Source organism: Haliotis cracherodii, unplaced genomic scaffold (assembly GCF_022045235.1).
Source record: "Haliotis cracherodii isolate W230 unplaced genomic scaffold, xgHalCrac1.p SCAF_12, whole genome shotgun sequence".
Taxonomy (NCBI): Eukaryota; Metazoa; Mollusca; class Gastropoda; order Lepetellida; family Haliotidae; genus Haliotis; species Haliotis cracherodii.
In genome coordinates this window covers 15,692,584-15,826,820 of record NW_027266267.1, presented here as the reverse complement: position 1 = coordinate 15,826,820, position 134,237 = coordinate 15,692,584, and the positions used below count along the sequence as shown (strand labels likewise).

General features: G+C 39.8%; 3 protein-coding genes across 3 annotated transcripts in view; all 3 read right to left on the bottom strand.

The window, feature by feature from the left end:
- Nucleotides 1-15,082: 15,082 nt before the first annotated feature.
- On the bottom strand, nt 15,083-16,009 carry LOC139457086 (uncharacterized). Its single transcript, XM_071238528.1, has one exon. It carries the CDS (start codon nt 16,007-16,009, stop codon nt 15,083-15,085), a length of 927 nt encoding a protein of 308 aa, XP_071094629.1.
- An 18,855-nt stretch (nt 16,010-34,864) lies between these two features.
- Nucleotides 34,865-112,115, bottom strand: LOC139457085 (protein turtle homolog B-like). The gene is made up of 11 exons (XM_071238527.1): nt 111,722-112,115; nt 103,973-104,254; nt 103,348-103,605; nt 101,193-101,471; nt 98,901-99,197; nt 39,079-39,375; nt 37,927-38,058; nt 37,193-37,214; nt 36,587-36,639; nt 35,601-35,696; nt 34,865-35,469 (listed from the first exon to the last, which is right to left on the bottom strand). The coding sequence occupies exons 1-11, from the start codon at nt 112,113-112,115 to the stop codon at nt 35,333-35,335; spliced, it is 2,247 nt and encodes a 748-aa protein (XP_071094628.1). The 3' UTR covers nt 34,865-35,332.
- Nucleotides 112,116-119,952: 7,837 nt separating this feature from the next.
- Nucleotides 119,953-134,237, bottom strand: part of LOC139457084 (contactin-5-like) — a 21,789-nt gene continuing 7,504 nt past the window's right edge. Inside the window, exons 3-8 of the mRNA XM_071238526.1 lie at nt 124,853-125,134; nt 124,242-124,499; nt 123,362-123,640; nt 122,010-122,306; nt 121,453-121,764; nt 119,953-119,969 (exon numbers count right to left, since the gene is read on the bottom strand). Coding sequence (XP_071094627.1) covers nt 119,953-119,969; nt 121,453-121,764; nt 122,010-122,306; nt 123,362-123,640; nt 124,242-124,499; nt 124,853-125,134 — 1,445 coding nt within the window. The remainder of the gene's footprint in view (nt 119,970-121,452; nt 121,765-122,009; nt 122,307-123,361; nt 123,641-124,241; nt 124,500-124,852; nt 125,135-134,237) is intronic.

The following is a 134,237-nucleotide window of genomic DNA, read 5'->3' as shown; positions in this document are numbered from 1 at the left end:
TGGGGGTGTAGGCCGTGATCCGGTGCCTCCGAACTCTCGTCCTTCCATCAGTGACGTGGAGCAGAAAGCGACTTTCGTCTGACCAATGGATTCATCTCCAAGTTCTCAGATTCCAGTTCTGTCACGCAATACACCATGCTAAACGAGCAGCTTTGTGGTGATCTCTCAACAAGGGACGCTTTATGACTGGTCTAGTCCTCAGTCCTGCTGCTTTCAGTCGGTTTCTGAAGGTTCTGGTGCTGGAACGACGATTGGGCAACCACAGCTGTTTCAGACGAGTACTTGTTAAAAAGGGTTCTCGGTGTGAGACGAAGAAGGTCCCTGTCTTCGCTATGTGTCGTCACAGGTCTTCCAGATCTGGGACGGTCCTGTACATCAGCGGTCTGAGCATGTTTCTCGACTAAACGGCTTAAGGTGATGATACCCCAAATTCCGACCAATGACATTACAAGACATTCCTGCGTTATGAATGCCGATCATTTGCCATCTTGTGGCGTTTGATAGTCGCCTTCGTGCAACGGTCACACAATGTCATGGAATAACTGTTTAAAACTGAGCTTCGGAAAGCAATTTTAACTTTTGGATATACTTCTTTTAGAATCTAGAGATACTCAAGTGTAGCATGCTGCACGGGCATACTATGCATGGCATGTGAGCTTTTGTCACGCCTGACTGATTGCATCATCTCGATTAATCATAATTCTTTCCGCAATTATATCTTTCATGATTGTTACAAATATTGGGACCAAACAATAATGAAATGTATTAGGGTGTGCTTAACTTGTTTCTTTGTGTATATCTACAAACCCTTTATTAAACCAAACAAGATTATCACACGCATCAAATTCGGTTTGCATTCTATATAAGTTATGCATAAAGCTTCTACAGACATTATATAATCAAGCTATATCCATTTACAATATACGACAGCCCATTTCTGGTGTCCCCCGCTGTGATATTGCTGGAACATTGCTAAAAGAGGCATAAAACCATCCTCAGTCAGTACAATATACGACTACCGATCAAGGGATCGAGGGTCCCCATGAGCGTGACGTACCAGACCACTTTCGCAACTTTCAATTTGATTTCACGCGAAAGGATAAGTGTGGTGAAATAAAGTCAGTTTAAACTATCTGGACAGACATCTAGACTTACTTGGGATGATCCGGTTGTGCCATCAGTTTCCCCTTCGAAGCGTATTTAGTGGCACTGTTTCGGGAGTTGTTTTTTTTCACGATTGCAGGATCAGATCATGTCTGTTGAAAATCTAAATATATTTTAAGTGTGGTGTTGACCAAACTACAAGAATATTGGACATGATGTAATAGAGGTATTGAAGGAATTATGGCCGATCATGTTCAGTGTGCGTTTAAGTCCTGCTATCAGATAATGGACGGCCTGTTTGTTATTAGGGATCCAAGCCACCCGTGAGGATTCCGGGGTAGAATGGGTCTTCAGCAACCCATGCTTGCCGTAAAAGGTGACTATGCTTGTCGTAAAAGGCGACTAACGGGATCGGGTTGTCAGGCTCGCTGACTTGGTTGATGCATATCATAGATCCCAATTGCGTTGATCGATGCTCATGATATCAATCGCTGGGTTGTCTGGTTCAGACTCCATTATTTATAGACCGCCATCTTATAGCTGGAATATTGCTGAATGCAGCGTTAAACAACAAACCAACCAACCTTTGAATATTAAATATTTCAAGCACCTGAATCTAATTTAATGACAAAAAAGGTATGTTTGTATGCAAAAATATTATTTATTTCAAAATAATATACATATTAAATGTAAGCAACATGTAAAAAGTTGTATCTCATTGCAGTGAAGGTGGTTCTCTTAATGTTCCAACAATAGTGTTGGTAAGTGAGACAGGATTGTTAACAATACTTCAGTAATATGTGGGCTTCTTAAGTGTTGCCATTAAATCATTGGAAGAAATACAACAAAATAACCGTCATACGCCAAAGGGGGAGTTAATAACGATAACACCTGCTGGTATAGGCACTCATTACTGTCACTATTTCACCTGCACTGGTTATCTTAGGAAGTCTTTAATAAAGGGAAAGTATTTCTGTGCAAGCAATCTCAATATTATTGCAACAGTGTTGTGGGTATATGTTATGGAAGGGTGACTACCCATGATGGACAGTCATCTATGATGTAAACAAACAGTGCCACCTCACTGAGCTCACCTGGATATGTAGTCAACACTTTGATAGGTCAAATACGGTTAAATACTGAGGACAAATCTATTAACAAATTAAAACAAGTACCTAAATTTGTTTCTAAATATGCAAGAATGAATGAGCTACTGTATAACATTGTTGCAATACAAGTTAAATTATATACCTTCCAAAGATAATACTTTTTCTAATGCAATACACTTTTTCCAATTGTTTCACACAAAATGCCAAAATTTCAGCTTATAGTGCCTACATCTCTAGTTGCTTAGGTTAAGAGAATGTACATTTTATTCGAATTTCATGGAAGGCACATTTGCTTCTATCAAAGGCCTGATAGTTTATGGTAGACATGCATTGGAATTGACTACATTCATGTCCCTTGTCAACATAATGGATCAGGTCATGCTTGGAGACTTGGTTGATAGAGTGGCGTAGTAGCATGGAGTAGTTGCCTGATGACTGAGTGTTGTTCAGATTAGGTTGCTTGCATGCCACTGTCGTTTGTTGGCCGGAAAAGTAATGTTGGGGGAACAAACGTTTACTTTTTATAAAATATAAAAATTGTGTGAGTGGTAGGTGCTACCGGTAGACCAGGTCATGCTTGCCCTTTTCCCAAACACCTGGTGTCATCACTGATTTTCAGTGATTCATTCATATTATTTTCATCACAATTTTGCCTGTTGTTTGAATCTGTTTCAGCTGATAGTTGAGACTGAAAATACTCTGGCATTGATGATTTGAATTCTGAGGAGAGGATGTTTATAGTGCGACGAAATGCATTCGAGACAATTTAGTACAAAGGTCAAATAAAGTTCATAATGAAATTACATTTTGAAAATAATAACTGAATATCCAGATTCCAACCTTTTGAACAATTTCATTTTTAAACAGGTGTCATCATTAGTGGGAACAAGCATGTGAACTTTCAGCTTCATTTGTCAACAAGTTGCTGAGGAGAGTTTATAGTGCAAAGAACTGCATTTTGAGAAAAATTAGAAGCATGGACAAATTGCAAAGGTCAAATAAAAGCCAAAACCCTAAAAAGGCAGCTATATGTTCAGCCCCACTACTAATTACAATTTAACAACATTTTTAACAAAACTGACTGAGTAATGGTCATAAATAGCTTTTTCAGTATGGCTGAAAATCAGATTCAGACCACATGAGCAATTCTTCATTGGTGGGATCAAGCATGTGAAGCATCACTGGCTCATTGGTTCCTGAGAAAATGCTTTCAATGCACTATTATATATAAGCATGATGCACAACACATTATAGAGGAAGCACAACAAACACAGACAAACAGGCCATGACATGAACTGACTTAACATTCAGTCATGTGAGCAAAAACATAGTGCTGTAGCTAACTTGGATATGAAGGTATGCCTTAAAATTTCAACAAAAGCAGTCACTTAAAAGTCTGCATAAATACTGAAAACAATAAATTCTATAAATGTGACCAAAATATGTCATAAAAAAATACATACATGTTTAATATCCTCTGTGGAGCAATTTCAGATTTTATCAGAAATAAAAAATGTACAAAAGATGTAACATTTTCAAAACACTTTACATTTACCAAATTCTCTATTCTACTTGGATACAATTCTAATGCTCTCTCATATCACAACATACTGGCATGCAAAAAAATATAAACAAGCATAAAGTATTAAGAAAAAGAAATTTTAACTAATATATACTAGCCACATAAAGAAACTGTGCACGGAGAAAATATAGATATAAGGGCACACCATCCATATATGAAATATAGGTTTGAACACAGCAATTATTGGAGACATTCAAACGCTCATGCACGTGCCATGCGATATGACGTCATTGATGGGGGCCAATGGATGTGCAATGTGTTACTGCACATGCATTCTGTGCAGCTGTACACAGCATGTGCAACTCAAAATTCGCTGTCACCTTGGAAAGCATGATCTGTGGTCATTCAAAAATTCAAAACTTCTCAGGCGCAGACACAAGCATATCACAAACAAATCATGCCAAGATTGACAGCTGCACAGCGTCATGAAGCCATTGGAATGGCTCGAGCGGGAATGAGGCAACAACAGGTGGCAACACATTTCCAATGCCATCGTAACATGATATCGGCATTGGTGAGGCGTTATCAGAAAGAACACAAATGACGTTGCCGACCACCCACGTTCATGAACAGGTTTCAAACGGCAGTAACGACCTCCCAGACAATTCCTGGACTGCGCCGTATCCATCCCAACACTGTCAGGAATTGTTTACTTCAGTACGGGATTCGACCACGACGCCCTGCCATACGTCCCATCCTGACACACCGTCATCGAGTCAACCGTCTAAGATGGTGTCGAAATCATGTTCGCCAACCTCAAATATGGTGGAGAAATGTTGTCTTTACAGATGAATCGAGGTTCAACATTTCCCACAGTGACGGGCGCCAACGTGTCTACCGGCGTTTGGGAGAACGTTATGCACGCAACTGTATTGTGGCGAGGAATTGTTTTGAAGGTGGCTCTGTGATGATTTGGGGTGGGATAACGGCACAGCACCGAACCCCTTTGGTGGTTGTTCAGGGTAATCTCACCAGTGTTGGCTACAGAGATCAGATTCTGAGGCCTGTGGTCATTCCTTTCCTGCAACGTCATGGCCCGGGATTGACATTTCAACAGGACAACGTTCGTCCTCACACGGCTAGGGTCGCAATGGATTTCCTTCACCATAACAATGTCATGTTACTGCCATGGCCTGCAAATTGTCCAGATCTCTCCCCAATAGAGCATGTGTGGGATGAAATGGAGCGCCGTCTGCGTCGTCTTCCACATCCTCCAGATAACGTCCGTGACTTTGCACAGGATTTGAGGAGGATATGGCAGGCCATTCCCCAGGCCTTCCATGCCCATTTGGTGGACTCCATGCGTCGCCGATGCACTGCTATGATTCACGCACAGGGTGGTCATACCCGTTATTGACTTTGTGACTTTGTCATTTGACCCCCTACTCCATTTTGATCTTCTGACGTCATCGTAACCGATGTTGTTCAGGTCCCGTTGACATTTTCTTATGGTCCGATCATTCAGCTGCTACAGCGTCTGCATCATTTTGTTCTTGCTGTGTTGTATTTCAATCCAGAATATATTTTCTCCGTGCACAGTTTCTTTATGTGGCTAGTATATTTTGGATAGAGAAATTAACTGCACAGAAAAACAATACAATAAGACAGTTTGATATAAAGTAAGAAAATTTGGCAAGTGAACTGTTAAATATATGTATTTCTATTTTGAACATGAACTGTGTGGTAAAGATATACCAGGGGTGGATTATCATTAATGAACGAAGACCCTAAAAAGCATGGCAAATATAGCCTGCTACTTTAACCACCTGTTGGGACTTGATAACAATAAGTACAGTGGTATCCTGACTTATCTTCCTAGAATTAGCTATCTGATAACATTGTCTACCTCATAGAATAAAAATATATGAAAGAGAATTCATGGATGTCAACTTCTTTATTATGAGGAACACATCGTTCAGGAGTACAGTTGTATAAGCTTACTCCTTCTTCGGGTAATGACCAAAACGTTGTGTTCCTCATTATAAAGAATTTGACTTCCATAAATTCTCTTCCTTATGTGTATCACTTCTGAATGCCTTTCAAAGACTAAATATTTACCATACACATACACAATTTCATTCCAATTTGAAATTACATGACAATGCTGTGGCCATAAATAGGTGTCGTCATTGGTGTGAACGAGCGATGTTTTGGTTTCATTTGTCCTGTGGTTTCTGAGGTGATGATGTTTTCAGAGTTTTCATTTTGAGAGAATAAGGAGCATGGTGCAAAGTTCATATCAAGGTTGTTAGAGACATTGATGGAATCAACTTCATAGAAATTTGTTTTTAAGCAAACAGAATATGTGTCCTATTACATACTTTTGCATGTAAATAATGCAATTATTATTTGATCTGTGGTTAAACAAGCCCTAGCCTGAACATACAAAGTGGTTTGAAGTGACGTGGTGATTGCTGTTATTCTGCAACAAGAAATAAGGGCAACAAAAGCCAAAAGTTAACGAAGACAACAGTCCATATTGTGTTTTCATTTCTGTTGTTTATCTTCCTCTGGTTGCAGATAAGGACCAACTTCCCCGATGGTAATGGCAGCATACGCAGTTGATTCTTCAGCCTGGTGTATTTCCTGGCTTGGCTGCTTGTTGTCAAAGTCAGTGCCAACATACAGCAATCCATCTTGGTCTCGACCACACTTAGGATCCTGTAGACAGTATAGAATTTATTGAACACATTGTTGATAGTTAACATCAACAAGGACATAGCTGAGGAACGTTACAATTACATAATGTCTTAGTGCAGTAGAACACATAAATAGTGAACATGGTTATGATGCAATAACAGTTAAAACAAACTATTTTAGAAAATCACAACTGGTAATACGTTTGCAGCAGTTCCAGATTATTCTCTCATGATGCACATAAACAATAAGTAGTGCGAACATTCCTAAATGTAAATTCTTGGAAACTATTATCATGATTATAGGATAAATATTGGAAATGTTCGCGAACTTATCATGGTTTAAATATCACATTTACAAATATCTTGAAACTTGAATAAAATGTTAACCTTTTACAAGCAATGTCTTTCAATCCCACTGACTAAGTTTTTGTAATGGCGTCACTTAGATGGGTGGAAGATGACATCAACAGTTTCCATGGTATATGTCATATAACTGCTCACTCACTTTCTACAGAATTCTAGTGCTGTGATGTATGTTTCTTTGATTACAAAAGTTATTTTGTAACTATTAAAAAAACAAACATAATATGTTGATATAAATTAAAATACCAAATATGTTCAACAATCTCTTGTTTGACTGGTTATATGCAGTTCTTTCCAAAAAGAAACAGTATTCAATCTGAATGGACCATCAAATGTAACTACATGTACAAACAGTTGTGTAATCCAGAATGGTTTCATGGGTAACAAACTATAGATCTTAATAACAATTTCAACGTTTCCTTGGAGTTTGTTAATGATAACCATGTTTACAGCAATCATAAAAATATTATCTAATAAAACCCTTCTTTGATGTATGCTGCACATCAGAAGAGTTATTAACAGAGTGATTAAATTAAATTAAAGGCACAAGTGTTTATACTCCAATCTCATGCTAACCATCGATGTCAATTTTAAGCTAAAAGTATAAAAGGTTTGCCAAAAACTGAGGATTTATCTCACAATATGATTCTCCTTAGATGTACTTTACCAAAATAACAAAACATGTGCCAGTTTTGTTTCCTAATGCTAGGTATACATTCAGTATCCTGACAGGAGTTTGTCCAACACACTGATTAAATGTCAAACCTTTTTCGTGACATCGCCTTCAAAACCAGTGTTGGTATGGGATTCTCAAGCACTGCCCTTCGGCATGACATTCTCATAGACATCTCCTGGAGATATTAATTCAAATTATCAAAATATATTTATTTCTGACCATTCTGCATGAACAACAACAAAACATGAGTCCACTATACTTTTGGGCACACATTTCTTTATGAAACAAGTGCAAAAGTGAGCGTTGCTCACTAATACCCCTGACCCGCCTAGTGTGTCAGTAGTTACAAATTAAATAGCTAGGATAGGGTTAGGGTTTAAAAAATTCATAAAAATATGGAAAATTAATAAAAACATTTTTTTCTTTTGACTGCACCCCTCCATATGACACAGATTATATGTACTAAGTTTGAGATGAATCCCCTGAATAGTTTAAGAGAAATCGCACGGACAAAGTTTTCGGACGGAGGGACAGACGGACGGACAGACTACACCTTGGTATAACTATAAATCACATGATCAAATAATATTTTAGAAGTTAGTCACAAAAGAATTTTCTAAAAAGCAACTTTTGTACTTTTGCATCAAGTAATAAACATTTGCACTTTATGATTATCATATAACTGTGTTGATTAACAGCTGTTGATTGAATGCAGGCCGATTTTGTTTATATCTGTGTAACCATGTATGGTCAGTTTCACGTGAAGGAACATATTGTTCCCCATGTTATATTCTTTTAACTTCATGAGATATAAGATATTTTATTGTTGAATGCCTATGATGGTTCCTCAAAGAAACATATATACTTTTATCTTGATAACTGTGATATTCCTACAAATTTGATTTTCTTTTATTTTGAAAAAAAGCTTAAAGCTAAATCTAAAAACCATATACAAATTCTGGTACTATAATTATGCTAGATATCCTCATAAAATATCAAGCTCATCCCTTCATCCCTGAACAGATAGACAAGGGACAGTAGTTTGATGGATCTGTGTATAATGAACCCAAGTAAGATTTTTCTTTTTGCAACATGGTCAAACGACAAAAGTTAAGGCAGATGCTTAATGCCTAAAACCAATAAATAATCACTATAAAACTTGTAAAAACAGAAATATTGAAAAGGCCTGTGTTTTGAGTGTTCCGTCCACTATTTTGCTGGGGATATGGATATATGTAAATTTGTCAACCTTTCTATCTCAATACTTAGGGTGCCACAGGCCCATAAATACATTTTTGATTACTTAACGAGATTTGGGTACAGCTCTAATGAATATAATTATTTTGGTAATAGTTTCAATATATTACTTCTCAATACAAGTGCATGATGCAAACAAACAAGTATATTATTAAATATCAGTATCTAAACTTTTCATTAACAATATATATTTGATTGTTTTTTGTTTAATACAGGATTTTCAATCGAACAAATGGTGACAATTCTTCCTGCTGCAAGCATTCCAATGGCTTGATGGTGTTCAGTGATGGACAGCCAGGGCATGACATCACCAGTCAGAACTGTCTATCAGCTTAATAAATCACCAGGTGACTGCCTGCGTGTGTTCTATGAACCTTGGTTTCAGAATGGTTTTGTTGGTTATGTGCATAAGTGAGAGTTGTAGGAATGTTTGCTTGTTAGGACGATAACATATGTTTAAATCCCAAAGGCCTATACAGATATGATGTACATATGGAGAGCAATCCTAATCAGTGTGGCCACACAGTTAAGGTTTGTAGCAATATGAAGTGCATTACTCCCACAAAGCTGATAATTTATTTGCATTAGAAATATTATCTGTTTGGTTAACAACACATGATCATATTACTGATGTCTTGTTTGACCTATATGACGATATGATTTGTGGATGAAAATAAATCTTTCAAGGTTTTCCTGATTTTGCCATGTGCAGCATCAGGAAGTGCGCTCAAATGACTAGATGACACAGAATTACAAGTAATCACATAGAATGGTTTCCTTATGCCCAATTCTGGACAGCGTTAAACTGAATGCTAAAGAATTTGAATCAAGAGTAAAACAGGAAAAGGCAAACTGTGTCATCAAGATACCAGGGTCATATGGGAGTACATGTATAATAACTATGCTTTAGATGTGAAGCCTTGCCCTATACATTGCATACTGATATCAAAGTTTGTAGGTTAAATCTTTTATTGCACTAGGTCTATCATACATATTTCATATTTCACATATTGTCTATTACGCTGTATACAAACGGCACATCAAAGTAATGCTTTTTAGAATATGTAGGATGGTAGGCTAGTCTATCAGTAATATCTTATCATGTTAACATTTGTTGTGATACGCCATGCGAGTACAATGTGAACACAAAATCTGGTGCATGCGTAAGTACCTCATTGATATATTTGTCAACGAGCATGTTGACAAGGAATAAAGGACAAAATGGACATCACTGTCCCAGAACGCTTTATACACAACATGTAAACAATAAACAACAAATACACAATGAGCGGATTACCTGCTCTGACAACACAAACACAGCGATGAGCGGACCTTCCAGCTCAGGCATACATGAGGTGAGCGGAGCTCCAGCTCACCTCAGGGCGTTTCCTATGAGCAGCACACCCTGCTTGAAGCTTCCCTACACCAGCACTCGGAATACCAAGCTTGCCGAACACCATGTAATGGTAACACATATATAGTAATGAACAACACTGGACAGACAATGTCGTTGCTCAATGAACCGACACAGCTCAGGGGATGATCAATTAAGGCAATATATGTCATACTATAAATAACAGTAATTAACGGGAAGTGATATAGTAGCCCAGGTTGGCTGACGGTCAATATACAATGAAATGGTGGTGAGGATTAACAACGGGGATTAGCGCCTAATACATAATGACAATTAAGTTATTGAGACATGCACATGTCATGGCTACAGGGTAATTAGCCTTTTAAATCAAATGTTCTTCAGACAATGGTTGTGGTAAATCAGTCGCTATGACATGTTGCTGGAATATTTCATAATGTTGCATACATCCATATCAACTCACTGACTCAGAAACAGCATGCTGAATAACAAACACTTTCAATTAAGAAGTATGTTTAGAATGGCAAAAACAGCACAATGCATAATGTGTAAAACCCTCAAGTGAAAATAGCTCTACAATTATTAAGTTAAAAATATCTGTAAATAGTTAAGATCTTATGTTTTTAGAAAAGCCATTGATATTATTTTTTGCTTTGATTTCCATCCATGAGGCGATAGCAAATTCTATAGTAGAATGAATGTATTATACTATGGCCTTAGTATCGCTTTTGGCTTGTCAAATACCAAAACCATTCCATCGTTTCATAAAATTGGTATGACACAGGAGCTCGTTTAGTATTCTATATATCTCTCATACAGTGAACAGTAGACAGGTGGAGTTGCAGCCCCCTTCCAAAACCCTGTTGCCGCAGTACATGAAGATGAAGCATGCTTACATTCTGGTGATGTTGACAAAAGAGAGTCTGCACTAAAAGACTTGGCCACAGCCGCAACTACAGCAGGAGATCCATCAAGAGAGCTAAAGGCTCTGGTGACCACCCAGTGTGGATTACCTTGGTGGCCCGAAACAAAGTGTCTGCAAGAGCAATGAAGTGACCGGAGATGTGCTGAACAGTCAACATGGTCAACTTGATGCAAAACTGATCTATCAGTCATATAATTCGATGCTTGCAATGCATGACAAGGTAATTAAACCATCATGGATAGTCATAATGACTGAATTCTGGGTTGACTTCCAATCAGGCAGCATTGAAGGAATGCTCAAAGTTCTCCAGGTGAGATAATGAGCCATGTCAGCCCAACGGCTATTAGCATTGTCAAGTGAAATACACATGTACCAGTTTCCTGTGGAAGAGACAGATTGATATGAGTTTGCTTTAACTCCTAGCATGATAAATGAGTATTTTAACTTTATGTTAAACTTGTGGAAATGACTAGAACACATACATTCTTTGAACTTTAAAAAGTTATCTGAACAGTCCTTCGAAAGTTTTTGAACACATTTGTAAACAGATATCAGTCATTTTCAAGCAGTCTTTCTGGCTTATTGATCACTCTGCTGGATCGGGTTGTTGTAATATCAGTGTTGTTAACTTGCTGTTGCTGTTGTTGCATCAGATCTGTTATAGACTGTTGTGGCTGCTCGTAGACTATCTGCTTGGGGAGTAGCAGATCTCTGCCATTTCTTCTGATGATTCCACCAGAATCTGTTTTCAGCAAGTATGACCTTGGTGCTACTTCCTGGATTACTTCTCCCTTGGTTTTCCAGTTGTTTGTGGTCTCATTGTGTACTCTGGCATTGTTACCTGGTTGGAGTTGAGGTAGAGGAGCTATTTCAGCATTCTTGTCAAAGTAGTGTTTCTGTTTTTCTCGGGCTTCATACTTATGTGCTGCTACTGCTTGTTGGTCTGGAGTGTTCATTTGTAATATTGATGATTTCAGAGGGAGGTTTGATCTTAGTCGACGATTCATCAGTAACTTTGATGGTGAGAATCCGCACTCCAGCGGTGTACTGCAATATGCTAGGAGTCCGAGATGAGGGTCTTCTCCGCTCTCTGTGCATTTCTCTATGATGTTTTTTTACAGTCTGTACTGTTTTCTCAGCCAACTCATTTGACTGAGGATACCTTGGGCTTGATGTGATGTGTTTGAATTGCCAAGTATTTGCAAACTTAGCAAATTCTGCACTGGCAAAACATGGTCCATTATGCCTGTAAAGCTCATCAGGTATACCATGCCTCGCAAATGTTGATTTTAGAGCTTTGGTGACGGCTTGACTTGTTTGACTTGACAACGCAATCACTTCAGGGTAGTTGGAATACGAGTCGATGATGACTATGTAGTCTTTTGATGATAACACGAATAAGTCTGTCGATACTTGTTCCCATGGCCTTGTTGCTACTGGACGGGAAATCATCGGTTCAGCTCTCTGCTGATGTCGATGTGTCAGGCATGTGTCACAGCTGCTTACCATAATGTCTATCTCATGGTTCATTCTTGGCCAGAATAGCACCTCTCTAGCATGTTGCTTGCACTTTTCTTGACCAAGGTGACCTGTATGTATCTTCTGAAGCATTGTTTGACAAAGATGAATTGGAACGACGAAGACACAAGTGGAATTAAAACAAGCGAACAAGGTTCACAACTGGACGGTTGTAAGTTACACACTTATCGTTCTTGTACACATGAATCGCGGCTTTGCGGACAAGGTTATCTTGTCCAAGAAACACTGTTTCCACAACACCAAGAGGCCACTCATTCCTTGCACAATTGTCTTTCACAAGAACAACATCCCCTTCTTGCAGGATAGCCTGGGAAATCTTCCATTTCGACCTGGTTTGAAGACTCTGCAAGTACCGGTAGTCAAGTCTCCATCTTCGCCAAACTCTTCTGCAAGTGTCTGGACATACATCCACTGAGACTTGCATATATTTTTTACATCTAGAGACAGATCAAAATTTGGGGTGTGTGCCGTTTTTTGAGTCAATAACATTGCAGTTGATAAGATCATCGGCTGATCAGGGTCAGTCGAGATGGATGTGATAGGTCGAGCATTGATGATTGCCGTCACTTCAGCCATTAGGGTCGAGAGTACTTCATGGGTTAACCGTTTTGTGTTCTGGAGCATAGCATCAAGTATTCTCCGAGAAGTCCCAATCATCAGCTCCCATACACCTCCCATGTGAGATGAGTGAGGGGTGTTGAACAACCAAACCACACCATTGTTGTAAAGAAAGTCTTGCACAGGCTTATCTTCTACATTAACAGCAGTGACATTAAGGGATTCAATAGCACCAATGAAATTTGTTCCCCTATCAGAACGGAATTGCTTGACTTCCCCTCTGAAGGCAATAAACCTTCTGAGACAGTTTATGAATGAGGAGCTTCAACAAGTTCAATGTGTACTGCACGTATCATTAGGCAGGTAAGCAATATCGCCCATCGTTTGCTGTTTGCACTACCACCTCTTGTACGACGAGTCACAATTTCCCATGGTCCGAAAGCGTCAACACCAACATAAGTGAATGGTGGGCATGGCACCAAGCGGTCTGGAGGCAAATCTGACATCATTTGAGTTTCTGGTTTTCGTCTGAGCCGATTGCACGTGACACACTTGCTGATAAGGGATGACACCAGTCTTTTTGCCCAATAATCCAGTAACCTGCCGATTTCAGAGCACCTTCCATCAGATGTCTTCCTTGATGTCTTACCCTGTCATGGTAGTGGTGTACAAGAAGTTTTGCAACATGGTTTCCCTTGGGAATGATAATGGGATTAATCTCACAAGCCGTCAGTTTGCTGTTCTTCAGTCTTCCTCCTACCCTAAGAACGCCTTGTTCATCTAAAGCAGGTGAGAGGGACAAGATTGAGCTTTTCCTGGGAAGTGGCTTCTGGTTTTGCAGCCACATGATCTCCTCAGAGTAAGCTTCCCTTTGGACTGCTTTGACAATGAAGACCTCTGCATTCTTAAATCCTTCTACATTTCTGAAGTCTTTACACTGGTGCCAACCTACACATGAACTGTTAGTTTTGGTGAAGGATCTTGCAATATGTTTCAGATGTGAGATTGTCTTTACAAGTCTTTTCCAACTAGAAAATCTTGTAAAGCGATCAGTGCCCAGTTGTTGCGGCGCAGCTGTAGAGACTGAGGTTTTAGTCGACTTGAGTTCAGCCTTAACCTCTTTATCATTGTCTGGGTCGACAAGCGAGAAAAGTTGTGAGTCACACATATCAGATGTATCACTTTGGCTCAGGACATCAGGTCCTCTTAACCTTAAAGGCTATCACTGTAGCACAATGATGTCACAGACCTCGTTGCTTGATCAGCTGAATTTATGTTCGATGGCACATAGTTCCACTGTTTTGGTTGTGAAGATTGGCGAATTCTGTCAATCCTGTTTGCGACATACACATGGAATCTTCGTTTCTCATTGCATATATAACCCAAAACGACGCGGCTGTCTGTGAAAAAATGCAGGCATTCTGTCTGAATGTCAAGCTGCTGGAGTAGGACGTCTGCCATCTCTGCAGATAGAACAGCAGCACACAACTCTAACCGAGGTATGATATGTCCATGACGTGGGGCTACTCGGGACTTGCCCAGCAAGAAACTCAGAGTACTGGTGCCATTGACGTTGTACATCTTGAGGTAAGCAACAGCACCTATTGCTTCCTTCGAAGCATCAGAGAATATATGAATCTCTTTGGTAAGGGAATCAGACATTGAGATTTTTGAATAAGGTCTTGGGATGACAACATTTTCAAGATTCTTAAGGGAGTCACACCAGTTCTGCCACTGAGATAAGTAAGAAGAGGGAAGGGGATCATCCCAACCAGAGGTTGTTGACATTAGTTCCCTAAGCAACAGTTTTCCTTTGATGACAACTGGTGCTGCAAAGCCCACAGGGTCGTAGAGACTGTTTATGGTAGACAATACCCCGCGCCTGGTGAAGGGCTTCCTCTCGGCACCGCCGTGATATTGCTGGAATATTGCTAAAAGCGGCGTAAAACCATATTCACTCACTTCCTCTCGGCACAGACTTGGAAGGTGAATGTGTCTTTGTTAATATCCCAGGATAGGCCAAGGCTTCTTTGAGGTGGAGGAGTGGTTGTGTTGAAGTCTAAGTCCTTGATGTCCTTGGCGAGGTCCTCCACATCAAACGCAGCTGGCACAGTTTGACTGTTGGAGGCTATCTTGTGTAGTCTTATGTTACCCCCATGTTGGAGCGCACTCTGGGTTCTCTGAATCAGATCGATGGCTTTTTCCTCTGTGGGGACGGACAGCAGTCCATCATCAACATAAAAGTCATTCTCCACGAACCGTTTCACATCAACGTCAGCATTTTCCACTGATCGTCTGAGACCATAGGTAGCGACTGCAGGAGAGGGTGAATTCCCAAACACATGAGCAGTCATTCTGTACTCAATCAAGTCTTGGCTTGGATCATTATTTCTGTACCAGAAGAATCTGAGGTAGTCACGATGAGATGGCTTCACCTTGAAGCAGTAAAACATTTGCTCCACATCTGCCGTCACTGCAAAGGATTCTGTTTGGAACCTGAGAAGGATTCCCAACAGATTGTTTGTGAGGTCAGGACCAGTCATTAGGACACTGTTCAGAGAGACGCCATTGTACTTCGCAGATGAATCAAATACCCTCATTGGTCCTGGTTTCTTGGCATTGTAAACACCAAACAAGGGCAAGTACCAACACTCTTGATCCTTTTCCAATGGAGGGGCTATTTCTGCATGTCCCTTGTCTATGACTTTCGCCATGAATGTTGTCATATGTTCTCGCTTTGTTGGATCTTTGCGCATGCTGGAGTCCAATAGTTTTGCTCGATGTATGGCATGGAATTTGTTGCATGGCAGCCTGGCACGATCTTGTCGAAATGGTAGTGGAGCAGTCCAACAGCCATCACTATCCTTTGAGAATTCGGCATCCATAATCCTCAGGAATTGCTTGTCTTCAATAGACAAAGTCTTGTTTTCTGAAAGACACTCTCCCCAAAGTCATTTCTCTCTTTGACTTCAAAATTATTAGGACAGGGCTCCATGATTGTTGTTCGACCATCCCTGAGCATGTGAGTCTTGTTAACTATTACCACATCCGGTTTGTGTACCTGCCCGAGACAGACTTCCCCAATTATTGCCCAGCCAAGGTGCAACTTCTGGGCATACGGTGCATCAGGCAGTCCAATGCACTGATCAAGTACATGATGAGCTGCTAGCAGGTCACGTCCTATGAGTAACAGAATGTCTGCACCTGAATCAATAGGTGGGATGTACTCAGCAATGTCCCTTAAGTGAGGATGATGAATAGCTGTTTCTGGAGTAGGGATCTCCTCTCGCACATTTGGAATCTCATTACACTCTATCAAGGTAGGTAAATGTAATGACGAGGACCCGTCTAAGGCTTGAATGACATATCCTGATGCTCGTCGGCCAGACGTTGTCACACAACCAGCACAAGATGAGAGTGTGTATTCAACTTCATCTCCATCTTCATGAAAATTATCAAAGAACTCACTTTTCGCAAGTGACCGGTTGCTCTGATCATCGATAACAGCATATGAGAATAAGTACTGTTCTGGACATCCTTTTGGAAATACCTTGACTAGCAGAGTCTTGGCACATGACTTGCGGCCAACCAAATTATCACATATCTGTGTGCAAGCTGACATCGTTATTGGCTTCTCTTCATGATGTTACGCCGACAGAGCGGTAATGTTTCTCTCCCCTTCATGCTTCCTCAGCGAAGTCCTGCTGTCTGCAACTTTGGCGGAGGTTTCTCCCTCATTGTTACTGTGCATGGCGGTAGCATGCTGAACACTCCCACAAAAGAAACACTGAATGCTACACTTGCATTCACGCGCAGTGTGAATGATGAATAGCTGTTTCTGGAGTAGGGATCTCCTCTCGCACATTTGGAATCTCATTACACTCTATCAAGGTAGGTAAATGTAATGACGAGGACCCGTCTAAGGCTTGAATGACATATCCTGATGCTCGTCGGCCAGACGTTGTCACACAACCAGCACAAGATGAGAGTGTGTATTCAACTTCATCTCCATCTTCATGAAAATTATCAAAGAACTCACTTTTCGCAAGTGACCGGTTGCTCTGATCATCGATAACAGCATATGAGAATAAGTACTGTTCTGGACATCCTTTTGGAAATACCTTGACTAGCAGAGTCTTGGCACATGACTTGCGGCCAACCAAATTATCACATATCTGTGTGCAAGCTGACATCGTTATTGGCTTCTCTTCATGATGTTACGCCGACAGAGCGGTAATGTTTCTCTCCCCTTCATGCTTCCTCAGCGAAGTCCTGCTGTCTGCAACTTTGGCGGAGGTTTCTCCCTCATTGTTACTGTGCATGGCGGTAGCATGCTGAACACTCCCACAAAAGAAACACTGAATGCTACACTTGCATTCACGCGCAGTGTGCTGAGTAGATTCACAACACTTGAAGCATATTCTATGCTTACCAAGAAAGTCCTTTCTCTCACTCAGAGACAGACGTCGGAACCCCTTACAATAATTAAGAGTATGTCCCTCCGATTTATCGTGGTAGGGACAGAGTCTAACTCGTTCCATAACATTGTCTTTCTCCCCGATGTCAGTTTTCTTTGACAACAGTTTGAAGTTTGGGTTGATATTCAAGGGATGAAATTTCTTTGTGGAATTTGGCGCTGACTGTGAGTCATAAAGAAAGCTTGGATCATTTCGTATTCTAGCCTGTCTGCTTATGAATTCTGAGAACACAGAAAAGGGAGGATAAGCAGCATGATACCATTCCTTGTAGTTGACTGCTTCATTCGTCCATTTCTCTTGAAGAGCTTAGGGAAGCCTGTTCACAATCGGAGTCACGCCCGCTGAAGAGTCATAGTATGCCAGAAGGGCTGAGTACCTCTGATTGTCCTTCACAGACTCAATTTTGGACACAATGTCTGCCAGGTCATAGAGTTTATCATTATCTTTGTTGGAAAGTTTAGGGAAATTAGACAATTTTTTCTTGAGTGCAGACTCCACAAGCTCGGGACTGGCATATCTGTCCCCCCAGTCGTTCCCAGATCTTCTGAAGGCCGCGAAGCGAATTATGAGCATTAGCAGCACGGATACTAGCTGCTTGTCTGGTGGACTCCGGGCCAAGCCACCTGACCAGCAAGTTTATTTTCTCCTGCGGAGACACATTTAGTTCGTACATAATTTGTGTAAAGCTATTCTGCCACACAGCAAAATACTCCGGCTTATCGTTGAATTTACTCAGCCAAGAGAGTAGGAGGTCTTTCCTCATCAAATATTTGGACAGTTCTGAACACAAACCCAGTTGGTTTGTCACATGTCCCAATGCAGGGGGAGCTGTCATGTCTGGGACATAAGGTTCAGCTGCAGGGTTGAGCATACTATTTGGTGGAACAGTACCACGTTGAATTGTCGAGGCCTCTGGTGCATGTACTTGCCTTGGTTGAGTATGGGAGTCGTCACCATGGTTATGGAAGGACTTGAGGTCATGAACTGTGTTGGGATTACTCTGCCCGGCTTTGTGAGGTGTACTCGTATTTACGGGTATGTCTTAGTTCTTGGACACAGTTTCAACCTGGTCAAGTATCCTAGTTTCAAACTCATAAAAGGTTTGTTGGTTTTCCACGAATTTCTGAATTTCTTCGAGCTTCGCCGATGTCTGGGAAGAACGGTCGCCTCGCCTTGATTTCTTGTCAACCTCCAAGACTCCCTGCATAGCTTGTAATTCTGCCTCGACTTCATGTACTTCACGCTGTGAAGTAAGAACTTTCAGATTTACTTCCAGTTCAGCTCGCTGTTTCTCCATCTTTGCTTCCTGTTCAGCGAATTTCAGTCGAATCTTGGCCGCTTCAGCCTTTGCTTTTTGTCTCATGAGAATAGAACTTCCACTCGAATGAAAGCTTTTGCTTCGCACAGAAGCTGATTCTATCCTGTCAGTGTTTGTCAAACTAGTAATTCTAGCATTAATGTCCTTCAGTGCCATCTGCACCTTATTCAAGAGTGAATCTGCAATGTTTTGATGTGTAGCCTGTACTTGTGAACTTTCTTCAGTGCCAGTTCGTTGTAAATATGCAAAGAATTCCAAATATGTTTCCTCATACTTCCCGTATTGACAGTCAATATTTGCACGCACACTGGTTAATTGTCACAAATCATCATGTGTCGAGTGTGAACAAGCACTCTCGGTTTGCCTTGCTAGTTTGGAAAGTTTGTTGACATAATTTTGCACGTTTTCTTGATATAGTTCGTAACCTAGCTCCATTAAACGTCTAGATCCTTTACGTGATTCCATAGTGTAATACTCACGCACAATTCTTAGAAGAATAATGTATCAATGGATCGTACGTCTCGTGGTCATCGGAGCGCTGTGCCTCATATATACGAGAGTTGCGATGAAGGTTTTTTACTATAACGACTTCGAAAAGATGCTTGTATTTGTTTCTTTAATTGTCATAAACCCGTAGTACAAAAAGGGTAAAAAACCTGTACATGTCAGCACTTGAGTAATGGTGATAAGACCTTTGAGTAGGCGTAGAAACCACTGATTTGAAACATATGCTTTTTCCGGAAGTTTGAAAAAAAAGGTAAGAAAAGATAACTCTTATTGACTTAGATAGAAAGAGAAGCGTCCGTAAAATATTGCCTCGTAGGGGGCAAGACACTGGTATCTATACCATTAAACACAGTTTCACCATCTTTATCATGGGGTTTAATACAAGTAACATACCATATTCGACGTAATAAGCGCCACGCTCAAACTCTAACTATAGGTCGCGCATATGTTACCAAACAATAAGGGCTCTATAAAAAAAACATCCCGGTATTTACGGGAGATAGATCTATATACTATCTGTATCTACAGTAGGCTCAGTACAGAATAATGAAACCGAGTGTGTTAGACACGATTTCTTTTAAATCGTATTATACTTTGTGTATCAACATGAACAATAGATAGGCCACAGACGTGAAATATGTTCTTGTATATATATATATATGGTAATAAATAAAGTATCATACAATTTAAAAGAAATATATATATATATGGTAATAAATAAAGTATCATACGATTTAAAAGAAATATATATATATAGGTCCAGTATCATTCGTATTGATAGATTATAGTTCATTTCCTAAATTATTTTCATAATATAATTTTACAAAACTATGGTTTGTTATTTGTCTGTGTACTTTGCAATAGAATTACCAGATCTATGTATCTTATTTTTTTCCAACAACTAGATCTATCTTTACTCAAAAACATTTGTCGGATGCAAAATAACTTTTCAGCGTCTTTGTGTCCAATTTCTTAAAGGCACAGAGCTCTTTGGCCACACAGAAATAAGACTAAGTAAGTTACAACAACAGAATTGACCTTTTAACAATAATCTGACATTGAGAATTCTAAAACTAGAATATGTGACTTCAATAGATTAACATAGGCTTGAAACTGTTGTTCATCCATTGTCAAACTGACATAACTCATTATGCGCCAAGGATTAATGATGTGAAATGGGACAGTGTATCGTTCTGTATTTTTTTTAACATGTTGCGGTGTGGCGATACAATACCACTTTCTAAATGGCAATGTGTGTTCATAGCTTTCGGCTATTGGAGACGTGCCAATTCAGTTCTCAGATTTTCATCTTGTTGAAAACTCGGTGGCTGAGTGGGTTAGATCGCTGACTTTGTGTGCTGGAGATTAGGTGCCTCACTCTGGCTCTGTGGGTCCCGGACGGGAATCAACCCCCCCACAAAAAGTGAGTGAGTGAGTTTGGTTTTACGCTGCTTTTAGCAATATTCCAGCAATATCACGGCGGGGGACATCAGAAATGGGCTTCACACATTGTACCCATGTCGGGATTCGAACCCGGGTCTTCGGCTTGACGAGCGAACGCTTGAACCACTAGGCTACCCGACCGTCCACCCCCCATCCCCTCTAAAAAGGAAAGAGAATCTGTACTTTACTAAGAAAGTGTTATCCCAAATATGACGTTTGTTACGTTTGACCACCTTCTAAATGGCATTGTCACCATTGTGTTTTCAAGAGTTTAATCAGATAATGTCAGTCTATGATTAATCCAGGATTCCATGTAAAGTTCCCTTGACAGGCAATTTTGGAAAATTTGTGTTTTGCTCAAACTGGTCAGCTCTAGACAGATGTGTCGTCTCTTTGTGACATGACCAGATACAAGAAACCAACTTGGCTAACAATGGTTAATGGTATAAGATGTAGAACCCCAGGTCACTAATCAGATTGCTTCCTACAAACCCACTTGTTCCCATCAGCTATGAAAAGCATGTGCCATAAGGAATTTCAGGGTTTCAGGTTCATTCAAATCAGATTTGACTTCATTTCTTTACCACCACAGTTGGGAAAGCTATATCTGAGCAAAATGTAACAGCCATTGAACACAAACGTTCCCTCAATTGGGTGTAGGTGCCACAGCGCTCAGAAACAATGGGATGCAGAAAATATCCACAATATAATAGCACTGCTATATATTTTGCATTTGGATTTCCGTTTACTTTTGTGTTCGAAATATCGAAAAATGGTATTGTCTGAAATCTTCTCACATATGTACAGAGAATTTAGAAGCCCCAATTTGCTGATCAGAAAGTTCACCCACATCACAACACATCCTAATTATGGAGTTTTCCTCATCTCTTCAAATTACATTAGTTTATATAACAGTGTATAAGCTGAGACCAAACAGGTACCAACAGAATCTGGCTTATTCCTAGTAGCAACAGTCACAGACAGTATGTTTGAAATGGTGTCAGGGTCAGAAGTTGTTAGCCTGCTTGAAGATTGTGGTAATTATGATGACATTTGTTGATTTATGTGTCAGTACATCCATAAAACAAGTCATTGAAATAGTGAAAAAATATCAAGGAAACAACCATCCATATCCACAGCAATCCTTCCAATTTCTTAGATTCTTAGATAAGTTTCCTGAAAAAAATAAAAGGTTTGGTTAAAATAGAACCCAACCTTATGCTAAATTGAAGTTGATGCCATGGAAAGGAAATGACAATTTGGGTTTATGAATTTTGCTCTTGAAACAAATACCCTCAGAGTGAGCAAGCGAGTTTGGTCTAACGCCAATCTGAAAAGTATTCCAGTTATATCATTATGTCAGTTTGATGTGGGAGGAAAGCCCAAAGTGATGAATGTCTCACATGTTTACCACTGTGGTGAAACCCATGAGCAACGGTATGGTGTTGACAAACCTAGAATCCTAGAACCTAGAATCATAATTTGGGCCAACGTTTCTGGCATGCCCAAGGGTTCCTCAGACGACTGGCCTACCCGGGCCCTCCTACCCTCAAGAGCCAATACAAAAGACAACTAAACAAGCGCCATACCTCAGAAAAATATTAATTCTCGATACATACGATATTCATCACACTATGATGTAGTCACAACGTCATCTGTGGTTTCCAGGGATACTTGTCTCCATTGGCATTACTGTGCACCAAATCAAAGAATCAAACAAGGGCCACAATTCTGTAAATCATTCATTCTTGATGCTGGTTTTCGAAGTCCCATATGTTTTCCTTTGACGTGTATGTTGGTTGGTTGGTTGGTTGGTTGTGTAACGTCGCACTCAGCTATATTCCAGCTATATGACGGCGGTCTGTAAATAATCGAGTCTGGACCAGACAATCCAGTGATTGATATCATGAGCATCGATCCACGTAATGATGTATGTAAAATATGTCATCCTTGTATCTATAACGGTTTCTGAGAAAATGTGTCCCACTTGAGGGTAGAGTGCACCATGCCTAAAATATAAGGCAAGGACCATAACTCCCTTAATGATGTGTGCAAAATGTCTTTCTTGTACCAATAGTGGTTCCTGAGACACTGTTTAGACTGAAGGATCTGTTTGTAGTTTTCCCAATTTATCATATATATGTTCATGTCTCTAAGCTGTGTCATAAAACCCCGTACTTATAAATATTGTTTTGGTTGGAAGATATAGTGTGCCTCTTGGTTGATTTAATCTTAAACTTATGACTCTAATCTTATACTTAGGATTCGGTTACTACATGTTTACAATTAACTCAGCTCAGTTATCCCAACCATAGTTCCGCCAGAACAACTAAATATTCATACGGCTAAATATTTATTTGTTAGTAAATGAAGATTCAAAGACTGACATTATTTTTTGGGTACCAAATAACATCATATTAATGCTTCAAATATCGTTTATCTTTTATCTTTTTCTCTGTGTATCAATTTCACCTATATGTTTCTTTTTTAGGAGAAAAGGTTGCAGAGCTGCAGTGGTGATTTGCGCCCAACTGTTTGACTAGATATGTCTTACGCCGTTTTAGATTAAATCTTGAAAAATCAACCCCAAACTATAATCCATCAGTGTTCAAAACAAATGTAAATGGACAGTGTCACATCTAAAGAGTGTATGTTTCGTCAAGGATAGTGAGTTTGTGTGTTCTGTAATGGATAGAGTTACTTAGCTTGGCTAAATGCATCATCTCCCGGTCCAGACAAATCCATCTCATGTTACGTTTCTACCGGAATCAATGTAAAATGTATGCATAACCTCCTTTCAATTACATTGTGAAGTAGCAGAAACGTAAGAGAGAACGAAGCATGCAACAGGGATGGTACTAAATAGAAGAATTTGTACCAAATGTGCCACTGTTCAAGGGTCAGTTTAGTTCGTGAAATGATGTCACCGTGGAAAATGTGGAGGAAGAGCAACAGCGGATTTGTTGTTTGACTACAATATGTTGCTAAGTGACCACCCTTATGTAACTTTTCGAAGGATTACCCATTTCTGTGGTCAGTGAGTGACTGAAGTTATTTTTATATATGCTATTTTCATAGCCCTTTGTTTTGGTATTTATTAAATGAAGCCAGAAAAGCATTTTTCTAAGCATTTCCACCAGTACTTTGTTTAACTTCTACATGTATGGGCAACTTTGGGGATTGTTAGACCGTGGGATCCCCACACGAAGTGTCTTAGGGTGTGGTATAGGAAACAGCATTAAAGAGTTCAAGATCTACCATGAAAACAAAGACTACGACTGAATTACAAGCTTTATTGTTACAGGAGGTACAATGATACGTATACATAATCATAATGCAATCAGTACACACAATGGCAGAAAATCAAAGCGGTAGATGAGATTACAATACATACAGGACACAGTATGAAATAGTGAGTGAGTGAGTGAGTGAGTGAGTGGGTGGGTGGGTTGGGTTTAACAACGCTTAGAACAGTTGTAACCTTAGGGGTCGGGTACTATACCCTTCTCCCTTGGTCACTTGTTCTGATCAACCACTCCTTGGTTCTGGGGATGATGTAGCTCTCTCTCAAAATCACAAGTCAGCTTGTTTGCTCAAGTCCTTTTTATTTAAGATGGAATTAATCATAAATATACACATGAGGTCCTCAGTTATTTTCTTGTAGCCTGTATAACTTAAATACAACACATACCTTGATGATGCGTTGAAGAGCCTGATAGCATTTCTGATCAACTCTTAACTCTACTTCTTTTCTGACCCGGAATTCCAATCTATAGAGAGAACCTCTCTGTTCAGCCTTGGGTCTCTGAATCCCCACACCACTCCCGGACAACTCATGAAATACTCTCGATGGTAATTTTATCTCACCCTTCCGAAATAATGTTCCAAGTCATACCGAAATGACCCATACACTCATGTCAACAGAAGCTAATTTCCAATCTCCCAATGACAGATTCAGTTTGTGCTATCAAACTCTTCTTGTCTAAAATAACTCAGTTAACTTTCTAAATTCATCTGTCAATCAAACATAGTTCATGAACCTAGGATGAAAGCCAGATACTATGTCAAAATGGTATTTACCAATTAACCAAGATATCCTTACTCAGATTCCAATCAAGCAATAATTCATACAATATTTGGTCCCTTCAAGACTGATTATCTATACCATCTTTTCATTTGCTCTCTTGTACTTATATAACAAGACCAGATCCTGCTAATTCCCTTTTTCTGATGAGAAGTTGTCACCAACAGCAATAGAATCATTAATCTTTTGACCTCTTGAGCCTAATAGAATTTCATTAACCACATTTTAAGTTAATATTAAAAACACTTTTTCCAAAATACCCTGGTTATACAGTATTTCAGTTGTATTACCGCATGTCAACTTGATGGGGGAGGAAAGTTCGAGGTGAGGCTGGCTTTACATGACAATTTACCGATTTATGCTTATGAATGGTAGTCAAATGTATGTTGGTCGCGTACATCCAATCAGATATGCAGGTCTTGAGGTGGCTTTACATGACAACTTCACAAGTTCACTGATTTAATGTCAATGAACGGGTGTCAAATGTATGTTGTTGCCTCAGATGCTGCTTAGATATTACATGGCTTCTATTAATGTCTGCTTCAAAAGAGCGTCAGCACTTGAGAGAACCCCCCCACACACAAGTTTCTCGCACGTCTAAGTGATAACTCGTCACAGGCCAATCGATAGGAGAATGTCCCTTATGGGACATTGTTGTCTAAAATAGGATATCATAGTATCATGTAAATTATGGACAAAACTTCAAACATTCGAAGTCAATGTTTCGGCATAAGTATACTTAAAATTGTCTCAGATTTTATAATCTTAAAATGAAAATAAGCGCTAACTTGATTCTCATTGACAATAGCTACTGAAAATAATGTAAATACTCTGTACATCTACAGGTGGCTTATAGGATGAAATGTTTTTATATTTACTCATATTTGTAAATTTGATTATGACAAATCATGGAAGACATAAATCACACTATCAAGGGTACCTGGGCACCGTTCCACAAAGAAATGATATTATATACTCATCAACACCTTCACAGATAACCATGGAAAACAAGCATCAGAGAGGTAGTAGTTTCAGCAAGTTCTCATTTTATCATATGTAATTATTTCCACAGCTAAGAGTATAAAAAATGTGAAGCTTGGAAAATAAATTTTGTATCTACCGTATTCAACGTAATAAGCGCCCCGCTCTAATAAGCGCCCACGGCGACATTTGTTGATATATTGGCCAGTGAACAATCCCAATTAGCACCCCTTCCGATTGATCAATGTACACAAGACTTATTTATTCGTGTATAATACGCACTCGTGTGTTATATGCACCCTTAATTATGGGCAATTAAATTCTGGAAAAATATATCTGTTGTATATAAACATTTCGTGTATGTTGGTTGGTTGGTTGGTTGGTTGTGTAACGTCGCACTCAGCTATATTCCAGCTATATGACGGCGGTCTGTAAATAATCGAGTCTGGACCAGACAAGCCAGTGATTGATATCATGAGCATCGATCCACGTAATGATGTATGTAAAATATGTCATCCTTGTATCTATAACGGTTTCTGAGAAAATGTGTCCCACTTGAGGGTAGAGTGCACCATGCCTAAAATATAAGGCAAGGACCATAACTCCCTTAATGATGTGTGCAAAATGTCTTTCTTGTACCAATAGTGGTTCCTGAGACACTGTTTAGACTGAAGGATCTGTTTGTAGTTTTCCCAATTTATCATATATATGTTCATGTCTCTAAGCTGTGTCATAAAACCCCGTACTTATAAATATTGTTTTGGTTGGAAGATATAGTGTGCCTCTTGGTTGATTTAATCTTAAACTTATGACTCTAATCTTATACTTAGGATTCGGTTACTACATGTTTACAATTAACTCAGCTCAGTTATCCCAACCATAGTTCCGCCAGAACAACTAAATATTCATACGGCTAAATATTTATTTGTTAGTAAATGAAGATTCAAAGACTGACATTATTTTTTGGGTACCAAATAACATCATATTAATGCTTCAAATATCGTTTATCTTTTATCTTTTTCTCTGTGTATCAATTTCACCTATATGTTTCTTTTTTAGGAGAAAAGGTTGCAGAGCTGCAGTGGTGATTTGCGCCCAACTGTTTGACTAGATATGTCTTACGCCGTTTTAGATTAAATCTTGAAAAATCAACCCCAAACTATAATCCATCAGTGTTCAAAACAAATGTAAATGGACAGTGTCACATCTAAAGAGTGTATGTTTCGTCAAGGATAGTGAGTTTGTGTGTTCTGTAATGGATAGAGTTACTTAGCTTGGCTAAATGCATCATCTCCCGGTCCAGACAAATCCATCTCATGTTACGTTTCTACCGGAATCAATGTAAAATGTATGCATAACCTCCTTTCAATTACATTGTGAAGTAGCAGAAACGTAAGAGAGAACGAAGCATGCAACAGGGATGGTACTAAATAGAAGAATTTGTACCAAATGTGCCACTGTTCAAGGGTCAGTTTAGTTCGTGAAATGATGTCACCGTGGAAAATGTGGAGGAAGAGCAACAGCGGATTTGTTGTTTGACTACAATATGTTGCTAAGTGACCACCCTTATGTAACTTTTCGAAGGATTACCCATTTCTGTGGTCAGTGAGTGACTGAAGTTATTTTTATATATGCTATTTTCATAGCCCTTTGTTTTGGTATTTATTAAATGAAGCCAGAAAAGCATTTTTCTAAGCATTTCCACCAGTACTTTGTTTAACTTCTACATGTATGGGCAACTTTGGGGATTGTTAGACCGTGGGATCCCCACACGAAGTGTCTTAGGGTGTGGTATAGGAAACAGCATTAAAGAGTTCAAGATCTACCATGAAAACAAAGACTACGACTGAATTACAAGCTTTATTGTTACAGGAGGTACAATGATACGTATACATAATCATAATGCAATCAGTACACACAATGGCAGAAAATCAAAGCGGTAGATGAGATTACAATACATACAGGACACAGTATGAAATAGTGAGTGGGTGAGTGAGTGAGTGAGTGGGTGGGTGGGTTGGGTTTAACAACGCTTAGAACAGTTGTAACCTTAGGGGTCGGGTACTATACCCTTCTCCCTTGGTCACTTGTTCTGATCAACCACTCCTTGGTTCTGGGGATGATGTAGCTCTCTCTCAAAATCACAAGTCAGCTTGTTTGCTCAAGTCCTTTTTATTTAAGATGGAATTAATCATAAATATACACATGAGGTCCTCAGTTATTTTCTTGTAGCCTGTATAACTTAAATACAACACATACCTTGATGATGCGTTGAAGAGCCTGATAGCATTTCTGATCAACTCTTAACTCTACTTCTTTTCTGACCCGGAATTCCAATCTATAGAGAGAACCTCTCTGTTCAGCCTTGGGTCTCTGAATCCCCACACCACTCCCGGACAACTCATGAAATACTCTCGATGGTAATTTTATCTCACCCTTCCGAAATAATGTTCCAAGTCATACCGAAATGACCCATACACTCATGTCAACAGAAGCTAATTTCCAATCTCCCAATGACAGATTCAGTTTGTGCTATCAAACTCTTCTTGTCTAAAATAACTCAGTTAACTTTCTAAATTCATCTGTCAATCAAACATAGTTCATGAACCTAGGATGAAAGCCAGATACTATGTCAAAATGGTATTTACCAATTAACCAAGATATCCTTACTCAGATTCCAATCAAGCAATAATTCATACAATATTTGGTCCCTTCAAGACTGATTATCTATACCATCTTTTCATTTGCTCTCTTGTACTTATATAACAAGACCAGATCCTGCTAATTCCCTTTTTCTGATGAGAAGTTGTCACCAACAGCAATAGAATCATTAATCTTTTGACCTCTTGAGCCTAATAGAATTTCATTAACCACATTTTAAGTTAATATTAAAAACACTTTTTCCAAAATACCCTGGTTATACAGTATTTCAGTTGTATTACCGCATGTCAACTTGATGGGGGAGGAAAGTTCGAGGTGAGGCTGGCTTTACATGACAATTTACCGATTTATGCTTATGAATGGTAGTCAAATGTATGTTGGTCGCGTACATCCAATCAGATATGCAGGTCTTGAGGTGGCTTTACATGACAACTTCACAAGTTCACTGATTTAGTGTCAATGAACGGGTGTCAAATGTATGTTGTTGCCTCAGATGCTGCTTAGATATTACATGGCTTCTATTAATGTCTGCTTCAAAAGAGCGTCAGCACTTGAGAGAACCCCCCCACACACAAGTTTCTCGCACGTCTAAGTGATAACTCGTCACAGGCCAATCGATAGGAGAATGTCCCTTATGGGACATTGTTGTCTAAAATAGGATATCATAGTATCATGTAAATTATGGACAAAACTTCAAACATTCGAAGTCAATGTTTCGGCATAAGTATACTTAAAATTGTCTCAGATTTTATAATCTTAAAATGAAAATAAGCGCTAACTTGATTCTCATTGACAATAGCTACTGAAAATAATGTAAATACTCTGTACATCTACAGGTGGCTTATAGGATGAAATGTTTTTATATTTACTCATATTTGTAAATTTGATTATGACAAATCATGGAAGACATAAATCACACTATCAAGGGTACCTGGGCACCGTTCCACAAAGAAATGATATTATATACTCATCAACACCTTCACAGATAACCATGGAAAACAAGCATCAGAGAGGTAGTAGTTTCAGCAAGTTCTCATTTTATCATATGTAATTATTTCCACAGCTAAGAGTATAAAAAATGTGAAGCTTGGAAAATAAATTTTGTATCTACCGTATTCAACGTAATAAGCGCCCCGCTCTAATAAGCGCCCACGGCGACATTTGTTGATATATTGGCCAGTGAACAATCCCAATTAGCACCCCTTCCGATTGATCAATGTACACAAGACTTATTTATTCGTGTATAATACGCACTCGTGTGTTATATGCACCCTTAATTATGGGCAATTAAATTCTGGAAAAATATATCTGTTGTATATAAACATTTCGTGTATGTTGGTTGGTTGGTTGGTTGGTTGTGTAACGTCGCACTCAGCTATATTCCAGCTATATGACGGCGGTCTGTAAATAATCGAGTCTGGACCAGACAATCCAGTGATTGATATCATGAGCATCGATCCACGTAATGATGTATGTAAAATATGTCATCCTTGTATCTATAACGGTTTCTGAGAAAATGTGTCCCACTTGAGGGTAGAGTGCACCATGACTAAAATATAAGGCAAGGACCATAACTCCCTTAATGATGTGTGCAAAATGTCTTTCTTGTACCAATAGTGGTTCCTGAGACACTGTTTAGACTGAAGGATCTGTTTGTAGTTTTCCCAATTTATCATATATATGTTCATGTCTCTAAGCTGTGTCATAAAACCCCGTACTTATAAATATTGTTTTGGTTGGAAGATATAGTGTGCCTCTTGGTTGATTTAATCTTAAACTTATGACTCTAATCTTATACTTAGGATTCGGTTACTACATGTTTACAATTAACTCAGCTCAGTTATCCCAACCATAGTTCCGCCAGAACAACTAAATATTCATACGGCTAAATATTTATTTGTTAGTAAATGAAGATTCAAAGACTGACATTATTTTTTGGGTACCAAATAACATCATATTAATGCTTCAAATATCGTTTATCTTTTATCTTTTTCTCTGTGTATCAATTTCACCTATATGTTTCTTTTTTAGGAGAAAAGGTTGCAGAGCTGCAGTGGTGATTTGCGCCCAACTGTTTGACTAGATATGTCTTACGCCGTTTTAGATTAAATCTTGAAAAATCAACCCCAAACTATAATCCATCAGTGTTCAAAACAAATGTAAATGGACAGTGTCACATCTAAAGAGTGTATGTTTCGTCAAGGATAGTGAGTTTGTGTGTTCTGTAATGGATAGAGTTACTTAGCTTGGCTAAATGCATCATCTCCCGGTCCAGACAAATCCATCTCATGTTACGTTTCTACCGGAATCAATGTAAAATGTATGCATAACCTCCTTTCAATTACATTGTGAAGTAGCAGAAACGTAAGAGAGAACGAAGCATGCAACAGGGATGGTACTAAATAGAAGAATTTGTACCAAATGTGCCACTGTTCAAGGGTCAGTTTAGTTCGTGAAATGATGTCACCGTGGAAAATGTGGAGGAAGAGCAACAGCGGATTTGTTGTTTGACTACAATATGTTGCTAAGTGACCACCCTTATGTAACTTTTCGAAGGATTACCCATTTCTGTGGTCAGTGAGTGACTGAAGTTATTTTTATATATGCTATTTTCATAGCCCTTTGTTTTGGTATTTATTAAATGAAGCCAGAAAAGCATTTTTCTAAGCATTTCCACCAGTACTTTGTTTAACTTCTACATGTATGGGCAACTTTGGGGATTGTTAGACCGTGGGATCCCCACACGAAGTGTCTTAGGGTGTGGTATAGGAAACAGCATTAAAGAGTTCAAGATCTACCATGAAAACAAAGACTACGACTGAATTACAAGCTTTATTGTTACAGGAGGTACAATGATACGTATACATAATCATAATGCAATCAGTACACACAATGGCAGAAAATCAAAGCGGTAGATGAGATTACAATACATACAGGACACAGTATGAAATAGTGAGTGAGTGAGTGAGTGAGTGAGTGGGTGGGTGGGTTGGGTTTAACAACGCTTAGAACAGTTGTAACCTTAGGGGTCGGGTACTATACCCTTCTCCCTTGGTCACTTGTTCTGATCAACCACTCCTTGGTTCTGGGGATGATGTAGCTCTCTCTCAAAATCACAAGTCAGCTTGTTTGCTCAAGTCCTTTTTATTTAAGATGGAATTAATCATAAATATACACATGAGGTCCTCAGTTATTTTCTTGTAGCCTGTATAACTTAAATACAACACATACCTTGATGATGCGTTGAAGAGCCTGATAGCATTTCTGATCAACTCTTAACTCTACTTCTTTTCTGACCCGGAATTCCAATCTATAGAGAGAACCTCTCTGTTCAGCCTTGGGTCTCTGAATCCCCACACCACTCCCGGACAACTCATGAAATACTCTCGATGGTAATTTTATCTCACCCTTCCGAAATAATGTTCCAAGTCATACCGAAATGACCCATACACTCATGTCAACAGAAGCTAATTTCCAATCTCCCAATGACAGATTCAGTTTGTGCTATCAAACTCTTCTTGTCTAAAATAACTCAGTTAACTTTCTAAATTCATCTGTCAATCAAACATAGTTCATGAACCTAGGATGAAAGCCAGATACTATGTCAAAATGGTATTTACCAATTAACCAAGATATCCTTACTCAGATTCCAATCAAGCAATAATTCATACAATATTTGGTCCCTTCAAGACTGATTATCTATACCATCTTTTCATTTGCTCTCTTGTACTTATATAACAAGACCAGATCCTGCTAATTCCCTTTTTCTGATGAGAAGTTGTCACCAACAGCAATAGAATCATTAATCTTTTGACCTCTTGAGCCTAATAGAATTTCATTAACCACATTTTAAGTTAATATTAAAAACACTTTTTCCAAAATACCCTGGTTATACAGTATTTCAGTTGTATTACCGCATGTCAACTTGATGGGGGAGGAAAGTTCGAGGTTAGGCTGGCTTTACATGACAATTTACCGATTTATGCTTATGAATGGTAGTCAAATGTATGTTGGTCGCGTACATCCAATCAGATATGCAGGTCTTGAGGTGGCTTTACATGACAACTTCACAAGTTCACTGATTTAATGTCAATGAACGGGTGTCAAATGTATGTTGTTGCCTCAGATGCTGCTTAGATATTACATGGCTTCTATTAATGTCTGCTTCAAAAGAGCGTCAGCACTTGAGAGAACCCCCCCACACACAAGTTTCTCGCACGTCTAAGTGATAACTCGTCACAGGCCAATCGATAGGAGAATGTCCCTTATGGGACATTGTTGTCTAAAATAGGATATCATAGTATCATGTAAATTATGGACAAAACTTCAAACATTCGAAGTCAATGTTTCGGCATAAGTATACTTAAAATTGTCTCAGATTTTATAATCTTAAAATGAAAATAAGCGCTAACTTGATTCTCATTGACAATAGCTACTGAAAATAATGTAAATACTCTGTACATCTACAGGTGGCTTATAGGATGAAATGTTTTTATATTTACTCATATTTGTAAATTTGATTATGACAAATCATGGAAGACATAAATCACACTATCAAGGGTACCTGGGCACCGTTCCAAAAAGAAATGATATTATATACTCATCAACACCTTCACAGATAACCATGGAAAACAAGCATCAGAGAGGTAGTAGTTTCAGCAAGTTCTCATTTTATCATATGTAATTATTTCCACAGCTAAGAGTATAAAAAATGTGAAGCTTGGAAAATAAATTTTGTATCTACCGTATTCAACGTAATAAGCGCCCACGGCGACATTTGTTGATATATTGGCCAGTGAACAATCCCAATTAGCACCCCTTCCGATTGATCAATGTACACAAGACTTATTTATTCGTGTATAATACGCACTCGTGTGTTATATGCACCCTTAATTATGGGCAATTAAATTCTGGAAAAATATATCTGTTGTATATAAACATTTCAGGCTAAAAACATTACTATTCTAATAAGAGCCCCCTATTTCTAATTTTGAGAGCGCCCTGGGTGCTTATTACGTCGAATACGGTATATCAAATCATACATGAATAATACAAATATATGAGTCGAGTAGTGAAAAAAATTATCACATGTATACTTTTGATGTGATTTATTTTCACGTTTACTTCACTTCACTTCAATCATCAAACTTCAAATCAAACACTGAAAAGAAATATCCAGAAGCCTGCCTTTGACATAAAACCGACAGACACATGCCTACTACTGTTATTACATAGGTAAATATTAACAATCATTATTCATATAATCAACAATCAAACAATCATATATATACTACTCAAAGTTTCTTTGGAACAATCAGATGTGTCGTTCTACTTCAATATACACTTAGCATGTTATGAGGATCTGTTTTGTGTCTATCCCTATCAAAGGTGGAGTAGTATATATATGCAATTATATTTTGTCTGATTATAGATATTCATCTACATAATATAACGGTAACCCCATTTTTCAGGGCATTATCATTTGCAGAAGCCTGAGGTCTTCCATTAACTGCCTGACAAAGGAGGGCAGTTGAAAAGACCGAGGTATTCTGCAAATAATAATGCCCTGAAAAATAGCGTTACTGTTATCATAGCTAAAATGGATGGAATTTGTTAATTTGTAAAATTTGTAAAAAGGAACAACAATATCGGTCTTGAAACATTTACTGCAATCAACACGAATGTCACTGACCCACTTTTACAAATATGGAAACATCACAGAACAAACCAGATGACGTCACTATTGAACGTTACGTCACCTATCCCTACCCTATGACGTCACCTAACAACAGGCTTGATAATGGCCCGTCGTCAAGTAATATGAGGGCATTATCAAGTTACAGTGGCCTGCTGATTTCCGATAACATGCGGGCGGTTTAATGATAATGCTATCCATTTTAGTTATAAGATTTAGTTATAAATCTTTCTGACACAATCTTTATTTCAGAAACAGTACAATGTATATCATGAGAGTCTGTGATTCAATTGTTTGTAATGTCGCAGTTAGCTCCTTTTGAGTGTTAGCTCATGTATATATCGGTTAATACAATAAATGTAAATCTTTAAGACTTCTACAGGACTGAAGCGGAGTCACAAGGAAGGGAAACAACTCTTCACTCCTTAGTCAGATATTACTGCTGCTATTGATGCTTTTATACATTGCTCTCCCTTTTTGTACACAGGTTATGCATATGACCTTTCACAACATCCTTGTCTGTAAACGATCACAAGTCTGTAATACACACTTGTTTACCCGGAACTGATTTACAGTGTCCCAAACAAGGAAAAAACTCCTTGTGATATCACGTTTTGAAATACTTCCTTATACACAAGCAGGTTAGTCATGTAGCTTAAATATCGGTTACAGCTCCAGATAAAGGTTTGCATATGAGAATTGTACACACCAGCTTGTCTTTTTACAACCATTACTCTTAAGGTATAAAATATGTGATAAACAAACAATTAAATAGACATGTTACTTCTGTCAACAAAAAGCAGATCGCATATCTTTTTCTGTTCTTGTATATATCAAAAATATACAATTACAGAACAAAACTAATGCCTCATTAACAATGATGTATCAAATTGGGCAGATTAAATTTACATCCAAACATTTTACATCTGGACTGAAAAATAAATGTATATATATAACATAAAAGGATGTCTATAATTATGACTACAGAACCGTTCATATTATACATGTATACTTAATAATGGATCGTGAAACGAATTGAGTTCATATTTGCCTTGGAGGATCGTCACCTTGAGACTGAGCATCGCTGTTCTGGTAGGTGGAAGTACTGATGGCCTCGTACGTTACTGGGGGTGTCTCTGTCAAGCCTTCGTAGGTTCTAGCATCTGCTTGGACATCAACTAAACATACAAGCATAATTGAGCGACAACCTACAACACTAACTAAAAAACATATCTGAACACTATATTCAACACATGTGCATAGAAAGTAATAAAAAAAAACCAGAGCAAATGCCTAATTCTCCACCTACCGTTGATATTATCATTTATATTCAGCTTCGAGTAGTGCTGTTTGTCTAATTCTTCCTTTCTCAAGCTTGAGTACTGGACTGGACTGTTCGTTTGATCTAAATACAAACAATAATACAAATAAATACAATAATAAAACACAATGATGAAAACATGCGCATGCTAAGACAATGTAACTTGTTTGTGTTGATGATAATAAACATATTTGCTAATTATAGCTGTGATACCAAGCTCGTGTTTGATAAATTTCAGAGGTTGGTGAAAGATTTTTTGTTAAATCGTGTTATTCTGAACGTTTTAAGCAGGAAATCACAATTTATATATTAAAAATATGGAACTTCGTGAATGTATCGTGCTAGGTTACGAGCTGTGACAAAGATTTTTCATGCATATATTTTTGCATTAAACGTTGTGTCCGAGCCGAGAATTCAAGGCGACGAAAGCCGAGATGTCATTTGACTTACATTACACGCGATCGCACGAAACGATGGAAATAATAACTTAGATGTAAGTTTGATTACTTTTAGATATATTTTTGTTGATTTTATTTATCACTTTGTATAATAAATTTAAATATTTGCTTAAACCGCCTTTATTTTGCTCTTTGACATGTTCGATGCGGACCCGTTGTCGAAATGTGTGTCTGAGAATTTTATTTTCAATAACATCGCGGGAAATAGTGAATAATTTTTTAATTTATAGATAAAAAATGATAAATTGAAATGGAATACGTATTTCAGACATTGTGAAATGTGACAGATTTAATAAATGAATGATATTACAGGTAAATCTAGGTCCATAAAAATATATACTATTTTGACGTGACGTGAGATAAACTCATATTGATGATTTGAGATTTGCCGAGCGCCCTCCCCCGCCTCGGCCTCGGTTAAACGGCTCATCGTCTATAACGCCCACCAATTATTTGGACCCCATTGGTAGCGTTGTAGCGAGGGACCACTGTACTAAACACTTGTCGTCCACATACCCAAAGATGAATAGTCTCGGTTGTCAGTGTCCTCAGTAGCCTGGTTTCTGGAGCTGGGGGTAAAAGTGTGTCAGTAAACTATGATTACACAACATGTTCTTCTTAAGTAGATGTTATTAATCTCTTAAGAAATTCTGACATTTGTTGTGGATACCTTTAGTTGTTGTTTGACTATGTACATGTTGTAACTATGGCGATACAAAGCAGAAAGTCTTCTTCTGACTACATCTATCCTTGTTCAGTTAATAATTTATTGACTTAAAAAAAATGTGTAGGTCTTTAATTCTGGTTTGGTTCACATGGAGATAGCATTACCTTTCTTGTTCAGCATTTCCTGAAAGAAAACACAAAAAACTTCATATATGTTTTGCTATGTATATATGTTGACGAGCACACAAATGGAGGGAGTTGTCAATGTGACAGTGTGATATTGATTATTTGTTGTTTAACGCCACACTCAGCAATACTCCAGCTATTGTGGTCTGTAAACAATCGAGTCTGGACCAGACAATCCAGTGGTTGATATCATGAGCATCGATCAATTCAATAGGGATACGATGATATGCATCAACCAAGTCAGCGATCCTGACCAATCCCGTTAGTCGCCTCTTACGACAAGCATGGGTTGCTGAAGACTAATTCTTACCCGGATCTTCACGGGTCCAGTGTGGTATTGGACAGTACTAAGACTACTATGTGTGATCTTCCGTCCTGCTTACAGTGAATGACTGAGTAGGTCTAGTGACAAGAACGGATGGATGATGAACTTCTTTTTTATCATTGGTAGCCACGTTTCGGTTTATAAGTTGGGGCGTAACAGAGCTTTGAACAGTGTTTCAGTTAAATCATCTTATGCCAGTCTGATGATGACTGAAAACCAACAGCGATCCAGATTGCATATGTTTACCAACGAGAACGTGAATGGTACTAACGAATCTGGGATTCGAACCGAGGACCAGTATATACTCGCTGCCATGGCCACAATTCAGCACAGAGAATTGCCAACTTTTCCCTGATAGACACAGAGGAAACTGTTGTTGCAGGCAACATAACTGATGAGATATTATGGGGGTAAGAGTCATAGAAAGTAGATCGCTGGCCCATCACTTGACTGTCTGGTTTGTTTACAAGCCGGCATCGCAAGGCAGGAATACTGCTGTGTGGTGTCAGGTAACAACCTCAAATTAAATCCTGGTGTGTGCGTGGTGGGTGCTACTGGTTGGGCAGGACATGCTAACCAAGTGTGCTGGTATTGAGATTTTATGAGTGAGCATCTCTCTCAACAATAGTATTAAGGCACTACCAGTATAATGATACACGATTATTCCAATGTTATATACCTTTCTGGGTGTTTACAAATCTAAACCCTTTTCTGTAGAAGAACAAAATAACGATCCCTGATATCAGCAAGGTAAAGCAAATGGATCCTATTGCAACTCCTGCAAAAACTGGAGCAGTGGTAATCTTGGGGTCTGCAGTGTCTGGGTGAGTTGCACTGTCTGAAATGGTATGAAATACAAGCAAGTCTGTTGTAGCAGGGAGTATACAATGCAAGCTGTAGTTTAAATTGAACTCTATTATTATCATGGCATTCTATTACTTCATAAAAAACAATCCCTGTACAGTGAAACCCTAATAAGTAGGGACCTGAAAATATGTCTACTTAACAGCTTTACCAGTTAACCAGCTACGACCTGCGTGCCATTGAATCATGCATCTCACATTCTGTATGCATTGTAACACAAGTACAATTTAGACACAAATACAAACTAATATAATAGTCATGAGGTTTACAATCTGTATTCATGTCTGAATTTAATCTTAAATAAACATAAATATCATCTCTTCTTCAGAACACACCTTTGATGTTTATTACCTTGTTACGCTAACAACGGGTCATTATGAACTCTGTGTCAACTCATTTTAGATTAGGGATTAACAGGAAAACTAGGACTTGCAAGTGTTTGGTAATAATTACTCAGCTGAGTGATGGCGTAGTCAGTATTGAGTTTCAAAGAACCACACTGACTGCTATTACTACTTATCACGTCATATTTACTATGTAACATGTGTCTGGGGACCAAGGAAATGTATAACCAGTTTTTTCTTAAAGGGTTCTATATTAAATAAGGATGATTAAATAGTGAGAATGCCTGAGGAAAGTATCTCATAAGAATTTTTTTCTACTTATAAGGAGAATTCACTGTATACTGCTACCGTCTTAGAACAAAAAAAACCTCATAATATTTTCACCATAAATTCAGGGGATAATTCATCAATAATTTCTCAGTCAAATCCACGTTTCAAATATTTGTATGCCAGAACATAAGTTTTCTAGTTCTGATTTCAAATTAATTGCAACTGAAGTTATGCCAATGAGTTATTGCTGAATATCTATCCTTAGGATCCACAGACCAGGAATGCCCTTTTCAAAAGGAAGTTCAAGTTGTAAAATGAAAATCTATATTATATACAAGAAACATAATGTTTACCTCCTGCAGTCCTAGTTTCCAAATAAACATAAGCTCTATTTGTAGAATCAGAGTTGTTATTTTCAGCATGTAGTTTGAACATGTAAGTTGCTCCAGGTGTCAGCCCAGTCACTTCCACCACCATCACAGCGCCAGTGTCGTCATAGGTATTGTAGACAGTCCACTTGGAACAACCAAACTGGAAAACTACAAACTTTTGGGGGCTTCCTCCATTGAATTCGGGCTGCCATGACAACCATATAGACGATGTTGTAAAGTTATCAATAGCTCTAAACTGTGTAGGTGTTTGAGGAGAACCTGACAAGATAAGTTATTTTGTAATGTAAGTTAAATGTTTATTTTAATTTGAGAGATTATTTTCAGTGTTAGCAGAAATCAACAGATTAATGAAAATACTTGAATCAATGAATGAATCACAAAAATGCATTATTAATAAATGATGCACAAATGAATGAATGAATGAATGAATGAATGAATGGGTGGATGGATGAATGGATGGATGGATGGATGGATGAAAAAATAAATGACTAAATTAAAACTGTAAAAGTAGAGATGTTCATTAATTTGCATAACGAATAATGGCTAATAGTACAACTCTACAAGTTAAAACAACATTATATTAGAGGATAAAAAAAAACTGCTGGCTCTTTTATATCTTATTAATGTTGAGCATTACCATGTTTACCATTGGTAACAACTATGAATGGTGAATAGTATCAAACAATAGTTATCATTGTCAATAATTCAAAGAATATTACGTCGATTATATCATAGTTGTGCAAAGTAGTAGTATCTTGCGAACCTGACCTCTTACACATGCTCAAGCGTGGGAAAACCTCACTCATGACCAACTAGTATATGAAAGAAGATTAGAGAGGCAGGTGAGATTAATCCTGATGTAATACAGGTAGTATTCTTTGAATTATTAACAATGAAAACTATTGTTTGATAACTCTTGCAAATACTTTTCTCTATAACTTGACAGCAAGAATACACAGAGGGTTCTGGAATCTAGCAATCCCTGGAATAGGGAGATAAACTAGTTTCTAGGGGAGTCTAATTGTTCTAAAACAAACTAGCAATTTTGGCCACAAAGACCAAAATCATCTCAATAGGCCTCAAATAGGATTCATGGCAAGGACCTTTGCAAATACTTCTGTTGTATTTGTGTCCTTATAGCCCTGCTATTGATGCCCTCTAGGTCTGGCTGAATATCTCTTTGATAGAATCTGGTAAAAGTATTTTTGTATTTCCACTGACAACTGTCTATGACCTGTTCCTCAGAAAAGGTCTTCCATGACTTTTCATGGCTCCAACGGTTGCCAACCGACCTTGTCCCATGCCAAAGGTGTGGTGATCCATCCCATCTCCTTTATGCCTCACTGCAGTGGTACGGTAGGGGAATCTCTCTCCTGACAAGGCGACACTGCCCCCTACTAAACCTTCCTTTCAGCTGACAGACTATCCAACATGGTGGAGGGAAGTTGGGGTGACAAATTGAGGGATGGAACGTCCGAGACGGTTGAGATGTCTGAGGAGGAGGAGGAGGAGGGAAGTGGTGGTGGTGGTGGTGGGGGGGGGCACTAGCACACAGGAAAGAAGTGTGCAAGAGGTCGGGTTGGCAAGATATTACTGTTATGGTATGGACAGTTGACAGTGAAAAGGACGTCTTGAAAATCTATGGTGTGAGGACTGCCTTAATAAAGGATTTATGGCATAGAGGTAAGGTAAGTGCAAGAATTATGATATATGAACCCCTTGTCACGTTTTGAATCATCTAGTTGATCTTCAATGTTGTGATCAGACCAAACATTTCACAGGAATTCTGTTGCCTCATCTGTCCATGAGTATCCCTTTCTATATTTTTTAAAGCCATCATGCACTCACAGTGCATAGCCACATGTGTATGAACCGTTATGGCATAGGTTTTAGTATAAAGGTATGAACTATACTCACTTTTAGATGTCAGTGTAAACACCATCATGTTTTGGCCAACACTGTTCTGGACAATGACAGTATAGCCTCCATAGTCGGCATCTGAGGTGATGTAGATCTGTAACACTGACTGTAGGGCTGTACTGGTGACTGTGATCCCTGTTGTGTTGCTGATGGGTGATACACAACCTCCATCATGTCTGTACCAGGTGCAGGTAGGCAGGGGGTTGGCGATGATGTCTGCTGTGAGGAAAGCAGTGGTGTTCTTTTTCTGGACGACCACTCTTTTCAGCTGTTTCCTGAAGTCATGACGTGGGGAGCCTGAATATAAGTTAATATTAACGTCACAAACTATCATGAGTTTGATCATTTATGACTGTGACTACCTGGTAGTATAGAATGCTTTGAGAATGGGCTATGGCTGTCAGGAGCTTAAAATTGGTTTGGCACTCTCCTGTACATACACAAGCTGTACTCCATGAATTTTATGCTCATAAATATAAACTCTTTGTTGCAAATGTAACCTATTGTGCAGTGCAGCATGATCTTTTAATGTATTTTCAATTTTCAACAAATGTGGTCAAGCATCCAGTCAAGAATCCAGTGGCCAGGCATCATCTGCTTCCATTCATGACAAAGATGTCCTCCCACTGGTCCTGGCTTCGGCACTATGTTAAAAGGTGGTAGACAGAAGTTGGGATATGTAGACCAAGCCTGGATTACAAATGATGAGAGGGGCATGTACGATGTCAGATTCAGCAATCATCCCTACTTCCGGGTTTGGATCCTCATCGGTACTAATAGCACCAAAACTTCATGCAAACTTTCTATGAAATAACATTTGTTAGAAAAATAGGATCCAAATCAATAGATATCCCAAAAAGGCTCACAGGGTTTGATATGTTATTATTATATTGAGCAAGCCTTCATACACAAGCAAATGGATCAGTGTGGACTTGATATTCATTCTCAGCTGCCTGGGGTGAATACAACCCAAGATTAACAGTCACATTACCATCTCATCCTGAGCAGAGGCATATTAGGAACAAATTCACTTGCCTACATGTATTCAATAATGAGTTTGTCATTAACAATCTGTTGCTGCAACAAATTAGGGCATAAACATCCTCGACTACTTGAGTTGCTAATAAGTCTTCTTGCATCCGTATTATGGTATCAAGATGACTTTGTATCAACCCGGCCTGGTCCGTTCTCATAGTGAGTTGCGAACTCCAGCAACAAGCCAGTTGATACAAGCACCAATATCCATTGCATGCGTATTTGCCGCGGAGATATCATTGACACACTCTCAGGTCAAGGTACCTTTGGTGTTAGGCGTACAAATTGAAGAAATCCTCATCAAGTACTTGAAATTCTGAAAGAGGATGAGTCTATATAATACTCTTTCCCATTATCTGACTCTGAATCCATAGCGTCAAATGTGAGAGAGAGTGGGAAGGCATGGTGACGAGTGGTGTAGGTAGGGTCCATTCGGTCCTCATGCTATTCATTGTCTAACAGAAACCAAGACTGGTAATAGGTTGCACATAGAGATTGTGCTGTGGTGTGGTTAACGTAACATGGATGGGTAGGTGACCGTCAATAAATCCACTTGGTTGGCCAACAGTAATCTCTGCATCCTTACTGGTTACAGTGGCAGAAACGGGGCGCTCTCATGAATTCCATGCAGTCCCAGTATCTATGATTTGCTTTTTTGATAATTACACACACAAATTGTCAAATCAGAGAGAGTGGCACGACTCTCAGTTGTGAGTAACAGTAACCTGACGTCACCGAGTCCATGTGATGCATGGGTGATCTCTAGTTTCTTCTGGTAGGCACCGTAAGTTGCTGTGCTACTACCAATGACCCAAACTGTTGGATACCAGCGACATCTTTGGTAGGGAAGTCTCTCAGGTTTTGGTATGAAAAAAATGAGTCCAAAAATAACCCTCCATATTGGTTGGAATAGAACAATTCCGATGCAAGTCTAGGGTATCACTCGGGCTTCACTTGGTTGGCCTACAGTAATCCCTGCATCCTTACTGGTTACCATGGCAGAAACGGGGCGCTCTCATGAAATCCATGCAGTCCCAGTATCTATGATACCCTTTTTTGATAATTACACACACAAGGTCCTCAGATGTTATTTTGTAGCCTGACTTGTTTATACACCCACATATCTGGGGATGCAGAGAAGAGTCTGATAAAACTTCTTATCAACCCTTAACTCTAACACTTTTCTGATCCGGACTTCCAATGTGAGTCTCCGAATTTCCGAACCACTCCCGGACAACTAACAAAATACTATATCGCCAAAATAATGTTTGACGTCATGCGAAATGAATCTTAACCCCTATATCTCAGTAGAATCTAAATTCAATTTCCTCAAGTGATAGATTCTGTTCGTACAATCAAATTCTTATTGTCTAAAATAACTTGGTTAGTTACTGTGCTTGACCATTTCTCTTTGGCACTTAGATGACAAGATCTTATCTGGCTAATTTCCTTCCACACATGAATAAATATTTCTACCCCCAGCCCATCAGTATCGTTTGGTCTCACAGGTCTACAGCTCTTCCCTGATGACCTGATACTTGTAGAATCCATGTGCAGTCCGTGTGGTGGCTGTGTTGTGCCATACAGACAGTGTTGGATCCACACGATGGTTGGGATGATCCCTTAATGGAAGATGATTTGCTACTGACAGAGTCCATGCTGGGGTCTGTGCAGTGGTCAGCATTGAGTGGGATGAGTGTCCATGTTCCGTAGAGCTAATGGATCTTTAGCATGCCAGTCTTGAGAACCTCTCAGGAACTGTGATGGTCGGGAATCCTGGCTGGCTAAGGCATTATAATTGCCATGCTGGCTGTTTGTAGTGGCCTTGCTGTGCATACTGTCTGTTGTTTATGCAGCCTTCTTAGTGGTGGTAGCTTCCGCCAGCAACAGAGAAGCAGATCTTCATGGTGACTGTCTCTCATGCTGCCTCTTGGTCAGGAGATACTTCTGAGCCTGTTCTTCTTGACGTTGTTTGAGCTGCTTAAGCTCCGTTGAAAATGCAGACAGACATTACTCGAAGAGGGATACCACTGCCGACTTAAGCTTGGAAAAAAACTGCTCTAGCATGTTGATGAAAAAATGGGGAATAACTTGGTAAGTGTCTTCGTAGTCGCAGGGGTAGTTGGCGGATTGAAGTGGGGTACTGTCTGGAGAGGGGAGAAAGACAGAAGCGCATCTACTGTCTTCTTAGAGAGGGAAGCAAATTCATCACATCTGGAATTCTCCATAGAAAGAAGTGTGTGTCCCTAAATATCATGGAATGGCGACATCTTCTTGCAACTGGCAAATGACTCGGTTCATTCTGTTTGTTCCGTCTGACTCCCGTAGGGTAAAGACTTCAATATCTTACAGCAAACTGGACTACCAGTATGCTCCCAACCAACTATCAGCCCCTCAGCGCAGATGATGATACTGGTGTACTTCAGTTCTGCAAGTCATATCTTGTACTTATAGCAATAAGCTATACCCTGATGGGCTATTGTCAATCATTTCCTCTTCTCATTCTTAGCATACTCAATTTCTGCAGTTGTGACTAATAGCTTTGACGTAAGTGTAAAAACAGATGCCAAGCTCGTCGGTTTATGTCCTTAGGAGCATAATGTGTGTGGTCTGTCTTCTAGAACTTACCATCCTTTAAAAGCAGGGTAAGTTAAAGTCATGGCTGAATAGGTTTTCACTAGTTCAAAGGTACAAGGTCTTTCAAAAGATCGGCGTCCTGTGTGAAACACCAGAACACGTTTTACCCAAGATCATGTTGCCTCTCCTAGTAGCGCAAAGGAGTCCGACAGGGCAACCCTTATGTACAAGTTATTCATTTTCGACATTCTCATCTCATAATATTCATTGGATTTAATCATGGTTTACAATCAGCTTCCTCATGTACGTCTCACAGTTAAAGTCCTTTTACAGGTATCTGTGCCCAACCAGCCAACCATGGGGTAAATGCATAGTGTAAAAACTTTATGTATTACAATAGACTTGTAGAATTTTCCTATTAGGAATGTTTTATAAGTAATACGTTACCACTGTTATACCGAGGCTGTTGCCCCCCACAACTGCTCTTATAGCGAAATCTTCCACAGAGATCTCATGCAGCACGTGCCTAGCCACCTAGCTGCCATTTGACACCCTTCACTATTGTCTCTTGCGAGAGCAAGTGCTCGGGGGACGGACAGGCGGGCAGCAGCCCAGTGGTAACGTATTACTTATAGAATATTCCGAATAGGAAAATTCTACAAATAACATTAAGTAATACATTACCACTGTTATACCGAGGCTGACTACCACAGTAGGCGGTGGGGAGCACCTACAACCCAAAACCTGACTGCTCGTGTTCCTTCCGGCCAGCGGAAGTAAACAACAAGGCGGAAGCACTCGATGCGCATGCTCCCAGCTCGGCGTTACCATATAGGGATACCAAAGCACTGTCAAGCCCATACCGTAAGGCTCAATCCTTATTGCCAGACGATTGGTGACTCCAAACGGCCCCACTGGATAGGTATTTCATCGCCGCAGCGGATGAGAACACAGTATCCGTGTGAGCTAAATCTTAGATCAGGTTAAACAGTCGAGGGAAATTAATTTCATTAGCCTACTTAAGCGTGTGTAATAGACGCGTGACCTAAATTCAATATTGGAAAGCATGCATTACAAGGTTGCAATACACGATAGACAATTAAATACATAATTGTCAAATCCAAATAATGAAACACACAGAAAGCCGCGCTCACCTGTGGATGAGCACGCTGGCTTGTGGGACCCCAACTCCCGTACCCACGGCTATGGGAATGTTGGATTGACCACCGTGCAAGGTCTGAAGCCTGAGGAGTTCAGGATTGCGCTGGGCACACCCTTAAGATGACCGCTTGTGCCGCGATCAGCGGCCCAAGACGGTGCACACCCTCCGCGTCTTCATCAGAGACCTCTCTGAGGTAATGATTGGCAAAAACAGGGTGACGGTGAGCGGCGGATCCGCTTTGAGATCTAGCCGATAGCCGTACCGGATCGTGTTGACCACCCACGGGTTCTCCCAGTAAGTCTGGAGTCTGGCTCCGACAGAGGAAGGAAAGGGAGGCCTGACAGGCTGCGGCAGACGCAACTGTCCAGGGCTGAATGACTCGGGTTCGCCTACACGAGGCACACGAACCCTGCAAGTGAGAGTCATTTGGAGGAGTCCTAACCGTCCCGAGACGGCTTAGACTTCCCCCAGAGTCCCTTCTTCACCCGAAAGGGCATCATGTTGCCCTTACAGGGGCCCTCAGGGCGGGACCTCTTCCCGTAAGAAGAAGACACCGACCCCTTGGACTTTCCCGGCCGCAGCATCCTGAGGGGCACTCCGTTTAGGGGCACCACCCAGGCGTCTGTGCAGAGACCCAACCAGATCCAACGTATGCCGCGACGCCGTGGCAGACGAAGCAGACTGCTGTTCGTTTAGAACACCAGGGATCCGAATATTAAACAGGATCTGCGCAGACCAAGCCTCCGAAGTAGGTGTCGCCATGTGACATAGCGAGCATGGAGTGCCGAGAGAGGGTGTCCACTGGCTGTAAAGTCGCCTGAGTGACAGTAGCAGCAGGTGGGGTATGGACACCCAACCTCCCCACATGGGCCTCCACGGTGGGACCTGCCTCCGGGAAGGCCAGGTCATGCACCGGGAATGAACCCTTTCAACTTGACGGTGGAGGCAACGGGAGTCCCCGACCGGAGGCCGCCGCAAAGGCTTTCTCCAGGGAAGGCGTAATACCGCGCAACAAGGTTGAAGCGGGGAAAGCCTTGTCGAACGACTCCTCGTAAACCTCGGCGGAACCCACGGAGCCGTGGATTCCCCGCGGTACTGGCAGGGGCTTGGGCATGTCCTCAAAGAGGTCATAAACCATGGCCACGCGGTCCTTAACCGATAGCGGAGCCAACAGTTTGGGGGAAGGACCGGTGACCACAGGAGCCCCCGTCGCACCGAAAGACCCCGCGACCGAACACCCGGCCACCGAAGAGGCCGGGGACTGAACAGCCAGCGGCCTATCCTAGGATAAGGCTACCAGCTTGGAGTCAACGAGGGCCGCCAAGGGATGCGCTGCAGCATGGAAGTGGTACCCGCAAGGGGACCCCGACCGGACGAGCCGGCCACCAAAGGGGTGGAGACAGACTGCACGTAGAGCCTGCAGCGCTCGAACGCCTCAGGCCCCAGGCCGTCGCACAGGGCACACCGGGTGTCCCCGCAAGGAACCCTGCACCGCGGGCAACGATTGTGGGGATACCGGGACGATAGACATTTGAGGCACACCACGCAACGCCTGGTTGCGGGAATGGAGGGGGGGGGGTGGTGGAGCACAGCGAAGTGTCCATGTCACACATTGTTTAAACTATAAACATAGAAAAAAACTTGGTTACAACAAAGTGCCAAAAATATTCACAACGAACATTTTCACAAGAAAATAAACGAATAAGGCGAATATAAAACACACACATATTGTAGCGTTAGAGAAATAGGTGGTGTTAAAACCCCAAAACATACTATAACAGGGGAACGTAAGACGCAACGTGCAGACAAAACACCCTGTAAGTATATAGAGAAAAGGGCAGGACATTTTTTTTCTGTTGGCGGGAAAAATATTTCCAAGCGTAGTTAAAGCAACGCCCTCAGTAGGTACAGTTTAAATGCAAGCAATAAACAGTAATAAATATCACCAAAGGATGGAGAAAACAGGAATGCTCAGAGCAGTCTTTGTACGTCTTGCTGAGGCAAACGAAGAGACAAGAGTGAAGGGTGTCACATGGCAGCTAGGTGGCTACGCACGTGCTGCATGAGGTAATTGAGATCTCTGTGGAAGATTTCGCTATAAGAGCAGTTGTGGGGGACAACAGCCTCGGTATAACAGTGGTAACGTATTACTTAATGTAATTGTATATTTATATTTATATTTATATATATATTATATATACTATCTCATACACAGGACACACACCTAACCATCCCTGTGTCACAGTTACACCAGACTGTATGCTCCAGAAAGAGAAAGAGGGTGCAGTGAGGTTATCAGGTCGCTTGGGATCAGGGTCACACAGAATTGAAGTGGTATGTGACCTATCTGACCATGGTGATGAGTGGGATGTGTTGGGGTGAGATGATTTTTGAAGAGGGAAAGTTTGTACTAGGATCATTTCCACACCAGGATCAAAGAAAAAGGAAGAAATGCATTTTGTGAGACAGGATATGTTTTTAATCAAACACACAAACAACTCCTCTCTTTTTGTTTAATAAAGTCCTTTGTCCTTAAATTTTTAATTCACTGGACATTAATTAAACTCTTAATTTAATTTCAATATTTCTGTAAAAAGAATTGAAATATGTGATGTGACCTAATCTGATAGGTTAATTGAACATGATTTATCCATAAAAATTCCCACAGGAATTTAAGTTCACATTAAAATAATGAAATTGTACACCCCTCTATCCACAGGGTTTATGTCTACAGGAATGTATCTCATAATATGGTGTATCTACTCACACAGCACATTCAGGGGCATGATTGAGTGGTGAACAGTCCCTGTCTCCCTGTTATCAGCTGAGCAGACATAGGAGCCGTTGTGTAGACACTGAGCTCTCTGTATGGTGTGACTGAGGGTGTTTGTGTTCCTCTGTACCAGCACAGTGTTGTTGTCAACGTTCCTGACAGTCATCTCCACAGTCGGGTTGCTGTCAACATCACAGTCCACGGTCACTATGGCATTCTCAATCACCTCTGACTTATTGAATGACAGATGAGGGGAGGCCAGGTCTGGAAATAAATCACATGTCCTATTAATTTCAAAAGAGTTCTTATACCGTTTCTTGAAAGAATTTATCAATACAACATTGTTTCCGAAATTTTTGTTGACCTGACACACAGTATAACATATTTTTCGAGAAATTTACATACAGTATACAGCCAGTGTGATAGACGTCTGCTGGGGTCCATCAATGCCGTTCTGAGCCTGACAGGTGTAGTCCCCCTGGTCTGTCCTGGACACATTGCTGAGACTGATCTGGCCTGAAGTCAGGTCACTGCTGTCTTTCCTCCATGTTAAAGTACAGCTGGGGTTACACACGGCAGTGCAGGTGGCAGTGAAAGGACCTGACCCCTCCACTCTCTCTAGTGACCCTGATGGTGTGATGGTCATACTGCTGCCTGGTCCATCTAGAAATTTAAGGAGTATATAGTAACCATGCTCACAGTAACCTGCCATAACTAAATGTAATAACAAATGCAGATTACAACAACATTGTCATGACTTACAACATCTGACTATTACCAAATAATAACAAAAATGTGTTTTTAATGATAAATATATCATTTATACTTATCCTGACTCATACTTGCTTGCTTACCTCTTCTTATTCCAAAAGCGTAAAGGAAACTCATTTGCAGTGTTCACAAGGAACAGAAAACATCTCACCCAAACGCACCCCTCTCACCCAAGCCCATCGGAAACACATGACAACCAGTCTAACTCATCACTCCTTAATTTTTCTTCCAATTCTTAAATCGAAACACATCAGAGAGAGTGGCACGACGCTCAGTTGTGAGAAACAGTGACCTGACGTCACCGAGTCCATGTGATGCATGGGTGATCTCTAGTTTCTTCTGGTAGGCACCGTGTGTTACTGTGGTACTACCAATGGTCCTAACTGATGGATACCGGTGACATTATTGGTGGCGAAGTCTCTCAGGTTGGGGTTTGAGTCCAAAAACATCCCGCCATGATTGATGGAATTCCCATGCAAGTCTTGGGTCAATGCTATCGCTCAGACTTCATGGAGGTTAACAGGATGAATAGTCTTAGCATTCTTCTACTCCTAAAACTTGTTTTTGAAGGTGGATGAATAGTGACCGAACTGGGCAAAGGGACAGATCTTCTATGTCTTTGGATTTTAGAATGGAAGAAAGTGTTGGGATATGAAATTGTCTTTCTGGCTGGACTCTCAAACCCAGATGGGCCAATGTGTGTTTACTGCTGTCAAATCTGGTGTGACTGAAGTCCAGGGCATGAATTTCTGACTTTCTGGCTGCTGTTGCTAGTGCCAGAAGGAACAAGGTCTCATTTGTCAGGTTTTCAAAGTCAGCTTCTTTCAGCAGCTCATAAGCATTACTTGTAAGATGTTGAAGTACTACGTTTAAATCCCAAGCCTGAGCTCTAAACTTCTTCTGTTTTTTATAGGACCTATGTCAGTTCTGGAACCTTAGTGAGTTTTTCTCTCTATTAGCCAGAATTAATATGGAACTAATTCCTGCCAAATAACTTCATAAGGCTGAACCCTTGAGATTTTGTGTGCTCCTAAAATGACACAAGAATTATGCCACTCGTGATGATGTAGCTTTTGCTGCTGTCAACAATTTTTCCCTCACGAGAGATCTGGTCGAGGATAAACGCTTTGAGTGTGGATGAAGAAGCAGGTTTGGCCAGTTTCAGGAGCTTTAGAGTTGGTTTTCCAGCTGTTGCAACAAGGTCCGGGAAGAATGTTCTTGCCAGCCGAGAAGGCGCAACCAAAGAAGTTCAAGGTTTTTTGTTTGGATGAACTTCTGTAAAACCATTGTTATCAGAGCTGGTGGGGGGAACAAGTATGAACACATTGTTGGACCAAGCCTGGGTGTCTGGTATTGGGGAGACAGGTTGTGATTCGCCTGTTTAACCTGCAAACAGGTCCAGAGAAGGACAACTTCCTTTTCTTGTCGCCAGTTGAAATGCTTCTGGATGGAGCATCCACTCTCATGGCAATGTTACTGATGGCATGGCATCTACTAGGACATTGGTCGCTCCTGGGATGTGCCTTGCTTTGGTTTTCAGATTCAGGATGTCTGTTAATTTGTACCGCTGGCATGTTAACCTCAGAAGATTTGTCGACCTTGTCATATCTTGGAGGTTAATGTAGAAGGCTACAGTTGAGTTGTGTGTTCTCATCATCAAGTTCTTGTTTCCCAGCTGTGTTGGCCAAGGAGATATTGCTTGGATTACTTACATGAGAAGGGTGCCAATCCCCTCCATCAGCATGGATTGCAGTTCTTCTGGATACTGAAAAATCGACGGGTTGAGAGTGAGTGGAGGCTGTTCTCGTCCATCTGGACTGTATCCATTTCTGATAATGTTCATCACAAACAGGTCGTCCAGATTTTTCCAGTTTCTCCAATATCTTGCCAGTCTTCCACCCACAGCAGACTGCTGTACTGGAATGACTGGGGGTGAAGGTCAAAGTCGGTCAACAGTTCTCCTTCAATGGTAGGCATGGGATCCCCTTGATCCCCACCCTTGGTTGGACTGATCACATTGTCTGTCCTGTGGTTTCCAAAAGGATCCCCTCTTGCCTCTTCTTTAGCCACTGGAGCGCTTGTCCTTGGCCTTCTGGATGCCTGAAGAGCCACTTTTGGATTGTGTCTTCTGAACCAACTGTTTACAGATCGAGTTCATAGCCTGGACCGATTTGATAAGCATCTGGTCCTTGGAATCCTGGACTACCTCCTTATTGATGATGCGGATGTGGCCATAATAAAAGAAAGAAGAATCCCAAGTCTGACGTAAAAGAGGCTTGGTATTGAGGTCAGACCGATGGAAGTCGTGAGGGAGAAGAGTAAGCATGGCTGAGACTGAGCTGACATGATCTGAAGCACTCTTGATGTTTTTCTCTGCACGATCATCACAGACAAGAACATCCTTTACTGGTCGGTCCGAGGGTTCTTGAATGCATTCAGCATTGCTTTATTAGTGGAACGGGACATGGAAAGGTCATGGAAAGGTCATCATATCCAGCGGTGCTAACTTCTTATCGCGGACACGGTACATCAATGTATAGTCCTCATAAATCTGGAACACGAAGTTAGGCGGCCATCCCCTGCAAAGAGAACTTCTTTGCATTGAAGTTTGACGTCGGCTAACCCTGGGTACGGGTAGCCTTAAGAAAAAAGGCATCAAGGCTCTTGGCTATCTGTTCATCAGCTTGATCAGTGGAACGGTTAAGGTGTAGATATCCTCTCTCTTGAAGAAGTAGAACTCGCTTTAAGTAGGGTCATCCCTGGAGGTTGACGAAATGGGTAGGCCACTGGCGACCCGTGCCAACATCTCGGATCCTCATAGATGGAAATTCTTCTGACTGGGGTAACTCCTCATCATACTTGGGTTCAAACACGTCCTTGTCTTGAAGGAGGTAAGAAGCTGTTGGGTTAGAGACCTGTGGAAAAAGAGAGACCTGATATCATCTTCTTCTTCTTCTTCTTAGAGGTGGTCTCCGCAGATGAAGTGGAGCGTGAAGAATTTCTCCTCCTCCTGTCTATCTTCTTCATCTCAATGGCTTAGATGTACTCAGCGAATTCTTCTTCAGCCAAGGGGGAGAAGAAGTCGCATCTAATGTCTCTAGTACAGTTGTGTTCCATAGAAGTTGAACAAATTGGGTGTGGATCATGACTAAAGATATGCAGTCGACAATTTGTACACGTTTGATTATGAAAACAAAAGGAAAATTAAAAGAGCCAAAAAGAGAACTAAAATCCTTGCCAGAATTCCAAAATATGACGAAGGAATGTTTAAGGAAGGTAAACCAAGAGCACAGACAAAATTCCAACCATCTATACTCAACAACAAACGTTCCTGTGACACCCATATTTTTGTGTATTTTTCAAACAAGTAAAGTTTGGTTTTCAATATATACTACTCAAAATTTGATAAGGATCGTAGATATTTTTCTTAATAAAAAAAAAAAATAACTGCATAACTGGCAATATTGTGTTCAAGAGAAATCAAAAACGTCTCCAACACACGTGCACGTGCATTTCATGCCATGGGAAATGCGTTTCACATCACAGTTCATGCTTTTGCTACCATTGCACGATTTCCAATCAGGCAACGGTGTCTGATTCATTGTGAAACTGTAAACTCAATTGAGTGTTTACACTACGTTTATCTACGCAATGCCCCCTCAACGTGTAAGGCGTCGCCTGACGACAGAACAACTGGGCAGATGTATTGGAATGCTTGATGCTGGCTATTCACAACGTGACGTTGCCAATGCACTAAACGTCAGCCAGAGCGTTGTAAGCAGGGCCTGGTCCCGACAGCAAAATTTTGGTACAGCAGCACACCGACATGGGGGTGGTCGTCAGAGGTCGACAACCCAACGCCAAGATCATTTTGTGGCTCTTCAGGCACGACGTCATCCCTTCTGGACAGCAACCAGCCTACGTAACGACCTCCTGAACGACTCGGGGGTGAATGTGTCCACTCAGACGATACGGAATCGTCTTCACAATGCAGGTCTCTACTCGAGAAGGGCATGTGTCCGAATCCCCCTGACTGTTCGACACCGGCGGGAGCGATTGGAATGGGCTGAAGATCATGTCACTTGGACACGGAACGATTGGGTTCCAGTTCTGTTCACCGATGAGTCCAGGTATTGTTTGGACTTTACAGACAGGAGGCAGCGGGTGTGGCGACGACAACGTGAACGTTGATGCCAACATCAGTGAACATGACCTTTATGGTGGTGGTTCCATCATGGTCTGGGGTGGAATCAACAGAGATGGAAAGACAGATCTTCATGTCCTGGAGAGAGGAACAATGACGGGGGTGAGGTACCGGGATGAGATCCTCGATGTGTACGTCAGACCCTACGCTGGTGCTGTTGGCCCTGAGTTCATCCTGATGGATGATAACGCCCGTCCTCATCGCGCCAGGGTGGTTGAGCAGTACCTTGAGCAGGAGACAATTGTCTGCATGGATTGGCCAGCGGGCTCGCCGGACTTGAACCCGATTGAGCATGTCTGGAACATGCTGCAGGTTGCCCTTTCACGCCATAGAGCACAACCCACGACTTTGGCAGAGCTCGGACATGCCCTCGTGGAAGAGTGGAACAACCTTCCCATTGGGAACATCCGGGTGCTTATTGACAGCATATCTCGACGTTGTCAGGCCGTCATTGATGCAAGGGGAGGTCATACTCGATATTGACACTTCATCGACTAAGTGTAATGATGGACTATCCCTCATAACTGTGTAATTCTTTCTCTTGTTTGCTGTTAACATTTTTTAATGAAATGCCTTTTGGTGTTTGCAGATTTCAAACATTCCATATTGATACAAGTTCATGCCGTTCATGAATTTTCATTCATACCATGATTAAACACGTTTCTGAGTCAGAGTCATGTCTTTTGTTATGTTTGTGGTAACTTACACACATATCACCTAGTGATCCTTATCAAATTTTGAGTAGTATAGTAGTACAAGAATGGAATCAAGTCACAAAAACGCAACTGCTACAGAAAAGCATGCATTCAATGCAAAAGTTGACTTTTATGCAAGCCCCATGCATTTCACTACCCAAGAATGGGTATAAAAACATGTGCGTTAATGGGATTCCATATGCATTGTTTAGCTTCGTGCTGACAACAACCACTCAGAAAAACAACAAAATGACGCAATTATTCAACCTTACGAAATGCCACGCCTGTCTGAAAATGAGGGTCTGCAAGCCAATGGTATGCCTGAAGCAGGATCAAGTCAATGTGATGTTGCAAGACAATTTAACGTCCACAGAAACACCATTTGGTGTTTATGGCAACTTTGGCAACAGACGAATGCAGTCAGAGACCATCCTCCTTGTGGCAGGCCACGCGTAACCAATAATCAACAAGACAGCAAGATTCGAACAACACACCTACGAAATCGATTCCAGCCAGCAACAGTGACTGCAAGAAGCATCCCTTGCCTTTGACAAATATCTTCACAAACCGTACGTAGCCGTCTCAGATGTGCAGGGATTGTCGCCAGAAGACCCGCTAGACGTCCCATTTTGACAGGAAACCACCGTCAAGCACGTCTACAGTGGTGCAGACAGCATCTACACTGGACGGCAATGCAGTGGAGACAAGTTCTATTCATTGACGAGTCTCGATGGACGGATTCGAGTGTACCGACGTCGAAGTGAACGTTACGTCAATCATTGTGTCATGGAAGAAGATCGGTTCGGGGGCGGCAGCGTTATGGTATGGGGTGAGATTACAGCAAGACAGAGGACCCGTTTGATAGTGGTAAAGGGAAATCTGAATGGACAGCGCTATCGCGACAAGATCATCGTCCCTGTTGTTCTACCGTTTTTACGTCGTCATGGCCCAGGCATTATCTTTCAACATGACAACTCCCGGCCTCATATTGCTGGACTTGTTCAGGCATCCCTTCAACAAAACAATGTGAATGTCATCCCCTGGCCGGCTCGCTCACCTGATCTCTCACCAATCAAGCACATGTGGGATGAGATGGATCGGCGCCTTCGACGTCAACCACATGTTCCACAGACACTCCAGGAACTTCGAACCATGCTCCAGCAGATATGGACAGATATCCCACAGGACTTTGTGCGACGCCTGGTCCATTCCATGAGACGAAGATGTGTTGCTTGCATCGCAACCAGAGGTAGACACACACACGCTATTGATTTGTAAATTGACATTTTGGCATGTTCTTGTTTTGTATGAAATCACGTATTTTCTGAAGTCAGTATGGAAAATTAAACCATTTGAACACTTACAGGATTCTTTTATCTGTTACACCCGAAATTGTTTCAGATTTGGTAAAAAACATAACTTTGCATTAAATCTTATTCAATGTCAAAGGAACTTTTGTTGTTCAGTATATATCGGAGGAAAAGGATAGTGTGATGAGTCAGTCTGGTTGGTCACGTGTTTCCAGTGTGCTTGCACATGAGAGGTTGTTTGGGTGAGATGTTTTCTGTTGATTGGGAAGACTGCACAAGAGTTGCCACTACACATCAGGCATAAGAAGAGATAAGCAAATCAGTATAGTAGGGATCAAGTCAAACGTGACACGATGTGTAATATATTTTGTTTGGTTAATGTCAACCCTGTTATAATTATATTACAGAGCAGAGATTACAAAGATAAAGGAGAACACATTCCTTTCTGTTTTATGTTGGCATATTTTATCATCAGCTTTTCATTTAATCATGTTACACAATATTTAAATATTCAAATGTTCAAATGTTTAATGTAAGTTAAATATCTTTATTCCTCCTGTTTTATGGTTGGTGGTAAACAGCACTGTAGGTATAAAATACTTGAAAGCTCTGCCATACAGAAATGTCCACAATTCCTAATAAAGATTTTGAGGTTATTAAATAATAAAATATCACCTATTTTAGCTACACTGATAAAACAAAACACATGTTTATCAAGTTATTTTATCGAAGCAGGAACAACACTCATACATGTGACTAATGAATTCTTCTATTCAATGTGCAACTGCCAATGGCAAGATACTTTAGCTACTGGATCAATGATGCTATCAATATCATGACACTAGTGTATTACCTATATATAAAATGTTTGTAATATAAATACAAACAAAATCTACAAAAATGTTAGATTCTTACACAACAAACACCTTTTAACCACAAAACGACTTTTCTCCAGTGTTATTGTAGATCTTGTGAGACTCTCTAGGCTGTGGTAGCCATTAACTTGACGGGGTGAACCAACTGTGATTACAGAACTCCTACAGAATGTTGGGGGTGTACTCAAAGTGGATGTAGTTATTATGAAAGGTGTTACTATACGGGTATATGTGTGCATAATGATTGTGTGCATACTCCCCCTGTGCGTTCACATTGAAACATGTTGTCATTGGAGCATTTATGTTTTCTACAGCCTTTTGACAGCTGACAGCGCTTTGCGATGGTGCTAGTCTATCCGTCTGAAGGACCACTTGCTCAGCTAATTACGTGAACGTCTGGCGTGACGTCACGACTCACCACATTTCTGCTTGTCAGCCATAATGGATTGTCTTCTGTGAGGCTTCAGAGATCTGTGATATTAACAACCCCCCAAAGTAGGGAGTGAGAGTGAGTTGTCCCCTGATTGCCCAGGCACCACACCACCGTGTTGTTGTCGGTGGAGATTGCGGGTGTACTGTAGCTGCTGATGTAGGTGTGCACCCCTTCCCTGAAAGGAGGCGTCTATAAAACGGTGTAGTTTGGGGGCTAGCCCGGACGCCTCCGAAGACGTTCGACTCTTCTCCATCAATTGAGACATGTCCTTAGGTGAGAGAGTAGAGTAATGGTTGCATACAGGTCTTGGCATCTGATGTAATTTACTCAGAAAGTGCTATTTAAAATATAACATTTGTTACATTTGACCACTTTCTAAATGGCATTGTGTATTCAAAGTATATTGTAACTCTCACTGTACATCCACATTGACCTTTGCAGTGTTGTCCTCTTTTACCCTTCATTACTGACAAAAATCAGGATAGTTTCATTAAAACTGGATATGTGTAAATTATTTCAACTCACACTGTCCATCCACATAGACTGAGGCCGAGTCTGACCTGAGTGTAACTGTGATCTTCAACTTAAGTCTTGTCTCATAATGTATAATTAATTGAGCTAATAACATTGAAGTTGATAAATATATTGGACATATCCACATCCACATGGACTGAGGCCATCCCCTCCAGAGTATTGCTGTGATCTTCACTTTATGTCTTGTTTCAATGGTCTATGACTAATTGAGCTAATAACATTGTAATAAATTGGACAATTGTACTCACACTGCACATCCACATTAACTGAGCCCGAGTCTGATCCCCTACTGTTGGTGGCTGTACAGGTGTAGCCTCCTCTCTGACTCCTGCTGATGTTGCTTCTTTCAAGCACAGCCCCAGTACTGACAGTAGAACCATAGGTCCAGGTGTAGCTTGTTGTTGGAGGGTTGCCGGGTGTGGTGTAGGCACTACAGTCTATCCTGAGGTTAGAGAACTCTGTGACTGTCTGTACTGATGGGAGTCCGGATATAGAAGGAGGGTCTGAAAAAGTTGCAAATTTGATACATACTACAGCCTATCCTGAGATTAGAGAACTAGAGACAATCTGAACTGGTGGTAGTCCGGATATAGAAGGAGGGTCTGAAAATCATGATACGTCATTGTATTATCATATATAATAATTATTGTTGAAAAACTGTTGAACAATTGTTTTAATAAATATATTTTTAATATTTGAAAACTGTTTGATAACAAATTCTGACAAAGTCAAATCTATAAAAACAACAGTTGTTTGACAACAATTCTCAAAACTGTTTGACAACTTATTGCAAACTGATTGGCATTTGTTCTCAGTTATCAACATATCCTTGTTGAGGTCAATGCCATTCAACAATTTTATTGCCATACTGCCTGGAAATGCATTGCGGTGTTTATTTTAATTCTTTTTAAATATTAAACTGGTTTGGTCTTCCTGTGATAGTGTTTTAACCTAACCTTTCTTAAATGTCACAGTCAAGGTGGTCTTTACATGTTCCTTCAAAGAATATCAAGACAGTGTTAATTATATCGATAACCTGTCCTTTGACTATATTTATACCCCCTGTTTACGAATGTTTGGTCCTTTTGATAATTCTTCTTATGTAACTCCTCAATCAAATTTTTATTCAAAGGTGTTCATGGTGATCTACTTCCTCGTAGTGAACACTGGTAACATGGGAGATTTGGAGGGGGGTCAATTGCATAATTATCTAATTTGCATACTTATGTCAGTGGGGTATGGCATGAATCTAACGACTAATTGTCTAACTTCATCTATTATCTTGTCCCAGTGAAGTTACTTCCACAAAGTGTGGATCCGTTTGTACTTGCCAGTGACATGACATCACAAAACTACAAAAAATGAAATGTGTCATTATGATTGTTACTGATACTGGTAACAGAATCTAAGTATAATCACCTTTTACAAAATGATTCTAGAAAAAGTTGATCTCATTCAAGATTCATATATATTCTTACTCAACACAGCAGCAGTGACATCCACTTGTCCAGTATCCGACAGTCCACTCACTTCACAACTGTATGTCCCGGCATAGCTGGATGTCACGTGACTGGCAGGCAGCTGGATGTCCAGGGAGGAGGTGTAGTCACCAACAAACACGCCCTTGTTCTGCCAGGAGTCCAGGAATCTGGCTGTCTGGGGAGTCACTGAACCTGAGATTATGTTCACTGCAGAGTTGCCCTCCACCCTCCTCCATGCGAATGAAGTAACAACATCCCCTGATGTCACAGTGTAGCTGCATCTCAGTGTCAGAGCCTGCTGGTTGGGTATCCCTGTACCTCCTGACCCTGATACTGTCACTGCTCCTTCAACACCTGGAATTAAACATGCAAACATGGATCAGTATATTGACCAGTAACAATATGTGTTCACGGTTATCTGTTATGTTCATATGATTTTAATCAGGTCCAAATCAATAACTGACAAACTTCCCACATTATTCATTATACCTATCACCCCATACAACTTGTATGTCAAAATGATATCTGTCAAAAGTTAGATATTTAAATATTGATCGACAAGGTACCAAAGACATCTATATATGATTTGATAGCTGACACATTGCTTATACCCTTGCATATCAACCTTAAGCTTAACATACCTTTCAGCAGGATAACTGTAAGATAAAGACTTACAGCAATAGGAAAGGGCATCATTGACACCTGTATTCTGAAAAGGTAATACAAAACTGATAAGATCCACTTTTGTGCTTGAAATCTGTTTGATATATTCCAATGATTTGATCTGAATTATTACCCAACTCGAACAACAGTCCATCATTTCAGCCTACATGCCACAATGAAATATTTATTGTAAAATGAATGTTCGGAATGACTTTTGATTTGTCAAACATTGATTTAAATCCAATGATGTCGAGAAAATATTAGAAGAAAGTTGATTGAATCTTAAGGAATCCAAACTCAACATGCATTTATTGAATCACACCTGCAATTTTTGATTATCATCATTATGATCATGGTCGATAAAGATAATAAAACCATCTATCCTAAACAAACAGCCTGCCTTTAGCAGCATTGATACAATGAGTTAACATGGTTAACCCCCTAGATGCCTAGTTATTTCTCTGACACACAAATTCTGAAAAGTGAATGTTGTGCAAGAATTGCAATCTCCTGGCACAGAGTCTACCTGTACAGAACTATATAATTTCCCACGGATATAGAAAAAAATTCTTATCCTCAGGTGAAAAGCAAATTGCAAATATAAGAGTGGTTTGAAACAAAGACAGTGCTAAATGTTTTACACAAAGCATAAGAAAGAAAATATGTTATCTGTGGATGACACCAATATTCAAGAATATGTGTAAGCATGTTTTTGTTCTGCCCAAATTTAGTTCCAACCTGGAAATATTATCAGGATTACATACATAAAGGACTCGTGAAGATCCGGGGTAGAATAGGTCTTCAGCAACCCATGCTTGTCGTAAAAGGTGACTGTGCTGTCATAGGAGGCAACTATCGGGATTGGTTGGTCTGGTTCGCTGACTTGGTTGATGCATGTTATCAATCCCAATTGTGTGGATTGATGCTCATGTTATCAATCACTGGATTGTCTGGTCCAGACTCGATTATTTACAGACCACCGCCGCCATATAGCTGGAATATTGCTGAGTGCCGCGTTAAACAACAAATAAAACATACATAAAGCAGCAATGAAAATATTCAGACCCTGTAGTGAAAAGTTCCAGTTGTCAGGATCAAATGTTTGGGTGTGTTAAGAGCTATATTCCTGTATACTGGTAATGTGCAACATGAAAAAGAGTGAAGCTAAGACATACAATCGCAATACAAATAAACATAATGTAAAAGAAAAAGAAAAGAATATGATGAAAAAGCAAAGCATGAAATAAATCCTGATAGTTAATTAATGATAAAGACAAATGTGAAAACATGTTTCTATGACAGAAACGGGTAGAACGCCCAAAATGCAACGGAAATCTGAAGTACTGCAGCACGAGAATACCAAGAAATGACTGAGTTTATGTCAAATAAATTAAATAAAATATACTACAGCTATCGGGATGAAGTATCCTGAAGACTTAACAGAAAAGGATATATATAAACACTTTTCTAATGAATTTGCTGTTTTTAAAAAAATGTTAACGAAAATGTCAGATAGAGCATTAGTCCTGACCAGAACAAATTCATTGCAAGTATTTGTTCAATGCTTTACATTCATGTATCCTATCTCTCCAACAACAACAACACAAAACAACCAAGCCCCTTTTTTTAATATAATCCCATCACAAAATCCCTCTTTTAGACACTTGACAGTTTCACCAAGTTCCTGTATGACCAGAACAAATGTCAGTGTGATAGGAACCAATTCTTGATGCGATATGCACCTCCAAAGGAACAAATGTTGGCAGTAAAAGTTCCACCGGAACTTATATATGTATGGAGCCAATTCTTGTTTACACATGTTGCAAGGTATCAACATGTGGTAAACTCTTTAGTCAAATTAAATCTACTATGTTTTGTTGTACCCAAAATGTTTAATCAACACAGTCATGTTTAAAACAATATGAATAGTATTTGTTTTAACTCATTCCCTGTTTTACATCTTGAACCATATTATTGACTACTATGCAATTTCCACCCTTACATACTGAATTTGATAAATAATGTTGTTCTACACTAAATAGTGCAGTAACCTATTTAGGCTGGAACTAGGCTCAGCCAAACTCAGCCAAACTTGCTTGTCTCATTTTTGGGTAGACTTTCCAAAAAATGTCATTCATTTCAGGGTTTCAATAAACATAAAACTGAACAACTTACAAAGATACAGGAATTTTAAGAGCTAATTGTTTTTGCTGCATTTTGTATATACATTTCCAGTTACTATACAATTTAGCAATACATGTTGTTTTTATCATCTATATCAAAGTGAATCAATAAAGCAATAAGTGAAAGGAAGACCAGATTTTGCAAAACATATCCAATTGCCGCACATCTTGTAAAATGATATTGATAAAAATCCCGCTGTAGAAACTAGAAAGTTGAAATTCTTGTTTGAATATTAGTTATTTGAAGAGTATCAGGATATGATCAAATATGACATGTTATGACCTGTTGTTTAAAAAAATAGCAATTAATGTACTTTCTGTTCAATTACCTGTAAGTCCCACAGGGTTATAGTCAAAGAGGCCACACATAAAATGGACACAAACACATTGGTAAACAAGAAAACAGCGTTATCACTATCCCCCGCCATGGGTCACATAAGAAGTTTGTTTATTCATATAGTGGTGAACATAAACTATAAAAAGAGCCTTAAGAAGAGATAGGCACTTAGGCTGCTTTATGTCATCAGAAAAAATAGTTTCTGAAAACTTGTCCCCATTGCACACACTATGCACGAAGTAAAAATAGCATGGATCAAGGGCTGTAACTCTGTAAAAAGATAATTGACGGGACCAAGTTTCAAACTCAGTTTTGACAAGTCTCTCTCAGTTAGGCATGCAAACTTTCATTCATGCAATTTCTGTAGTTTCTGAGAAAACTTGTTCCCATTTCACGCAGTATGCACCAAGCTGAAAAGCAGGGAGCAAGTGCCATAATTCGGTAAAAAAATATTTGAAGGGACCAATTTACGAACTCATTCTTGACAAGTCTCTTTATAGATAAGCATGCAATCTGTCATTCATGTAACTTCAGTAGCTTCTGATAAAACTTGTCCCCATTTCACACACTATGCACAAAGTTGAAAAGCTTGTTTCAAGGGCCATAACTCTGTAAAAAAAGAATCTACAACACCAATTTTCAAACTCATTTGAGATCATGACCAGTAAAAAATCAGTGTGTAAAATTTCATTTCTCTGATTTAAATAGTTTTTGAGAAAATTTGTCGCCTTTGAGAAGCGGACGGATAGATGAACTCCGTTCCCATATCCCCCGCCTCTCCTTGTGGCGGGGAATATCAAAGCCACAAAAAATTAAGGTTAAAATGGGGGCAAATCCTACGTCAAATTGGCCATATAAATGGCTGCTAATAACCGATTAGAATTGTGGAATCTATTTGAGAAAACACTCAATTAAGTAACAAACACACAAACCACTGGGTCAGGACCACACAATCATCGGTCACAAAAATGAGCTGTCTCTCAGACTCTCTGTGTCCAACAATGCCAACTTATCTTCAGGTAAAAATGGCAGTATGCAGCCATATAATTCTTCTGGGTGATTCTGTTGACCATTTCCACTAGTAGGCAGTGAACAATGAAGAGTGAAGGAAGTAGATCTAGGTCAAGTTCAGCCTTGTCGAAGTTCAGTTGGGTTTGGAGAGATAACGATTGTGAGTGAGGATGGTGCCGCTTTTAGCAATATTCCAGCAATATCACGGCGGGGGTCACCAGAAATGGGCTTCACACATTGTACCCTTGTCGGGAATCGGGTCTTCGGCGTGACGAGCGAACGCTTTAACCACAAGGCTACCCGACCGCCCTTATAGCGATTGATAATATGTATTAGCATAAGCGGGAGTTACTTTACACCAACTGCTCCATAATTACTTCAAAATATCAAGCACAGTGATTAAAAACATATTTGAGAAATCAACTGGTTCAACATTTATTGTCACTATTTTTTTACTTGTAACCCAGAGACCATATACCGATCACTGCCTCGCGAGACCCAGCGGCACTTTCACGCGAAAGTGTGCTGTAATGTTATAAACAGCCGATGGGCTATGTCACAACTTATTATAAACGATGTAAGACATAGTAGCGCTGACCATGCTTGTTTTCTTATTCCGCGAGCCATGACCTAAGGGGTATAACTCTCATGCCTCGTTACACAAAGCATACCGCTAAATATTTATGTGCTATTACACGTGAACGCTACACTACAAAAAAAAAAGAAGGAAATTGACTAATCAGCTGTCCAACCCTTTACATTTAAAAACCTTGAGTTATGGTTATATTTTTTTATTTGTTAAAGGTCATTTATAACATATAAGCAATTACCTGTATTCGTTGACATTCTTGCGTATGACATCGTTATAATAAACAAAATGTAATGATTTAAACATTGTTTATTTTTAAAATTTACAACAAAAAACATGAAATATTGAAAGTGACAGTCGTCTTGACCTCCTGAAATGTACGTTTTAAAGATGTAATGTTTGGACTGCTTTCGCTGCTAAACGACAGATAAATTTGATCCAATAGTGTATGATATACTTCAGTGTGAAAGACTGAGTTTTCTGAAGTTGAGAAAAGTGATATGTTCTTTGTACTGACACTTGCATAAAACTTGATATTTCACTGCAGTGAACATAACACTGACGGAACAATTATCACACAAGAGTTACCCCCGCCAATTGTCTCCTCCCTTTATCCCCTCGGGTCCCTTTGACCCAAACACAAACTGTTGACATTAACTGACAAAGCAATATAATGACTGAAGGTCATTTATGGAGTTAATATAGCTTCTTATGATAAAGAATTTTAGTGACCTCAAATATTATTGTTAGGTAAGGAGAATTTACGTTTCAAGGTTTTACATTTGTAATGAAAAAAAGATTCTGGAAGACAACTACACAAAAAGTATCTAATAAATATGATATTCCATGTGTCTCGTGAAATATCATGTTTCTCTTGTTTCGTGACGGGGGGAAAGGTGAAAATATCTCCAAACATGAAATATCCTCTGTTTACTCATTTTCAAAATGATAAAATAATACATTTTAATCAGAACTAATTAGGATATCATTGAAGAAAACTTTTGGTTTAAATACAAAAATAAAGTCTTATCAACTTTACTATAATATATCTGTTGTAAAATTATGTTGATTTCTTCCCCGTTTCTATGATTCTTTGTTGTCGTAAACGAGGCCATAATATATTAATTACCAGATTCTCATCCAACTTTTTACAAAAACGAGGCTGGAGTCATTTGACAAAATACGCATGTTGAACCTGTTATTACACTGTCTGGTTATAAAGAGTGTTCACTGTATATCTGAACTTATGTTTGTTAACTATGCTATTATTTTTATTTAAAAAATCATTCATTACTGTTGACATTAATTTCGGCGAAGTCGTGTATCAACTGATCGCCAGATCGCAACAAATCACTGGCATTTACAGCAAGACGATATTACAGCTATTGACGCTTTGAAACCCACGTTAGTAGACAGAGTATGACTACATGTATCATAAATGCCCTATTTTGACTCGTAAAAAGTCATATTTGTTGTAGTTTGACTATTATATGTCAACACATTTTCGCGATCGAATTAGCAAACACAATGGAAAAAGTCATGCCGATTCCCTAGAAATGACTTGGTTGAGTCCAAACAGTGCCAACATGTGACAGCCTCCGATGAAACTAAATATACGTATGTATCTATGGAGAGTTATTTCATCTATTCTTTTTGGAAATCTATGCATTGTGTAACCATTTATTTATCATGAGCATGTGTTAATGAATCACTATTAAATAGTGATGATACCAGGTGTTGGTGAAAAGGTGGAGCGTATCCTGCCCAACTGGTGGTACCCTCACAAACACATGCAAAGGCAAAAACATATGATACAGTCAAAATAGGGAAATGCATCGGACATCATTTTCGTCTCTGAGGTCCCAAATTTGGAAATGTCCACCACATGTCTACCATTATACGTTTTGTAAGGCCTTTAATGTTGTAACCTTGATCAAACAACTTCTGAGCAAGTGTCGTATGACTTTCTTTTGTAGCACAACAGACAAAAGGTCTATGGTTTCAGCAGCTTTAATAAGTACTTCTTTTCACTCTGGTACTACTAACTGTTAACAAGGGCGTGGCAGATACTGTGAGAGAGGCTATGGGCTTTTCCAGGCGTGACTAGTGCTCGTCCAAGTGTGCTGGCCTTCTGAGCGGTGAGTCGACTGTTAGCTGTTGGCTGTTGGCTCGTGTGGCTGTTGGTTCGTGTTCTTATGCCGTTTCTTCTGGACTGCTCTGTCGGTCTGGTCCTGTTCAGTGTTCAGCGCCCTTCTCCGCCTCTCTGCCTACTTCACTGACGGTGCTGTTTATATAGGGGTTTCTTAGCTGATTAACTGCGACCCTGTCCCAGCCTTTAACAAAAGTCCTCCATCAGCCGGTCAGTAATTGGACTTATTAATGATACTCAAGTTCTCAGAATGTCACGACAAACATCCAGCTTAATAAACTGCCAGTCAGTGATTGGGTTCTTAGTGATACCTAAGTTCTCAGAGTGTCACGACGAGCATCCAGCCAGTCAGTAATCTGGCTATTAGAAACCCCCAAATTATTAGGGGGTCAAAAGGACTTAGTAGTTTAATCAGCTGGAAATTCCTGGTCAGTAACTGTCCGACCTATGACCAACACCTGGCAACACCTGGTCATTAACACAAAAACCCTTTCTTGTGATGATCACACTACGCCCGCCTGTCTACACAGCCCCTGGCCACACTGGATAGTATTACTCTTCGAAATCTTGGTAGAAATAGCATGCTCGCTGGTACCTCGAAATTGGTGAAATGTAGACACCAAGGACTGGAGATGCAGGAACATTGCTCGACATAAAGGGGAAGCTGACCGTTTGAAAGTTCAAGTCATCTTTCTTGTCATATAGACTTGTGAGGAGTGTTTTGTCACTCTGAATCTTTATTTATAGATCTAAATATGAATCGGATGAGGTGGTCTCACTGGTCTCCTTTATTTCTACTTCAGGTGGGTAAATCAGTTGAAGGGAATTGACAATTACCTTGTTTTCACTTTGCCAGTCCGAGCAGATATTCCGATTCATATGCATAAAGAAACAGATCAGCAAGGAGGGGTGTAAAATTGGTGCCCATGGGGATGCCTCCTTCTTGTAAATTTTAGTCAATCATTTCACATATTGTTTTCTCAATAATAAAATAATTGACCTGAATAAATTGAGCAAGATACACCCCTGTATCAGTACCACCTACTACACCTGGAGAGAAATATCTATCAGCAAACCAATGGCCATTCCATGGGACCCCCACTATTACCCTTAATCACCGATATCTTCATGACCCTCCAAGAAGAAAAAGCCCTGGAAACATCCAATGCCCTCCTTTTATAGTTCCGCGAAGAAGATGATATCTTTGTTGTCTTTCATCCGGACAATGACCCCAGAACTCCACATCAACTCCCAAAACCCAAGCATGCAGTTCACCATAGAAGGAGAATCTAATCGTCAACTACCCTTCCTCGATGTACTGCCATATCGTGATCACACCTACAGGACGATATGGGTGTTCTAAGGCCAATAGGTCCAAGAACTCTCTTTGTTTCCCTGGATGGTAGTGAATACCGAATACCGATTATTATCATATGCGTAAATAACTATTCCAATGGAACAGTTAGAAAATATGTGATTTGATAGTAAATGATTCGGTTTGTATATTTCAATGTGATTATGTCACTTTATAACCATTGCAAAAGTGTTTCGACAAAACATATATGTAGGACACGATTAAAAAAAATGTCCTTTTATATGGAAATATACAAGTAGCGACACTAACTTTTTTTTTCAGGTGTATATATTCATAACATACTTTCGGACAGTTCTTTGTTCAGCAGCAACTATGCAGTTGAGGTCTAGAATGTAAATGCCTATGTTGCAACCCAATTTCCTCCCATGCTCTATTCATTTTCATATTTTCGGTACAAGCTTTTCTATACCTTGAAGGACCAAAGAGAACGTAGGGCAAGCACATATTGGTGAAAATGCATTATTTTAAAAATTCATGTACTGACTATAGTATCTACAAATATCAACAAGTTTGGCGAATATTATGTACCAGCTCTTGAAGGAACGCCATTATTTTGATGGAAATGACGTTAAATACGTTACGCACAAATTCCCTCCTCTGGCATTCAGCGGCCAACTTGGTAAACGAGGACTGGCTGCAGGTGCTTAGGTATATGCACGCCCTCACGTTGCACGTGTGGTCACAGACTTTAGTGGACAACAGAACATCCCTTACTCATTTATCCGCTGTTTTGCCAGATCTGTCGTCCGTACGCAACCGGTTGAGGGAGCACAACATCCGACCCTGACGTCCAGCGATACGCCCAATTTTGCTTCCACGTCACCGTCAGGCAACCATATATTGGTGTAGACAGCACCTGAGGTTCAGAAGACATTATACTGTCAAAAGATTTATCCAGGTTTCATGTGGACAGCTCTGATTGTCGTGTAAGGGTGTACTAGCGTCCGTGAGAACGTTTGCGTTACTTTGTGCCACCAGTTTGGGTAATTCAAATTCAAATTCAAATTAAGCATTTATATAGCGCTACCTATCCAGACATACTGCCTGCTCAAGAGCGCTCAGTCGTATGCTCTTTTGAAGAGGATGGTCTTGAGTTTTGATCTAAAGGTGTTGACATCTTCAGATCCCCTGACATCAATGGGCAGTGCATTCGATAGAGTTGCACCTGCTTTTCGGAAGGTTCTGTCGCCATATGTTGTTCTGCTGGTTGGTGGAACAGCAAGCTGTAGTTGGGGTGCAGATCTCAGTGTTCGTCCAGGTTGGTAAAGGGCAGTGAGCTCCTGGAGGTATACTGGGGATAACCCACGGATCGATTTGTAGACAAACATGATCAGCTTAAACACGATCCTGAGTCTCACAGGTAGCCAGTGCAGCTCTTTCAGGACGGGTGTGATGTGTTCACGCATGGACTTCCGTGTGATGAGTCTGGCAGCAGTATTTTGCACACGCTGTAGTCTATCCAGATGATGTAGCTGGATACCATACAGAAGGCTATTACAATAGTCAAGTCTTGATGTTACAAATAGGTAATGGTATGGGGTGGCATCACAACTCATGGAAGAACACATCTTTGTTAAATGGAACTTTGAATCGTCACCCGGCCCACATCACTCGAGATCATGTTCTACCCTTTGTGTAAATACAGGGACGTGACGTCACCTGCATCAGGGAAATCTCCGCCCACATGTGACACGTGTTGTTAAAGACATCATAGCTTTGCTGTACTGCCATGACCGGCTGTTTCTTCAGACCTCTCCCCCATAGAGCATGTCTGGGATGAAATGGAACTGATATTGACATTGTTAATTGAGTTGTCACACCATCGCTCTTTTAGGGCTCGTTGCTCTTTCTCCTTGTGGCTGGGTATGGGTTTTGTCAATGATTTTTATTATGGTAAAATATAGAACGACTAAATATGTTGTTATTTTTAAAGACTTAACACTATCCCCACTTTATATGTAGCAGTTACTTTTTTCCTCTAGTGTGTGTAAAATTTAATATTTAGGAAATCTCCACTTAATTCTCATTGCTATACACTATGGTTATTGTATTACACATAAACATGTGTTGACTATAAACTACGTCGGCCCATAAGGGACATGGAGTCTGTTTTTCCATATTTTGATATTTCACTTACATTTATCGTAACCTTTTGCAAATTAACACGATTTGTCTTACAAATATGTGATAAATCATGTGTAAAGAAGATACTGAATCGCTGAAAAACGAAACGAAAATGTCAAAAACTAAAATGAAAATACAGAAAACTATTTCTACCGCGGTGATAATATTTACACCACGGTGATAATATTTACACCGCGGTGGAAATAGTTTTCTGTGTATTCATTTTAGTTTTTGACATTTTCGTTTTGTGTTTTTGACATTTTCATTTTAGTTTTTGACCTTTTCGTTTTGGTTTTTGACATTTCGGTTTTAGTTTTTGACATTTTCACTTCACATTTCAGCGACTCAATAGCTACTTAAAAGTACATTTTCCATGTTTTCGGATGTTTTTATACATGATTTATCACATATTAGTATGGCAAATTGTGTTAATTTGCAAAAGGTTACGATAAAAGTAAGTTAAACATCAAAATATTGAAAAACAGACTCCATGTCCCTTATGGGCCACCGTAATAAACACATAAACTATCTTGAGAGACCAAAATGAGATACAATCAAAAAGATGATATCCTGCATATAAAACTGTGTACAGAACATCAGAGTGTTATTTCTGGTCAAGTGTATGGGGTGAGTGAGTGATTTGGATTTAACGCCGTTTTGAACAATATTCCTCTTATATCACGGTGAGTCAACCTAATTTGGGAATAAAGCCCGAAGTGATCAAGGTCTCTGACGTTTACCACTTTGATGAAACCCACGAGCACGGGGATTGTGCCATCTTCCTGAGGCAAGGGAGTTAACAGACTTTTATAGTTAGTTAACTCTCTTGCCTCGGGAAGATGGCATTGAGCTGACAAGCCTAGAAGCATAATACATTTCTGCATGAAACAACACAATAAATTCCATATACTTATATTTATTGTTTATACTTAAAAATAGTTATGCTCTTTCTAAATAGGGGGCACGGGTGGCCAAGTCGTCTACAATCTCATTAAAATCAGATCTTAGTTTTCGCTACCGCTAAACAAAGATCTGAGGACATCACACAACGGGTCACGTCAGAACCACCTTTCGCGGACCGATCAATGAAATGACTGTCAAGAAATCGACATTAGCCAATCAGAAGGCAGCTTTCTCGAGCTTTACGACACTAGTTTCAAACTGGCGACTACGCTTCGAAACATGTTTTGGCATATTCTCGATTAAAATTCTTAAAACTGATAAAAAGAACATTCCGGAATGGCTTATGGATGGCCTAGTTTGTATGGATATAATCATAAAACCCGTAACTGTCGTTCGGAATACTCGATGTTAAATATTTCGAGGTTGTATGATTAGAAAACACATTCCGTCTGTCACTTTCATGATCTAGTAAGCGACGCTCTGATTGGTTGGATGAAAGGTCGTTCTGACGTGACCCGTAATGGGATGTCCTCAGATTTTTGTTTAGCGATAGCGAGAGCTCAGATCTGAATTTAATGAGATTAAGTCGTCTAAGGCGCCGCCATTCGCTGTGCAGAGTTGCGTCCATTGGGCACGCCAGAAACCTGCCAATGAACGTAACGACGACGTCAATGTCAGACAGCAGCCCAGGGCCGACTTGCACGCAGTGATCTTAGCACTATGGCTATTGTCGTGTTGTCACTGTACTTGCAGCAGGATATTATCGCTACATTAAAAAGGCCATCACTGAGTTCCGATCTTTCTCCTGCTGAGCACGTACAGGACACCATCGGTAGACGTCTACTTCACGTCAACATCCTCTTACCACGTGAGATGAAAAAAGCGTTGCGCTTCAAGATGTGAGAGGCAAGATACCCTAATTGAACGGTTGATCAGGTGCACACATGTGACGTCGAATTAACAAATGCTCATTACTAATGGACACTTACGAACGTAACTTTTTCAGAACGCACCCGATCCGTGAAGATCCGGGGTAGAATAGGTCCTCAGCAACCCATGCTTGCCGTAAAAGGTGACTAGGTTTGTCGTAAGAGGCGACTAACGGGATCAGGCTCACTGACTTGGTTGATGCATGTCATCGTATCCCAATTGCGTGGATCGATGTTCGTGATGTCAATCACTGGATTGTCTGGCCCAGACTCGATTATTTACAGACCGCCGTCATACAGCTGGAATATTGGGGAGTGATAGCCCCCATATAATGATTATAAATTGAAGTTGCTCTCTTTGGTTAAGGAGTGGGCATTAGGCACGATGACAACATCCTCTAGAGTTTAAATATAACTAACTATCTTAAGAAAATCCCCTAAGTTGCAGTCAGATTTGTCACCCATTACTGAGAAGCGAATCATGGGTCTTGCGCATTCTCATTCGTAATCACTTGCATCTTTCCGTAACCGAAAAGAATGTTCTATAATCGGCTTGTTCCGGAATGGGACGATTTAGTCCCGAATGACCAACTCCGTGCCAGGTCGACTGTAATCCTCTACGAAAAGATGCAAGTAGTGACGAATGAGGTCCTGCGTTTTCACAGATATCATAGAAAAGAAAGGATCGTTTGATATTTTTCTAAATTATTCTAATGTTGTTGTTTTTGGTTTGGTTTTGTACTTTTCTGTCTAAACGTTGTGTGTGTGCGTGTGTGCGTGCGTGCACGCGTGCGTGCGTGTGTGTGTGTGTGTGTGTGTGTGTGTGTGTGTGTGTGTGTGTGTGTGTGTGTGTGTGCGCGCGCGCGCGCGCGTGCGTGCGTGTGTGTGTGTGTGTTCGTATTACTCACCTTTGTGCCAGGTCTAATCCTCGTTTCAATGTGTTTTCCTCTACATAAGGTGAAGTCGGGCCAGACCTCACAACGTGTATAGTTTACTTCCTGCATGGCGACGGGTAAATATCTGTTGTGCAAATATAGGGCACACTCGTGTAGTAGCCTCATTTTATACGTAACAAAAATTTGACAGTCTCTAGGTAAGGGTAATACAAAAATAATACACATATACTCTTCAAAAAAAGAAACGCAATAAGAATATTTTGGGCCATAAAAGCAAAAATTAGCGGACCAAGGGGTGCAAAATGAAGAGGTTTAATGCGTTATAGTGTCAGTTACAAATTTCCCGAATCAAAATGATCACAACAAGACATGTAAACCATTAGTCGGGAAACACGTACGACTCGGAAATAAAAACGCACTATGAACGGTATTAAAGTGCAGGGTTTTTGACTGCCTGGCATCTTCGTCAATCGAACAGTTACAGTTCAACAACATGCCAAGATTAACAGAAGTGCAAAGAAACAACGTCATAGGCCGCATGGGCAGGGGAATCCCGATCAGCTGTAGCCAGGGTTTCAATGTAGCGCGAAGCACCATCACAAGGCTATGGGATCGGTTTCAACAGCATGGGTCAACACGTGATCGGCAAAGGTCGGGACGACCAAGAATAGCCACCCCCGTCCAAGATCGCTACATCCGACTGCGCTACCTACGTGAAAGGACGACCACAGCCACCTCAACCGCATCCCAAATACTCACATCTCCGACCAGACCGTATGAAACCGTTTAAGAGCAGGTCTACGAGCAAGACGTCTTGTTCGACGCTTCATATTAAGTCGACAACATCGACAACAACGACTGCATTGGTGTCGTCAACACAGGATGTGGCCAACTGCGATGGAGAGATGTCTGGTTAAGCGACGATTGAAGATTTCTCGTCCGTCGGGGCGATGGAAGGCCGCGGGTCTACAGACGTCGGGAAGAACGTTACGCTGGAAACTGCGTACAGGAAGTGGTCTGGTTTTATGGGTACAGCGTTATGATGTGGGCGGATATATCTCATCATGGCAGGACAGATTTGGTCCATATCCAGGGCAATCTTCCGGCTCAACGATTTTCAAAACACACTTCCTTCCAATTGCAGCCAACGGCAACGGTGTATTCCAGCAGGACAATGCTCCACCGCATACAGCACGGATCACAAGAGTCTGTGTACTAAACACAAACGTTGATGTTCTTCCCTGGCCCTCCAGATCCCCGGATTTGAACCCGATAGATCACCTGTGGGATGAATTGGGTAGACGGCTACGCCGACGTCAACCAAAACCCCGGACGTTGCAGCAGTTGGCTTTTGCGTTGCAAGCCGAGTGGGCTACCGTTCACCAGGATGTGATTCGCATACTCGTCTCTTCCATGGGCAGGAGATGTCAGGCCGCTATCGATTCCAACGGGGGACATACGCGTTATCGATGGTAGCTGACCTTCACCTTGGACTTGTCCTGTGTACCGATACCTAAGATGACTACAGTCACCAAGCGTTCTCTCCACAACGTTTTGGCTCAATGCCTTGTACGGATGCTCGTATAAATGTATTTTTTACTACTTCACACAAATCTGGCTTTGCGTTTCTTTTTTTGAAGAAAATATCTGGAGAGGGTCATGAACAAATGTACAAGGACATGGGGAGAGTCCTCAAAAATATGAAAATTAGGGGAGGGCATTGAGTCTCTGCGCGAGCGATCCGTCCCTAAGTTCAACTATTTCCCGACTTGAGATTTATTGTTCTTTGTTTGCTTAATTGTCACAAACATGTATAGTACAAGCAGCAACACACACACACGCACGCTCGCCATCACGCACGCACGCACTCACACACATACACACACGTGCATGTACGTCGCTATATGAGTTCATTAATTTTGAACACGGCGTTGGACCCCATATCACCTCACCTCACCTTATACCATATTCTACCCTTTTGTATCATTTATGTATGGTGAGCTGTAGGGTAAAGAGCATGTGACTTTTCATACTCTTCTTATACCAAGGGAAGCAACTCTTGACACCTTAAACATCACTATGATCTGTGGCTCATGGTGGCCCTTTATCACCACAACGTCCTCTACTCAATTTGGTATTTGATACTGCTATGCAAATTCTGCTACTTTTATGCTCAAGGCAAACCATAACGTAAACTATATATTTGACCATGAACATTTGCCAAATAGTAACAACAGCGCTTTAAAAATGAATCAAATTTATTGTTGTACCAATATAACCTTTGTTAAACATATCCTATTAAAGTTAAGTATTGTTATAAAGTAAACATGCCTTAAAAGGAATGATCCGACGAATAGGGACTAATAATACCTTTTCAAATTTTGTTGAAGATGTCATACATAGGATACGTTTGCCTGAGATTATATAAGATGGACAGAGTAGGCCAGAAACACCCCATACTGATTGGAAATCTCCTTCATTATGGTATACAGTGTAATATGACTGAGGCAATGCACAAGGCCGACCGACACCCACGGAAACACGTACCAATACATGACAAAACTCAGGTAAGAAAGATGGTTTTCTGATCATAAAACCTATAAATAACAATCGGTGAATAGAAACATATCTAGGTAGGCCAGTGCCATCAATGAAACACAAATCAAGTTTACCATATTTACATGTAATATAAATGTCAGGAAACAAATAACATCAACAAACCCGCCATACAACTACAGTCTAAAGTATGGCATGTATTTTCTTGCCAATTGCTAGATTAAACAATGTCGTGTGATTATACTGTTACTCAAACGGAGAATACCACCCTCATTAAGACGAAGTATAGAAAATTATATCACCAATGACATCATAATTAAATTACAATTTATACACGGAAACTCTATGGGAACTACAACAACTGTTGTTAATATTACATTTGCGATGCATCATTGTTATTAAAACCTAAAAGTAAAACTTAAATATCGGTATTAGCTGGGACCAGTACAAGCACTCACACACACAAACACACAATCACAGAAACACGCGCAGACAAGTTCAGTAACCGTAAATGCCTCACCTCACCTCGAATCAGTGACATCACGTCACCAAAGTGGCTTTCGAAACAATCTCCAGTTAAACATTCAAATTGTGCGCCGTGCATAAACATGCACATGCAAATTGGGAATGTATATGTATGGAAAGATGATTTTTTTATTTCAGGATAAATTTAGTTTTTAGATTTTATTGAACTTTATGTGAAGTACATTTACCTTTTTTCCGTTAATATATATTGTCGGACAAGCCTCATCCATAGATGATTGCATGAGTTGTTGAAGCATGCCGATGGTGAAGGGAGGGTCAGGGTCGGAACTTGGGGAGAGGTCGCGCGACTACCCCAATCCCAACAGCAGAGTTTCCGTCATGCCTGGGTGGGAAACGGATCGGGGTTGATGTCCAACCCTATCACCGTGCGCCACCAAGTCCTTTGTTGACCGCTTCTTAGTGGAAGACTTGGTAGACGCATTCCCCGATGGTCATGTCGTGTGATGTACGATGCAGACGTAGGCGGTCGCTGAAGATCCCAAGAAGCTCGTAGATTGGAGAATTTGATGTCTGTCTCCGACCACCATGACGTGGCAACACCTAGGATAGGCGGAGGACGACGCGAGTCCATTGACAGTGAAGATACGTCTGTTGAAAATCTAAATATATTTTGAGTGTGGTGTTGACCAAACTACAAGAATATTGGATATGATGTAATAGAGGTAGGGTATTTGAAGGTATTATGTCCGGTCGTGTTCAGTGTGGGTTTTAGTCCTGCATTTCAGAACAAGGGACGGCCTGTTTGTTATTAGGGATCCAAGCCAGAGTTTCTGAGAGACATATTGTAATTGTTCGATATATCATTATTAAGGTCCCCAACCAAATGGCTAAGAACCCTCTGGCTATTATTATTATTTTTGTCTGTGTGGCGACTGTAACTCAAGAACCATCTTCCCGAGGCAAGAGAGTTAACTGACTATAAAAGTCCAGTTTCCATCCTTGCCGAACAAGATGCTCACGTGATTTGATGCACTTCGCGATGTCAGACCCGTTTTATCACATAGATCTTGATTAACGATCAGATCGTCTTGACTGGGCGCCGCCGTTTTGTTTGAAACAAATGCAAATGATACGAGAGGTGGAATCTGATTGGTCCACATGAGAGGCTTAGAAGGGACATGACTCATAATAACCACTGGTGGCGCTACGATCGGGCCCAGGAATTCCAGCCAAGTTCGGCAAGGGTGGAAACTGGACTTTTAAAGTCAGTTAACTCCCTTGCCTCAGGAAGATGCTCAAGAAACAGTGGCCAGAATCTTTCCGCAACAGACATGAACATGTGGACCAATGTGAAGCAGATCCCACAATACTCCCAAGGTCTTATGCTCATTGACCAAGGGCAGATAATTTAAAATTAATTTTGAGAAAAATATCTTAGAAGCAAATATATCTTAAACCAATGGCTTCAAAATTTGGCATGCAGCACCATTATCAGATCCCCATATGTTTTTCCTCAAACTGCAATGACCCTAAATGGCATGATGGTTTGGCTATGCACGAGGCATTTTTGTAGTTGTCTGCCCATATCTTCTCATCTGAACTGTCCATTAAAACATGTCAAAAGTTAACATACTTAGCTACAGACTGATAAAGAGAGAAATCATTCTTCTGCCGGACTATTTAAAAGGTACCTGACCCTGTGATCTGTTTTCGATCTCAAATAGGCTGGTTTTTACCTGTCAAAGTATTTTATGTGTACATAGACTGCGATTGTTGAGTGTATTTATTAATTGCAGACTCATAGACAAAGGGGGCACAACTGAAACATAATTATTTGAAAAAAACATTTTTTAAGATTTTCCTCCTAAAGCTCTGATCCAATTACTGTCAAACTTGGCAGTTTTTAGTCACATTTTTGTTTGACTTCGGTCATTTGTCATGTAGATCAAAGCCATTTTCGATTCAAGATGATCAGTTCTCCTGCAATGTTCTCTTTTGAACGCACCTGTTCAAATGCTTCCAAATTTTCGATATAAATTCCGAAAATTTGATGTTACTTTTGATCGATGTTCTCACAAATTAAGCTTCAGATAACCATATCTTCCTAGGATCTGCATATGAAGCGTCTTGTTAATTGTCTGTCCCATCCCCGACCCTCTCGTGTCAAAAGAAATGTAAATACAAAAACAAACACCGATCACTGCCTCCAAGTGTGAAAAAAGAAGCGTCAATAAAACATGTTAAATATCCCCACTAGGTGCATTTACGTCGACCGAGGATCAGTGAGAGACGTCATATTTTCACTAGTTTCAATACCCAACCTTTGAATATAAAATATTTCAAGCACCTGAATCTAATATAATGAGAAAAAGGATATGTTTGTAAGCAAAAATATTATTTATTTCAAACGATATACATTTTATATGGAAGCAACATGTAGTTTTTATCCCATTGCAGTGAAGGTGCTTCTCTTAGTGTTCCAACAAAAGGGTTGGTAAGTGAGGCAGGGTTTCAACAATACATCAGTAATACATGGGCATATCAAGTGTTGCCATTAAATCATTGGAAGAAATACAATAAAATAACTGTCATACGCCAAAGTGGGAGTTAATAAGGATAAGGCATAGGCACTTATTACTGTCACTACTTCACCTGCACTGGTTATCTTTGGAAGTCTATAATTAAGGGTAAGTATTTCTGTTCAAGCAATCTCAATATTATTGAAACAGTGACGTGGGTATATCCCATGGGGACCATATGTTATTGAAGGGTGACTACCTATGATGGACAGTCATCTATGATGTAAACAAACAGTACCACCACACTGAGCTTACCTGGATATGTAGTCAACACTTTGATAGGTCAAATATGGTAAAATACTGAGGACAAAACTAGTAACAAATGAAAACGAGTAACTAAATTTGCACAATGTTTCAAAATATGCAAGAATGAATGGGTTACTGCAATACAAGTAAAATTTACTTTACAAAACCTTATATACCTTTCAAATATAGTACTTTGTCTAATGCAATACAATTTTTCCAATTGTTTCACACAAAACACTAAAATTCGATTGATTTGAACAAAAAGGTAAACACAGTTCAGCTTCCTCAGTCTGACAATTTCAGAGATGTTTACAGAGCCAAAAATGTATTTTGAGAGAATTTTAGAGCATAACATTTTGAAGAGAAATGGCTGTGCAGTTGCCATTCTTTTTCTAAAAGCATGTCGCCGCCCTGGTGGCCATAATCAACCTCTTGAACAAATTCAAATGTCATCACTGGTTTCTGACAATTATTCTGACAACAATCAAAGCAAGACCAATTTAAATACTGTATGAAACATGCAGATTTAATCACATATTATATTTAATTCAAAAGATTTACTTGAAGAGAAATTACATTCTATAATCAATAGAGCTTCTCCCTCCAAGAAAGGAGTTTGTAAATGTTTAATTGATGTGGTTAATTTGTTAAAACTAGAACAAACTAGATTTTCTGATTGATATTCTATTTGACATTCAAATTTGGAGATAGTAGTAGCCCCATAAGTATCCTCCCAGCTGATCTGTTTCCCTTTGCATATGTATCAGATCATGTGTCTTCTTCACTTACATCAGAGAACAATGCCAAGAATCATGAGAATCTTGGAAATCAAAGAAAACTTGACAAACCATATTTAGTGTCCTATCTGGATCTACTCATAGAAATTAAAATTGATGGCAACCTCTGTATAAAGCTGTATGACAAGAGGGATTTTGATTTTCCCAATGATGAATTTCCCCTTTATGTCAACCGATATATCACCAGCTCCAGCTTATAGTGTCTACATCTTTCAGTTGCTTAGGTTCACAAGAGCAAGAACATTTTATTCGAATTTCACGGAAGGCACATTTTGCTTCTATTGAAGGCCTGATTAAGTCGTTCCAGGTAAGTGTATGGTAGACATGCACTGGAATTGACTACATTGAACAGAATGGATCAGGTCACGCTTGGAGACTTGGTTGATGGCGTGCTACCGGTACCCAAACACCTGGTGTCTCTACTGATTTTTCAGTGATCCATTCATATTATTTTCATCACAAAAACAAACAATAGTTGTCATTGTTGATAATTTTAAGAATACCTCTATTACATGATAGCCATATTTTGGCTGCAGACACACTACAACTAAATCTTCAGATTTTCAACAGAAGTCCTCTTCACTGTCAACTACACACTAGTTGTTCCCCTAATAGCACATGTAGCTCTTCAGCCCTCTGATGATGCTGGTGTAGGATCCTCGCACACGCACCACCCCGCCCCCCCACCTTCTTTTTTATTAGCTGGAATGGAGAAACTATATATGGATGATAGTTTGCGGCGCAACAATGGGTCCAAGGAAATATATGACCTCTAGGTCCGGTCTAATCTCATGAGCCGAAGAGGATCCAAGACATGGGGTGGAATTCTGTGTCTGCATATAACTCGCTGCAAAGATAGCCTGCTATCGTAGCCTTGGTGATGTCCTTGTTGGAATGAGTCTTGCAGGATATAAACAGTCTTCTTCGATGTGCGTCTATGTGGGTCTGTAGCCGAGTGTCTATGGCCCAACGGTCTCATGGTGCTAGATTGATTTTTGTTTTTACAAAATCTGGGAGTGAGTGATTGAGGTCCAATTATGATCATGGGTGAGACTAGAATAGTCCACAGCATGGAGTTCTGAAACTCTTAAGCTTGCTGCTGTCGCCATGGCTAGGAGGAAGGATGCTTCCTGGATTTGGGAGTAAGGTGGCCTTAGCCATTTGATCGTAAGGTTCTGTTAAAAGTGCCGTTAACACAACAGATAGATTCCACTTGGGGAAGATACGAGGTGTGCGAACATCTTCTAGTAGGAAGGATCTCATTAGTCTGTTAAGAATGGCATGGTTTCCAATTGAGGGTCCAATTGTTGAATTCCAGAGTGAAGAGCCGATCTGTAACCTTCTATCGTCCCATGTCGGAACTTATTGTCCTGACGAAGATGTAGTAGAAAACCGCTACCTTAGGGATGGATATTGTATTAGTTTTAATCCCTTGTCGTCTTCTCCACTAGATGAACTTATCCCATATGTTGTCATATATAAGGGAGGATGAAGGTCTCCATGATCTTGCCACAACTTCCGAGGCAAGCTCAGAGCACCAGGATGTCTGCATCTTTTACGTGATAACTTCCAGGTGTTTAGATATAGGCTGGGCAGGTTGTCGTTGAAAATGTTGGACTTGGGCTGTCGTAACAGGGGGCACGGGTGGCTCAGTCGTCTAAGGCGCCGCGATTCGCTGTGCAGAGTTGCGTCCATTAGGCACGCCAGAAACCTCTGATTGTAGGGTTCGAATCCCGGTTCTCCCCGATTATGTTTCTAGGTTTGTCAGCACCATACCCGTGCTTGTGGGTTTCACCGAAGTGGTAAACGTCTGAGACCTGCATCACTTCGGGCTTTCCTCCCACATTAAGCTGACACGCCGTGATATAACTGGAATACTGTTAAAAGCGGCGTTAAACCCAACTCACTCACTCACTCACTGGGCTGTCGTAACAGATCTCGACGGGGAGGAAACTGGCTATTCCATTAATTGACTTAATAATCTGGGGAACCCTGCTCTGCTGGGCCAGATTGGTGCTATCAGGATTATCATGCAATCCGTCTGATCCATGCACCTTGTGGGATCACCTTGTCTAGGAGAGACCATGGTGGGAATGCGTATGCAAATAGATCCGTCCAATCCATCGATAGCGCATCGCTCTTGAGAGACCTTGGGACGGGAACTGGGCTGACATAAACCAGAGTTGATAGTTCTTGTAGGTGACAAATAGATCTAGGTGCGGTGTGTCCCATAACATGGTTATCAAAGCAAAGATCTGGGGATGTACGATCCATTCTGTTGCCACTATTCTCCCTTGGCGGGAAAGGCTGTCGGTAAGGATGTTCAGTTTCCCGGGAACTGATGGTGTCAGCTCGTCCACTTCAGTCGAGTCTCCGCTCCTGTTGGGACATGACGAAACGTTGAAAACTGTGTTGCCAGCGAACCAATGCCAAATCCCTGGTAGACGTATAGGCGCACCCGTTCTGTTTCGAGGAGGGGTCGTGGGAAGAATTCAACAATGTATCGCGAAGGAGAGGCTGAATATAGAAAAGGTTCCTTGGTCTAAAAGATCGTAACGTACGAATCGTTTCCAAATCCTTTGCACGTGTGTAATTTCGGATTTTAACTCATTTTTTGAAAATGAACAGTTTAGTAACTGTCATGATTTCAACCGACCTTAGCAACTGTATAAAATACACACTATACCGTTTGAACAACGTTTGACGCCTTCTCCAGATTGGTCAGGGTATCATAGCTCATCAGGACCCAGGTTCTACGGAATCGAAGACAAACTGGCAATCAAATTACCAACCACCTGCATAGAGCAACTAGTGTCCTGGCAGACCACATTCTCATACGTTCTGTCAGTTCATCTGCGTGCTCGACGGTGACGTGTAGTTGCTAGTTGCAGCCCGACGCTAAAGGAGCCAATACAAGCACGGGGGGTATGGACGATGATCATGTGTAATCTTCTCAGACGAACCAGATTCAGAATCCGAGGCTTCTTTGTCGTATTTAGAGACCCGCCAATGAACGTAACGACGACAAGCCTATGTTAAAGTATGGAAGTTACGCTCATCTTAGCGCTAGGATTGCTTTGTGAAAGTGGGCCCTGGTTTCGTGGTGGTTTAGTGATGGTATTCGGTTAGATCACCATGGCTGACAGAATGACATTAGACACCGGACGTAGGATGAACACAGAACAGTTCTACACACATGTGCATCGCCAACTCGTTGTCAACAAATATTTTCCAAATCTTTTCAAGTTTTTAATCAAGGTGCTCACGTGATTTGATGCACTTCGCGATGTAAGACCCGTTTTCTCACAATATAGATCTTGATTGTCGATCAGATGGTCTTGACTGGGCGCCCCCATTTTGTTTAAAGCAAATGCAAGTGATACGAAAGGATGAATCTGATTGGTCAATAGGAGGGGCATAGAAGGGACATAACTCGTAACAGCCACTGGTGGCGCTACGATCGTGCCAAGGAATTCCAGCCTAGTTCGGCAAGGGTGGAAACTTGACTTTTAAAGTCAGTTAACTCTCTTGCCTCGGGAAGATGATTGAACGGTTGATAAGGTGCATGTAACGTCGAATTAACAAATGCTCATTACCATTGCCATTAGTAATGGACACTTACGAACGTGCATTTTTCAGAACCCGACCTGTGAAGATTCGGGTTACAATAGGTCTTCAGCAACCCATGCTTGCCGTAAAAGGCGAGTATGTTTGTCTTAAGAGGCGACTAACGGGATCGGGTGGTCAGGCTCGCTGCCTTGGTTGATGCATGTCACCGTATCCAAATTGCGTGGATCGATGCTAATGATGTCAATCACTGGAATGTCTGGTCCAGACTCGATTATTTACAGACTGCCGTCATATAGCTGGAATATTGCTGAGTGCGGCGTTAAACAACAAATCAACCAACCAACCAGAACGCACCCTTGGTGACATTGATGAATTGTTTGAGCCTCCGTTTCCCTCATTACTAACATTCAAGTCAGAGCTTGAACACAGCTGCATATTACTCAGTCATTGGATACATGTGCACATCAGTCAGACACTGGATGCAGCTGCACATAAGTCAGACCTTAGATAGTATAGATACAGCTGCATATTAGTCAGACACTGGATACATGTGCACATAAGTCAGACATTGGATACATGTGCACATAAGTCAGACAATGGATACATGTGCACATAAGTCAGACACTGGATACATGTGCACATAAGTCAGACACTGGATACATGTGCACATAAGTCAGACACTGGATACATGTGCACATAAGTCAGACAATGGATACATGTGCACATAAGTCAGACAATGGAAACATGCATTATTAAGTTATTCCATGACTTCTTAACACTGTATAATATATTAACCAGTATTGCTTGAGTTACATTGGTATTTAGTAATCTGAATTAATGTTGCCTATGACTTTACGGGAAGCATGTAAATTCGCGAAGAAAACTAAAGTGTGTAAAACTACATCAGGTCACCAAAGTCCGCTTTAAACTCACTGCGCTTTTGTACGGTTGTGATTTGAAGAAATCTATCTCTGTAGAAAAAGAAAAAAAATGACTGGTCAAACGTATAAGAAATACAGAGATATAACCTTTCTGGCTTGAAATAATAGGAAATCAACATAAAATTAATCACACATAAAGATTGAATATAAGGATTCTCAAAAACTGATATGTAAAACATACAGCATAAAAGCAGGTAAAAAATGTTGAAAAACGCGAGCACCCTCGTCCTTCAACTAAACTATAAAGGAACTAAGCTTACATAATAATACAACACATAGAAATAAAAACTTTCCTGATTTCATATGCTGTGCTTCTTTTTCTTTCTTCTTAGAAATAAATAGACGATGCTTGACAAGCCAAGTTCACATAGCAAGGTAGATAACTCTTCATACCTTCAACGGGTGCCACATTTTAGCTTTGATTGCAATAGTGAAATCATGTGGTTTGGCTATCGACAATAAAGGGAATTAACTTGTGAGAGACACGGCGACCAGTACGATGTCGCCATAAAGCAATACGAATAATTAACAGATAAATGTAAAAACAGGAAGTAACCACTATTAGAAGATTCTAATCGTGTCCTTCCGTTATAGCCACTTCTTAACCCCCTACCGATCTGCACGGTTTGCCTTTGTTATTTATAGGACGTTTAATAAATCTTAGCTTAACCGTCGTTTCTATGTAGACATAAATGACAATACAGGCTACGTCGCGTTAAAGATTATTGCACTTTTATAGCGCTGTGCGTGCGTGTGTGGCTGCTTGTACTAGTCATGGACTGATGCCATTTTATTGTGCTTGTCCACTGAGATACCATGCCGCAGGTTAATATGAGTGAGTAAGTATGGTTTAACGCCGCTTTTAGCAATATTCTAGCAATATCACGGCGGGGGACACCAGAAATGGGCTTCACACATTGTACCCATGTCGGGAATCGAACCCGGGTCTTCGGCGTGACGAGCGAACGCTTTAACCACTAGGCTACCCGACCGCCCCTAGGTTAATATGAATACCCCACTCAGACACAATATACTGACTCCGAACCGACCAGTCCTTGTTTTGGCCTCTTAATGCCGAGCGCCAGACTCTTTAACAATAAGTACCTTCTTTTAACGTCTTTTAGTATAACGAGGACGAGGATCGAACCCCGAGTAAGAGCCAAACTGTTCAGATTGTAAACAGTAATTGAATAAGGAAGGATGTTGTGTAATGTGGCAGTCAAGCGTACAGCTCTTCTATAGTTTGCATTATGATGTACGTATGGTAGCCATACCGATAGCCATTCTGCCGCATCCTGTATGTTATGATATGGGTAATAACTCATTTGTCAAACCTCCATTTGTTATGTTGGTATGCGTCTAGTAGCCACGATGATAGATGTACGTCTCATGAACATATTGTTCAGGTATTGTACCATAAATGTTATGATATACGTGGTCGCACGTGGCCCTGTGTACAACGCAAGGATCGCAAATCAGAAAATAAGCAACATAGGTCGCGGAGAGCAGTAGATGGGGGTCCGTGTGCGGTCCTCGGACTTCGAAATATGCCTCTGTTCACGTTGCAGTGACCTGGTACATGGTAAGATGACATCGAAAAGCGACTCTTAACCTTCTCGCGCCAAACAGTCAGCTTGGGTTGTATACTTTCTTTGTTTGCTGTTTAACGCCGTAACCAAGCTATATGACGACCGTCTGTAAATAAACGAGTCTAGACCAGACAATCCAGTGAATGATATCATGAACATCGATCTACGCAACTGAGATACGATGACATCCATCAACCAAGTCAGCGAGGCTGAACACCCGATCCCGTTAGTCGCCTCTTGCGACAACCATTCGGTTGAAAAGTAGAATGAAAGTAGACGAACAGATATCTACCATCCTATTGTTAGTATGCTTATAAAAAATCACAATAATTAAACCTTATACGTTATACAGCCATAGTGGTATCTAATCTAACTTCAATGTTTTGGTATCATGTTATATAATACGGTAAACGTCTGTGATACAAGAATGCAAGAGATAGCCATTCTCCGTAGATGTCGTGACAACTTGTCTAGTGCTTTGAAATTCAGAAATGCTTATTTCTTAACATTTATGCTATATGACATTTTTTTAACAGTTGTATGTTGCGCCCCTCATGGTTTATTCTGCCTGCAGTTTTTATTTCTTCAGTATATGGATAAAACCTTTTATGTTTTACCTCTGGCAGACATACCGATAGCTATTCTGCGGTAACTGTAATGATAAACGCCTATCAGCCATGATTGCTGCTAAATTCGTATATCCGTACATATCATTATATAGGCCGGCAAGCCAGCCAGCCAGACACATATATTTTATTAAAGTCTCACCTCAATATTTGATATATAAAATTATGCACATACATTCTTAAAAATTAGTTGTGCCATTCCATGTGGCATTATGAGAGACTATTATGCATACAACAAAACACACTATGAACTAAGGGTATTAGATAAACCCGTAAACAACTACAATAAAAGATATATATTTAGTAGGAAAATACAAATTGGCGGTACATATTATGGCAGGTTTGGGCAGTTGAAAAGGACAGTTTAGAGTATCACAGTATAAAACTCACCTTATCTTTATCGTTAAAGGAGTAAGTGAGTGAGTGAGTTGGGTTTAACGCCGCTTTTACCAGTTATAGCGTTTAAGGACATGAGGCCTTCAAATTTGGGTACACTTGTCAATAAGTGATATAATAATAACGTTCAACATGATATAAAGGACACTGAAGTTAAACGTGACCGTCATCTTCGATAAAATCTTTACAACAGAAACCAATTCTATCTGATAAAAGACATCCATCATATTTTCCAGCTTCAACTCTTAGGGGAGCTACACCACATCTAAAAAGAGCCAGATCCTTCTATTGGCCAAGACATGTTACAGTTCACATACAATTTACAACCAAATTCATATTTAAAAGTAGAATAGGTTCTTAGTATATTACCACCTCTTCCAGTTTTACTGCCTGCTTGCGACACTTCATGTTTCCATTTATGTACATAATCATTAAAACTAACATCAGTAATTTGCAACAATCTAAGAGTTCTGATAAAAGTAAAAATAATTACAACAAGGTGATTTGATACTTCCTTGTTGGTTGTGTAATGGATATTGTAGATACACGTATTGTAGCTTTGAAAACACCCTTGCCTGTAAGGGGTTAACGTAACAGCTTGGCTTCCTTCTTTCCACACGACCTGTTTACAACATTCACAGCGGATTGTAAAAGGTACGAGCTGTGAGCTTGTGTTGAATAGTTCTAAAGTTTTTGTCCTGAAAGAGGCTCTTGAATAGGAATACCTCGGAGGGACAATGCTGAACAAACTGCCGTACACAAATGGGTGACGAAATATGCCTCTCTGTATTGAAAAGTTTTTATTGTCAGTAATTATCAAATGGGCACGTACACAGAATCTTCTTGTGCAGGAATCCGATGGCCGTGGGTTGGAACCCCAAGTCAACCCTGATTGTGCTTATTTGTAGCATGAAACTCAGACACCTATTAATATGTCTCTTTTTATTTAACAAGAAAGAGCAACATTATTATCTCAATCACTGACACATGCGTAAAATATTAAATTCAACATTAATTTTTAAATCACAAACATCGCATATCATATGATCAGATAAAGGTTTCGTGTATACATGTATAAATAGCCACATTATTTTTCATATAGACTAAGGAATGTTCTTAAAGAGCTCTTAAAGTAATCATTGATATATTTACTAAAATCACAAGGTACCTGACTGGTTACTAAATATACGTGAGCAATGTTTTCATTGTCTGAACATTGCTGCTATCAACAAAGTTCATCTTTAACAATTGTATATTTTTGTGTGTAGGAATTTGAATTGAAATTCTAATAATTTTGTATTTATTGTAGATTTTCTACATTGTAAAAATACATATTCAAATTAATTTGTTAATTCTTGTTCAGACTTCTCACACATTTCTGGAAAATTAGATGATGAAATTAAGTTATCATAAAATATCCTAGATGTCTGAGATACAAAACTGAGAAGTATATAGCCTTTACAAATGGTAATGTAGCAACATTTTATAAATCATGGATCTTTTATCATATATTGTTTGAAGAAGCAGAACAGCAATAACATATGTATCTCTTTCTCATATTTGTTTCTTGCCAGGATCAGTGTTTGAATAATATTTTGAATGCTTGACTGTGTGTATGTTTTGTTATATTTCTTAAAAATCACCTTGGCACCATTTCCAATACTTGTATTTAATTTTTCCCAAATGTATACATACATCGTCTTCATAATGTGAGGGTGACCATAAAATGTAAAAAACAAACAAACAAAAATATCCTAGAACCTTTGCTTATCTTAAAGTAAAAAATGCCATGGGGGAGAAATATTCAGTTGCATTGTGTTTACATTTTTAGCATCGTGCACAAGATATTTCCATTTCTTAGGGAAATTTAAGAACAAACGGTTATATTCTTATAAAAAGTACATTTTATGACATAAATTACTTTTTGCTCAGGAAATGGAATAAAGCCGTTGGAGTCAGATACATTCTTTACATGGCAAATACCCCTTGTATACCAATTTCTAATAATAAAATCCGGATATTTCCATTTCTTAGGGAAATTTAAGAACAAACGGTTATATTCTTATAAAGTACATTTTATGACATAAATTACTTTTTGCTCAGGAAATGGAATAAAGCCGTTGGAGTCAGATACATTCTTTACATGGCAAATACCCCTTGTATACCAATTTCTAATAATAAAATCCGGAAATTTACATTTATGATTGAACAACAATAGTTGCATTTAAATTTCATTAACATCGTTTACTTTTATAATATTTATTCCAAGCGTCTAATGTGTCTTTCCAAAATGGGTTAGTGATATGGAAGTGATTTTGAATATTAGCGCTCATATGGAAAATATCTTTTGAGGGAAAGCCTTAGAAATATATCGTTTGGTACACGATACCTTAAGAGAATAAATACACATTGTAATATCAATCATTCAAATTTCAAAGACCATCATCTTCATATTTTCAAACTAGGTTTATTTTTTATATTTTAGCATTCATTCCATTCCATATGAAATTGAAAGAAAATGCTGTTTAATATTTTTATAAATTCTTTTGGGGGATTTCGTAAAGCAGTTTATATTTGAACTATAGTTGAGAAAGTCAAGGTTTTTATTACGGTTATTTTCCCTATTAATGTCAAGTTGCGTTTCCGCCAGTTCAAAAGAATTCTTTTAATTGTTTCCACTCTTTTTCTAGTGTTGATAACCCAAAGGTTTTTCAGATCAGCATTTATTTTAATTCCAAGTACACCGAAATATGCGTTAATCCAGTCCAATGTTAAATCGGAACATAATGTGAGTGAGCCCCTGCCATTGAATCTAGGCATAAGATTCGTCAGTATTCATTTGTAAGCCAAATATTATGTAGAACTTGCTATCTGTTAACGATCATTCAAAGTCTTGGAATTCATATTCTGGATGTGTATAATATCTCTACTGAAGACTTTGAATCCATTAAAGAATGTTTTGGATCAAAAGATGCAAGCAAACTGAGATCAGACCTACGGAACGACCCAGGACAGGTAAATGGAAACAAACTTCGTACCCATAGATCATTCAAGTGTACTCCGAACGTCGAAATTGGAAACGTCGTCATCCGACAGCAACGTAGTAAGTTGGCCAAGTTGAGATGCCGTTCAATAACACTGGAGATACAAGTGGGTCGATTCCAACGCCCACCGACTCCACCATTGGAACGTTAGTGCCGGTATCACCAAATCAAGTACATATAATTAACCCTACATTCTACAAGTTGACCTTGGCTTATATTTCTAATGCAGTGTGACCACTAATGTAAAGCTCAGGCCGCTACGTGTTTCAAAGTAGACAAGAATTTTATTATAACCACATAGCGATAACGTCAAAATTAATACGTATTGCGATATAATGGGTCTGCAATTTAGTCCCTAGCCAATGCAGCTGAAATTATGTATTTAATGTTATAGGAATAAGACTCCCCTGGCCGTATTTGTATTATGTATTCTATAAATGTATTTTATTATTATATTTTATAAATGTATTTCATACATGTATTTTATAAATATATTTGTTACCCTTTTCTTAATAATGTGAATGTATGATCACTAGTGTCTCGTAGGCCTTAAGGGCTGGATATTGCTACACACTGTTTTATTGTCTTCTATTATTGTATGCAAAAAGTGACACTTAAATAACATACTCGTTATCAGCACATTTCTCTAGTGGCGCAAAGTGAACAGCGATTTGACATGGCCGTTTAGGCTCGTAGCCTGGTTTCTGATTACCGGTTATCTATCCTGGACCTGTGTTGTTGACGTTTACATTTTGTGTCTGCACAAATCTGCAAGTCACAGACTGAGTTCTCTTGGGCTTTCATCACGTTGTAGACGACACATTCCCATTCTGCTTAAAATACTGCATTAATACAAGTATAGAGATCTTACGTATAACTGTGGATAATGAAAATCTAAACACTAAAAGTCTCAAGACTCTTGCAAACATAATTACTTTGCAGATTGTTATGACGTGTCCATAAACGGTCTGGCGATGCATTCTAAATGTGGGACACTAACTGTAATAATCCACAGCAGTAGCATCCATTATACGGCATTCCAGATTTTACTTTACTTTCATTGCAATAGGAACTTCCACAGTGGTGAGTACTTGATACTATTTGGACCATCGCACTACAAATGTTTATACTCCAATGAACGAACACACAGTCGAAGTAATTTTTTTATACTTATTCATATCACACTTTTGTATCTTAATTGATTAATAATCGGTTTATGCAGAACATGTCACTTAAACATGTACCTGTACATTGACATACAATTAATCATTGTATAGCAGATAACAACAGTTAAAAAAAGCAAGTTTCTAAGTAACAGGTTTTTATTCTTTATATGATATTACAGTGCGGGATTCAAGTACACCACATCAAAGTGGTCGACACGGTCTCATGGTTGGCTAGATTGAGTGTTGTAATGGTTTCTAGTGAATATTGGTTAAGAATATCACTGCAGAATGTCTGTGTCAACATAGCATTACATATGGATGTGCCTGAGCGTGTTAACCAGATACCATAACACACCTTAACCTCTCATGTCACTGCACCTATGGCGAAGGAGTAGAGTCATGTCACTGCACATATGGCGAAGGAGTAGAGTCATATATCACTGCACATATGGCGAAGGAGTAGAGTCATGTCACTGCACATATGGCGAAGGAGTAGAGTCATGTCACTGCACATATGGCGAAGGAGTAGAGTCATATATCACTGCACATATGGCGAAGGAGTAGAGTCATGTCACTGCACATATGGCGAAGGAGTAGAGTCATATATCACTACACATATGGCGAAGGAGTAGAGTCATGTCACTGCACATGTGGCGAAGGAGTAGAGTCATATATCACTACACATATGGCGAAGGAGTAGAGTCATGTCACTGCACATGTGGCGAAGGAGTAGAGTCATGTCACTGCACATATGGCGAAGGAGTAGAGTCATGTCACTGCACATATGGCGAAGGAGTAGAGTCATGTCGCTGCACATATGGCGAAGGAGTATAGTCATATCACTGCACATATGGCGAAGGAGTAGAGTCATGTCACTGCACATATGGCGAAGGAGTAGAGTCATGTCACTGCACATATGGCGAAGGAGTAGAATCATATCACTGTACATATGGCGAAGGAGTAGAGTCATGTCACTGCACATATGGCGAAGGAGTAGAGTCATGTCACTGCACATATGGCGAAGGAGTAGAGTCATGACACTGCACATATGCCGAAGGAGTAGAGTCATGTCACTGCACATATGGCGAAGGAGTAGAGTCATATATCACTACACATATGGCGAAGGAGTAGAGTCATGTCACTGCACATGTGGCGAAGGAGTAGAGTCATGTCACTGCACATATGGCGAAGGAGTAGAGTCATGTCACTGCACATATGGCGAAGGAGTAGAGTCATGTCGCTGCACATATGGCGAAGGAGTATAGTCATATCACTGCACATATGGCGAAGGAGTAGAGTCATGTCACTGCACATATGGCGAAGGAGTAGAGTCATGTCACTGCACATATGGCGAAGGAGTAGAGTCATATCACTGTACATATGGCGAAGGAGTAGAGTCATGTCACTGCACATATGGCGAAGGAGTAGAGTCATGTCACTGCACATGTGGCGAAGGAGTAGAGTCATATCACTGCACATATGGCGAAGGAGTAGAGTCATGTCACTGCACATATGGCGAAGGAGTAGAGTCATGTCGCTGCACATATGGCGAAGGAGTATAGTCATGTCACTGCACATATGGCGAAGGAGTAGAGTCATGTCACTGCACATATGGCGAAGGAGTAGAACTATAAGGAGAAACTGAAAAAAAGAAACAACACAATGGTTAGTAAACCATAAAAAATGTCTGCTGTAGTTCTAGACTAGTCTACGCTGTTTACAATGAAAGGTAAGCATTATATCTTTTGGTGATCTTGAAACAGTGAACTACCGGTACATGTTTATTGGGACTGTTAGATAAAAACACCAGGTTCATGTTTAATCATTTCTTAAAATAATGCGTAAGTTTGTATGAAGTCAGAAGTAAAACATTCCTCTTCTCTTACAAGAAAAATATAATTCAATATAAGACTGTTTAATGGGTACGACACATATATTCCCGATATATTCCATTTATAAACCACTAAAGACTCCATCAGACATAACAGTATTGTTTGCTTACCCAAATCGAGAAACATTATTCAAAGCCCCCTGAGGGACGGATGCCCTAACTAAACAAGAGTCATCCGAAGATGACATATCCCCCCGACGTGGCATGTCGGTAAACTGTGTGTACCTTTAAATGTATTTAGATTGGCAAGGAAATCTTTTTCCTTGATGCCAAAACCAGAAATATAATGAAGGTTATTAAATATTGGTTCATGTAGCTAACCTTTGAGAAGCTAAGTTGTATGGTTCGGGAGATATGGTCCGGACAAGAGCACTACCCTCAAATTTCCTAAGTTCATCATATTTCCATGGAAACGACAAAAATATAAAATTCTAAAAATCTCTAAATAGAAAAAGGCACTTCTACTGAGTCTGATTGTTAAGTGTACCAAGTTTTGCGAAGCTAGGTTGTACGGTTTAGAAAATATGTTCTGGACAAGAGCAGTACCCTCAAATATCCTAAGTTCATCATATTTCCATGGAAACGACAAAAATATAAAATTCTAAAAATCTCTAAATAGCAAAAGGCAATACTACTGAGCCTGATTCTTAAGTGTACCAAGTGTTGTGAAGCTAGGTTGTACGGTTTAGGAAATATGCTCCGGACAAGAGCACTACTCTATAATTTCTAAGTTCATCATATTTCCATGGAAACAACAAAAACATAAAATTCTAAAAAATCTCTAAAAAGCAAAAGGCACTTCTACTGAGCCTGATTGTTAAGTGTATAAGTTCTGGGAAGCTAGGTTGTACGTGTTTAGGAAATATGCTTCGGACAAACAATGATTACAAACTGACGGACGGACATACTGATGGCTATATCCCCCCGTCATTATATGTCGGGGGGATAAAAATGTAGAAAACTATAATTGAATGTGCAGTTAGAATGAAGCGGTCTACATCTGGGAAAGAAGTGTGACATTTGTAGCAACTGGGATATTTGATATGCTTAAAGACCTGTATACTACAAATGCTAATTCCATAGCTATCGACATTCGTAAATTCCATTCTTACCTGTGCCTATAACACTAGCACTATCATAAAATGTATATTTGAACATTAATTGGTTAAATACTGTAATGAGAATTTCCCGTGGAAATTTCAGGGTAGAATACTAGAACTGGTCACCACCTATGCTGGTCAAGGGGGACACAGGTGGCCCAGTCGTCTAAGGCGCCGCGATTCGCTGTGCAGAGTTGCGTCTATTGGGCACGCCAAAAACCCTATGATTGTGGGTTCGAATCCCAGTTCGTCCCGATTATGTTTCTAGGTTTGTCAGTACCATACCCATGTTCGTGGGTTTCACTGAAGTGATAAACCTCTGAGACCTGCATCACTTCAGGCTTTCCTAACCAAATTAAGCCGCCATATAACTGGAATAGTGTTAAAAGCAGCGTTAAACCCAACTCACTCACTCACTATGCTGATCGTAAGAGTCGAAGAAAAGTGATCGTTGTAAACAGTATTAATAACTTTGACAGTTTGGTCTAGACTCGATTATTCACCGGTCTCGGCCATTAGCTAGAACATTGCCAAGTGCTGTGCTAAACAATAAACAAGCTAGCTTTGTGGAAAGTGGTAGACAGTTACTTATATGTTGTACCTTTGCTGGTACCAGTGTTACCAGCATTCTCATACATTGCTGCCTGGACATGTTCATAGGGTTGTTCTGATTTCTCACTTAAACCTTCGTAGTGATTGGCAGATTCTGTAATATTAAAATGAATGAATGAATGAATGAGTGAACTGCATTAATTATTGGCATGAATAATATAATATGCTAGGTGAATAATCGAACAACAGTTACTTAAAACGCGAAAGGTTGTTTAAGGTCTAATACCTTTTTTGTACAATCCTTGGTTATTTTCTAAGACAATATCTCATGTATGAATGGTGAATTAATAACGTTTACTATCACGATTCAAATATGTCATAACCTTTCATTTTTTCTGAATACAGTATTCTGAACAGTATCATTGACGGAATATTTTCTCAGTTCGTTTACAACATAAAAGTTAGTTGCAAATGAACAGTTGTATCTGAATACCTTCTGGGAGAAATGTTCCCGTGTTTGCATAAGTCCTGAGCTCCGTGTAGTTCTGAGCGTCAGCTTCTCTGTTTGTAAGACCACTGTAGGCACTCATTTCTGTGTCAATATAACATGAATATATCATATTCAAAATTAAATTATATATTATAAATAAGCCGCCCACCCGCACAATATTTTCAAAAGCTATTGCCTGAGAACCATTTTTATTCAGTCTAAGCGACAAAAATAGTGATGACACCTGCAGTATGCGAAAAGGTGAGCGTATCCTGCCCCACAGGTGGCACCCGTCACAAAACACATGCAAAGGCAAGTCAACTGTTCACCTGAACAAACACGGAAACATGGTACACGTCAAAATAGGGAATTGCATCGAGCATGATTTTGATCACTTGTGAATCATATTTTGAAATGCCCTCCACATGCATACCAAAAATGCTGTAATCCTGATCAAACAACTTTTGAGCGAAAGGATGCATGCTTGATTGTACGTCAAAAGATGTGAAATGTAGACACCAAATGATGGAGCTGCTTGAATATTGCTCGATATAAAGGGGAAGTTGACTCTTGACTATTGCAACAACGATGAACAGAACTATAGTGCGTATGAGTAGGTTTGAAACTACTTTAAACAGTACTTCAGTCACATCACAGCCTGCTAACATAATGTGGGAGGAATGTCCAAGTCGATCTTGACGTTAACCACTTTGGTGAAATGCATGGGTATAGATATGATGCTGACGCAGAGATCAAATACAGGACCAAACATTCGTTCACTAACATACCTGCAGCATGTATCTGGTCTCTCTGATTTACTTGATGATTGGCCCTGTGTGAAATATTACAGAAAATAAAATGTTAATTAATACATCCTAAAAAGCAGATTAAAAAGGACATTATATGAAAATGTTAAAGAATCAACCTAAAATGACCAGGCGGCACGGGTGGCCCAGTCGTCTAAGGCGCTGCGATTCGCTGTGCAGAGTTGCGTCCCTTGGGCACGCCAGAAACCTATGATTGTGGGTTCGAATCCCGGTTCGCCCCGATTATGTTTCTAGGTTTGTCAGCACCATACCCGTGCTCGTGGGTTTTACCGAAGTGGTAAACGTCTGAGACCTGCATCCCTTCGGGCTTTCCTCCCACATTAAACTGACACGCCGCGATATAACTGGAATACTGTTAAAAGCGGCGTTAAACCAAACTCACTCACTCACTCACTTAAAATGAACAACAACGTAAAATGGAAACTTACACATTCTGAGTGACTGGTGATTCTGTAGAAAGAAACAAAACATGAGGATGTGTTGTTTTCATTAGTATAAAATTGAATTGATAAGCATCAAAGTATGCAAAGTTTTATTTTTTTCTCAAAATATATTTGACGTGATGAGAATTGACCTCTGGATTCGCTGATAGAACTCTAGATTTACCTCTATGATATAGATACTGACTAGAATATGCTTAGCTAAAAAACTATAATACTGAAATCTTATTCATTGACTTAAAGCAAAAGATAAATCTTTAAGGTGCACTTGCAGCTACAGAAGCACCAACTAAAGGAATGAACAAAATAGCATGATTGAAACTATCTTATAATCTTATTAACTACTTCAAATTCAACATCTTCATTGGAACTTAGCTACTGGTCCTTATAAAACATACAATTGAAGTTTTACCAGTCAACTAAGTGCTCCATATATTGCCATATTTCTCACCAAGCAAGAGTTCTTACAAAGCTTACGTAAGTTTCACTTTTAGAAATTTGATTTTGAGAAAAAAAAAGGTTTCAGGAAATGAAAGATGGCTAGAAGTCTTCAATTTTGCATTTATATTTCTGCTGTATTGGAAAAAGCTCTGCACATTCTATGTATCACTTTATAATTCATCAAATTGTTCTGGATATGGATCTGCAAATGGCGATGACAATGGCAACAATAGATGGTGGAAAATGCAAGGCATTGTCTAGAAAAAGGAAACAACCATTTGGGAAATAAACATCTGCATACAAATATGTTCATTAAAAAAGACAAACGTTACTTTACGCTATATTGATATTTGTCTTGTGAATCATTGTTTATTTCGTGGCAATCAACATTAAGTATTTCCATCAACATTGTCAACATAATCGTAGTATAAATCAAGAACTTGTGACTCATAAAAATCAAGTTGTTACTGATGAACATTCCCCCGGTAATTGTGCACTTGCCTGGTTTTAGTAATACACACTTATATCCTCTTCTAGCCAAGACGACAACAACCACGACAAGGCCTACCAGCAATAACACACCGACTGTCATTCCCGCTATTAGTCCAGCTGGAAAAGGGTCTCCTGGAGAAAGCAAATAAATAGTTCACGTCTAGATAGTAACATTTGTAATCAGAAAATCCCTTGTATAGTGATGTACATTTCATATTCTTGAAGTAGAAGTGGCTTATCATATAGATAGGCTTTATAAAAATCTTACTGGTTGGGATATGCCTACAAAAGAAACAAATTCCCCTGAACAATCCATTTTGACACTGTTACCAAAAAAAACCGTATTGCACACGCACGCACGGATGCATGCACATGCTTGCACTAATATTGTGTGAATGAGTGTCTGAGAATGGTTTTACGCCGCTGTCAGCAATATGACAGCTATATCACGGCAGAGGACACCAGAAATGGGTTTCACACATTGTACCCATGTAGGGATTCGAACCTGGGCTTTCAGCATGACAACATGAAAATGTACTCATTTCATTTGAAACGTATGGTAAAACACACCGAGCCAATGGAATGACACTTGGGATCAACTAACATAAATCAGTCAAATACATCTGAGGTCATAACTGTCAAAAAAAACAGACGAAGAAAGTCAGGCTTCTGAACGCTTCCATACCACCTCGGTCTTGTGTTAACTGCTCGGGTGCCACAAGCCTGGACATGACGCATTATTGATGACATATTCCCCCTATGATGTTATTAGCTATGTGTCCAACTCCACCAACACTGGCTTTCCAGCTGCTATCCATTGTCTGTCTGGTTTGGACGTTGTCTTATCCCAAGGATGTTCTGTCGGTGAGAGGTCCAGTGAGCGTGACGGATAGGGCAACACAGGTTCGTTATTGATGTTGAGAAAGTCGTTGATAATACGTGCAGTGTGGAGCAGATGCTGTTCCAAAAGGACAACGGCATGTCTCTATCTGCATGAATAATCAAGGAGTTTCTCAACATCAATAACGTACCCGTGTTGCCCTATCTGACATGCCCATCGATAGAACATGTCAGAGCAGAGCAGTTGGAATGTGCATTATTGGAGGAGTGGGATTGTCAGTGGTCTCCAACTGTGCGACGTTGGAAGCGACGTGATTGGTGAAGGGTACTGTCCAGCAGGCTCAACGGTTGTTAGGTTGTTGTTCAGATGGTGATCCTCCTTTGGGGTAGTCACACATGGTCTACCGGTTCCTGGCCTGTCCCTTGTCAGCACAGGCCGGTGGTATCGCTCAAGTCGTCTGGTACTGGTCAGTCGGCTGCCCCCATCAGCTCCATTCTAAGACCCCTCTCTCTGTGTTCTGCTTGTAACCTTGGCATTTTGTCTCGCCTTCTTTTGAGTTGTGATATTATGGGATGCAACCGCTTGCAATTTCATCTCATGCTATCAATCAAAAACCTGTTATATACAAAATTCCCCAAGTATCAGTTTTCTCAAAATGCACAGACTTTCAACAGTGTGTTGAGTGTGTTTTGGCAATGGTGTATTAGATCTAACAACATATACTTTCTTTTGATCGGCAGTTTATAAACTTTCTCAATGTAAAACAAACTATCAAATGTATTTCGGAGCACAGCCAAGTAGGGAAGGTGTTTTTAAACACGTACAAAAAAAACTAAAGAGCTATGAAGTATCAGTATTTATGTTCAGTGGCCCCTCTGAAACATTTTACACTTTACATTTTTCACCCGTATGAGAATTGGTCACCCATGAGATCTCCTGACGAAACATTCATGTACAGAATATGTTTGAACAGGGAATATAACTGATCTCAGTGCGAAATTGTAATTCCTCAGAACTTCAACAGAAATACCACAGAAGGTTACAAACCGCCTTTCACCAACACTTGATGTCATCATTGTGTTACATAAAAGTAGGTTTCTATAATTACCTTTCTTTCAATGGCAGATATAGCCTACTAGTATGGTGCTTTGATGTCAAAGTACTCATACCTTACTTGAGATGTCATGTTCTCCATTAATTCTAATCTAATCGGTTTTCTTTAAAAGAATGAAAGGATTTATTCAACCTTAAATAATCATCACTCACTCAGTACACTCACCACCATCAACTTTGTTCCCTGTCAGTCCAGTCACATGTTCAGTGTAGGAGCTGTTTCCAAACTTGTTCCTTGCCACAACCCTCACATGGTACACAGTGCCAGAGTTGAGATCCCTGATGACTGACGTTAAGTAATTCCCCCTTCCTGTCTCTTCATAGGTTCCTGCTGTCTTCCAGTCTTCCTCGTCTGTGCTGTACTCTAGAGTGAATGTCTGAGTGGCCCCGCTATTGAACTCCTCCTTCCAGGAAACACGTAGAGAGGAGGGGCCTTCTGTGTAGACACTGACGGTTGTTGGGGTACTCGGTGGCCCTACAAGCAATAGAGATTATGATTAAATGAAACCATTCTGAAAAATTAACAAAAACTCACCTCCAGACACAATGGTGATCGCTTGTGTATGCCACTGACTCAACTACACCATTCTCCTCCAAGTTTGTTGTTGGAGGTTTGAATGAAGTAGTCATGAAGCAGGACTAGAGAGAATTAATTCATATCAAAATCTCACCTTCAGACACTATGCTGAGTGTGTATGTCACTGAACTGCCTACACCATTGCTCACTGTAAGTCTGTAGTCCCCGAAGTCCTGCTGTTTGAGGTTAGTAAGGTGGAGTCTGGCAGTTACTGAGATGTCGGAAACAGGGCTGGAGGAACCAGTGAGGTCCTGGCTGATGCTGGAGGTTCTACCCCAGGTGAATGTAGGAATGGGGTAGGCCAGGACTGACACAGACACGTTCACGTTACCACCCTGTCTAGAGGCGTACTTGAGTTGCTGGGACATTGTCTCATCTGGACGAGGAGAACCTGATGGATACATTACATATATTGATGCCCAAGACTGAGACAGCATGCACGTCTTTCATCGGACATGTTTACTCAATTTCTCAAAACAACACATTGTCATGCGATTCATATCACTGTTCGGAATGGTTACTAGTATTCAAACGTATGACCAACCTTGTATGTCATTATAGGGTCCAATTTCAAAGTGTTCAAAGGCAATGCATGTCGTTTCCAGGTGTAATTCTCGAATACTCAACCACACGTGAAAATTGGAAAATATGTACGTTTGTCAAACTTGGCACTGAGGAAAAGAAATATAACAAAAGTAAATATACTCGGTGAACATTACTTAATATGTCCATGCATCGAATCCCGTTTTACAACATTTGATCATACCATTGCACAAACGTAGCGCCAATAAGCTTTTACACTGTAGATTGTCACACATATAACTTAATATGCATGATTTGCAAACTAACAAGCAGCCTTTTAAAGTGTTTATAAATCCCAATATAATGCATATGTATGTCATATATCTGATAAAAACAATTCAAACTGTAGTTAGTCCTAAAGCTCGCCCATACAGGTGACTTTATGATGGGCCCTGGCAGAATCATCCGTCCATGACAACACCAAACATATGCTTCTTTTTGTTCTTAAGTGGGTGAGTGAGTGAGTTGGGTTTAATGCCACTTTGAACAGTATTCCAGTTATATCGCGGCGTGTCAGCTGAATGTGGGAGGAAAGCCTGAAGTGATGCAGGTCTCAGACATTTGTCACTTTGGTGAAACCCAAGGGCGTGTATGGTGCTGACAAACCTAGAAACATAATCGGGGCGAACCGGGATTCGAACCCACAATCATAGGTTTCTGGCGTGCCAAGGGACGCAACTCTGCACAGCGAATCGCGGCGCCTTAGACCACTGGGCCACCTGTGCCCCCCCCCCCTTTTTGTTCTTTAAATGCTTTCTATATCTTCGGATCAAGTGAATTATTAACAGTTTTTCTCAATATACATGAATAATATTCATTTAGCAGTGATTGATAGGAATGTTATAATATTCGTGAAGTTGACAGTAGTACTGTTATAAAACTTTAAAACGCTAAGCTACTACAAATAATAACACCAATCCTGAATAGCAAAATGAATAGCATATACCTATCAGCATGCAATTTGAACGAAGAAATATTGAGAGACACACAGCAATAATTCAGATTTTGCTTCAAACTTTATGACATATTTACACAAAATATAACATGTCACTGTCAGGAACTTTGTTATTTGCGTGTCATCATAACCCGTGGGTCGTTGATCATAATATCAACCACTGGTTTGTATAGGCAAACTCAATTATTTACAGGACGCTAAGATATTACCGGAGCATTGCTAATTGTGGCGCGAAACAACAAACAGTTATTTCCATTATATCTAGATATACAAGAAAGTGGAAATGTTCGCACAAAACCACATGACCACGTTTCCATTTACCAAGTGTGGTAGTGAGGGTGAAATGGGGTTTAGCGTCAGGACCAAGATTATTCATTTACATAGCGACGTGCGTGCGTACGTGTATGTGTGTGACTGTATTAGTCTAAAGTTATGACTTTTTTCAGTACTAGCCAACTGAGATACAATGCCACAGTTTAAACATGGATATCACTCAGACACATTAAACTGACTCTGCGTTATCAATTTATTGTTTTGACCCTTTAATGCTTTAATGTTATCTGAAATGGTTACATATGAATTGATATTGATAGAATGTTTCACTACATATGCATGTTTCATCACATCTTAGCTACAACTCTCAATCATATGGTTGGCGTTAAACAACAAACAAAACAAACAATCATATGGCATTTCATCTGATTGCACCCCTGATGTTGGCATGAGCGGTGACATATATGTTTAAGTTTGAGTTTCAAGGAATAAGTTAAATATGATCATGACATAAAGTAGTCAGGGCAAGTAGTGTACTTCTAGCTATCCAGGGTTAAAGAGGTGGACTGTACTCACATTTGACCAGCAACTCCACCCCCTGGCTGACAGGTGCCCCGATGTTGTTAGTGGCAGTACAGGAGTAGTTCCCTCTTTGTCTACAGTCTGCTGACTCCAGTCTATATTCTGCTGTCAGGGAGTTATCTGCCCTTGTCAACTCCTCAGTTCCATTCAGTAACCTGATGACTGACCTTGGATTACTATCAACCTGGCATCTCAAGGTCACTGGATCCGACTCGTTAACTGTCACTGAACCACCGTGAGAGTTGGCAGTAAACATACTCACAGTGGCGGGATCTGAAAATATAACAGCGTGAAAATCTATGGTTCGTTTTACAATTGTGAAGATAATGCAAAACCAAGTCTCAACACTGACATTTTGTTATTGAATAACCAGAATTATGTTAATGTAACTATAGCAATGTTGTACTTACACTGTCACCAGTGTAGACTATTTACTAACACTGAACATCAACACTGACTGTAACACTGTCACTAGTGTAGACTATATACTTACACAGAACATCAACACTGACTGTAACACTGTCACCAGAGTAGACTATATACTTGCACTGAACATCAACACTGACTGTAACACTGTCACCAGTGTAGACTATATACTTATACTGAACATCAACACAGACTGTAACACTGTCACCAGTGTAAACTATATACTTACACTGAACATCAACACTGACTGTAACACTGTCACCAGTGTAGACTATATACTTACACTGAACATCAACACTGACTGTTACACTGTCAGCAGTGTAGACTATATACTTACACTGAACATCAACACTGACTGTAACACTGTCACCAGTGTAGACTATATACTTACACTGAACATCAACACTGACTGTAACACTGTCAGCAGTGTAGACTATATACTTACACTGAACATCAACACTGACTGTAACACTGTCACCAGTGTAGACTATATACTTACACTGAACATCAACACTGACTGTAACACTGTCACTAGTGTAGACTTTACTTACACAGAACATCAACACTGACTGTAACACTGTCACTAGTGTAGACTTTACTTACACAGAACATCAACACTGACTGTAACACTGTCAGCAGTGTAGACTATATACTTACACTGAACATCAACACTGACTGTAGCACTGTCCCTAGTGTAGACTTTACTTACACAGAACATCAACACTGACTGTAACACTGTCACCAGTGTAGACTTTACTTACACAGAACATCAACACTGACTGTAGCACTGTCCCTAGTGTAGACTATATATTTACACAGAACATCAACACTGACTGTAACACTGTCACCAGTGTATACTATATACTTACACAGAACATCAACACTGACTGTAACACGGTCACCAGTGTAGACTATATACTTACACAGAACATCAACACTGACTGTAACACTGTCACCAGTGTAGACTATATATTTACACAGAACATCAACACTGACTGTAACACTGTCACCAGTGTAGACTATATACTTACACTGAACATCAACACTGACTGTAGCACTGTCACCAGTGTAAACTATATACTTACACTGAACATCAACACTGACTGTAACACTGTCACCAGTATAGACTATATACTTACATTGAACATCAACAATGACTGTAACACTGTCACCAGTGTAGACTATATACTTACACAGAACATCAACAATGACTGTAACACTGTCACCAGTGTAGACTATATACTTACACAGAACATCAACACTGACTGTAACACTGTCACTAGTGTAGACTTTACTTACACAGAACATCAACACTGACTGTAACACTGTCACTAGTGTAGACTATATACTTACACTGAACATCAACACTGACTGTAACACTGTCACTAGTGTAGACTTTACTTACACAGAACATCAACATTGACTGTAACACTGTCACTAGTGAAGACTTTACTTACACAGAACATCAACACTGACTGTAACACTGTCACTAGTGTAGACTATATACTTACACTGAACATCAACACTGACTGTAACACTGTAACCAGTGTAGACTATATACTTACACTGAACATCAACACTGACTGTAACACTGTCACTAGTGTAGACTTTACTTACACAGAACATCAACACTGACTGTAACACTGTCACTAGTGTAGACTATACTTACACTGAACATCAACACTGACTGTAACACTGTCACCAGTGTAGACTATATACTTACACTGAACATCAACACTGACTGTAACACTGTCACTTCTCCCGTGTGTATTATTAGACTGACATCTGTAGGAGCCTGTCTTAGATCTGTCAGCTTGTCCCTGGAGTATGGCTCCACTGCTGAAAGCTGTTCCATCGTGTAACCACCTGTAGGTACATCCGGGTCTACAGAGGGCGGAGCACGTGATTGATGGAAGAGCCTGGTGTTCTGTCACGGTGTAGGAGGAGGTGGAGGGGGTCAGGGAGATCTGGTAGGACCCGTCTGGAGTAAAGATGGTGTGACATTGTACATATGTGGAGGCAACAGATCGGAGCCACTGGTTCTGTATCTCACCACAGGGAGACCTTGGCAATAAGTGAAGCACTACCATTGTCTTTTTGGAAAATAAAATATGTTTTAAAAATGGTGGAGTTATACAAACAAATCAATACTGTGGCAAGATATTGTAAGGTCATACATGGAAACAAACCAATGAGACATGAAAAGGAAGACATGCCAAATGTTCAGTGAGTGATGCCATGAAGGAGACAGACTGACTAATAGAGTAAGTCAATTAGTGAAAATGAGAGCTAAAACATCCAACATACATCACATATATAAAACAAATATTACAAGCCAGAGTACTCACACTGAGGCTCCATGTTGTACCCCTGGCTCCACTCTGACTCCAGACCCTGACTTTCTCTGGCTCTACATCTGAAGCTGTGACTGTCCCGGGAACTAACTTTGAAGATGTAGGAGGAACCAGGGGAGGTAACTGTGATGTTAGTGTTGTCACGCTGCCAGATGTAGGTCAAGGTCAGGCCATGGTCAGCTGGGACAGTGGTAGAGGTGGAGCTGCAGGTCAAGGTCACTGTCTGGTTGTAGACAGGAGTTGTGGACACTGGACGGCCAGGTGTTGTTGGCTTGCCTGTCAAACAACAAACTTCAAATCATCTTGGATAGAGTTGACAAACATGTTTAACACTAAGAGGGAACAGTTATCAGACATCAGATATCATAATCAGCAGCCACCTTATAAGTATATTCCGAACGTAATGTATACCTCACATACACACAGAATAAATGGGAAAACTCTTTTTCTTGTTTTCGGGGTTTCAGAAATTGCAACATGGTTGAAATGATACCATTGACAATTGCATAATGTTTAATAATAAAATGTTATTAAATTGGCAACATCGGACTGTCTCATAAAAGATGATTTGTTATGTTCACAGGCACAGTTAGCAAAATCGTTCTATGTCACGTGTCTTGTATGCCCACATGAGGACACATTAAAGACGGAAAAGAAAAAGTAATCAATGACAGCTACATAAATAGAGAGAAACCTGAAAGTGCAATGTTCTATGTTACATAATAGATTTATTGAAGAATATATTGTCAATAATACCGACATGAATTTACTTTTTGATGCATATTTTCTTCATCGTGTTTTTTTAGATAATACATTGGTATGCAGGTCACAATGGAAAAAAAAGATTATGTCATCTGATTAAAGTCATCAAATATAAACAAAGAGCAGAAACAATGAGACATCTTCAAATTGGTGTTTTCTTAAATAAGTGATAAGGTAATATTTTCACTTTGGTAATTCGATAATTGTACATTGATTCTTACAGCTGCGTGGCAGCGCAGACCGATGTACAAACATATCTAATAATGACTAAGCATCGTGGTATTTCGCATACTATGCTCAAATACACTCAGAACAGTTGCATGCAAAAACAGTAAATTAGAGAATAGGGTCAATTTTCAAATATAAGCATTGGAAAACAATATTCCGAAAATCTGGTAATAGATCACCGGTCTATAGTTTATTCGTTGATAAATGAAAATAAATTCCGAAATGAACGGAACATTGAGTCAAAGGGAAGCACCTTATCCCTGTGCTTCAAAACACCAAAATATCAGTGTAAGCAGCTTTCATGACCAACTCGTGCCATTCAGGGACAAACCGAATTTTTACAGAAATTCGCAGTGGTGACGAATGCAAGAATTCACTCCCTGGTTTGTTTGTCATCAGTTTCAAAGCAAAAGGAAGGCGAAGATGTTTGATTGGCCACATCTTAAAACTGAAGTGATGTGAAAGTATAAAATGAACAACATTCTTAATTACACAAATTTCAATTTCATTTCACATGAAAGCATTCACCAAAACGCAACTTGCAATAATTTCAGGCACTTCTCTGGAACATGAATACAACTTGGAACACATCTTTGTTTACAAAAAAGGTTTGAGAACGTTGCAACTGATTCATTAGACACCTTGTCATCTGCCCTCAAAAACAGCTGTTGGTTTTGTAGTTATCTTAATTTTGACACAAAACAACCCATATCCCCCCTTCTCGGGAAAACCGGATCAGGGCAATCCATCTTATTGATTTAGTTGGTTTGTTGTTTAACGCCGCATTCAGCAATATTCCAGCTATATGACCGCGGTCTGTAAATAATCGAGTCTGGACCAGACAATCCAGTGATTGACATCATGAGCATCGATCCACGTAATTGGGATCGATGACATTCATCAACCAAGTCAGCGAGCCTGACCACCCACCCTCTTACGACAAGCATAGTCGCCTTTTACGGCAAGCATGGGTTGCTCAAGGCCTATTCTACGCCGGATCTTCACGGGATTGATGGAGCATGTCACGAGTTTGCAGACACCTGTGTCCATCATTCCACAATTTACGGGCTTCAGGAACATCATCAGTTGACCAACAGTGCAGATGATTGTCAAGGATTGACAGATGATTCGCGTTTCGTTTGGAGTCTATGTTATTTGTGCCTACACTCTCATAATAAAATATTTTGTCGATATTAAGTCGATATTCACAAATGTGTTTATAACATAACAATGTAGCTAATGCATAACAACATGTCATTTTCATGCTTTAGATTTCGACAAATCTTGTACTGAATTTTAAAGTGGAATTTGTTTAGGTCATTCTTCATTTTGCACGGTATTCGTAGATCATAATGGGGGCAGGTGTACTAAATGATCTCAACAAAACTGACCTCGTATATTGTTTGATAGGCATTACTTAGAAGTTGAGTGATGACAAAGTGGAGATAATTTTTGGATAACAACTTCTTTAATTACAGTAAAGGTGACGTTTCGGTATAGATCCTTATACCGTTGTCAAGTAAAGCTGAATAATGATGTTGTTTTTGTTGCATTAAGTGTTTAAGAGGTTGCCTTCTGCCAAAGCAATTTCGGCTGACCCGTCCCTCTTTGGGACTACTGTGTGTGAGTAGGGTACACATATCTATTGTGAGTTCGGTGTTCACATAATTTCTGTTTTTGTATTGATACGGTTTCTATTTTCTTATATTGACATGATTTCCTTTTTATCCCTGGCTGCTCTGTTTCTATACGTTCGAGTAGCTGTCCATCTCTCAGAAATAGAGTTAGTTTGGCCTTCGCTATTGCATCTCTTGGCTTTAGGAGATCTATGACAGATAGCGGATCTAACTGCAAATCTTGTTTTAACCTAGCCCGGGCTGGGGCATGGACATTCTAGTAACATGTGAGCAATGGTTTCAGCCTGATTGCAAGATGAACAAACCTTGTCATAGTGCTTTTTGTGACCGAGTCTGAGGCGTGAGATAGCAATTTCAATTTTTGTATGTTAAGAGCATGAGTTTGGCTTTTGTTGGACCTTGGGTTGAATTTTGTATAGCCATCTGCCGATCTCACTTGCGTCCTATTGGGCTTGCCGTCTTTCTGCTATAGAGGCTTTGATTTTGATTTTTATCTCTTATTTACTAAAGGGAATAGGCTGTATATCCGCTTTGTCTAGAGCTAGCTTCGTCAGTGAGTCTGCTTTTCATTTCCATGAATATCTATGTGAGAGGGGATCCAACACAGCTCCACCTGTTGCCCTTGGTCCGATAGTTTTGTATATTCGTATAGAATAGTGTTGATTGTATTTGGCCTGGAGTTTGAATTTCTGCCACTGATGGCCTGAAGTGCAATTAGTGAGTCTGATAGGAATACTGCCTTTGCTTCCGGAAGTTCTGGTATGAGTTTGAGTGCATGATGAATTGCCTCCAGAATATATACAGTTTGGAGGATTAACAGTAACAACAATTACGTACATCAGAGAGATTAACATGAGTAGGTTAAACAATGACAACAGAAGGATAAAACTGTAACATCATGTCTATATATTGATATGACTTTACCATAGCCAGTCACAACAGCACTGACACACAGAGACAATTCACGTTTTCACAACCAGTACTGTATTGTCTAAGATGAGTCTGTATTGTCTGATCAGTGTTACAAACCTCTTTTACATTGATACGTTATGACTATTTGTTACGGGATGATTGGTATTATACTACAAATCATGAAGGCAAAGACATATCAAAATCAAACGAACTACTTCGAAGTATGTAAACAATACCTCTTACTCTTACAAGGAAGGAAGTTTTCCTTAAAAGGAGGCCATCGTATAAAGATAAGACTTAAATCCTTACATGGTTAATGACAACTTAATGTGATAAATAAAAGGGGTTTTTTGACTGACGAAAATGAGTGACACATCTTTAAACTTGCAATGACTAATATGTTAACTTGTTCAGGCTCATTAAACTTTATTATCACACAACTTAATACAAACTGTTGTATTTTATGTCTGGAACTTTATTCCTTTGTTTTCTAAACAATTTAAATGTCAACGAGCTTTGAAAATGAAATGCGGCTTCAAGTGAGAAGCTTTTAGCAATATTCCACAGTGGGGAACACCAGAAATGAGCTTCACAGATTGTACCCATGTGGGGTATCGAACCCGGGCCTTTGGCGTGAACGCTTTAACCACTCGGCTACCCCACCACCCCGGCTTCAATTAAGGCAAAGACAAGATCAAACTTGCGATTATTAACTGAATATTTCTTAGAATTCATTGTGGTAATTATATTAAACCGAAAACATGATATAACATAATAATTTGCAGGCACAATTTTAGTGAGTGAGTATGGCTTTACACCGCTTTTAGCAATATTCCAGCAATATCACGGCGGGGGACACCAGAAATGGGCTTCACACATTGTACCCATGTCGGGAATCGAACCCAGGTCTTTGGCGTGACGAGCGAACGCTTTAACCACTAGGCTACCCGACCGCCGAAAGCACAATATTAGACTATATGAGTTAAATATACATTTCAACAAAAGAATACTTTTATATATCAATCTCATTAAAATCCGATCTTAGATCTGGCTACTGGTGAATAAGATCTGAGTCGGACATTCCATTGAGGGTCACGTTTATTACGTCAGGGGTTCTAACTCAAACATGATTCTTAGACAGTGGCATAACTACAGAGAAGCAAAATAACAATTACCCACTCATACTTTTTCTAGACAACCTGTATGTATTTATCCAATTCACGAGGCTGAAAACCATGTATCCATGACATGTATATGACTAGAATCCTCAAATTGCCTCAACCTGCATCAATAAGCTAGTCCACTTGTGAGCGTGATATTTGGGAATCTTTTATTGTACATTTGCTTTACGGCATCCTAGACGAACTGTGCAACTATGTTCCTTACTATAGTTATTGTTTTATTTAGTCTTGGGCCTTGTGATGTTCTCCTGAATACATACAGCCCATGGCCCAGAGACCAGAGAGAGCAGGTGATGCTTATGGTAGCTAGTGAGTGAGTGAGTAATTTTCAGCGAATATTATCATTGCTAGAGTCAGCTATGTGCTCCAGGACACGAAAAACACTATCACATTGAGTAAATGCCTTTTATCAAAGGGAAGGTACTCTAACTCCAGTATATGAGACGTCACGTTTGTTTAGAGTCTGCCTGGCGCCTGTCCTGTTGCAACGTTACGAACCGAAGTACAGAGTCAGCTGTACATACAGCGACAAATTGAAACAAGGTACCAATTCGGACAACTCTTTTAAATTGGAGGAATGGACCCAAGCCGCAGAGGTCTACAGGCACAGATATGGAAACTGATCCCGCTAGGCTAATGTCCTCGGAATCGCTAAATTGTTTCACAATTTATATCTCCAAATTTGAAAAAAACTTCTAAAATGCCTCAGATACGCCCCAGTCTGACACTGATTTTCTGTGTCTTTGACTATTGTTTTGATAATGATAATAATTATCCCTTTAGTTTCTCAAGATTCCCGATGGTTAATCCTGACCCGATCGCTAATGGGCAAGGGAGTTAACTGACTCTAAAAGTCCAGTTTCCACCCTTGCCGAACTAGGCTGCAATTATGGCGTCACATTTTGGCTGAACTAACGAGTCTATGCATAGTCCAATCAAAATCGCGTAACGAAATCGACATCTGGTTTGTAAACAACATTGATTTCAACGTGCAGATTTCGGTCGACGGCAGGATTTGCATAATATATGTACTGTCAGCTGGGCGTCGACAAATATATTCCCAATCTTTTCAAGGTGACTGAGCACCGCCATGTTTGTTTGTTTAAGTGGGTGAGTGAGTATGGTTTTACGCCGCTTTTAGCAATATTCCAGCAATATCACGGCGGGGGACACCGGAAATGGGCTTCACACATTGTACCCATGTCGGGATTCGAACCCGGGTTTTTGGCGTGACGAGCGAACGCTTTAACCACTAGGCTTCCCGACCGCCCCATGTTTGTTTGAAGCAAATGCAAGAGCAATGAGAGGTGGAATCTGAATTGTCAATAGGAGGGGCATAGAGGGAATATAACTCGTTTTAGTCACTGGTGGCGATACGATCGACCCCAGAATTTCCAGCCTATTTCGGCAAGGGTGGAAACGGACCTTTTACAGTCAGTTAACTCCCTTGCCTCGGGAAGCTGATGGACAGGGGCGACGCCATGTTTGTTTGTCAAAACTGAAGGACGTACAAACTTGACCTTTCATACTTGCATCTTTATCCGTAAATGACCCTCACGGATACCGCTTTATTCTGCGATGAAGTTCACGTTTTGAATTTCGCAACTGTTAATGTTTTAAGAGTTGTTAAGATAATACAAGCTAAATTATAGACAATAAGAAAACGAAGCCTGATGTTTCACAGGTGATTCATATTTTATTCATGGGAGACTTTTCATATTCAAATTTCATAAGAGGTATGTCAGCTAGGTTATGTGTAGACAACTGTGCACAGCATCTGTTATATGCCTCCATGAGTTCTTCAGTTTAAAATATCTTCAAACGTAATTCTATGAAAGTCTTATCACAATACGACCTAGCTAGACTTGTCTGTTTTATGCATCTTCTATGATACAAGAATCCGTATTTCAGATATTCCAAAGTCGTGCATTGATTAGGACTGATGTGTAGCCACGGTTGCTTTGATTTATCAAACTATCTAGATGTGGATATATAATTGTCAGATATTAACTCTTGAGTTAAATCTGGTAATGATTAACGAAAGATAGGAATTTTGAAATAGATGTTTAATTAATGTGTTAACATTGAAGAATTAAAGATTCCTTGAGAGAAACATAGAATACTAAACGAGCACCCGCATAAAATTGCTATTACACGGAACCAAACTCACTCACTCACTCTTTTTGAACAATTCGTTTTTATCATAAAGCGTATTTCTACTAGTGTATTTATGTATGCCGCGTTTATGTCATAAAACGGTATGCATTCACGGTTCACAGCATTCACGGCTAGTCCATCGATTTGGCGCTCGCGGTACCAACAGCAGAATCGGTATTCGGCTTTCCCGGGACTGTCTGATATTCTAATTTGGCGTTCCCGTCCAATATAACCGCGGAGTAGAGATGGCTTTTAAAATTGAGTGGCACGAGTCTCCATTTTGCTTGTCCCGGAATGCCACGAGTTGGTAACGAATGCCACAAGGTGTTCAAACAGCACTTTCTCAACTTTCCGTTATCAAACAGTTTTAATGAGCATGAAGCTTGGCTAAAAACGCATTCCAGGTGGCAAGGTTTGACAAAGGTTTTCAATCATATAAATTTGAAATTCCGGTGGAATATCCGTTTAATCTAATGACGGATGACAAGGGGCCAGCCTCTGTGGTGTAGTGTATAGAGCGTCTACACGGCGAGCGGTCGGTGGTTCGATCCCCTTGCAAGAGTCAGTATAATGTCTGAGATACCATGTTAAACTGCGGCATGGTATCTTTATGGGTTTGCATATTAAACCCGACTTTAGTATAGACAAGTACTATTCCCAACACAAGAATGTGGGTATATAACGATCATATCACCTTAACAAACCCGCCGTAACAAATATGTATAAAAATGTAAATGGCAACTTCTACTCAATGACAACCACTACTACTCCTACCACTACCACCACTACTACTACTACTACTACTACTACTACTACTACTACTACTACCTGTAACAGATATAATAACGTCTACCGCTATTTCTCACCCAGGACAACAAGTTTCTGTCCACAGTTCCTTATCACAGTAGCAGGTACTCCATCCCCACACGTGTATGTCCCTGCATCAGATGTCTGGATGTTGCGCAGGGAGAAGGTGACATTCCTGGCTGCTATGTTCCCCTGGTACACCACTCTACCTGTGTAGTTGCCAAACACAAGAGATGCCCCAGCAGCTGTCACTGCAAACACAGTGACTCCAGCAGGACTGACAGTGTGGAAGCTGACATCTGACCCCAGACCTCCCTGTGGAATCTCCCAGCTGAACCTGGCTGTGTCAGACACTGCAGACAACACTGGACTGGCACTGGGGGCACCTGATATAACACATGTAATAAGAATAACTATCTCAGGGAGATCATTCACAGGACCCAAATTAAACATACATGGGTGCAATTTTGGTAACATAAAGAGTGAGTAAATGAGTATGGTTTTACGCCGCTTTTAACAATATTCCAGCAATTTCACGGTGGGGGACACCAGAAATGGGCTTCAAAAGTCATAAAGACGGTCACTACATCACTGATATAAACGTTTTTTGTATTACATGTATAAACTCACCTCTACCCACAACTAACATGGAAAGGACAGTAGTGATTTTCAGCATGCTTCAATTCATGTACCGCCGGGTGAATCAATGTCTAATCCGCCATCTGTGATAACATATTACTATTGCAGTGATAAAGGACATACATAAATAATATTTGTAGTCACAGGTAATCCTACGTTGACTGCAACATCTAGTGATCAATGTATTTCGGCAAAAATATAAATCAGATATGTGATTCGTTTTAAACGTGCCGGACCGGATGAGAGTTATTTATATACAGGCCTTATATCTTGTTTCGCCGATGTACCTTTCCTCTTGACCATACATAAATAGGGTGTATAACTCAACGTGCACCAAGCTTGGCTAAGTCCTATGACCTCGCAGGGTCGTGATTGACAGGACAATGATAAAACTTCCTTGTTGAATTTTATGGGGCGGCCTCCAAAATAACCCTTCTGACCCTTGACATGTCACTTACAGATATGTTTCAATCGATTATATACAATATATGTTGTTATTGGTATCAATATTCCGTCGATACATAACAACTGAATACCAAATTAAGTAATGATACACTTCTAAATGAAAAGTTGCTTAAATGACAGTTTCATTACAGTTTTAAATACTGTACACAGTGTATGTCGCTCGTGTGTGCATACTGGGATCCACGTTTGGTCGCCTAGTCAGTTTGACCTAAGAGACTGTTACAAGCTGATTACGTCGGATTGTCGGATGACTCCACGCCCTACTACACGTGTATTTCGTCTTAGTAGTTAAACCATTGTTCTACATATTTGGAAATGCAAACAAAGGTGCCCTCGGTGTTTTAAAATTATTTTACATGGCTTTGAATAGTCGTGCAGAAAATATGTTCACATTTTGAAAATTCAACGTGAGAGCGCTGAAAGAACAAAGGTCAATGATAAGTAATACAGAAACATGCCTATGTTTCTATCGTTTGAGGAGTCAATGATGACTGCCCGGGTCCCGAGGCGCTCAGTGCGGAAGTTTTATGTTGACTGCATATAGGTCATGGAGTACTAGTTCAGTGGTGTTTAATAATGTCTCAGTCTTCCTCCTCACAAATAAACGAAGAGTTTTAGTGATGCTTGGTGAAAGCAGTGAGTTCATTGAAAAAACTGTTGCAAATAGAAACTGAAAAATGCTCATACGTTACGAGTCGGTAAGTGGATGTTATTTTCGCCAAAGTCAGCAATATTTTAGCTATATATACATATTCGAGTCCGTCCAGACATTGCATGCATGAGGAATGATCCACGCTAAGGCTGAGATCACTCCCACTTGGTTCAGAGAACCCCACCCTTATAGACCCAAATATTACTCCCCGTGCTGAAATCACCACCTCCCTACTGTTTCATAGTCCATGTTTGTTGGTATGTTTGTGTATAGATTAATAACTTTTGCTGTGTATGTGGTTGGTGACGTGAGGTGTACGTGTTGCTTGAAAGAACATATCCAGGCCAACAAACTTGATCTTGTCCTATTTTGATAAATCCAATAAAACCATTTATATTATTGAATTTTCTGTCCCTTTCGACACTAATGTGATTGACAAGATTCAGGAAAACATGGCAAATATGCGGAACTCGCTTTTCGAAATGTCACGCTTGCATCCAAAGTACCAAGTTGTCCGACTCCCAATTGTACTCGGTGCCTTAGGTTTAGTACCTCCCAATCTGTTGACTGACATTGGGAGAGTACCCGGGTTTGCTACAAGGAATACAGCCCTTGGAAATCTTGGAAATGCAGAAGGCTGCAGTGTTGGGGAGTCTCCGAAAAGTTCTGGGTGGGTTTGACTACGCAGCGCTTCCTGGGAGAAGTCCTTTCGCTGTCTCGGCTGCGTGTAGAGGGGGCAAGGGCCCTGAGCTGATGATGAGTCTAACCAGCCTACTTGTGCCAGGATCACTCAAACCCTGTTTGCTGCATTTTTTATTTTAATCATAATGGATATTTGTGTTGCGCTATAACACATACGTTGAAGCATGTTCAAAGCGCTACAATGTACCAATGTATGAAAATAATATACAAAGGCAGAAAGGATTGATGATAGATGGATAGACGTTGAAACTACGAATACATAAGTTTTGAGCATGGATCTAAAATAATCTAGGATTGGAGAGTAGGTAGTCTGTTCCACAATGTGAGCGCCGCTCTAAACGAATGATTTTTAACCAAACAGTTTCAGTTTGGAATGAGGGACAGACAAAATGTTTTGGTTTTCAGATCTGAGGCTGTGGACAGGTTTGAAGTCAGCGGTGTTCATATAAATGAGTGAGTGAAAGAGTGTTAACGCCGCTTTTGGCAATATTCTAGCAATATCACTACGAGGAGAACCAGAAATGGGTGTCACACATTGTATCCGCGTGGGGGAATCGCACCCGAGTCAATTGTACGATTCCGACAAAATCACAGGTATCACTATAAAATAGTGATGAAGTAATACGCAGGTTTTCCGCATGATCCATGAAGCTGAAGGTTTATTCCTTGATACACCAAGGAATGTATGGATATGTATAATTAATACCCCACAAATGGACCCACTTTTCTGTTTAATTTTATGTGTCTTATCAAAGAGGGAATGCAGCTGTGGACAATGAGTTAACACTGTGGAATCATTCAGCACACGCCTGTGTAACCCCTCTGAATACCCTTTACTTCAGCGAAGCGAACTCTTTAGTGTGTACCGGTATCCTCAAGCAGTTTTTAGATAATTCACCATAATAATTATCTCGCTAAAAAACATTAGACCGTTACGAACAGATTGTAATATTACACTGCAAACAATATATATGAAAGGAAATGACAAAATTTAACTCGCACAAGTTACTCTATTACTCAAAATATTATTTTTGGTATTTCAGAGCTTGGAAATGCACATTTCAGTAATGATACCATTATTGTAAGTCCAATGTCAAACACACTGGCCGTTATCAACTACGAGGCTGCTTTAACTTGTTGAGAAAGCACAGTTTCCCATACAAAGGGGGACAACCAGTGTGTGTCAAACTTGACCAGGTTACACGCTGTGTGTGCGCGAGATGACAAAGTGAACATTGTGATTCCTTTATGTTGGTGATAAATATTGTATTACAACGTCCCAGGAACAGTATGAAAAGTATATTTTATAGTAAACTAATAAATAATACAAGAGTTTTGTTTATGCATATGTGAGGCATGCTGTCGTACACACAATATATTCCCAAACAGGGTGGCCAATGGAATTTTACTGAATTGAATATCATAGTGTTTTACACTACTGAATGTCTTACTGACGTTGGAAATGGCTTTGAAACTATCTGACTGGACAGACATAATTATGTATGGAATGCTTGGCATCTCCTAAACTGAAGCGTCCATTAAGTGAGCCAGGATCCGCGGTTCGAATCCCAAATACGCGCTGATTATGATTCTTGGCTTGTCACCTCTGGCGTTCGTCTCACAGTCAGCTTACATAACTTAATATAACTGAAAAACAGTTCAAAGGCGACCTTATACCAAACTCATTCACTCATACTCTGTACACAACAAACCACCGTCAGTCCCAATGCGTATCCGGTAAAACTAACTTTCACATCAAATATTTCATTCCCTTTCGAATTGCTGAACATATCTCATGGGGAATGACTATATTCAGACACTTCAGCATAACTTCAGTCATGAAGAAAACAAAGCACTTTGCCGAATCTGAGTTTGTTTATTAAACACTAATACACTTATTCTACAAATAAATACAGTGTGTATTCAGTTCTTTGCTTCCAAAATATGATCATCACATGTGATAAGTAATAACAACGCCTCTTTGTGAATGGGTTACACAAGCGTTTAAAGCTAAGTATGATTATAGGGCAAGATCCTATTTGGAAGTTGTGGTGTGCGGTACTCGATAGTAAGTGACAACATCGAGTCGATAGCTTTGTGTATATACAAGATATATACAAGGAGCACTATGTGCCAAGTCAGCACATATAGAAAACACATGATATGATGACGCTGTATGAAACTGTGCCTTGAAGTTCGGATCGCACAGACGATCGTTCAGATATACGGAAAACATAAGATATTATACTTCCTTGTTGATTGCGATAACGAATTTATTTTACCCCCAATCAAAAATTCGTTATCGCAATCAACAGTATTCACAGTGGATTATGTACGAAAGATGATATTATGTCGTATAGATTTCAAAATTTGTTGTGGAATGACCAATACAAGTGACTCTCATCATTCAGACGTTGATTGAAATACAAAGATATGTTTTGTTGCCTATAGTCAGACATCCAAACACAAGTAACAAAACGAACTAGAAAACCATACAAGTAGGGCAACGATACCACCAAAGCACGGGGATGACCTGAACACTCTGTACGGAAGTAGGTGTGCGAAAATAGATCGACAAAGCAACTGAGCTTTCGACATAAGGCCAGCGAGCTGTAGGGGCAGTCATAAAATTGTGCTTGTTAAAAAGTTTTCCGTTACAACCTTTTATATCCGTGAATGTATTGAAAATCAAAACATGGTTCCGGTTATTGAATAACATAGTCTAAGCAGAGGCATTAACAACCCTGTTGCTAAGCTGACATCACAGGACATAATATTGCTTGATATGCTCAATAATATATTTATACCTGAATAACAAATTACAAACTTGCCATGACCCATGAAATGATGTTGGTAATGTGTTAAATCTCTAATGTCACTGTCACTGGACATATGACAACGGCGTCCATGTTTGAATGAATCTGTCAATCAACTTCATGTGTTCGCATAATGAGAATCTGAAAAAGAAAGGCCACAATGCTACTAGTTATAGAGTAACTGACAATGTCCACGGTTCAACTACAACAAAAATCTAATGTAAAGCTACACATGGCAACTTAAACGTAACTATGTGGTAATTAAACCCCAGAAAAAAAGTTCTTTCAGAAGACTGTACAAAAAACAACAACTGTCCGAATAAATGACTGGATGATGTTTGTAGAAATCTATATCTTTCCATTTGCCCATAACCCGTATGATGGTCGTTCAAATAAACTTAACAGTACTTGGTTTCACTTTGATGCAGAGATTATGACTGCCAGTACGTCCACTACGTTCACATTTACTACTACTCAGCATATACTGTGCAGATAGCCCTGGAATCAAGTGTGAATCATTCTGTGTTCAGTATGTATTGATGAATTACTGTAAATAAGTCAATGTTTGCCTTAATGAAGTGTTTGTCTCATTTGTATATGGAAACATCGTCCAATTTCGTTATCTAAAACTTGTGAATACAGGGTCAGTTATAGCTCCATCCTATTATGACCAATGCTTTGAAAGCCATTCGTTCCAAAGTCTTTGTTTGGGGAGTAGCGCCATTATTTCTGTCTCCCTTTTCAGTATTTTCTGTCGCACATGAATGTAATTTGATTGGAAGGCATTCATAGCGTCGTGCCATTAGAGTCGAGTGGGACCTGAATCCAAGAATCCATGTGTCCATGATATTTATCATAATAGAATGGAGATAACGAAACATTGAATAACTTAGTTAATCATTGTGGACATATCTCCGAAAGATAGTTAGTCATATTACCTTTGCTTGTACTCGTGTTACCAGCGTCCGTATACGTTGCTGCTTGGACATGTTCATAGGGTTGTTCTGATTTCCCGATAAAACCTTCGTACTGATTGGCAGAATCTGTCACATGAAAATATAACTATGCACGTGCATACTAACGCGTAAGCAACTTAATGAATGAATTAATGAATACTTCGCTGAACACTACTCTACTTGTATCTGATAAAGACATTGTCATGTCACGTTTATCATAATACCTACAAATGCTTATAAAATGCCATAAAATATTATGATCGATTATGTTTAGGTAATTACAAGCCTGTTGGTTCGTTTCATTATTCGCAAAAAATAAAATTGTAACAATTGGGGTTATTATAGACAGGAAGTATCTCCGTATAGGGTCACTGCAGTCACAAGAAGTCTTTTAATGAGTGTATTACCTAGCCAGTTGACATGACTTTGACTGAATTTAACTTAACTTTATTACGCTCAGGGCGCAAACAACGACATAAGAGGTACGTACACATGTACACTTGTTCGTATATTCATGCACTTAAAGAAAGGGCAACAATGCGACAGAAAAGGTATATTCAAATATTTATATTCAACATTTACGAAAAGGAAAAAAACATAATCCATAAATTTATCTTTAACTAGACATGATATGCTGGTACAGTTTTGACTTTTATTACCAAAGTGTGACTTTATTGTTATAAAATAGTGAGTACAAATTGTACATTTTTCTTGTAGTATTGAGGACCCAATGTAAACTACGAATGTTTACACCTAACAGGTATTGATAAAAGAGTCATTGCTTCATAATCACTGTCTGAAAATATTTTCACATTCTGAAGTTTGCTCCATGTTCAAAATTGTTTCCAATGGTGATACGGGGGCTGCTTTATTGATGGAACATTTTCTCATTTCATCAGTTTAGAACATAAGATTTATGGTTGTGATGTAAGTAGATTAAAGTAGAATACCTTCTGTTGGTAACGTTCCCGTGATTGCATACGTCTCCAGTTCGGTGTATATCTGTTTGTGACCTTCCCTATCCTGCAGGCCACTGTATGGTCTCGATTCTGTGCCTATATCCGTGTCAAACGACATCGAATTTTTTTTTTAGATTGATTAGGTGTATAACACCTTTATAACAGCATTTCGGTCATATGGAAAGTTTGCTGACGTGTGCCCAGAAGGTTACTATCACACATTATAGAAACAAACATTAAAAATATGTGTGCCTGAATGTCTTGACTTTTAAGATATATCACTAATTTGGGTGGACGGGTACTAACCTGCGGTGTGTATCTCTTCTCCCTGATTGACCTGTTGCTCGCTCCTGCATGGGAAATCAAAGAAAATCAATACTTTATCTGCATATCCATAGCATGCATTTGATACGATGATGTTGATCAATGTATATTAAACACTTACACATTCTTTGTGACTGTAGAACCTGTAGTGAGAAAAAGGATATCTTCTATTATCTTTTGACGACTCATAAATACAATTTGATATTACTGTATAGGGTTTTCGACAAACCAGTAGAGTTTCCAGCAGAAACTTTAGTTTTAAGGAACAAACATAATATCATTGACCATAGAACTCTTGAAGCTTGGCATGGTGAAAAAATATGAATGTAAATCAATTGAATGTAACAGATGATTCAAACGTTCGTTTATTTCACATTGTATTAATAAGCATCATTGCATGCCAAATAGTTATTTCTTCTGAGAAACTATTCAACCTGATTGAGATTTACTCATTTGTTTGCTCATAACTGCTGATAACTTGCTCAATGTTGGTTAACGTGTGTTCGGTTCTATATTGACGTAAAAACATCAAATATAATGTATTCATATTACGACGGACATGGTCTTCAACCCAGACAGAGAAGATTAGTTCCAAATACATGTATGGCATCAAGGACAGTGTGTCTTTTCAAGTAAGAGTTCTAAATTATGTTACATATTTTAGACAAAGTGTTTCAGATATGTGGTCTTTAAGAAATAATTCACCCAAACAAAACATAATGAGGATGCATAATGAGTATTTTCCCTTGAAAAAGCACAAAGTATCATAATATCTCTTTAGTCCTGAAGCCGTTCTGGAGAAGAACATGAAAATGCTCAAAGCCAACGGATAATTGCATCAACTGATGGCAAGCAATGCGGTTAATGTGTTTTTCTATAAAGAGGATCTCAGTATTTATAGCCTAAACATGTGTATCAATATGACATACCCGTATTCCCCACAGACCGTGAATAATACAAATTGATTGTTTTGTTACTGATGAACATTCCTCCGTAATTGTGCACTTGCCTGGTTTTAGTAATACACACTTATATCCTCTTCTAGCCATGACGACAACAACCACGACAAGGCCTACCAGCAATAACACACCGACTGTCACTCCCGCTATTAGTCCAGCTGGTGAAGGAGTTGCTGGAAGCCAAATAAAATGAAGAATTCGTGTCTAAATAATAAAGTCATTTTCGGCTAATAGTTAAAACACTGCTCTCTATAATTCAATCAGTGAAATTGTGCAGTAGATCCCAATAGACAATGACCATGGATACATAACAGTAGCTTCAGTACAAGAAAAAGCATTTCAGTATGATAAGCCATATCAGTCAGGTAATCATCAAAATTGGACGACAACGTACTTATCGAATCAGAAGAGGTGATAAAACATACTAAACCTATGAACATTTTTCTAAATGGGAACACCAAATGTTTTATGGAGACTGTGCAGACCATAGACATTTCTTAGACACAATAATTTCAGGTGTGTGATGTTATCTGGGATGATTGTGTTGGAATCTTGTATCAGTCGTCTGACGAGTGACAGTAAAGTAACATGCTACAGTTACTGTTGTAACGTCGGAGCAATATGCTGCGATGACCAGAACTGTTTTCGTCTTTTCTGACAAGAGTTGTTTCAATTTCGTCTTTATCGGGGAATTATTACCAGAAAAGTGAAGCCTTTCAGTTTCATGGTTGCCCTGGCGCATGTCATGGGATTTTAACGAGAAGGTTTCTCACCAAAGGGAATCTTAACACAGGTGTGGGATATTTAGACCGGAGGTGACCCTGTTTCTGCTACAGCAAGACGTTTTCTTTCAACAAGACAATGCCCAGTCACACACTGCGAGAGTTATCAAGGATTGTTGCCGTTCTTCCTTTAGTTTACTTAAATGTCCTGTTGCTTACAAGCATTGGTTATGTCTTCCATAAACTATCGGGTCAAAGATATATTTAGGTAGTGTTTGAGTATGATATATAACCAAAATTAAAAGTTCACGAGACAAAAAAAACACCAATCTTTTAAACACATTTTTATTTCAACTGTTTTGTGCACACCTTGTGTAAGCACACGTTGATTCATTAACGTATTAACTTGTCGCCTCCAAATGGTTTACAATCTGTTTCATGTGATATGTCCGATGCCCCCTCAGACCCTGATATTTTGATTTCATGGAAGGAAGCGTTGTAAATCATATGGTGACGTGATTGGTTTAGCGCATGAATATTCTTTCAAACAATTTTCTGTATTCGACGTTAACAATAATCACTCTCATTACACTTACCATAGTAATCAACTTTGTTCCCGGTCAGTCCAGTCACATGTTCAGTGTAGGTGCTGCTTCCAAACTTGTTGCTAGCCGCAACCCTCACATAGTACACAGTGCCAGGGTTGAGATCCCTGACGACTGACGTTACGTAATTCCCCCTTCCTGTCTCTTCATAGGTTCCTGCTGTTTTCCAGTCTTCCTCGTCTGTGCTGTACTCCACAGTGAATGTCTGAGTGGCCCCGCCATTGAACTCCTCCTTCCAGAAAACACGTAGAGAGGAGGGGCCTTCTGGGTAGACACTGACGGTGGTTGGTGTACTCGGTGGCCCTACAAGCAATAGAGTTTATGATTAAATGAAATCGATGTGAAAAAGTCAGACACAAATCTGATTGTAATAATGAGGTAGTACCAGATAGAATACATGTATAACAAAAACTCACCTTCAGACACTATTGTGAGTACATTTGCCACTGACTCGACTACACCATTGTCCTCCAAGTTTGTTGTTGGAGGTTAAAATGAAGTAGTCGTGAAGCAGGACTAGAGAGAATTAATTCATATCAAAATCTCACCTTCAGACACTATGCTGAGTGTGTATGCCACTGACCCGCCGATACCATTGTTAACTGTAAGACTGTACTCCCCGAAGTCCTGCTGTTGGAGGTTAGTAAGGTGTAGTCTGGCAGTGACTGAGATGTCGGAGACAAGGCTGGAGGAACCAGTGAGGTCCTGGCTGGTGCTGGTGGTTCTACCCCAGGTGAATGTAGGCGGGGAGAAGGCCAGGACTGACACAGACAAGTTCACGTTACCACCTAGTCTACAGGCGTACTCAAGTTGCTGGGAGACTGCCCCGTCTAGACGAGGAGAACCTGATGGAAACGTAACATATAATGATGTCCAAGACTGAGACAGCATACACCTGTTTACCCAATTTCTCTAAACAACACATTGTCATGTGATAATCCGATGTTCATATCACTGTCCGGAATGGATATTCAAACGTACGACCAACCTTGTATGTCATTAAAGGGTCACATTTCAAAGAGTTCAAAGGCAATGCACGTCGTTTCCAAGTGAAATACATCTACTCGGAATAACTACACGTGAAAATTGGAAAATATATACTTTTGTCAAACTTGGCACTGAGGAAAAGAAATATCAACAAAAGTAAATATACTCGGTTAACAGCACTTGATATGTTCATGCATTGAATCCCGTTCAACAACATTAGACCATACCATTGCACATTGGTTTGTTTCATAATCTGTATTTAAAAAAATGATTCATCCTTAAATTCTAACCTGTGGTGCTGATGGAGCATGGTATTGATAAGTTTATGCCGTCCCGTCCTTATGCTGCAGGTTACACTCGGTTACATATTCGAATGTTAAGGTTGTTTCCTTAAAGAGGTCTCATAGCAATTAACTATTTAACGTCAGGTCAAAGTTTATTTCACTTACATAGCAATATGCATGCATGTGTGCGTGTGCGTGTGCGTGTGCGTGCGTGTGCGTGTGTCTGCCTGTATTAGTCTGACGTTATGTCTTTTTTTCAGTACTAGCCCACTGAGATAGAATGCTGCAGTTTAAACATGGATATCACTCAGACACATTAAACTGACTCCGGGCTATCAATTTAATGCTTTAATGTTATTTGAAATGGTTACATATGAATTGATAGAATTTTACACTACATATACGTATTTCATCACATCTTAGCTACATGTCTCAATCTTATGGTTGGCGTTAAACAACAAACCAAACAAACAATCATATGATTGCACCCCCTATGTTAGCACGAGCGGTGACATATATGTTTAAGTTTGGGTTTCAAGGAATAAGTTGAATATGATCAGGACATAAAGTAGGCAGGGCAAGTAGTGTACTTCTAGCTATCCAGGGTTAAAGAGGTGGACTGTACTCACATGTAACCAGCAACTCCACCCTCTGGCTGACAAGTGCCCCGATGTAGTTAGTGGCAGTACAGGAGTAGTTCCCTCTTTGTCTACAGTCTGCTGACTCCAGTCTATATTCTGCTGTCAGGGAGTTATCTGCCCTTGTCAACTCTTCAGTTCCATTCAGTAATCTGATGACTGAACTCGGATTACTGTCAACCTGGCATCGCAAGGTCACTGGATCCGACTCGTTAACTGTCACTGAACCTCCGAGAGAGTTGGCAGTAAACATACTCACAGTGGCTGGATCTGAAAATATAAAAGCGTGAAAATCTATGGTTCGCTTTACAATTATGAAGATAAAGCATAACCAAGTCTTTTTTACTTTACACTATGTTAAAGGATTGTGATGTTTCCAAACGCACGGACTCAACATTGACCTTTTTTTATTGAGTTGTTCATACTATGTTTCATCTCATGACATCACCAAAGAATTAACTGAAGTAATGGTGTACTTACACTGTCACCAGTGTAGACTATATACTTACACTGAAAATCAACACTGACTGTAAGACTATATACTTACACTGAACATCAACACTGACTGTAACACTGTCACCAGTGTAGACTATACACTTACACTGAACATCAACACTGACTGTAACACTGTCTCCAGTGTAGACTATATACTTACACTGAACATCAACACTGACTGTAACACTGTCACCAGTATAGACTATATACTTACACTGAACATCAACGCTGACTGTAACACTGTCACCAGTGTAGACTATATACTTACACTGAACATCAACACTGACTGTAACACTGTCACCAGTGTAGACTATATACTTACAATGAACATCAACACTGACTGTAACACTGTCACCAGTGTAGACTATATACTTACACTGAACATCAACACTGACTGTAACACTGTCACTTCTCCCGTGTGTATTAGAAGGCTGGCATCTGTAGGAGCCTGTCTCAGATCTGTCAGCTTGTCCCTGGAGCATGGCTCCACTGCTGACAGTTGTTCCATTGTGTAACCATCTGTAGGTACATCCGGGTCTGCAGAGGGCGGAGCATGTGATTGATGGAAGAGCATGGTGTTCTGTCACAGTGTAGGAGGGGGTGGAGGGGGTCAGGGAGATCTGGTAGGGCCCGTCTGGAGTAAAGATGGTGTGACATTGTACATATGTGGAACCAACAGATCCGAGCTCACTGGTTCTGCATCTCACCACAGGGAGACGTTGGCAATAAGTGAAGCACTACCACTGTCTTTTTGATAATAAAATATGTTTTAAAAAATGGTGGAATTATACAAACAAATCAATACTATGCCAAGATATTGTAAGGTTATCCATGGAAACAAACCGATGAGACATGAAAAGGAAGACATGCCAAATGTGCAGTGAGTGATTCCATGAAGGAGACTGACTAATAGAGTAAGACAAATGAGAGCTAAAACATCCAACATACATCACATATACAACAAATATTACAAACCAGAGTACTCACACTGAGGCTCCATGTTGTACCCCTGGCTCCGCTCTGACTCTAGACCCTGACTTTCTCTGGCTCTACATCTGTAGATGTGACTGTCCCGGGAACTCACTGTGAAGTTGTAGGGGGAACCAGGGGAGGGAACTGTGATGTTAGTGTTGTCACGCTGCCAGGTGTAGGTCAAGGTCAGGCCATGGTCAGCTGGGACAGTGGTAGAGGTGGAGCTGCAGGTCAAGGTCACTTGCTGGTTGTAGACAGGAGTTGTTGACACTGGACGGACAGGTGTTGTTGGCTTGCCTGTCAAACAACAAACTTCAAATCATCATGGATAGAGTTGACAAACATGTTTTACCCTCAGAGGGGACGGTTGTCAGACCCCTGGCAACATAATCAGCAGCCACCTTATTATATTCTGAACGTAATGTATACCTCACAAACACACAGAATAAACGGGAAAACGCTTTTTCTTGTTTACAGGGTTTCAGAAATTGGAAGATGGTTAAAATGATACCATTGAAAATTGCATAATGTTTTATAATAAAATGTTATTAAATTGGTAACATCGCTTTGTCTCATAAAAGATGATTTGTTATGATCACAGGCACAGTTAGCAAAATCGTTCAATGTCACGTGTCTTGTATGCCCACATGAGGAAAAATTAAAGACGGAAAAGAAAAAGTAATCAATGACAGCTACATAAATAGAGAGAAACCTGAAAGTACATTGTTCTCTGTCACATAATAGATTTAATTAAGAATATATAGTCAATAATATCGACATGAATTTACGTTTTGATGTATATTTTCTTCATCATGTCTTTTTAAATAATACATTGGTGAGAGAGATGCAGGTCACAATGGAGAAAAAAGATTAAGTCATCTAATTAAGTTCATCAAATATAACGAAAGGGGAGAAAAAATGAGACAACTTCAAACTCATGTTTTTAGATAAGTCATAGGTTTCATTTTTTCACTTTTGTAATTCGGTAATTGATACTTTCGGCTGCGTGGCAGCGCAAACCGATGTACAAACCTATCTAACAATGACAAAGCATTGTGGTGTTTCGCATACTACACTAAAATACACACAGAGCAGTCGCAGGCAAAAACAGTAAAATAGAGAATAGGGACGGCAGTCTATTTTCAAATATGAGCATTGGAAAACAATAAAATCTGGTAAATGATCACCAGTATTAAGTTTATTCGTTGAAAAAATAAAAATAAATTTCGAAATGAACGGAACAATGAGTCAAAGGGAAGTACCTCATCCCTGTAATCAGAGTATTCAGCTTTCGTGACCAACTGTCACTGTACTATCGTAACTGCTTCAGGCCGTCAAGTGGGACCCTACTACAGTTACCTAAAAGCATTGTCGTTTAGTGTCGTCATGGTCAGTTAAGCCATGACTTAGCAGCAAGCTCCGACGTTCATACAGTTTGGCCCTCACTCTATGAAGGCTCATACTCCAATGAACTCACAAAAAGTAAAAGTTCATTCTTAAATACACGACATGATCAGACCGGCCAGGTTCGTCACTATAAGTGGGGAGAACTTAGAACGATCGGGGGTCGACTCGATCGGCTGCAAACCGCGCTCCCCTCTCCTTATGTCGACGGTATCATTTTAAAGTGTTCGGGCCTGGCCTGTCTTTGTCACATGTCCTCGTAGATAATTTTAATTGGTTCAGAACAATAACAGACCATGAAATTCTGTTTGTGTCGTGATTAGCAAACTACCCAATCTCATTAAAATCAGGTCTTAGTTCTCGCTATCGCTAAACAAAGATCTGAGGACATCCCATTACGTGTCACGTCAGAACGACCTTTCATCCGACCAATCAAAGCGTCGCTTACCAGATCATGAAAGTGACTGTCGGAATGTTTTTTCTAATTATGCAACCTCGAAAAAGTTTAAACAGGATATTCCGAACGCACGGCCCGTACGACTGATTCCTTTAAAAGTATCGTCTATCTCTCGATAAACATTTGAACGGAGGAGGCGTTGCACAGTATGTGGGAAGCACTGTCATAAAATCGCAATAATATATTAGACATTCCGGAATGTTCGTTTGTTCAGTTTTCAAAATTTTAATTGAGAACTGTGTCAACATATATTTCAAGCGTAGTCTGAAATGGAAGTCGCCAGGTTGAAACGAGTGCCGTAAAACTCGAGAAAGCTGCTTTCTCATTGCCTGATACATTCGTGACCAACTCGTGTTATTCCGGGACAAGCCTTACAGGTTACGGAAAGGTGCGAGTGGTGACGAATGTGGCTGATATCGACTTCTTGGTATTCGTTTCAGTGGTCAAAGTTCGGGAAAGGTCGTTCTGATGTGACCCGTAATGGAAGCGAGAACTTAGATCTGAATTAATGAGTATGCAAACTACCGGAACCGATTAAAGATGTCCATTGTTTAACTGGCGACAACACCACCGAAGCTATCCCGAAATATCCTAGCTGTCACTGTCATCGCCCTATTGATTTCTTGCTTGTTTGCGCCAACACTTCGGCTTTCTATCTCCATCGTTTTAAAGCTAAAACCATTGACTTTGTAATACTTTTCTAAGGTTTGGGGAATGCATTTTTACCTTATAACTATACTATCAGGGACAAAGCGAATGGGGTTAACGGAAATATGCGAGTGGTGACGAATGCCAGAAAATCCTACCTGGTTTATTTGTCATCAGTTTCAAAACAAAAGGAAGGCGAAGATGTTTGATTGGCTACATCTTAAAACTGAAGTGATGTGAAAGTATAGAATGAATTGCATTCTCAATTACATAAAATTCCATTTTATATCACATGAAAGCAACCACCAAAACGCAATATGCATTAAGTGCACGAACGTCTCTGGAAAATGCATGAAACGCGGAACACCTCTTTATTACCAAAAGGTTTGAAAACGTTTCAAGTAATTCATGAGAAACCTTGTCATCTGCCCTAAATAACAGCTTTTGGTTTTGTAGTTTAATCTTAATTTTGACACAAACAATCCATATTCCTTTTTACCAAGGAGATGGATTAGGGAAATTGGCCTTACGGAAGCTGGGAATGGATGGAACATGTCACGAGTTGGTGTACGTCATTCCACAACTTACGGGTTTCAGGAACATCATCAGTTGGCCAAAAGTGCAGATGACTGTCAAGGATTGACAGATGATTCGCGTTTCGTTTGGATTTAAGTCTATGTACCTACTATACACTCTCATAATAAAATATTTGTCGATATTCACAAATGTGTTTCTAACAGAATAACATAGCTAATGCATAACAACATGTCAATATCATGCTTTAGAATACGATAAAATATATGTTGTACTGAATTTGTAAAGTGTAATCTTTAGGTGATCATAATGGGGGCAGGTGTACCAATGATAGCCTTTATCAACAGAAACTGTCTATAGATATGACTTTACCACTGCCAGACAATTCACGTTTTCACAACCAGTACCGTATTGTCTGATCGGTGTCACATAAATCTTTTACATTAAAAGGGTATGACTGGACTAAATAACTATTTGTTAGGGGTTGTTTGAAACAAATGTTTCCTCAATAACAGTCACAACTATGTGGTGATTAGTATTATACCACAAATCATGTAGGCAAAGACATATGGCAATCAAACGAACTACTTCGAAGTTGTAAACTGTACTAAACACTAACTCTTACACTCACAAGGAATAAAGTTACCCTCAAAAGGAGGCTATCGTATAAAGATAAGGATTAAATACTTGGCAACTTAATTTGATAAATATAAGAGTTTTTATAGTGACGAAAATGAGTGACATATCTTTAAACTTGTAAACTTGTTCAGGCTCATTAAACTTTATTATCACACAACTTAATACAAACTGTTGTATTTTATTTCTGGAATTGTTCGTTTGTTTTCTAAACACTTTAAATGTCAACGAGTTTTGAAAATGTAAGTTTATTTGTCAGGTATCGCAATGCTCAGGGAAATTCCAGCTTTGTGAAGGCAGTTTGTCACTAACATGGGTACAATAAATATTGAAAGCTAATTTCTCTCGCGACTTCAACCCATACCCAAATTTAGATTTAAATTAAAATGGACATATTTTCACTCCAAATTGTAGATATACTGCACTTTTGTCTGGGCATTTCACTAGTATATAATTTGAGTGTAGAAACAAACATGAGAATAATTGTAGTATTATGAAGTATTAAAAATAAAATGTGAAATAATGTCATCTCTATTTACCGTCAGAGTCCGCCTCATCTGGAGATGTAGGTAAGTTGTTTCTGTTTAGGCATGACATAGCACAACTGCATCGAAGGGAACATCCCATGATGTTCTTGGCGCAGCTACACTTGAATGGGGAGCATCTACCTGTTGTGCATTTACAGGTGAGCAATTCTAGACACAGTGCTGCCATTCGTTTCTTGGTCATTGGGATCACCTGTAGACGTCCACCTATACCCTTTTGGTTGTGGAATGTCAGCCCCTCCTTTGTGGTCAGAACACCACGTGATGCACTGGTGCTGACATCTGAGTAGAGGTTGTGTGGTGGGAGTTCCTCTAGGTCTCAAACTCTGTGTCTTTCATGTTGAAGGCACCAGTTTCTTCTGTTGGTTGCAACATATCTGGTTGTGCGATAAATATGTTCCCGGTCCACAACCTGTGACCACATGGAATGCTGGTAGAGCTGCTACAACATCTGAGAGAATGAGAGATTGGTGTACATCATCAACTGATATGCACCCATTCATATCTGAGCAGAAAACCAATGTTTATGATGTTTTAACTGTACTAACACATCAGTGTCTCGGCTGTGAATGAGATTGTGGTCGTATTGCAGGAGGCATGCTGGATGCTGGATTGTACACTTGGATGACAAGTGAGTCTGTCTGTCTGTGGTCAATAATTGTATCAAATTTTGCTTGTTCATTTCAATAAAACTGGACAATGAAGCCAGCAGAAGGATGTCTCATTTATGTATTATTCTTCGAAATTTCTTTGATCGGTCACCTCTTTTTGTCCAAGTTGCAGATTTTACTGACTTTGCAACATTTTGGTCAAAGTCATCATCGACTTTAGTACAAGTTTCACTGAAGTTCTTCAGCACATTCCAATTGAAAACATCAGCCAAATCTCCAAAGGTCCTAGCTTTGCTTGATTTGCCTATAGCCTGTACAAGAGCCATGCCAGAAATAACAATGCATGTTGTGTCATCAGTTGATGGTAGCATGAGAATATGCAAGCAAATTTGGTAATGCAGCTTTGTTGTACAAAGTAGACCATCTGTTGTTGCCAGGGAAGGTGGGATCTGGGACAGCTCATGTGTTAGAAGATGTGGTACGTTTACTTCTCTTCCATTGTGGGTGGCACTCAGCAACCTTCTGAAAAGTTTTCTTCCTTGCTCAAAGGTATTGGTTTGAATTGACTTCTTTGATACCTGCATGGTGTACAGTGCGGAACATGTACTGTTGGACATTTTTATCTGACATTTTGTCATGAATACTCTTAGCATTATCCGCCAATCGATTGTCAATGAACTCTGACAAAAGCTTGTCACCTCGATTCATACCATGATGATGTAATATCTTCCTTAGATCAATCTGCAGCAATACCAAATGTTCTGAATAGTCCGGAACAATTGTCCCAGAACAAATCTCATGTTCCTGGACACAGTGGTTGACTCATGGGTACACAACAGCTTTGCGGAAAGCGTTAAAGTTGGCATGCAGCACATGCTTCTTGCTGGATGAGCGCAAAATGTGCATGCTCTAGACACAGTTTATTTCAGTTTGGCTTCTGGCATTCATATGGTCAAGGAGAAAATGGACATCTCTCTCTAAGTTACCAAATAGTGAATTAGAATAGTACAAAAAAAGAATAGAATAGAAATAGTTGAGAGAGTTATCCATTTACATTGTTACTATACGGCAACTTCACTTTAAGTTTCAAATCCATTTCATTTGATCTTATCACATTTTCATTGTTCATTACATTACAAGGGGATTTCACGTTTAGTTGATTGCAAGGTAAGTTCATGTTTAGTTTAGTTTAGTCTTCCACTGCGAACCATTGGTTGCAGAGTGTGGTTGCTCTGAATATGGGCTAGTTAGTTAGTTATAGTGACTGGTGTTGATAGTTCTTAGGGTCAGCGTACGTCATTTAAAGATAGGATAGATTTCCAGGTGTAGTTTGATGCTTGTTTGTTCACAATGGCTGGCACAGCAACAAGCATGTCTGATATAGCAAAGTCTGAAGGTCTGATAATAAATCCTGAAAAGGCTACAAGTATTAGTGATGTAGATAAGCTGGAGTTAAAAATAGCTCAGCTTAAGAAACAAAAGACGGCAGCAAAGTCTGCATTGACAAAGGCTCAGAATCAGATGCTGAGTTTGATAGACCAGGAGGATCTCCCCACAAGGAAAGCAGTGAGGGATGAGATAGATAAGGTGAGTTCTCTTCAGGCTAAAGCTGTTGACTTATTGTATGACCTGTCCAAGGCATACGACCAACATGGAGATTATGAGAATGCCAAGAAAACATGTAAGGAAATAGATGAAGTCTTAGAATATAGCGATGATGCAATACACAATGCAAGATTGCATTTGAGCAGCAGGTCAGATGACAGCTCGTCTTCTGGTATAAGGTCAGTAATGTCGAGGATATTTCGCCCAATTAACACAAAGAAACACATGCCTGTGAAACTTAAAGCCGCAGAGCTTCAAGAAGAACAATGTGTTCCTTCTGTTCATCAGAATGTTGGTCATGGTGAGTCAGTTGCACCTGAAATAGATATGAGTAGAATAAGAATAGAAATGGAAGCACCTGCTTCTCCTGAAATAGAAAGGTGGAAATTACATTTGCCATATGACCAGAAAGATAGCAACTATGACCACCAAATGAAATCTTTCATTGAAAGAAATAAGACATCGCATAGCAATAAATTTGGTGTTGATCTGTGGAGCAAGATGAAACGGGTTTCAATTCCTGTGTTTCATGGCAACATTAAAGACTATGAAAGTTGGAAAGCTGCTTTCATGGCATGCGTGGACAGAGCTAATGCCACTAATGAGTATAAGCTGTTACAACTAAAGCAATATGTTGCAGGAGAGGCTTCTAATCTCATATCAAGGCTAGGTCACACTGCTGCAGCTTATGATGTAGCTTTAGAACGGCTTGAGAGAAAGTATGGAGGTAAAAAAGGCAGATTGCTTTAAAAATGGAGGAAGTTTATAACTTCAGACCCATTCGTCCTGGCAACGCCAAGGACTTAGAGAATTATGCCGAACTTTTAGACATTACTGTTGTCAGTCTTAGAGAAGCTGACAAAATGAGGAATTGGGTAACGGGTGTCTGTACTCCCAGTTGTTGAGGAAAATGACCGGGTCAATGATAACAAATTACCAAAGATGGCTGTTCTAAAAGAATCCGAATTTCAAACCGTAGCATCTGAGGTGAAACTGGGTATCGTTGAAAGGCCCAATGATAGGGAACATAAGTCCAATCAAAAGTCAGGATCTTTCTTTGGCAGGAAACAGGTACAGCTCTGTCACTTCTGTTACGAGAAGGGTCATCAGTTAGTAAACTGTAAAAGCTTCAAAGCTTTAGATATCCAGAAATTATGGGTCGGTGTTTAGGAATCCGTCATGTTGGGAAATTATGTTCCACAAATGTGCTATGTGGTATTGAGGGATATCGGTCGACACACAATAGATTACTTCATGATAGTGATTGGGTAAACTCACGGACAAAGGACACTGTGAATACAAGCAACAAATCCGAAGAAGCTCGGAATGAGTACAAACAGACAACAATGTCTACAACGAGAAAGGAATATTCCTTTTCTTCGCTCAGGACAATTCCTGTTATACTGAAAAATGGAACTCGCAAAATACAGGTCAATGCTCTTCTGGATGACGCCAGCACACAAACCTATATCAATGAAGACGTAGCATCAGAGTTAGGTGTGCATGGTCAAAGACAGACCGTATCTGTGGATGTTCTCAACAGCAAGCAGGAAACCTTTAATAGCATGGCTGTTGAAGTGGGATTAGAAAGTGTTGATGGATCGGTGAACATGAACATATCAGCATTGACTACAACAAAGGTCATAGGGATGATGAAAGTAGCATGCAAATATGCAAATGATTGGAGTCACTTGCGTAACATTGAGTTTCCAAAATTGAGTTCTAGACCAATTGTGGACATATTGATTGGAATGGACTATTTGGAACTTCATTGTTCTCTCAAAGATGTTTGTGGTCATCCTGGTGATCCTATAGCAAGGCTAACACCATTGGGGTGGACGTGTGTTGGTAAAGTACACGAATCAGAAATACATACTGCTCATGTGACTGGCTCATTCTTTGCTCATGATTCACACATAACAAGCAATGAAATAGAGCTTGAGGCATTAGTAAATAGGTTCTGGGAGGTTGAAAACATTTCAGGGTACACGCCCTTTAGGACACGGATGAGGAACTGGCTGTGGATGCTGTAAAAGAATCACTTACCTATGCTTCAGAGAGGTACACTGTTGGTGTTCCATGGAAGGACAAGTCAAAACTTGTTATGATAGTAATTATGATAGTGCTTTCAAACGTCTGAAACAAATTGAGAAAAGGTTATCCAAAGATGTTACCATTCAGACAGCATATGGGGGACGTGATATCACAGTATCTGAGAAAAGGATACATCACAAAAGTTCCTGAAAAAGAAGTTAACAAAAAATGTTGGTACTTACCTCATTTTCCAGTGGTCCGGCCTGAACGAAATACAACGAAGGTAAGGATGGTTTTCGATGCATCAGCAAGAAGTGATAGGGTGTCTTTAAATGATGTTGTTCTCCAAGGTCCAAATGATCTTGTTGAAATATTGCTTAGATTTAGAAAACATCCAATCGCAATCATATGCGACATTGCAGAAATGTACTTGCAAATCAAGATTACTGAAGCTGATCAACCGTACTTCAGATTTCTATGGAGATCAATGAACCTGGACGAAGAACCTGATGTATATGAATTTTCATGGGTAGTCCTGGAATGAATTGTTCACCATTTCTGGCACAGTATGTTACACAGGAACATGCTAAGGCATGCAAAAATCATCTTCCTTTGGCTGCAGACACAGTTGCTAAATCAACATACATGGATGACACAATGGATTCGGTAGAAACCGAAGAAAAAGCAATAGAGCTTTATGATCAGGTGAATGAACTGTGGACTTCAGCTGGAATGCATGCCAGGAAGTGGGTCTCCAATTCATTGAAGGTCCTTGAATGTATTCCAGTTGCAGATAGACTATCTGAAATTAATATTCAGATGACTGAACTGCCATCAGTGAAAGCTCTTGGGTTGCTCTGGAATGCAGAGAGTGATAGATTTCAATTCTGCTACAACATCCAAAATGATCACTTTCAAATGTCAAA

Coding starts and splice junctions, on each gene's coding strand:
- LOC139457086 (XM_071238528.1), bottom strand. CDS start 16,009: ATGGATGCCGAATTCTCAAAGGATAGTGATGGCTGTTGGACTGCTCCA.
- LOC139457085 (XM_071238527.1), bottom strand. CDS start 112,115: ATGTTTAATTTGGGTCCTGTGAATGATCTCCCTGAGATAGTTATTCTT. Junction 99,198..101,192: donor GGTGGAGTTGCTGGTCAAAT/GTGAGTACAGTC, acceptor TGTATCCATCAG/GTTCTCCTCGTCCAGATGAG. Junction 38,059..39,078: donor GGAAACTAGGACTGCAGGAG/GTAAACATTATG, acceptor CAGACACTGCAG/ACCCCAAGATTACCACTGCT.